The 144,179-nt window shown below is 47.3% G+C and overlaps 1 protein-coding gene across 1 annotated transcript; it reads left to right on the top strand.

Moving 5' to 3' along the window:
* Window positions 1-55,752: 55,752 nt before the first annotated feature.
* bace2 (beta-secretase 2) lies at window positions 55,753-135,706 on the top strand. The gene is made up of 9 exons (XM_038801469.1): window positions 55,753-56,013; window positions 74,349-74,437; window positions 96,418-96,634; window positions 96,832-96,969; window positions 106,006-106,140; window positions 107,859-107,960; window positions 120,977-121,126; window positions 122,261-122,429; window positions 132,682-135,706. Exons 1-9 carry the CDS (start codon window positions 55,753-55,755, stop codon window positions 132,921-132,923), a joined length of 1,503 nt encoding a protein of 500 aa, XP_038657397.1. The 3' UTR covers window positions 132,924-135,706.
* The last annotated feature ends 8,473 nt before the right edge of the window (window positions 135,707-144,179 follow it).

Below are 144,179 nucleotides of genomic sequence, written 5' to 3'. Positions count from 1 at the left end.
CAGCGACTGTTGAGGGAAGGGATCATTGAGCCCAGCAACAGCCCTTGGAGAGCACAAGTGGTGGTCGTCCGGACCGGGGAAAAGAATCGGATGGTTGTGGACTACATTAACCCATTAACTGGTTCACGCAACTCGAGGCGTACCCCCTCCCCCGCATAGCGGAGATGGTCAACCAGTTTGTGCAGTACCGTGTGTTCTCAATGGTCGATCTGAAGTCAACCTAGCACCAGCTCCCAATCCACCCGGATGAGCACCACAACACTGCTTTCGAGGCAGCCGGCCGGCTCTTCCACTTCCTCAGAGTCCCCTTCGGTGTCACGAACGGAGTCTCGGCCTTTCAGAGAACGATGGACCGAATGGTGGACCAGTACGGTTTGCGGGCTACATATCCGTACTTGGACAATGAGACCATCTGCGGCCATGACCAGCAGGACCATGACGCCAACCTCCAGAGGTTCCTCCAGGCCGCCCAATCCCTCAATCTCACATACAACAAAGAAAAATGCGTCTTCCGTACTACCCGACTAGACATCCTCGGCTACGTCGTAGAGAATGGAGTCCTAGGGCCCGACCCCGACCGTATGCGTCCCCTCACAGAACTCCCCCCTCCCCACAGCCTCAAGACCTGAAAACGAGCCTGGGGATGTTCTCCTACTACACCCAGTGGGTCTTCAACTATGCGGACAAAGCCCTCCCACTTATTCAAACAGCCCCCTTTCTCCTGACGGATGAGGTCCGCACGGCCTTCAGCCGCATCAAGGCCGAAATCACCAAGGCCGCAATGCACACGGTGGATGAGTCCATCCCTTTTCAGGTGGAGAGCGATGCGTCAGACATTGCACTGGCAGCCACACTCAACCAGGCGGGCAGACCAGTAGCATTCTTCTCGAGGACCCTCCACGCTTCTGAAATTCGACACCCCTTGGGCGAGAAGGAAGCACAAACCATAGTGGAAGCCATACGGCACTGGAGGCACTACCTGGCCGGCAGGAGGTTCACCCTCGTCACCGACCAACGATCGGTAACCTTCATGTTTGACAACGCACAACGGGGTAAAATAAAAAATGTTAAAATCTTGAGGTGGAGGATCGAACTCTCCACCTACAATTATGATATCAAGTATCAGCCTGGGAAGCTCAACGAGCCCCCAGATGCCCTGTCCCGCGGCACATGCGCCAGCGTGCAAGATGACCGACTTTGGGCTATCCACAATGACCTCTGCCACCCGGGGGGTCACCCGGCTTACCCACTTCATTAAGGCCCGCAATCTGCCATTCTCCACCGAGGAGGTCAAGGCCATGACCAGGGTCTGCCAAGTCTGCGAGGAGTGCAAACCGCACTTCTACCGGCCAGACAAGGCCCGCCTGGTAAAAGCCTCCCGGCCCTTTGAGCGCCTAAGCATTGATTTCAAAGAGTCCCTCCCCTCCACCAACCGAAATATACACTTTCTCACCATCATCAATGCGTACTCCCGCTTCCCCTTCGCTGTCCCCTGCCCTGACATGACCTCGGCCACTGTGACAGCATCTTCACACTGTTCGATTTCCCTGCCTAAGTCCACAGCGACCAGGGCACATCGTTCATGAGCGACGAGCTACGTCAGTACCTGTTCAATAAAGGCATCGCCTCGAGCAGGAGTACGAGCTATAGCCCGCAGGGAAACGGGCAGGTGGAGAGGGAGAACACGACGGTATGGAAGGCCATTCTTCTGGCCCTTGGGTCTAGAAGTCTCCTCATCCCCCGCAGGCAGGAGGTCCTCCCCGACGCCCTCCACTCCATCAGATTGCTCCTCTGCACGGCCACGAACGAGACCCCTCACGATCGTTTGTTTATCTTCCCCAGGACGTCCATCTCCGGGGTCTCGCTTCCATCTTGGCTGAAAACTCCGGGGCCAGTCCTTCTCCGGAGGCACATGAGGAGCCATAAGACCGACCCCCTGGTCGAGAGGGTCCAGCTGCTCCACGCTAATCCCCAATACGCTTACATCGCACACCAGGACGGACGGCAAGATACGGTCTCCCTACAGGACCTGGCGCCAGCTGGTTCCCCCGCCAACGCGCCCCCCCCGCCTACATCCCCCCTCCCCGCTGCCCGCCACCACCCACAGCGCCCCGTATGCTCCCTTGGGTCTCTTTTATTGTCCCGCGCTGCCACTGCCGCCACCCATCACCCCCCTTCCTACCCCCGCACCCCAACCGTCTCCGACACCCCGGACTGAGGCTCAAGCTCCAGACACAACATCCCTGGAGTCACCACGTGCGACAACTGTGCCCGCCGCACCGCCAGAGTGGAGGAGGTCGAAGAAAACGATCCGGCCTCCAAATAGACTGAAGATGTGATGACCCCACGTCACCCCCGCTAGACATTATTTTTTTAATAGGGGGTGAATGTGGTGAATGTATTCACCATAATGCATGCGTAATACTGTAACTTTGAGACCTATGACCTGGAAGTGGAGATATGAACTGCTTCCAGGTACTGTACTGTAACCCCGGTATGCTCCGCCCTCATCGGGGTCATATATAGACTGGCCGCCTGTGGGCGGCATTCATCTGTACAACTGACTCTGGCGAGGCACGTTTATGACTAATAAAGTCTACTGTTCACTCGCTCTCTCTGCCTCTCTGTGAATTGAAGGTATATCATGTCCCATATGCCTTTTTCACCACCCTATTAATCTGCCCTTCTGCCTTCAGAGATCTATGGACAAACACGCCAAGGTCCCTTTGTTCCTCAGAACTTCCCATTGTCAGGTCATTCATTGAATACTTCCTTGCCACTTCATTTGACCATCCCGTCTATATCTTTCTGTAACCCAAAACACTCAACCTCACTGTTAACCACCCGGCTGATCTTTGAGTCCTCTGCAAGCTTACTGATCCTAGCCCCCACAAAGTCATCTATGTGGATTTTTTAAATGACAAACATGTTGGGCTTGTACCCTCCCATTTCCTTGATGAATGCCCTTTATGTGGGGTAGAAACATGCCTCCCTTTGTGAATTGTCACACAGGAACTACTTAATGCGATCTTAGATATCTCGGCAAAACCTTCCTTTTAATCTGTGCCCCAATCCTAACTTCACCATTTCCTTTAATTTTCTCTCCTTCCATAACAGTATGTTTACCGTTGGCAACTCGTTGCTGTGGTGATATGCTTGTGCACAGTTCATACAGCTAGTAATGTGACCTCCAACTAGCTGGTGGTGATAGAGATTTATCATGTGCCTCTATACACCCACCAGTTGGTAGTAAGACGTACATGAAGATAGTTGCACTTGGAGTGGCTCCAGGAGAATTCCCTGGATTCATTTAGTAGCCATCGTCTGTACTGTAATTCCTCGTGGGCGGCACGGTAGCACAGTGGTTAGCATTGCTGCTTCACAGTGCCAGGGTCCCAGGTTCGATTCCCGGCTTGGGTCACTTTCTATGCGGAGTCTGCATGTTCTCCCCGTGTCTGCGTGCGTTTCCTCCGGGTGCTCCAGTTTCCTCCCACGAGTCCCGAAAGACTTATTGGGTGAATTGGACATTCTAAATTCTCCCTCAGTGTGCCCGAACAGGCGCCGAAGTGTGGCGACGAGGGGATTTTCACAGTAACTTCATTGCAGTGTTAATGTAAGCCTACTTGTGACAATAATAAAGATTATTATTATATTTTCCATGTTTACTAATAAATCATCTTCATAGTGAATCAACTATATGTCCTGTGTACATCATTACAATGGTTACATCACAGAACGCAACAGTTGCAAATAGACTTTCAGGTCTGTGAGCCATGACTACATAGCAAAACAAATGGAATATCAGCGCACTGCAGGACCATACTGCCACTGTTATCGCTGATTTCTTTCTCCCTCTCTTTCTCATTCAGCGCAGTCAAAATTAGATGTCAATCCTCATGTAGCATGATGCAAAACTCCTATTGATACATTTAAATGCAGATGAGATTAATTTATTCCAGGAAATAACATCTCGGGTTCGAGGTTAACAGTAATTTGATACAAGAAATGGATGTCGCGATTTTGCGCCCCCATTCACCGTCAGCAGATGTGCCGATGGTGCTGATGTGACGGGGACCCCACCCAGAAAGAGTGGGAAACTGATTTTAATAAATGGTAATCTAATTAAATGGCTTCCCCACCATATTGGGAACATCCCGTCACGTTGGCAAAGTTGACAACAAGTTTTTTATAACTGGAATCAGATGGAGGGCACCTGCCAAGGGTGCACAGGTAAGTATAGCTCCCCACAGGGAGGGGGATGTGGCTGGTCAAACACTGGCATTGCCCTGGCAATTAGGTGGGGTTACGGGGATGAGGGGGGTGGAGAGGAGTGGGCCTAGGTAGGGTGTGATTTCAGAGGGTTGGTGCGGACTCGATGGGCCGAATGGTTCTATGGCCATTTTTGCAGGTTACTGATGTTCTCTGTATGCACAAGACTACAAACCTATTGACGGTACTATGTCCAAACAATCTTTTCCTGCTTTGAATGATCTTCAATGGGAATGGATAATCAGCTCTGTTCTATTGCAGATCGCTATGCTGCATAACATAACAAGGGACCATCAGGTCAGAATTGGGATTCTAGTCTGTACATCAGAGAAATGCTTTGATCTATCAAGGCTGCGAGCATTGCCTCAAATCTCCAGACAAATCCTGCAAGAATATTTGTATACTGCTGACTGTGTCCTCATGGCACATTCCAAAAAGAACCTTCAGTGGGTGATGGATAGTAGCTACGGGGCTTACTGTTAGTCTGAATGAGACTAAAGTAATATATCAACCAGCTCCTGAAATGCCACATCGATCACTATTGGCGAAACTGAATTGAATGCAGTCAAGGAGTTCACCTAACTTGGAAGTGTACTATCTGATGATGCAAGGGTCGATGTGGAAGTGATGGCTCGCATACAGAGAGCAAGTGTGGCCTTTGGGAGACTGCATGGAATCAGCACAGTATCTAGGTTGCCAGAATACTGGAGTTTGAATAGCTGTTGCTTTTCCAGTATTGATGTGAGAGTCTTCAGAAGGCACCGTAAACAGCTGCAAAGGTATCATCAAGACACCTTTGCGCCTTTTTCTGTATTAGGTAGCAGGACAACATCATTAAAAACAAATTACTGAAACATACTGACAGTATTGGCATTGAGATTATGATAATCGATGCTCAGGTCTGTTGGGTTGCGTATGTTATTAGCTTGGGTGATTATTGAAGCAGGGCAGTGGGTTGTGAAATTGGTCACCATCAGCATTGCCAAATGGACTTGTTGCAAATCGGCAGCCAATCTTTCACCAGTTCAGTTGTTGTTTTGCACCATTTTCGAAAAAAAAGTGTCAAGATTTTTAATTCTCAATACGACAGCGAGTCTCAGGAGCGAGTCTCCAAAAAGAGTTTGAACAACCTGTCTTTGAACTTCTGGGAAAAGAACAAAGAACAAAGAAAAGTACAGCTCAGGACAGGCCCTGCGGCCCTCCAAGCCTGTGCCGACCATGCTGCCCGTCTAAACTAAAATCTTCTACACTTCCGGGGTCCGTATCCCTCTATTCCCATCCTGTTCATGTATTTGTCAAGATGCCCCTCAAACGTCACAAGATCAGTTTCACCTCCCACAATGCGGAGGCAAGAGATGGAAAGATAAGAAATGACCAGGCGACCAACAGAACAATCTCATAGGAACACGGTTATGTGAGCAATTGTGCTGGGCAATATCTGCCATGCACGACCTGCGTAGCCATGACAGCACCATCCACCATGAAGTTTTACCCTCTTCTCTTGTGAGCACCATTGTCTTCAAATGTGAAAAAAAAAACATATTGGATTTTGGGAAGATCGTTAGCTATATTCATAGAATTTACAGTGCAGAAAGAGGCCATTTTGCCCACTGAGTCTGCACCGGCCCTTGGAAAGGGCACCCTACTTAATCCCACACCTCCACCCTGTCATAGTATACACACCAGTATATCATGGTGCAGACACACACTGATTGACACACAGCAAGGCCAATCAACACACACACCGCAGCCAATTACCAGTTAGAGCACACTCACCATAAAGACAGAGGGCACCAGTTTTCCCGCTCATTCGGGATGCAGCCTCTCAGAAGGACAGAGCTCACAGCTTGTAGCACAGATCTTTACCATGTGCTGAGAGTATAAAGTGGTTAGGATAGGCATAGGTCTTTAGTTTAATCTGACAGTGTCGACCCACAGTGGAAGTATGTTCAACAGTTTCTAGCTTAATAAAATAGTGTTGTACTATTTCAAGTGTTGGTAGCCTGTATGTGTTACTGCTGAGGTAAACACAGTCTCCAACAGATCCAGAGTACCCAACACATCATGGTACCAGTAGTTGATGTTCTAACTTCTTAGACCTACCTGCAGGTGATCTGCCTTCCTTCAGCATACATCCATCCTGCAAAATGGACAGTGTCCGCCCGCCACCGCCGCTCCGCATCACCGGTAACCTCGGGCCAACTGGAAGATTTTCAAACAACGCTTCCAGCTTTACCTTGAAGCCATAGACCTGGAAGCTGCTTCAGGTGCCAGGAAGATCGCTCTCTTCCTCTCCACGGCCAGGGACCACGCCATCCACATCCTCAACTCTCTCACCTTTGCTGATGGTGAAGACAAATCAAAATTCAAGATGGTCCTCCTCAAATTTGACAGTCGCAGCGACATCGAGGTGAATGAAAGTTTTGAGCGCTATGTCTTCCAACAGCGTTTGCAGGGTAAGGATGAACCTTTCCAGTCCTTTCTCACCCACCTCCGCATCCTTACGCAGTCCTGTAATTACGGGTCCACCTCCGACTCCATGATACGCGACCAGATCGTTTTCGGTGTTCAGTCGGACCCCCTACGCCAGCATCTCCTCAAGGATAAGCAGCTCACCCTAGCGATTGCCATCGAGACCTGCGGGCTGCACGAACACGCCACTAACCAATACTCACACATCCAAGCGGCTGAAACGGTGCGGCAAGGTCCCCATGAGGCAGAACGGGTACAAGTAATCAAGCAACTGCAGTGCCTCAGCCTGGATGAGGGCGGCCATTTTGCGCGCATTTCGCGGCCTCCCGCGCATGTGCGCACTGAACGAGGGGACGGCGATGATCGCACTGCGCAGGCGCGCACCACGTACGACCGCACCTCGCATGCGCGGTGGCGCAGCGAGCGCACTGACGCTACAACGTGTGGCAACTGTGGCTGCACCCACTTAAAGTGGCAATGTTCTGCCAAACCCCGACGCTGCCTACAATGTGGCAAACTTGGCCACTATGCTGCTTTATGCAGGTCTGCTCAGCCTGCCAACTCTCGTTGCTCCATCCAGCTCCGCAGGGATGTCCGGGCCATCCAACCCATGGTCACCGTACCCGATTCTGACCTGCTGCCTGACATTGACACCGAGGACCCAAAGGAGCCTTTTTGAGTCGGTATCATTACCAAACACAGGGTGCCCCCGAAGCACAAAGTCCAGCCTTTACCGGTATACAGCATTGATCCGGACGACGAGTGGTGTGCCACCCTCACGGTCAACCGATCCCAAATCCGATTCCGCCTGGACACCGGCGCCTCCGCCAATCTCATTCTGACCTCCAAAGTCATCATGTCAAACCAGCCATCCTGCCATCAGCCTGCCAGCTATTAGATTATAATGGCAATGCCATTGCTGCCAGTGGCTCATGTCAACTTGAAGTGGCACACAGGTCACTTAAAGCCATCCTTCCCTTTGAAATAGTGGGATCCTCAAAAGCCTCCCTGCTTGGTGCGCAGGCATGCAAGCCGTTGAACCGGGTCCAGAGGGTTCACTCCCTCTCTCCTGCTGACACATCTGCCTCTCAGGACACTGATTTTAGGGCGCGCAGCTCAACGCCATTATTAACCAGTACCACAACGTTTTCGAGGGCATGGGCATGCTCCCGTACACCTACAAGGTTTTATTGAAACCGAATGCCACGCCTGTGGTGCATGCACCTCGCAGGGTCCCAGCACCCCTTAAAGACCGCCTCAAGCAGCAGCTGCAGGACCTCCAGGACCAAGGAGTGATTTCCAGAGTCACGGAACCGACCGACTGGGTCAGTTCCATGGTATGTGTAAAAAAACCTTCCGGCGAATTGAGAATATGCATTGATCCCAAGGACCTCAACTGCAATATTATGAGAGAGCACTATCCCATTCCCAAGCGCGAAGAGCTCACCTGTGAGATGGCTCGCGCCAAGCTCTTTACCAAACTAGGCGCCTCAAAGGGATTCTGGCAAATCCAGCTCGATGAGTCCAGCAGGAAAGTCTGCACGTTTAATACCCCCTTTGGAAGATATTGCTACAACAGGATGTCGTTTGGGATCATCTCGGCATCAGAGGTGTTCCATAGGATTATGGAACAGATGATGGAAGGTATTGAAGGTGTTCGCGTCTGTTTCGATGACATAATCATCTGGTCCACCACCCCGCAGGAGCACGCTAATCGCCTCCGGCGCGTCTTCACACGGATACATGAGCATGGCCTCCGCCTCAACAGGGCCAAATGCTCCTCTGGTCAACCAGAATTCGTCGCCCACCTCAGAGACTACATTTCTGAAATTTTTGAATTCATGGACTCTCTGAATTGTTTCGTTGCTTTGTTTGATCGATTCCCTGGTTTGTATATAATGTTGCTCCAGTTACTATTTTGTTGCATACTGTTTATCTGCACCAGACACCTTCCCATGTAAATAGCTTAGTTCTTATGTACATAGTCTTGTAAATATACCTTCACACTCCACACGTAGTTAGGAACATTCTCACCATACAATATTTATTACCATAACCACACATTTTTTTATAAAAGGGGGGATGTCATAGTATACACACCAGTATATCATGGTGCAGACACACACTGATTGACACACAACAAGACCAATCAACACACACAACACCACAGCCAATCACCAGTTAGAGCACACCCACTATAAAGACAGAGGGCACTAGTTTTCCCGCTCATTCAGGATGCAGCCTCTAAGAAGGACAGAGCTCACAGCTTGTAGCACAGATCGTTACCATGTGCTGAGAGTATAGACTGGTTAGGACAGGCACAGGTCTTTAGTTTAATCTAACATAGTGTCGACCCACAATGAAAGTATGTTCAACAGTTTCTAGCTTAATAAAACAGTGGTGTACTATTTCAAGTGTTGGTCGCCTGTATGTGTTACTGCTGAGGTAATCGCAGTCTCCACAGATCCAGAGTACCCAACACATCACACCCTATCTCCGTAACCCAGTAGAAACACTTAACCTTTTGGACAATTTAGCATGGCCAAGCCACCTAATCTGCGCATCTTTGGGCTGTGGGAGGAAACCGGAGCACTCGGACGAAACCCATGCAGACACGGGGAGAAAGTGCAAACTCCACACGGACAGTCACCCGAGGCTGGAATTGAACCCGGGTCCCTGGAGCTGTGAGCCAGCATTGCCAACCACCGTGCCACCCCTAAGATTGTAAGATCTTGATACCTTCCTTCACCAGAGTGCTTTGTAATGGTTTGTTACACAGCTATCACTTTTAGGGAATGAGGAGGACAATCAATAACAGTGCAAAAGCTGGGACTATTAATTCCTGTAGCTTTTTACACAATGATATAGTCCTGGTAATGCTGACATAACATCCATCAGAAATAGAAAATGAAGGTCATCCTTGCCCTCGAACTGAGAGTACAGCTATTTCCAAACATCAGTTGGGCAGCTTTCTTTACTGATCCATCCAAATCCGGAATAATTTGCCAACAGCAACTTTATTTTCTCCTGACTGAACAGGACATTATAAAGATTCAAGTGTCCTGTTTTTAGATATCTCCTTCCCACGTTCCCACAGTATTAAACCGGAGTGTGTTTATTGATTAATGTACCACTCTTACATACCCTTGGCATGTCAGCTGTTTGGGGGCTCACACTAACTGGCAGAATGGCTTATTAAAACAAAATAATATCCCAAAACCCTTTGTAGGAGGTATACTTTGTCAGTAACAAAACCTAATTTGTTCAGCACAGAGGCACCAATTGGTCAGTCAGGTTGTGTGACTCTTCAATGAATAATTATGAATCAGCACTGTCTCCGTAAGGAGCAGATACAGAAGATTAATCTCCTGGTTTTCTAGTGGCATTAAACAGTAGGAACCTTGTTCAGCATATAACCTTTGACCAAACATGTACAAACTAATTTGTGAATTTGCAGGTTGCTGATCAACACTAATAATAATCTTTAATAATAATAATCTTTATTATTGTCACAAGTAGGCTTACATTAACACTGCAATGAAGTTACCGTGAAAAGCCCCTAGTTGCCACATTCCTGCGCCTGTTTGGGTACACTGAGGGAAAATTCAGAATGTCCAAGTCACCTAACAAGCACGTCTTTCGGGACTTGTGGGAGGAAACCGGAGAACCCAGAGGAAACCCACGCAGACACGGGGAGAACGTGCAGACTCCGCACAGACAGTGACCAAGTGGGAATCAAACCTGGGATCCTGGCGGTGTGAATCAACAGTGCTAACCACTGTGCTACCGTGCCACCCACTAGTAAGGTTACAATGTTTAAAGCACTATGTGACCCTGTCCTGAAATTATCGAAGTGCATAAACATGTTCATTGGGAGGCGATTAAAAAGGTTGATAAGATGGACATTTGGAGAGAAACTATTTTGTCTGGCTGCAGGAGTCCAGAACAGGACAGTACCACCATACAAGGAGAGTAAGGCCATTCAAGGATGATGTCAGGAAACATTTCTTCACACAAAGATTAGCCTTTAGAACTTTCAAACCAAAAAGCTGTTGAGGCTGGGGAGTCAATTCAAAATGTCTTGATGAGGCTGATAAAGATTTGTTTGGCAAGAGTTATTCAGGGTTACAGAAACGAAACAGGTGGATGGAGTTTTGTACCATATCTTCGCACCCACACTGCTTTTTTAACCTTTGGGGAACAGTGGGGGAAAATGCTGGAAGGATTCCTGAACTGATTATCAGTGCATTGAACCGTGCTATGGCCGCTCTTTCCATAGCCAACAAGTCCTGGTGTTGGACTCAAGTCCAGAACTTCTGGTCCAGCAGTAGTGAAGCTTCCACTGTGCCACAATACATCCTATGGACGGAGTTAAACTGTAGAACTGCCACGTTCTAATTGAATTGTGGAAAATGTTGAAAGGGGCTGATTAACTTACATAGAATTTACAGTGCAGAAGGAGGCCATTCGGCCCATCGAGTCTGCACCGGCTCCTGGAAAGAGCACCCTACCCAAGGTTAACACCTCCACCCTATCCCCATAACCCAGTAACCCCACCCAACACTAAGGACAATTTTGGACACTAAGGGCAATTTAGCGTGGCCAATCCACCTAACCTGCACATCTTTGGACTGTGGGAGGAAACCAGAGCGCCCGGAGGAAACCCACGCGCACACGGGGAGGATGTGCAGACTCCGCACAGACAGCGACCCAAGCCGGGAATCGAACCTGGGACCCTGGAGCTGTGAAGCGATTGTGCTATCCACAATGCTACCGTGCTGCCCTTTTTAAAAAAAAGACTCCTGTTAAAGTGTTACTAGCAGAAATGTAACTACTTGTGATTATATAGTGCCCTCATGTAGAAGAATGTATCAGTGCATTTACAAGGAGGAGAGAACAGATACAGAGTGCTCTTTCTCTGGAGACCTGATTTCGCCCACTTCTGAGCACAATCCAGGTCATGCACTGTAGCAAAGCGCCCCTCAAGGAAGGAATCAAAATCCACCCATTTTTTGTTTGATTCAGGCCACTACAAATCTTTTCCCTCTTCTCCTAATACAGTAATACCCTTACAAATGACCACGTGCCCAAAGTCAGGGCAAAAAGACCAGCTACTGCAGTGGTTCAAACCACTGGGTTCAGGCTAATTTACTGAATAAACAGAGGGTCCCCTGTCTCGCTGATTTTCCTTGCTGGCCACGAACAACCAAAAATAAAAATACATAATGCACTACATCGTGGAACATTCCTGGATTACTATGAACCACACCACAGGCGATCTGCTCATAATTTACATTTTCTTTCATACGTCCTTTATATTACCTTCCAAGCTTTTGCTAATACTAAAGGGAAATTTTAAAAATATATATCCATGTGGACATCCACACCAGATAATGGGAGAAACAAAATGGAACATACATTTTGGGTAGTCTGTCACGAGATTGTATCACACCTTTAAAGTTTTGAATTTCTCATGAAGGAAGATGCCACATAAGCCCTTGCATACATACACACACACCCTGCTATCTATGATATTCATGTTGCTGCCATCCCATCAACGTTTATGGATGCATAATTAAATGGGCCTCTCAATCAATATTTCTAAACCTGCCCATTTAGTGATTTATTTGAGCCATTAACGTGTTGGCATGACCATACTCAATCAATGTTGGTTCCAATAGCAACATACCTCTCCAAGTGTGGGAAGATAGAACATAACTTAGAACATAGAAGAGTACAGCACAGTAAAGGCCCTTCTGCCCACGATGTTGTGCCGACCATTTATCCTAATCTAAGATTAGCTCACTGGGCTAAATCGCTGGCTTTTAAAGCAGACCAAGGCAGGCCAGCAGCACGGTTCAATTTCCGTACCAGCCTCCCCGAACAGGCGCCGGAATGTGGCAACTAGGGACTTTTCACAGTAACTTCATTTGAAGCCTACTCGTGACAATAAGCAATTTTCAATTTTCAACCTCGCCTACACCCCTTCAATTTACTGCTGTCCAGGTGCCTGCCTAAGAGATGCTGCGAGAGGGGGCAGGAAAGTGATCTCGGGCACCGATGCAGAGTGAGAGTATTAGATTGGCTGATGTTGCAAGCAATGCCTGAGATTCAGCTCTATTGTGGTCTTTATATTTAAATATAAAGTGTTGTGTGTTTTGCCTCATTGCCTGGGATGTTCTTTTCTATGGTACCTTACCTCCAAGCTTCAAATATCCCAACCGTCAATGTTAAACGGTGAGTAAGAACAAATCATCAAGTTTTACAGCAGACTTGGAGTCAGGATAAACAAAAGGAAAGACTTGTGACGATGAAGAAAATTGAATGGTCAACAGTTAAATCTACCATTGCAATGGGAACAGCTCCCATTTTCCTGGGGCTGTGGATGTTGGCATCTATGACAGCCACGAAGCTCATATTAAATATTGCAGCAACTGGGAGATAGGGGTTAAAATGTTTGCACTCTTCACGTTCTCATCAAACAGACACTGGGTGAATAAATTGGTTCCAGGAATTAACACTTTCATGATGTCATCTCCATCAAATCAATGGATAGTTAAACAAATTGGACGATGCTTCAAGGAGATGGCTCACTGCCACTTTCTCAAGGACAATTATCGAAGAGTACTAAATGCTAACCTTCCTAATGGTACCCACATCACTTGAAAAAAGTAATGTTGCTGGAAAGAGAGACAAGTTGCCAAAGCTTTGGGTCTTGCAGTCATCAGGACAAACACTAGAATGGCACATTTCAAACAAATAAACTTTATACAACAGGGGAAAAAATTTAAATCAACTACCTATGTATCAATGTTTTGAGTCCATTACAGCTTAGGCGTTACTCACCAAAGTGTCATAATGTTGCAAAAGGATGTTAAAGGATGGGTATAAATTTAACCGTTTTACACGGGATTCATCTAATTTGATGCACAAAATCTACATGTTGCTCTAATCTGGAAATTTTCCTTACCAGCAGCAGTTTACCACTAGTAAAGTCGTCATAGCCCCAGTTGACCATAGGCTGCTTTCCTCTTTGAGGTGGAGAGCTGACTGGAGGTGATTTAACCTGAGGATCATCACACCTCATGCAAGGGGCACGGTTGAGAAGGTTGAATAACCTCAGCTCGTACAGGAATTGAACCTGCGCCGTTGGTCTCGCTCTGCATCACCAACCAGCTGTTCAGCCAACTGAGCTATGTATGAAAGAAAGAAATAATGGAAATGATGGCCCAAATCCTCTGGTATCGGAATCATCGAGACTTGATGTATGACATAATGCTTGTCAGGACCCCGCAAAGCCCTGATGCGTTGACCCTCGTGGGAATTGCCCTGGAAGTTTCAACTTTTGATAAGAAAACCCCTGCTCCCTGGGATCCTCTGTGAATGCCCCCTAGGCTGAGTTAGAATCAGAGATGTTAGATTGTTCGTATGTACTACCTGGATGGTTATACAGGAAATGTTGGCAGAAAAATCCTAGCCTAATTCCTCAAGACCTCCAGAACTGATGCTGCTATCATTCAAACTAACTCCCTGACTACCTGGCGAATAACTTCCCTGACACACACGACTAACCCCCTAGCTACTTCCAGCCACCCACTGACCCCGAATAACCCCTGACCACTCTTCCTGACCACCCAACTATCTATGACCCCCATGACTGCTCCTGGCCACCCAATACGTGCTACCCACACTTCCTAAACATCCAGCTATCCCTACTGGCCCCCACCTCATGACTGCACCCAACCTGTCGACTACCTTCCAACTACCAAACTATCACCACAACCCAGATAATCCAACCCATCTACACACTCATCCAATAACCCACCTTCCAACTCACCCTTCTGCTACCTCCGCCACCTTCTGTCCAACCAATCTGCCACCTCACCCACCTGCGATAGTTTGGGCTTATACTCACTGGAGTTTGGAAGGATGAAAGGGGAACTGATTGAGGTATACAAAATACAAAATAAAAGGGATTGATAAAGTAAACATCATGGTTTTATTGAATGGTGGAGCAAGCTTGAGGGGGTTATTTACACATAAGTGAAGTGTCCTTTCCTCACAGCTTTACAAACATAAAAATATTGAGGTGTTTGTGCGATACCGTAGTAAATATTTGGATCAGGTCCGGGATCGTAATAAAATGTAAGGCCATGGAGTGATTTCAGAGAAAATATTGCCAACTCTGAGCCATGGGTGACACGACATAAACACATGGGCGTAGTCAAGATTATTCACATAAAAAGGGCAGGAAAATCCACCCAGAAACTAATAAGCAATAATGGTTTTCAGTCCTTGATGCGACTGAATTTGAATAAGTGAGGGGTGTCTGTGAGAGAGAATGCACACACTATATCAGGTGAACAGCCATATCTGCTCAGACCAGGCCACACAAGGAAAAGCAATAGTTCTGAATCCTAATTCTGGTAACACTCCATAACCCAGTGAGGTTTGGTTGGAGTGCCTGAGCCATTGGAATGGTCACAGGTGAAAGAAGAATAGCCTGTAAGGCAGCTCCCAGACCATAATAAACAGGAGCAGACCACATGCTCCCTCGAGCTTATTCCACCATTCAATAAAACCATTCATTCAATAAAACCATCCTACCTCAGCCCCGTTTTCCTGCCCTGTCCCCATACTCCTTGATTCCCTTAATGTCCACAAAGGAGCAAATATATACTATACAGAAAAAAGGTGAAGGAAGACAAATATTCCTTTTGCCATCAATTTGTTAGGACACTGGTTCCACATCTAGCTCTTCTGGGATTGACAGGAGAGGGGATTGTCGATTCTATTGCCAAAATCCTCCGTCCTCTCTTGTGGCTGGGATTTTTACGATCCCGCTGAAAGTGAATGGAGTTTTGGCTGGAACGCCAAATTCCCCGTTCTCACTTGTGTCAAGCCACAGGCGAGATCGGAGATTCCCAGCCTACATGTAACATCGAATGTACAACTTGGGAGCTCTGACACATGTAAAGCATACCAGAGATGTCAAAGACCACCAGAATGAATTGAGTTATCTGCTGGTTGAAAATTCTTGGAGTCAATTTTAACTGTACCTGCCAGGCAGGAAAAAGGCAGCATTGGGCCAGTCCCACCCATCAAATCTTCCCTCACATAGATCACCTCCTCAACCCTCATTGTGTTACCTCCTGACCAATGGCCCTTTCCATTGTATTCAATCATTGTTAAATCAGACAGTGGTGAGATGTAGAGCCAGCCACCACCAAGCAGAGGGGTCAGTAATCAGAGGACACAATTCCAAGGTGATAAGGCAAAGAACCAGAGGTGACATGAGGTGAAAGTATTTTCCATGCAGCAAATTTCTTTCTGAGCTGGAATGTGCATTCCGAAAGGGAGATGGAAGCAGATTTAATAAAAGTTCCTGAAGGGAATTGGATAAATATTTAAAGGGCAAAAGATTTGCAGGGCTGATGGGAAAGGGCAGGGAGTGTGACTAATTGGATTCCTCTCACAGAGACATGATTGATTGAAGGGTTGAATGGTCTCCTTCTGTGATGCATGTAAGGAAAATGAAGGTAATTTTAAGGAATTAATATTTGTAAACATTAAAAGTAATGTATGCTTTTAAGTGGGTTTAATTTAATGTTTCTGTGCCTGGACCTATAGTTAGATTCATGCTGGACAAAGGTGTTTGAATGAGTGGGGGTTGTTTCAATTCCAACTGTGATTCAATTGTGCTTAGAGAGGAATACAGTGTGAAGAAATAAAAATAGCAATGTTTGCTTAGCTACTGAAGCCTTGTAAGGTAGAGAAGCTTTGAAGCTTTAGTTGAATTAACATGGTTGCAGTTGGAGAAGAATAGTCAGAGAGAAGGTAGCTCTCACAATTCTGCTGGAAGCAGTTGGTTTTAGAAGGCTAAAGAGAAAACCTCTCTCTCAGAGTTGTTAGAAGGAAAGCCATAATATGGAGTAATGGTTAAAAAAAACAAATGCTGAAAATATCAAGTCCAGCTAGTTAAGGATACTAGAGAAATGAAGAGAAGTTTCCAAGAAGCCTGGAGTTAATGAAACAGAGGAAATTGGGAACCAGAACAGATTTCTGTTTAGTAACGTCACAGAGTTGAAAAGGCATTGGATTGTGAAAGGCCAGAAAGATATCTGCAACCGTGCTAAGGTTGGTGAGAAATTACTACAGTTTGCGAGATATTATTTGAAATAATTGTGGAAATCGGTGGCTGGACCTCGGAGTTTGTGTAAAAGCCTTTAAGATAAAGGAAACCTGAAAGTGAAACCTTGGTAAAAGCAGCGGAGGCAAGTATAATTAAAAGAAGATTTGAAAACGTGGCTTTTGAAAGTGGAATTTGTAATCACTCTTGTGGAAGCCAGAATTTAGTGAGAGAAGGTGGCTCACAGTATAACAATAATCTGGGGGATATTGAGGAGAAAACCACAGATATTCACTTGGGTTCAGAAAGGAATACGTCATACCACAGTCATCCTGTATGCTTTAAAGGGACTTTGTATGTTAATGAGACCATTGTAGCTTAAAGTCCACTTTGCAATTGGGAGTGTGTTAACCCAATTGGCTGGCTGGCTGGTTTGTGATGCGGAGCCATGCCAATAGTGTGTGTTCAATTCCCATACCAGCTGAGGTTATTCATGAAGGCCCCACCTTCTCAACCTTGCCCTTCGCCTGAGGTATGGTGACCTTCGGGTTAAATCACCACCATTCAGCGCTCTCTCAAAGGGACCAGCAGCCAATGGGACTGGGGCAACATTTACATTTTACTGTGTAATCTTTGTTCATTTTAAAATCTGTTGTTCAGGGGGGGAATAAAAGAGTATTGTATCATAGTCCAATTTTTTAATGTTTAATAATGTTTTCTTGTTAAAATCATCTCTCTTGTAGCAAAAGAAATAAAAAAATTAAAAGTTGAAGCGCTATAGGAGCAAATTAATCATTGATTGTAGTTGATGGTATAATTAGTATTCAAGGAAGTTTTAAGCAGCAAAAATAATTTCAAAGAGATACTACTGGAAGGAATGGACCTGTTTCTTTCTGTAAAGTTAATTTCAAAAGTAATTTTGTGAATGAAATTGTTATAGTGGAAATTATTCCGAAATTACCTATTGGAGGAATAGATGTCATTCTAGGTAATGATTTGGTGTGTGGAGGCGGTAATGCCATGATAACTGCATTGCAACAGGAAGTTGATCATGGTGATCTTAACAAACGTTTGAAAGCTATTGTGGAGAGAAATGAGATACTGTTGCAGATAACAAACAATTGAAAGACAACCTGATTAACACAGAAAAGCAACTTTCACTTATGAGAGAGGGCTTCGCGAATGAAAAAAAGAGAACTGAAGAGAACAATTGAGAATCAGTCAGGAAAAATGGAACATGTGACTGGACATGAACTGTCTAAAGGATAAGCTGAGAAAAAAAAACATTGCAAAGGTATTAGTGAAGTATCATAGAAAATGCCATGAAAAAGAAAAAGAAGTTCTTGTAAATCAGAATAATTGGCTGAATGCAGAATTAAATAACAAAACTGATGAACTGTTCGAACTTTGGTGTGAGAAGAACAATGAGATTTGTGAACTTCGAAGCAAACTGAAGGAAATTAAGGAGAAAGTGGATGATATGAAGTGTCACTATATTTCTATATGTCACTTTATTCCTGTGAATAAAAAAACAATTGTGAAACACTGATACAGTTGAGCAAATAAGTGATCCCAGTAATATTACTAATGTATCAAAGTCAGTAATGAACAGAAAGAAAACAACTGAAGTACTTGCAAAATTGGAAATTACGAATTACGATTAACCAGAAGGCGTGAAATTGCAATGTGATCTTTCTGAGTCAATGGCCAGAGACTGATTTTAAAATGCTTGTCGGTGATACTACACACGGTTGTTGGAAGAAAGGCAAGTGAACAATTTACCAAAGACCATTTACACTCTAATGAGAGCTGGAATCAGATAGTTCAGAAATTGTACAAAAACATTGAAGGGTTAGAACGAACTTCAGAGAGAGAGAAAGTAATTGGCATGGCATAAACAGAATTGGAAAGAGCTCCTTTGAAGTGGGACTGGGAGAAACAACAAGATCACAAAAAGTTCAAAGAACAAACTGTGAGTGAACATAAGAAGCATTTTAACAACATTCATGAAAGAGCTGAAAGGGATTTTGACAAGAAAAGAATAGGAATGTTAATGCACAAAAGTGCCATGTTGACTGTGTTAAGTCAAAATGCAAATTTACCACATGTGAATTTGGAAAATGGGCTTGAGAGTGAAAGTATGCTTACGCAAGGACAATTACACTGTAGACATTTAATAAAACATTATTTTGCGAGCTGAAAACTGGAAATGAGAAGAAAAAGCAACACAAGACATGAGTTATGATAGTGTTACCATGTATAGATTCTGATGATGCTGTTATTGACTTTGTTTTGAGTAAATCGCTGTAATTATATATTATGACATGTGTCATTGTGAACTAAGAAAATGGTACTTGTATGATGTAATCAATTATGTGGTTAGATGTTTGTCATGTTAAGTTTGTGCAAAGTGGATGTAACACGGGTGTAAAGAAATCTCCGTGATTATGGAGATTTCTTTCTTGTAAAGAGGGAGGTGTTAGAAAAATAAGAGAGTTTTAAGGGATTTATATTTGTATTGGTAAACATTAGAAATAAGGTATAGTTTTAAGTGGGTTTAATTCAATGTTTCGGAGCTTGGAAGTTTAAAATCTATAGTTAGATTCATGCTGGGCAAAGGTGTTTGTACACTTGGAGAGTTGATTTCAATTCTGAATGTGATTCTATTGTGCTTAGAGAGGACTACGGTGTGAAGAGTAAATAAACCAGCAGTGGGTGCTTAGCAACCGGGGCCTTGTAAGGTAGAGAAGCTTTTAAGTTTTAGTTTAGCTCATTTGATTGCAGTTCGACATAGGGAGTGAGAGAGAAGGCAGCTCTCACAGCTCTCCTAGAAGCAGTGGGGTTTAGATGATAAAGAGGGTGGTACAGTAGCAAAGTGGTCAGAACTGCTGCTCCACAGCGCCAGGGACCAGACTTCGATTCTGGCCTTGGGTGACTGTCTGTGTGGAGTTTGTACATTCTTCCCTTGTCTGTGAAGGTTTCCTCCGGGTGCTCCGGTTTCCTGCCACAGTCCAAGGTGTGCATGTTAGGTGGAGTGGCCATGCTACATTGCCACTTAGTTCCAAAGATGTGCAGGTTAGGAGGTTTGGCCATGCTAAATTGCCACTTAGTGTCAAAAGATGTGCAAGTTTGGTGTCCATTCTTAGTGGCCAACTCATCACCATTAATACAATTACAATTGGGGGCTAACGTACTTTAATGGTGTTTAATCTCATACTTCACATTCTTCTTTGGAGTAATTTCTGAAACTGCAGCTGAATCATAATTTTTTTGTGGCCCCTGGTAAGCATTGTTTGGTTCTGGATTTAATCCTCATATGCCCCCTCCTGTTACAGGCAAAACACATTGCATGTTCAAATTTACACTTCACCTGGAAGTGCCCTCCCCAAATCGGTAACATTCTTCTAAGTTCTTGGTCTGCAGATTAGAATTTCTGTATCTGTATCTCTGTCATGCTCACTGCATTTTGACTCATGGCTTATCGCTGGTGCCATGACTCCCCGACGTTTCCCACCAAAGTTGGTTGACTTAGCCAGGCTGCGTACAATGCAACTCTAATGCATCTTTTTCAGCGCTTTCTGTAGCCTGGGCAATCTCTAAAGCTCTTGTCAAGGTAAATTCTGTCTCTGCTAATAGTCTTTTCTGTATGGTGAGGTTCTTCACACCACACACCAACCTATTTCTTAACGTCTCATTGAGTGTATAATGATAATCTTTATTGTCACAAGTAGGCTTACATTAACACTGCAATGAAGTTATCATGAAAAACCACTAGTCACCACACTCTAGCGCCTGTTCGGGTACACGGAAGGAAAATTCAGAATGCCCAAATTACCCAACGGCATGTCTTTCGGGACTTGTGGGGGGAAACCGGAGCACCCGGAGGAAACCCACGCAGGCATGGGGAGAACGTGCTGACTCCATACAGACAGTGACCCAAGCTGGGAATTGAACCTGGGACCCTGGCGCTGTGAAGCAACAGTGATAACCATTGTGCTGCCGTGCCACCAAGATTGTTTAACTAACTGCCCTAACAATGCCATGAATGCTGTTAATGTCTCTGCTGGGTTTCTCATTGCAGATTAAATTCATATCACTGATGGCTTTGGGTGATAGCGCTCTTTGACCAATTCAACCAGCTGCTTGAATGTTTTTGTATCTGGAGCCTCTGAAGAAGTCAGACGTCAAATCAGATGGTAAATCTGAGCCCCGACGTCTGTCAAAAAGATTATCTATTGCTTTTCCACCCCGCCGATTTCATTGGCCCTAAAAAAATAACCGGGACGCTCCACATATTGGATTCACTCCTCTGTTTCAGAGTAAAATGGTCCCAACTTCCCAAATAAAGGCAATTTGGCACTCACAAGTTGTTGCAGTAGTGTTTCTCAAAGATGTTGCGACTCAAGGACTGCTTTCCCGACTTGCAGCAGACGACAGAAAACGTTTTGCATCACCTCGTCGACAAATGTAAAAGCTGCCAGCAACTAACGACCAACAAGGCAGGTAAACGGACAGGGGATTAATTTTGGAAAAACGATATAAATAGGACAGCGGTAAGAAGACGTCAGGATTCAACGGCTCCCGGCTTCCAACTGTTAACGACATTCACCCCCTGGCACTTGATTCACGTGCCTTCCTGCAATTGGCCTGATGGGTCATGTGGCCCTACAGTGCGGAAAGAGGCCATTTGGCCCATCATGTCAGCACCGACCCTCCGAATAAACACTCTACCCAGGTCCATTCCCTGACCTATCCTCATAACCCCATCTATTTACCTGCACATCCCTGGACACTAAGGGGCAATTTAGCATGGCCAATCCACCTAACCGGCACATCTTTGGACTGTGAGAGGAAACCGGAGCACCCGGAGGGAACCCACGCAGACATGGGGAGAACGTGCAAACTCCACAGAGACAGTCACCCGAGGTCGGAATCGAACCCTGAGCCCTGGCGCTGTGAGGCAGCAGTGCAAACTCTATATCTCATGGTTTACATAGAACATAGAACAGTACAGCACAGAACAGGCCCTTCGGCCCTCGATGTTGTGCCGAACAATGATCACCCTACTTTAAACCCACGTAACCCGTATACCCGTAACTCAACAATCCCCCCATTAACCTTACACTACGGGCAATTTATCATGGCCAATCCACCTAACCCGCACATCTTTGGACTGTGGGAGGAAACCGGAGCACCCGGAGGAAACCCACGCACACACGGGGAGGACGTGCAGACTCCACACAGACAGTGACCCAGCCGGGAATCGAACCTGGGACCCTGGAGCTGTGAAGCATTGATGCTAACCACCATGCTACCGTGAGGCCCTCTACTACCGTGAGGCCCTCTGCTACCGTGAGGCCCTCGTTATTATTATTTGGCCTTTGTTATTATTTTTTAAAACACTGGTTCCCAGTCAGCAATGGGACCTCCCGATTACTCATCCATCACTTCAGGTCAGAAAATATCACTTCTAAAACTGCAACTTTTCCGATTTCTGATGGTTCATGCCCAGTGATGGTATGAGCACATTCACAATTCACCCATCACTTTCGAGAAGTGTTTCCATATTTTAAATGGAGCCTACGTCATGCAACTGCTTTGTTTAATGATAAAACTAAGAGGCTCAACCATGATCTCATTGAATGGCAGGACAGGTTTTAGGGGTTGAATTGCCTACTCCTGTTCCCATGTTTCCCAATAATGTGCCATGCTTACAACCAGTCATCCCTGGCCTTGTCTCCATGCTTGCAGCTGAATGTTGTGATGACCGATTCAGGTTGTGCTCACTCTTCTCCAAGTCCTGCTTTTATTTCCTTCTCCACCCCTTATCCATCCTCTTCCCTCTCTACAATCAATAGAGCATTCAAAATGTCCTCCTTTCCATGTTCCCACCAGTTATCTGACTATCCCCCTCCCCATCTCCTCCCATCTGGCCTTCTCCCTCTCACACCTTGGTTTAATTATCCCCACATTTCCCCAGATAGAATTACTGAATGAGACATTGGGCGGGATTCTCCCCTACCCGGCGTGACGGAGGGTGCCGGCGTAGGGGAGTGGCGCCAACCACTCAGGGGTCGCGCCTCCTCCAAAGGTGGGGAATTCTCCCCACCTTTGGGGGCCAGCCCCGCGCCGGAGCAGTTTGCACCGGTAGACTGGCGCAAACACCCGGCGCAGTCGGTAGCGGGGCTGGCCGAAAGGCTTTCGGCGGTCGGCGCATGCGCCGGCAGTGACGTCAGCGGCAGCTGGCCGCTGACCTCACTGCCGGCGCATGCGCGATGCGGGGTTCTCCTCCGCGTCCGCCATGGCGGAGGCCGTGGCGGCGCGGAAGGAGAAAGAGTGCCCCCACGGCACTGCCCCGCGGAGTGAGCGGGGGGCCCCGATCGCGGGCCAGGCTTCCGTGGGGGCACCCCCCCGGGTCCGATAGCCCCCCGCCCCCCCCAGGACCCCGGGGGCCCGCTCGCGCCGCTGAGTCCGCCGTTTCTGAGGTGGTGTACACCTCGGCGGCGGGAGAAGGCCTCCCAGCGGCGGGACTTCGGCCCATCCGGGCCGGAGATTTAAAGGTGAGTTTTAAAAAAATGAAATCCCGCCGGCGCCAGCTGTTTTCACAGGCTGCCGGCGGGATTTGCACAACGCCGGTTTTTTACCGGCGGGAGAATTAGGAGACCTGCGGGAGCGGAAATCACGCCGCTTCCCGCCAATTCTCCGACCCTGCGTGGGGTAGGAGAATCCCGCCCGTTATCTAGAACAGTGTTCTTCAAACTTTTTTTCCGAGGACCCATTTTTACTAACCGGCCAACCTTCGGGACCCAACCCGGCCGACCTTCGCGACCCACGCCGGCCGACCTTCGCGACCCACGCCGGTCGACCTGCGCGACCCACCATTTTCTCTTACCTTGTTTGCTGCTGACAAAAATGGAGGAAATGGTTTTGGGTCCCTTTGGCCCTCATACACGCTCCTCCAATGGAACATGTTGGATGAAGGTGAAGCCCTCTGGTGTCAGAAAGTATGGAGTCTCCATCTGTCCAAAGTTCTGAATATTTTCCTGTAAAATTTTATCAAATAAACCCCCCCCCGAACTTGTAAAAAAAATGAGTAAAATAAATGAAAAAAATGAATAAAACCCCCCATAACTTGTAAAAAAAATAAAATGAATAAAATAAATGAATAAAATAAAAGTTAAATGAATAAAACAAATGAATAAAAACCACTACAGAACTTGTAAAACAAAAAGCTGCAACCGTGTAAAAAAAATAGCGGCCGTACTGCGCGTGCGTGCCCAATCATCGTGCGCGCATGCGCAATGCGGCCAAATTATTTTTTAAACCTGTTTGCGGCCGCTTGCAGCCGGCGTTACGAAAAGCCAGCTGCTGCGCGGAGTTTTGCACGATCAGGAGCGCCGCGGACAACGCGAGTGGGTCGCGCCCCCGACTTTGAAGAACACTGATCTAGAGCACTGGTCTCTGCCAGTAGCTATGCCTCACATGAGCACCTCTCATTTAAATTCCTTCTCCCCATCTATAAGACCGAACCTTCTACCACTGTCAGGTTGCTCTACTGTTTGGACAGGAGGATTACAAGAAATAATGAGACAACATGCAAAGTTTAAATTAAACACTAACATCTTTACTCAATTTGAGTAATACAGCATCCCAATCAGCAATACACTCATTAGCAATACATCCTTTAATCACAAATATGTTTTAACAAATCATGCATACAATCACCCAGTGAGCAGTAACATCCCTGCCAATCGTACAATTCAGCAATGATCCAAACATAGAAGATAGAACATAGAACATTACAGCGCAGTAAAGGCCCTTCGGCCCTCGATTTTGCGCCGTCCTGTGAAACGCCTCTAAAGTCCCTCTACACTATTCCCTTATCGTCCATATGCCTATCCAATGACCATTTGAATGCGTTTAGGGTTGGTGAGTCCACTACTGTTGCAGGCAGGACATTCCATGCCCTTACTACTCCCTGAGTAAAGAATCTACCTCTGACATCTGTCCTATATCTATCTCCCCTCAATTTAAAGCTATGTCCCCTCGTACTGGACATCACCATCCGAGGAAAAAGGCTCTCAATGTCCACCCTATCTAATCCTCTGATCATCTTGTATGCCTCAATTAAGTCACCTCTTAACCTTCTTCTCTCTAACGAAAACAGCCTCAAGTCCTTCAGCCTTTCCTCATAAGATCTTCCCTCCATACCAAGCAATATCCTTGTAAATCTCCCCTGTACCCTTTCCAATGCTTCCACATCCTTCCTATAATGTGGCGACCAGAACTGCACACAATACTCCAAATGCAGCCGCACCAGAGTTTTGTACAATTGCAACATGACCTCATGGCTCCGAAACTCAATTCCTCTACCAATAAAAGCTAACACACCGTACAACCCCCTCAACCTGGGTGGCAACTTTCAGGGACATGGACATGTCCTATGGACATGGACACCGAGATCTCTCTGCTCGTCCACACTACCAAGAATCTTACCATTAGCCCAGTACTGTCTTCCTGTTATTCCTTCCAAAATGAATCACCTCACACTTTTCTGCATTAAACTCCATTTGCCACCTGTCAGCCCAGCTCTGCAGCTTATCTATGTCCCTCTGTAACTTGTAACATCCTTCTCCACTGCCCACAACTCCACCGGCTTTAGTGTCATCTGCAAATTTACTCACCCATCCTTCTACGCCCTCCTCCAGGTCATTTATAAAAATGACAAACAGCAGCAGCCCTAAAACAGATTCATCAACCACCACCCTTTGTCTTCTATCAGCTAGCCAATTTCTGATCCAAACTGCTAAATCACCCTGTCTCTGTATTTTCTGCAATAGCCTACCATGGGGAACTTTATCAAATGCTTTACTGAAATCCATATACACCACATCAACTGCTTTACCCTCATCCACCTGTTTGGTTACCTTCTCGAAGAACTCAATGAGGTTTGTGAGGCACGACCTACCCTTCACAAAACCATGTTGACTATCTCTAATCAAATTATTCCTTTCCAGATGATTATACATCCTGTCTCTTATAAACCTTTCCAAGACATTTCCCACAACAGAAGTAAGGCTCACTGGTCTATAGTTACCAGGGTTATCTCTACTCCCCTTCTTGAACAAGGGGACAACATTTGCTATCCTCCAGTCTTCTGGCACTATTCCTGTCGACAAAGATGACTTAAAGATCAAAGATTAAAGATCAAAGCCAAAGGCTCAGCAATCTCCTCCCTAGCTTCCCAGAGAATCCTAGGATAAATTCCATCCGGCCCAGGGGACTTATCTATTTTCGCACTTTCCAGAATCGCTAACACCTCCTCCTTATGAACTTCTAGTCTAGTAGCCTGTATCTCAGTATTCTCCTCGACAACTTTGTCTTTTTCTTGTGTGAATGCAGATGAAAAATACTCATTTAGCACCTCTCCTATCTCCTCGGACTCCACGTACAAGTTCCCACTACTGTCTTTGACTGGCCCTACTCTTACCTTAGTCATTCTTTTATTCCTGACATATCTATAGAAAGCTTTAGGATTATCCTTGATCCTACCTGCCAAAGACTTCTCATGTCCTCGCCTGGCTCTTCTTAGCTCTCTCTTTAGAGCCTTCCTAGCTAACTTGTAACTCTCAAGTGCCCTAACTGAACCATCACTTCTCATCTTTACATAAGCCTCCTTCTTCCTCTTGACAAGTGTTTCAACTGCTTTAGTAAACCATGGTTCCCTCGCTCGACCACTTCCTCCCTGCCTAACAGGTACATACTTATCAAGGACACGCAGTAGCTGTTCCTTGAACATGCTCCACATTTCCACTGTGTCCATCCCCTGCAGTTTTCCTCTCCAGCCGATGCAGCCTAAGTCTTGCCTCATCGCATCATGATTGCCTTTCCCCCAGATATGAATCTTGCCTTGCGGTATATACCTATCCCTTTCCATCACTAAAGTAAACGTAATCGAATTGTGGTCACTATCACCAAAGTGCTCACCTACCTCCAAATTTGACACCTGTCCTGGTTCATTACCCAGTACCAAATCCAATATGGCCTCGCCTCTCGTTGGCCTATCTACATACTGCATCAGGAAACCCTCCTGCACACATTGGACAAAAACGGACCCATCTAAAGTACTCAACTGCCCTGGCTTAAGCACCAAGTAACTCTTTGCAATGATTGTTACAGCATTCTTTCCAAGCTGGGCAGGATTTTGTTGACAAGATCTTACAGTCCTATCAAAATCCACCTTAAGCCACAAATGTTCAAGCTACGATATTAGAGACTTCTTTACAATCAGCATCCATTTAAAATTCCTCCGGTAGTTCCGTCTCTTGTGATAGTTGCAAATATCTTCAAGATTTTTCTGGGTAAATGCCACAGCAGCTAGCTGCCTTTCTCGGTCACACGTTCGCATTTGTAAAACACGAGAAAATTAAGCAACCCAAGTCCCTTAAATTACTGGCTTCTTCAAAACTGTTGCTTAGATAATTAAGGGCAGTTTATCTGTTTAAGCATATTGAAAAAAAAGGGCTTCTGGGTCCTCTGCATTACAAAATAAAGCAAACTCTGACATCATCAATTATTGTCATTTGGTGTCACTCTGTCACAGTTTTCAAAAAGACTTTGGACCACTTATGGCAGCTGAATTAGAACATAGAACAGTACAGCACAGAACAGGCCCTTCGGCCCTCGATGTTGTGCTGAGCAATGATCACCCTACTTAAACCCACATAACCCGTATCCCAATAATCCCCCCATTAACCTTACACTACGGGCAATTTTAGCATGGCCAATCCACCTAACCCGCACATCTTTGGACTGTGGGAGGAAACCGGAGCACCCGGAGGAAACCCACGCACACACAGGGAGGACGTGCAGACTCCACACAGACAGTGACCCAGCCGGGAATCGAACCTGGGACCCTGGAGCTGTGAAGCATTGATGCTAACCACCATGCTACCGTGAGCATTTTTAAGAACATGTCCAGTCGTGTCAATCTCTTATCTTCATCTTTCCAGCCACCATACCTCTGTGCTTTTACACACTTTGAAGTTCTAATTTGGTGTCAAAGCAAAACGTATTTTTCTTTGTTCATTTTGACTCATTTTATGAAATTTGTGCTCTTTTGTTAAATATTCCATAGCATTAAAATGTTCTTACCAATGGTTCTGTTTTTCTGTACTGAAATAAAGGCGGACCTAAGGTTGTTAACAGATTACATGCCCTTCAATTTGAAGCACTTGCAATGCATGCTGGTCAAATTTGGTCAGTTTTCTGCATGCCTGCATCTGGCAGTCTGTATTTCATTTAAACTATCAAGGAGCAAGGGCTACGAAGAATCCACACTGAGACTGTTGAAACAAAATTTTACTTTATTTTACAATTACTCTTATATTCAGCTCCAGTCGTTCCCTGCTGGGTCTTCTGCGGTCGGTCCCTTACTCTATTTATACAAAGCTGGACATTGTTAGAGGTCCACCGCCCCCTTATTGGGAAGCTTGTATCCTGCAAGAGGCACAGGGTAGTTAATCATCACCCTATTCGCCTTCAGAAAACCGGAGGGCTCCTCACTCCTAAAGAAGTGCCGTTATCAGTGACAAGTACATCAGGGAGGCTGCGTGTGCAAAGCGATGAATGTAATTTCTCAATGGGCGCATAGGATGTGATTCCTGCCACCTTGTGCACTTCAAGTCACTTTGAATGGGCGTCAATCAGCGAGAGGAACATAGACCCCCTGAAACGGACCGGTAGAGTCAGCTTGAAACTGTGCCCACGGCCGGCCTTGCCATTCCCAATGACGTCGGGGCATGGATGGCAGGAGCTTCTGATGTTCTTGGCAAATGGAGAATTGTTGGGCTCCAGTCTTAACTGCTGTTGTTCCTCACTATGGCTGATGTACAAATCATCAGCTCCTCCTCCATAGGCCTTGAAGTTATTTATCTTTTGATTTGAATTTTTGTAATCGCCCGTCACAAACACTGTGCTGAGACAATGACCCTCTGAGTCACTGAATTCTGCTGGGGCTTCGCATTACGAGACATAATAAAACATCAGCCAAGTGTGTCACACCTGTAATAGAACACTTCCCAAGTGGCTAATCCCCATAACCGATTGAGCATTACGACTGACTCCTCCATCATTCCCAGGTAGCTGGCTCGGTTGCAGTAAAATGGTCGACTGGGATAGTTGGTTTTGTGGGTGTTTTGCATCCAGAGTTTTTTGTACTTCCAGTTCCTGTCATACCAAGAGTCACACGTCCTTCGAGCTGATTTTAGATTCAAATGGTTAAGCTTGATAATTGTGACAGGAATAGCACACTGTGCCACTATGATGGCTCCTTTGCATTTGTGAATCGGTTACAGAATTCAGTAATTCCGTGCTTTGTTCTGAGTAACCACAGTCGCACATTGGAGGAATTAAAAATTTTCCATTTGTGCCTTAGTCTCCATTTCAGTTATGGTTCTGCGTTGGCCATGATCCCATATTGGCCACTGTTCCGCATCAGCCATGGTGTACTCGGGTGTGTTTTCGGGTTTGCTTTCACTATTCTTTCATGGGATGTGGGTGCCATTAGCAAGGCCAGCATTTATTGCCCGCCCCTAATTGCCCTTGAACTGAGTGACCTGCTCGGCCATTTCAGAGGGCAGGTCAGAGTCAGCCACATTGCTGTGGACCTGGAGTCACACATGGAGACCAGACCAGGTAAGGATGGCAAATTCCTTCCCTGAAGGGTATTAGTGAAGCGGATGGGCTTTTACAACAATTGATGATAGCTGACATGGTCACCATTACTGAGACTAGCTATATATTCCAGATTTATTAATTGAATTTAAATTCCACCAGTTGCTATGGTGCGATTTAAAGTCACATCCTCAGAGAATCAACCTGTGACCTTTTGTGTACATCATTCAATTTTCCAAGATTCGGCAGGATTGAAGTCACATTTTCTAGGTGCTTGAGACATCACAATATGTGGGATGGTCTACATTCTTATATTGGCCTGCTTTTCTTTCTGACTAGACGTCAGGACCATTGGAGCCAGTTAGACACCTTTCTACCTACCCTTCAACTGGACACACAGTTTGGACTGCAATCGATGGGGAGCAATGCGAAGTGTTCACCCCAAAAGGAAAGTCAGCCAAAGCAACCAGAAGAAGCCCAACCTGCAGCCATAGCACACTGGGAGCAGTCTAAAAAAGGCTGAACAGAGGCAATCTGCCCTCGGAAGAGAGGAAGACCCGCCCAAGGGAGCTGCCAGCCAATCCGATTGGCCGGCAGATCAAGCTGCCCTGGGAAAGTGCCAGTGCTCAGTGGTGGGAACTGCCGAGACTTCAGGAATGGGACTGCTCCAGAAGTGCTGGGGTTTTAGAGTGGATGGGGGGGGAGAATCCAAGACCCCAGGAAGGGGGAAGTGGGGAGTGTGATGGAAGGAGGGGGGTTGGTTTTGGAGGGCAGGGAGCAGAGTTAACATCTTGGAGGACGAGTGCCCCGATGAGTGCAGGCACCCCTTGAATGTGGCCCCCCTTTTCTTCCTGCCCATTTTCATCCAGACATTAAAAAAACACCTTTCCCACACCCGTCTGCCCGCCCATGCCAGCCTTACTAATAAACATAAGTGGCCGTTATTTAGTTATTTCCAAAAGGCAGACAAGCAACTGGTTTCAGCGCCCACCCGCTGAGCGTATTATAGTGGGGGGGGGGGGGGGGGGGGGGGGGTCAGCTTGGGGGTGGCAGCTTGGGATGGGCTGGAATGTGGTGGGCTATTTTATGTGTCACCCCACCGACAGCATGCCCGAAGCGCACATGAAAAGTTCAGCCCTTCCTGCGTCTCGTATGACCTCAATTCGCTCATTGCCCCCTTTTTGTCTCCTGCCCATCTCCTGTTCGCTGCCCCAAAGACTTTACAAACAACCTGTTTCTTTTTCTGATGCGCATGGTCATTCTGTATGTCTCTCCCATCCCCCTCCTTTACCTTGCTCTTCTCCATTTTAAATACTGTTCAGCTGTAATACCTTTCAGTTATGAGGAAAAGAGGAAGTCTCGTGGTGCAGTAGGTAGCATTCCTGCCTGTAAGCCAGGAGCTCTGGGTTTCAGTCCCATTCCAGGGATGGTGCATTTCTAATGTGGTCAAACAGGTTGATTATCGACCTGTAAATCCTTCTAATGGGCCAATGGCGGTCAGTAAGGGCAGGACCATCTGGTGAGCCACACTTGTTATGGAACGGTGTTTCAGGCTAGTGATCTTTCCAGGAAAAACAAGCTGTGGGAAACAGACGTACGTGTGGTGAACGTATTGCTACTACAATTTACCACTATATTGTATTGTATTATGTTGATGCCCCTGTGGGCTTCACCTGTGGCTCCGCCCTCTCGGGGAGGTATATAAACCTGCAGCCTGTAGGCGGCACTCAGCACAGAGCAGTCGCAGGAACAGATCTAGCTTATTAAAACCACTGTTCACTTCTACTAATTGTCTTGTGTGAATTGATGGTCGCATCAATACGCCTGAGCTTTGACTACCTCATGTGTCTCTGGTTGCAGCAAGTCTTCTAAATTTCTAAGGATCCGGTACCCAAAACATCAACTTTGTCTTCTCTGTTGACTGCTGTGTTTCCTCCTGTTCCCTAAGCGTTTAACCGGAAACAAAGTTGGAAGGTCTGGTGCCATTTTCAAGATCTATTTATTCTGTCATGGAACGTGAGCATGTTGTCCATCTTAAATGCCCTTGAACTGAGTGGCCTACTTGGTGGAGGGCAGCTAAGAGTTCACATGGAGGCCAGAGCAGATAAGGATGGCACCATTAACATCTCTTTTGTCTTGTGTCCATGACACGTTAAGAACCCCGCTGATGTTAAATACGAGAGTATTCCAAAATCCAGGAGGGTAACTTGGAACACCGGCTCTCAATTGTGTCTATTTTCTATTTGATACAATGTGAGGAAAAATACACAAAACAGGGAGGAATAGTCCAGTCATTGTGAGGACAATTCGTAAAGAATATTTATTAACATTTTAAAAATAAATTTAGAGTAGCCAATTATTTTTCTTTTCCAATTAAGGGGCAATTTAGCGTGGCCAATCCACCTAACCTGCACATCTTTGGGTTGTGAGGGTGAAACCCACGCAGACATGGGGAGAATGTGCAAACTCCACACGGACAGTGACCCAGGGCTGGGATTCAAACCCAGGTCCTCAGCGTCGCAGTCCCAGTGCTAACCACTGTGCCACCTGCCACCCTTGAATATTTAATAACTTGAAAGAAAAAAGACGCACGACAAGAAGGGCTGTAATACACTACAATGCTTAATTACCCTGATGGCTATACACATGAAGTTACCCCTTTGACTCCCAAAAACCTACGGTCCCTGAACTCTGAGACACCCCTTTTGGTCCCAAACAACATCCAACTTTATATATCTCTATGAACTAAATCCAGCAGATAGTTACCGCGCACGGGGTATTTGCCAAGTTTGGGGAAACCGCCTTCAGTTTCAGCAAAGGTAAAATCTTCCACTTCTTTTCGGGTGACTGTTTCTGCGGCTGGGTGCAGCTGTGTTCCTTTCCCCAAACACTGTGCTATCGATATATCATTCTTTCTCTTTGATGTTATCAATCCTGTAGATATACATGTCAATTTCCTTGGGCGGGATTCTCCCGTACCCGGCAGGGCGGATTGCCGTGAACCACTCCGGCATCAGCCCGCCCCAAAGGTGCGGAATCCAGCCAGGGCCGAAGGGACTCCGCCAGCCGCCGTGAGTCCGCACCTGCATGGGAGCATCAGCAGCTGCTGACATCATCCCCGCGCATGCGCGGGGGGGTTTCACCTACGCGTTAGCCATCGCGGAGGCTGACATGGCCGCACGTAGGAAAAGAGCACCCCAACGGCACAGGCCCGCCCGTGGATCGGTGGGCCCCGGTCGTGGGCCAGGCCACCATGGGGGCACCCCCTGGGGCCAGATCGCCCCACGCCCCCCCCCCCCCCCCCCCCCAGGACCCCGGAGCCCACCCATGCCGCCAGGTCCCGCCGTAAGGGACCTACTCTGATCCACGCGGCGGGACTGGCAAAGAACCAGCGGGACTTCGGCCCATCGCGGGTCGGAGTATCGCCTGGGGGGCCACTGCGAGCGGCCGCCGACCAGCGCGGTGCGATTCCCGCCCTCGCCGGATCTCCGGTGCCGGAGAATTCGGTGGATGGCGGTGGCGGGATTCATGCCACCACGCCGGCGATTCACTGACCCAGCGGGGTTTCAGAGAATCTCGCCCCTTATCTCTCCATTTTGAAGTTACCTCTTCTCACCTCGTTTTCCTCTAGTCATATAGATATAGATTTGTTTTTCTCACCGATAAACTAATTTGCATCTCAAAATCTCTTCAGAAAGCTGCTCGCATCAACTCCCTGTTTCATCTTATCCCATTTATTTAATCTTAATTTTCGCCAATTCACAACAGACATAACAAAGATCAAAGAACATTACAGCACAGGAACAGCCCCTTCGGCCCACCAAGCCTGTGCTGATCCAGAATCCTTATTTAGACCTACTACATATTGCCCAAATGATCGGTATCCCTCCATTCCCCGCCCATTCATGTGTCTTTGTTAATCTCTCCTTAAGTCCATCCTATCACTGAATTTCCATTCTGCCAACCCCCCCCCCCCCCACCCCCCCCCCCCCCCCCCCCCCAACCACCACCACCACCAGAAATAATTCATCGCATTTCTATCTCTGTTCAGTTCTGTGAAGGGTCATACAGACTTAAAATGATAACCCTGGGCGGTATTCTCCCCTACCCGGTGGGGCGGGGAGTCCCGGCGTAGCGGAGTGGTGCCAACCATTCCGCCGTCGGGCCCCCCACCTTTAGGGGCTAGGCCCGCGCCGGAGTGGCTCCCGCTCCACCGATGGCGCCAACGGCCTTTGCCACCACGCCAACCGGCGTCGGGGCTGGCCGAAAGGTCTTCACCGGTCGGCGTGAGTCCGCACATGCGCCGGAGCATCAGCGGCAGCTGACGTCACCACCGGCACATGTGTGGTAGGGGGGGTCTCTTCCGCCTCCGCCATGGTGGAGGCGGTGGCGGCGGCAGAAGAAAAAGAGTGCCCCCCACGGCACAGGCCCACCCGCTGATCGGTGGGCCCCGATCGCGGGACAGGCCACCGTGGGGGCACCCCCCGGGGTCCGATCGCCCCGCGCCCCCCCCCCCCCCAGGACCCCGGGGCCCGCTCGCGCCGCCTGCTCCCGCCGGCACAGAGGTGGTTTAAACCACATCTGTCGGAGAGGCCTGATAGCGGCGGGACTTCGGCCCATCGCGGGCTAGAAAATCGCCGCGGGGGGCACGATTCCCGTCCCCGCCGATTCCCGGGTGCGGAGAATTCTGCCCACGGCGGGGGTGGGATTTAAGAAGGCCCCGGGCGATTCCCTGACCCTGCAGCGGGGGTCGGAGAATTCCGCCCCCTGTTTCTCTCTCTCTCTCCGACAAATGCAACAAGACCTGCTGAGTCTATCGAGCATTTTCTGTTTTTATTTCAGATTTCCAGGTTCTGTGGTTTTGCTTTTATTATAAGGATGAGGAAGAACCTCTTCTCTGAGAGTTGTGAACTTGTGGAATTCTCTACCACAGAAAGCTGTTGGGGCCAGTTGGTTGGATCTATTGAAGCAGGAGCTGGACGTGGCACTTGCGGCTAAAGGTTTCAAAGGGTATGGAGAGAAAGCGGGAGTGGGGTACTGAATTTGCATGAACAGCCATGCTCATATTGAATGGTGGTGCAGGCTCGAGGGGCCGAATGGCCTACTCCTGCACCTATTTTCTATGTTTCTATGATGGCAGATTTCCTTCTCTGAGTGAACAAGATGGCTTTATTTTTACAATAATTTTGTGGTCATTATTACTGAGACTACGTTTTCATTCAAGATTTTAATATTCATTGAATTTAAATTCTACCATCTTCCACGGCGGGATTCGAACCCACATCCTCAAGAGTGTTGGTGTGGATTGCTAGTCCAGCGAGATATCCCCTGCACCTCCATCACCCACAGCATACCAATCTATCAATGGTAACTGATGAAGGCTGGTTTAGCTCACTTGGCTAGACAGCTGGTTTGTGATGCAGAATCAAGGCTTAGCAGTGTGGGTTCGATTCCTGTTTTGGCTGAGGTTATTCATGAAGGCCCTCCCTTCTCCACCTTGCCTGAGGTGTCATGATCCTCAGGTTAAATCACCACCAGTCAGCTCTCCTGCGCAAAGGGGAAAGCAGACAATGGGGACTTTCCCTTTTTTTTATGATCTATTAATCATACTCCCCTATTTGGCAAAGGTCACCTACACACAGAGTTGCCCGAGTATAAAACATTTGTTTTACTCAGAGTCAGCCGTGTTGAATTTGTCAACAAATGATCAAATAGCAACCAATATTCGACTGCAACCAGTTTTAGCCCACAGTTTTAAAATTCCTTTCCAATTCCAATCCTATTTTAAAATATCTTGAAACATAAGCAAAATACTGTGAATGCTAGGAATCCGAAATAAAACCAAAAATGCTGCAAAAGCAGCCAGCAGGTCAGGGAGCATTTATGTTTCGATGACAGATCATTGAATTGAAGTGTTGGTATCATTACTCTCTCCACAGATGCTGCCAGGCTTGCTAGGCATTTTCTGTTTGAATTTCTTGCCGCCTGTAACATTGCTCAGCCGCGCGGCTAAAAGGATTGCAGGATTGTAATTCATTGCTGTATTGCTGGACTACCATTCGTCTGTTACGTTCAGTCTGTTATCCCTTAAGGAGAGCCTAATGACAATGTGCCTTTAATTTGGAGGCTTAGCATGTCTTAAGGCTTACTCAGCTGTGTCATATGAAGCTCTAAATCTCCAGTTAAACCTCTACCATCTAGTACACCGGGGGTCAGCTGAAAGCGAGATATTCTCGTGGTGCCGTTGTAGTTGTGGATCATGGCCGAGAGAACCTGCGTTCAGGTTGTGTCACTAACCCCATCATTTGCGAGATAATGGGTATGGAGCACAAATCAATAACATTTCTTGCGTTTCTCTCACCAGGATTGTTAATACTCAAAGATTACATTTGCATAGCATGCAATCTATCAAGCTGACAGGTAATCGTTAAACAGCCCTCCTACGCCCTTTTAAGCCACCTATCACAGATAGTCATTAAAATACAGAAGGGTGGGTTGGTTGAAAAATAGGACTGGTGCAAAGATAACCATCTCCTCAAGGAGCTTTGAGATGTTTCGCTATAATAAAGGTGCTATATAAATGCAGATTGCTGTTGTTGTTTCTGGCCTATTGAAAATCTCATGGGTGGAGGTACATCAAAACAGTTTTCAAGAAGGATATGCGCTTGTAATTATATTCAAGTAGTTTGCATCGTTGGACCAACCATCTAACTTGCATGATCAACTATCTCTGTCTGGGCAGGGGCTGGTTTAGCACAGTGGGCTAAAAAGCTGGCTTGTAATGCAGAACAAGGCAAGCAGCACAGGCCCTACCGGCCTCGCCAAACAGGTGCCAGAATTTGGTGACTAGGGGCTTTTCACAGTAACTTCATTGAAGCCAACTTGTGACAATAAGGGATTATTATTATTGGCGACCTGTGAATCTGTACCCCAATATAAGTTACAGGTGAATCAAGGAGAAAAATTGAAGGGTGCAACAAGTTAATGGGAAAAATAATTTGTAATAAAAATAACTTTGCAAACGCTCAAATGCAAAGCTTCCCGCACAGGGTATGCACACGGGGTGGTTGAGGGTGATGGGGCCAGGTGAGGCCAGGGAATCCACTGGATTATGGGTCCATCAATATAAAACTCTGATAGGTAGTCTCTGAATGGTAGCATTGTGGATAGCACAATTGCTTCACAGCTCCAGGGTCCCAGGTTCGCTTCCTGGCTTGGGTCACTGTCTGTGCGGTGTCTGCACATCCTTCCCGTGTGTGCGTGGGTTTCCTCCGGGTGCTCCGGTTTCCTCCCACAGTCCAAAGATGTGCAGGTTAGGTGGATAGGCCGTGATAAATTGCCCCTTAGTGTCCAAAATTGCCCTTAGTGTTGGGTGGGGTTACTGGGTTATGGGGATAGGGTGGAGGTGTTGACCTCAGGTAGGGTGCTCTTTCCAAGAGCCGGTGCAGACTCGATGGGCCGAGTGGCCTCCTTCTGCACTGTAAATTCAATGATAATCTATGAAGATCTGCTTCCTTGATGGTTACAGTAAAACCAAGTGTTTGCTTTATGGAGTTAAACGCACAGATCAGGCTATGTCTTTTGCATGTTATCAGTAGGTGGCACAATTAACTGGAGTGAGTATTATCACAGAAAGCAAGAATGAACCCATTGCCTTCGACACATTGCATCTCAAGTGATACTATGTCACAGCTGAGCATGGAGCTGGGCCCGTCTTTGACACTCTCTCTCACGCCTCAAATGTCTGTGAGGAGGTTGACCGTCTACTTCTCGGTGATAATTATTGGAGGGCAGAAGAAAAGGGATTTGATGCTCTTACTAAATAAACCCCACCCCTCCACTCAGCGGCTTATAACGGAATTGCCGATGTGGAAGGCTGTGCCGAACAATCTTACACCATCCATCCAGAGAGCTGATAATCTTCCCATTTCAGGAATTGTCTTTTACGGCCACTGTCCTGGATATTTATTCCTCATGCTGCTTGCTCGTTCTACAAAAAAACTTTTCATTACATCACTCCTTGATTTTCCTTCCACGAGCTTAAATCTCTCTTCTTATAGTCACACACCATTTAAGTTAAAGCCTGACATGAGGGGTTTTGCTCCAGCTTAATATATAAACAGGTAATTTAAAATTACTCAGTCTCTTACTAAGGTTTAACAGCCTACATTTTAGTGCACGTTAACAAGATCTATCAGAGGCTTAAAGATTATTTACTGCATATAACTTTCCTGAAATTTAATTTGCTCCATGTATATTTATGTCAGATTTATAAATGATCATCCATTGGAATCAGCAGCACCAATTTTATGTCCTCAGTAATGCTGAGCGTTCCACAATACTATTCCCGAGTCGAAAGGTTCGGACAGGGCTGGAATTAGAAACATGTGGCCAGGGATTAAGGAGTACGGCTTTAATCCAGGATTTTTCATCTACCCCTGAACGTAATTACAGTGAATCCAATACCAAACGCAAATGAGAGCAGATGTTCAGTGTCTAAGTAAAGCATTATGTACTTAATATATCTGCGATGCTCTGAATGATTGGAGTAACTGCAGGTTAACGATTTTCTCGAAGGCCTAATGATACAATTGAAATTCCAGATTGTACAAACAGCTGATGCCATTTGAACATTGGGGGGGGGGAGGTGCACTTCAATTGTGTAAAGACTGCATAACAACAGAAAACAAGACATGGATGAGGACCCAGCAAGTAATCCAGACAGGGTTTACATGTGCAGTGTAAACTGTCACATGTATCCTGGACCTCGGCCAAGCTTTAGTGACCAAGAGAGAATTTCCTATTGCATAGTGGCTGCCATGATCCCGAGTCTTCTCACAGTGCTTTACAACTGACAAAGTACTTTTGTAGTGTAGTCACTGTTGTAACGTGGGAAACCTGATAGTCCATAAAGCAACATGAGGTAAATGAACACATAATATATTTTCTTTAATGATGTTAATTGAGGGATTAAATATTGCCCAGGAAACCAGAGATAGTCCCGCCTGGTCTTCATTGAATAACGCCAGGGAATTCTTTCCATCTACACGAGAGGCTTTTGGATTAATTTCTCGTCATAAAGGCGCCTGGTAGTGCAGCACTCCCACAGTACTGCACTGGTGTGGTAATCACCACTGTTGTATAAATTAGGAGAGGTGTGGTAAGGCCCTGTACTACAGGTGCGGGGGTAGTCCCTGCCTGCTGGCTCCGCCCAGTAGGCGGAGTATAAATATGTGTGCTCCCCGTACAGCAGCCATTTCGCCAGCTGCTGTAGGAGGCCGCACATCTTAGTGTAATAAAGCCTCAGTTGTATTCAACTCTCGTCTTTATGCAATTGATCGTGCATCAATTTATTACTCTAAAGTTTTCAGAAGATGGACATCCGCATCAAGCCGGGTCACCTGCAGCTGCATCCGCAAGCAGGCAACGCCAAAAAGGACTTTGAACATTGGCTAGCTTGTTTCGAAGCTTACATCAGGTCTGTACCAGACCCAATTCCGGAAGCTCAGAAGATCCAGATCCTCTACACGCGGCTGAGCTCCAACGTTTTTCCGCTTATCCAGGACGTGCCAACCTACGATGAAGCCAAGGCGCTACTGAAAGAGAACTACGCCCAGCGGACGAATACGCTCTTCACCAGGCACATACTCTCTACTCATAGTCAGCTCCCTGGTGAGTCCGCAGAAGATTTCTGGCGTGCTTTAATTCCCCTGGTCAGAGACGGTGACTGTCAGGCCGTCACGGCCACGGAACATTCGAACCTCCTCATGCGGGATGCTTTCGTCACGGGGATAGGGTCAGACTACATCCGACAGCGACTTTTAGAGGGGGCCACGCTCGACCTCGCGGAAACCAAAAAGCTGGCACTATCGGTGACAATCACCTCGCGCAATGTCCAGGCCTACACCCCCGGGAAAATGGGCAGGTGGAGAGGGAGAACAGGACGGTCTGGAGGGCCGTCCAGCTGGACCTACGGTCCAGAAATCTCCCGGCCTCCCGCTGGCAGGAGGTCCTCCCCGATGCACTGCACTCCATTCGGTGGCTCCTATGCACTGCGGCTAACGACACACCCCATGAGCGTCTCTTTGCCTTCCCCAGGAAGTCCACATCCGGGGTGTCGCTCCCGACTTGGCTCGCAGCTCCAGGACCCGTACTCCTCCGTAAGCACGTATGACTCCACAAGGCGGCCCTGTTGGTTGAAAGGGTGCAGTTACTCCACGCTAACCCCCAGTATGCCTACGTAGCATACCCCGACGGCTGCCAGGATACTGTCTCCCTCAGGAACCTGGCACCAGCAGGTTCCCCCCACAGACAGACCCCTCCAGCCCAGTGCCACCCTCCCCTACCCCAGCGCACCCAGCAGCAATCTCCCCCCCCCCCCCCAGGACCATCAGCCCTCCCCCTGCCCACGCCCGAGGATGAGGAGGATTTCGGCATGCTCCCGGAGTCATCGAGGACCAGACCGACACTGGAATCGCCGTCACCACTGCGTCGCTCCCAACGTCAGATCAAGGCCCCGGACCAGCTAAACCTGTAATTGGCTCGGGACTGTTAAAGCACCTTGTACTGGACTCCAAAAATTTTTTGCCTCTATATTAAAACTTGTTCTGTATATAGTTCTCCGACACCCCTGCCGGACTCAATTTTAACAGGGGGTGAATGTGGTAATCACCACTGTTGTATATATTAGGAGAGGTGTGGTAAGGCCCTGTACTACAGGTACGGGGGTAGTCCCTGCCTGCTGGCTCTGCCCATTAGGCGGAGTATAAATATGTGTGCTCCCCGTACAGCAGCCATTTCACCAGCTGCTGTAGGAGGCCACACATCTTAGTGTAATAAAGCCTCAGTTGTATTCAACTCTCGTCTTAGTGCAATTGATTGTGCATCAACTGGAATCTCAGCCTAAATTTTACGAACAAATTTCTGCGATAACCTTAAATCTACAGCCTTCAGTCTCGAGAGATGAGAGTGCTACCAACTGCGCCACAAGTTTTTTCCTCTTTCCTTATTTTTTTACATCAGGACCCTGAAGGAATTAAGGTCCTAAAATTACACTGAGAGTTTCCAATACACATTTGCTTAAAACCTACCATGGGCCAGCTGATCTTTTGGGGGGTATTTCAACCCTTCCACTTGAACAATGAGCTTGATTAAGGGCCAATCCCGCCAGCAAAATGGACCACGATCATGGCTCCAGGTAAGTGAGGCAACTTTAAATTTTTTTTAAGCTACCTTGAGGACCAGGAGGTGCAGATATGTTCCTTCCTAATGGCCCCACAAAGCTATCTCAGGTCTCCACTGAACCCGGGTGTCATGTTGCGAGGCAAGCGATGAGGTAGTGTTAAATCACAACAGTGATTTATTTAACTAAGAGGAGCTTTATATACATAACAGTACAACTACTACACAGGTCTTGTTCCTCGACTCCCAGGCTAACTCTCGCCAAACCCCACCAGCCAGGTCCACGCCTAATTACCAGACAGGGTAACGTTCATGCACTCCATCCCATTAGGCCCCGGGCTGGTCACATGGCCTGCGAAGGATTTCCCTGTAAAGTGGCCATACTACTGTTGTGTTCTTTGTTTTTGTTCTTTCAGGGTGGTGAAGGTTGTAGTGTTAACAAAGAACAGAAAGCAGTGTTTAACAAACAGCTAACTTATTACACTACATGAATTAGATTTGAACATATTACTGAGGAATTAGTTAAGTAAAGATTACACTACACATCTACAATATTAAACTATGCTATCCATTAAACGATCTCACGCCTACTCTGTCTCTACTTCTTTTGCTCTCTCCCACCCTCTCCCAGAAGTCAAGGAGACATGTGATATAATAATAATAACCTTTTATTGTCACAAGTATGAAGTTACTGTGAAAAGACCCCAGTCGCCACATTCCGGCGCCTGTTCGGGGAAGCTGCTATCGGAATGGAACCCGTGCTGCTGGCCTTATTCTGCATCACAAACCAGCTGTTAGCTCACTGAGCTAAACCAGCCCTATTGTATTTATATGGTTGCTCCATTGCACCATCTAGTGACTAGAGTAGTAACATTACATGAACCCTTTATGTACTCTACAATATCCACATATTGTGACAACTATCAGACTGGGCTTCTTGGTGACTGTTTCTGTGAAAGTTTGATGACAGCAAGGCCCCGCAACTGTGTGAAATGTGTCTCTCGTCTGCTGCTGCTGCTGGTAATCCTGCCAGTGTCGGTCAAATGGGCATCAATGTAAATTATCTAAACTGAAACGAAGCGTTTTGGGGAGGGCTATTGAGCAGTTGGCAACCTCTAGGGCCACTCTTGTAATGAAAGGGGCAACATACGCTCCAACGTCAGGGGCAATGCTTTGGTTTTGGCCATTTTGGAATAGACTCCAACAATGCTCTCTAAGAACCAAGTTAGATTATGAAAGGCTATCATGACCCAAAGTGTTTTGGTGGTGGATCTTGAAATGCTGTTGATTACAGAATATGTCTGTTAAGGGAGTCTTTGTACTCTTCATATGTTAACAGCATGTCTTTATTAACTATTGTATTTATATAAATATACACAGTGAAGGGTAGAGGCACAAAGCTATCTCCATGCGCCTTCTTACATCACTGTGTGGATGGTACTGTACTCAGTCCTACATTAACACTCGCGATACCAGATCCGTATAATACAGCAGGAGGGGTGCTTTTAATCAGGTGGGAGGGTGGCTGGTGTGGACCCCACCAACTTCCCACATTCACCCTGATTATCCCGTGGACAGCCTTCCCACCCTACCGCCAATTGAGGCCCTTAAGTACAAATAAAGCCCACTTCAGGGCCTCATCCCATTGCCACTGGCATTAACCCAGCAGCTTGCCATGTGGAAACTATGCTCCATTGCTTACAGGCTCCCGGAAGGGTTCTCTTTGTTCACAGGAACTCAGGGACCAGGCATAGAGAAGGGGGATCGCAGGCAGTCACCTACCTCCCTTCCCATGCTGAGGGCGTCTCTACACCCACCTGTAAGGCACCCCTCTTGCTATTCCTCACTTGTGGCCTGAGATCCAGAGACAGTCATAGGCCTTGGGTGGGTGTGTATTGATGTATCATCAATTCGACTCAAGACACATTTAGGATCCGAACCGTGGCTTTAATCAGCTAGTTGGTAGCCCGGTGGTCGACTACAGAGAATGACCGACCGCCGGGAACTCTGGGTACTTATACCCCACCTTGGAGGCGGGGCCTACTTGCCTCTCGACCAATTGGAGAGCAGTCACATGACTAGTCCCAACCAATCGGACGAGAGGCACATGACCAGCCAGAGCCAATGGGAAGCCAGTGCTCTGCACCAATGGAGTGCTCGTATCCATACCACCACATTCACCCCTTGTGGAGAAAGAAGAGGTGGGTAAGTGGGAGGGGGGGGGGGAGGTCCGAGGACTGGTGGCATGAGCAGCGAAAATCGATAGGGGTGAGCTGCCCACTGGCTCGTGGCAAAACAATACTACTACTACTAACACAGAATAATCACAAAAATGTCCAAGAATCAAAATGGCAAAACAATACTACAACTACTAATAATAACAGAATATAACGAAATGTCCAAACAAAGTTCCCTGGCCGCATTAGATGGAGACGATCAGCCTGTCAGGTGCCCGTGTTGTTCTGGATGACCTACGCAGTGGAGCCGGTGATGTCGGGCCGATGGTCGTCCTTGCCTCCGGGAGCGTCGGTCGTAGATATGTCTCCGTACCCCGGGCCGATGGTGGAGACGCTGTAACCGGGGGAGAGGGGGCATGTGCGCTGGGTCGTGGGGGTGCGGGGGGCGCTGAGGAGAATTGCGGTTGGAGGGGGGGTGTTGGTGTAGGGTAAGAAGGCCGCACGCCGGCGGGTGCCAGGTCCCGGAGCGAGACCGTATCCTGCCGACCATCGGGATACTCCACGTACGCATATTGCGGGTTGGCGTGGAGTAACTGGACTCGCTCAACCAACGGGTCGGACTTGTGCACCCACCCATGCTTCCGGAGCAGGATGGGCCCGGGGGTGGCCAGCCAGGTCGGGAGAGGGGATCCTGAGGACGACTTCCTGGGGAAAACAAGAAGACATTCATGAGGTGTTTGATTAGCGGTAGTACAGAGGAGAGACCGGATTGAATGCAGGGCGTCAGGGATGACTTCTTGCCAACAGAGAATAGGGAGATCTCTGGACCGTAGGGCCAGCAGGATGGTTTTCCAGATGGTGCCATTCTTCTGCTCGACCTGACCGTTACCCCGGGGGTTATAACTGGTCGTCCTGCGAGAGGCTATGCCCCTGCTGAGCAGGAACTGACGCAGTTCGTCACTCATAAAAGAGGACCCGCGGTCGCTGTGGATGTACACGGGGTAACCGAACATGGAGAAGATGGATAGGAGGGCCTTTATGACGGTTGTTGTGGTCATGTCGGGACAGAGAATGGCGAAAGGGAATCGAGAGTATTCGTCGATAACACTCAAGAAATACGTGTTACGGTTGTTGGAGGGGAGGGGTCCCTTGAAGTCTATACTGAGACGTTCGAAGGGGCGGGATGCCTTGATCAGATGCACTCGTTCGGGGCGGTAAAAGTGGGGTTTGCACTCGGCGCAGACGTGGCAGTCCCTGGTGACGGTCCGGACCTCCTCAACGGAGTAGGGCAGGTTGCGGGTCTTGATAAAATGGTAGAAAGGAGTGACCCCTGGAAGGCAGAGGTCCGTGTGGAGGGAGCGGAGGCGGTCAATCTGCGCGCTGGTGCAGGTACCACGGGATAGGGCATCGGAAGACTTGTTGAGCTTCCCAGGACGGTACAAGATATCGTAGTTGTACGTGGACAACTCGATCCGCCACCGCAAGATCTTGTCGTTCTTGATCTTGCCCCTCTGTGCATTGTCGAATATGAAAGCTACTGATTGTTGGTCTGTGAGGAGGGTAAACCCCCTGCCGGCCAGATAGTGCCTCCAGTATCGCACCGCTTCGACTATGGCCTGTGCCTCCTTTTCCACCGAGGAATGGCGGATTTCGGAAGCGTGGAAGGTTCGTGAAAAGAAGGCCATGGGTCTGCCCGTTTGGTTCAGGGTGGCCGCCAGAGCTACGTCAGAGGCGTCGCTCTCGACCTGGAATGGGAGGGACTCGTCGATAGCATGCATCGTGGCCTTTGCGATATCTGCTTTGATGCGGCTAAAGGCCTGGTGGACCTCCATCGACAGGGGAAAGGAGATGTACTGGATGAGGGGGCGGGCTTTGTCGGCATAGGTGGGGACCCACTGGGCGTAATAGGAGAAGAAACCCTGGCAGCGTTTGAGGGATTTGAGGGAGTTGGGGAGAGGGAGTTCCATCAGGGGGCGCATGCGTTCGGGATCGGGGCCTATCACTCCGTTACGCACTACGTAGCCAAGGATGGCTAGATGGTCGGTGCTAAACACGCACTTATCCGTATTGTAGGATAAATTAAGGAGTTTTGCGGTTCGGAGGAATTTTTGGAGGTTGATGTCGTGGTCCTGCTGGTCGTGGCCGCAGATGGTGACGTTATCGAGATACGGGAAGGTGGCCCGTAAACCGTGCGGGTCGACCATTCGGTCCATCTCCCGTTGGAAGACCGAGACTCCATTTGTGACACCGAATGGAACCCTAAGGAAGTGGTAGAGGCGCCCATCTGCCTCAAACGCGGTGTACTTTCGGTCACTCGCGCGGAGAGGGAGCTCGTGGTCGGCGGACTTAAGGTCCACCATGGAGAAGACTTTGTATTTTGCGATCCTGTTAACCAGGTCAGAAATACGGGGGAGAGGGTACGCGTCCAGCTGCATAAACCTGTTGATGGTCTGACTGTAATCGATGACCATCCGGTTTTTCTCCCCAGTCCAAACTGCTACACTTGGGCTCGCCAGGGACTGTTGCTGGCCTCGATAACTCCTTCCTTAAGGAGCCTCTGGACCTCGGACCCAATGAAGGTCCGGTCCTGGGCACTGTATCGTCTGCTCCTAGTGACGACAGGTTTACAATCTGGGGTGAGATTAGCAAACAAGGAAGAGGGGGGGGGGTCCACTTTGAGGGACATGAGGCTGCAAACAGTAAGAGGAGGAATAGGGCCGCCGAATTGAAAGGTCAAGCTCTGCAGGTTGCACTGGAAGTCCAGGCCCAGGAGTGCCGAGTTTGACATTTTTGAAAACCCTCCCCTAGACTGTGAGGTCCGCTATGCAGCACCCGGTGATTTGGACGGAATGCGAACCCGAGGCCAATTCAATTTTATGTTTAACTGGGTGGATGGGGCGCGCGCAGCCTCTTACCGTGTCGGGGTGGACGAAACTTTCCGTGCTCCCGGAGTCCAGCAGGCACCTCGTTTTGTGTCCGTTGAGCTGCACCGTCGTTGTAGTCTTGGCGAGCGAGCGGGTTGCGACTGATCGAGCTTGATGGAAGCCAGTCGTGGTCAGAGTTCCAGATCCTCCTCAGTGGCAGAGTAATCGCTTGCAGGGCCTTCCGAGTTGATCCAAAATGGCGGCGCCCAGGACCCGCACGTGGAGTCGGGGTCCCAAGATGGCGGCGCCCAAGACCCGCACTGGAGTCGGGGTCCCAAGATGGCGGCGCCCAGGACCCGCACATGGCGTCCGGGGCCCAAGATGGCGGCGTCCGTCGGAGCCTTGTGGCAGCTGGGGGCAGAGTCAGCGGCGTCCGCGGGCCGGTTGGGGCAGCTGGGGGCGCGGGTCGGGAGGACCATGGGGCCGTTGCGGGAGCCGGGAGGCGGGCCGGAGAGGTTGGTCCGCGGTCGCTGCGCGGAACAGCAGTGACCGACTTGGTCTGGCAGACCACCGCGTAGTGGCCCTTCTTCCCGCAGCTCTTACACAGAGCGGAGCAGGCCGGGCAGCATGGGCGGGGGTGCTTTGAGAGGCCACAGAAATAGCAACGGGGTCCCGCTAGTTTGTCAGAACGACCCGCGGCGCAGGCTTGGGGGGGGGGGGTCGGGGTCCACGGAGGATGGGGGTGGCGCGTGCCATGAAGTCCAGTGGGTTGCTGCGCGGCGGGGGGCGTATGCGCGGGCGTTCAAGTCAGCAACCTCCAGGGAGGTTGCCAGAGTCCGTGCCTCAGCTAGGCTGAGGGTGTTCTTTTCTAACAATCGTTGGCGGATAGAAGGGGACTGCATGCCAGCAACGTAAGCGTCTCTGATTAAAAGTTCCATGTGCTCCGTCGCCGAAACTTGGAGACATGCGCACGTTCTCCCTAGAGCTGTGAGGGCCTGGTAAAACCCATCGAGGGACTCACCAGAGAAGTGTGGTCTAGTCATCAGGAGATGCCGTGCGTATACTTCGTTGACCGGCCGGAGAAACTGTCCTTTGAGAATCTCCATGCCCGCATCAAAGTCGTCTTCGTCTTCGATCATTGAGTATACCGCTGTGCCCTCGCATGAGTGGAGGATGTGGAGTTTCTGCTCCTTGGTGGGCTTGCCGGCTGCTGTCGTCAGGTAACTATTAAAACACGCCTGCCAGTGTTTAAAGATTGCAGGCGCATTTGAAGCATGCGGGCTGGTGCGGAGGCAGTCAGGCTTGATGCGAAGCTCCATTCCAAAATTCTAGCTGATTAAATTGATGTACCATCAATTCGACTCAAGACACATTTAGGATCCGAACTGTGGCTTTAATCAGCTAGTTGTTAGCCCGGTGGTCGACTATAGAGAATGACCGACCGCCGGGAACTCTGGGTACTTATACCCCGCCTCGGAGGCGGGGCCTACTTGCCTCTCGACCAATTGGAGAGCAGTCACATGACTAGTCCCAACCAATCGGATGAGAGGCACATGACCAGCCAGAGCCAATGGGAAGCCAGTGCTCTGCACCAATGGCAGTGCTCATATCCATACCACCACATGTATTTTGGGGGAAATTCATGTACAGGATGCGGGCTATGTTGGAGCAGCATTTATTGCCCATTCATAACTGACCTCCAATTGAGAGTCAACCACATTGCTGTGGATCCGGAGTCACAGGTAAACCAGGAGCAGGTAAGGACGGCAGATTTCCTTCCCTAAAGGACATTGGGTGAACCAGATGGGTTTTTTTTAGAACAATTGCCAATGGTGCTTATGGAATTCAAATTTTGCCATTGCCATGGGCCTCCAGATCCTGCCATGGCTCTCTGGATTACTAGCCCAGTGATAATATCACAATGGAACCTGCAGATGTATCATATGCAGATGGAAGTCCTCGAATCCAGACTCACTGACCAACGGCACTATGGAAGTGTCCTGGAGTTCAGAAGAATGAGGGGGTCTCATAGAAACCTGTAAAATTCTAACAGGACTGGACAGGGTAGATGCAGGAAGGATGTTCCCGATGGTGGTTGTGTCCAGAACCAGGGGTCACAGTCTGAGGATACGGGGTAGACCATTTAGGACAAGAGGTGAGGGGAAAACTCTTCACCCAGAGAGATGTGAGCCTGTGCAATTCATTACCACAGGAAGTAGTTGAGTCCAAAACATTGTATGTTTCCAAGAAGCAGTTCGATATAGCACTTAGGGCAAAGGGGAGCAAAGGATATGGGGGAAAGCGGGATTAGATAGTGAACGTGATGATCAGCCATGATCATAATGAATGGTGGAGCAGGCTCGAAGGGCCGAATGGCCTCCTCCTGCTCCTATTTTTCCTGTATTTTTCTATACGGACTGCAGCAGTTCATGATGGCTCAATGCCATCTTCTCAAGGGCAGTCATCATGGACTGACAATAGATCCCAGCCTTGCCAGCGGTAATCCTTTCCGAAGGATGAACGAGAGAATAGGAGTCCCAAGCCTGAACACTGTGTTACCGAGTAAAACAAAACCACCATTTTTTTGCCGGCTCGGGTGGACGCTGGCTGCTGAAATAAGTCAAGAAATCCGAACACATTTGAGATTTTTTATTTCCTTAGGCGATTTCTTCAAAAAGCCCTATGGCACAGGAGGTGGCCATTTTGTCCATCGTGTCTGTATTTCAGATGTAATTATAGTTATTAGAGGGCTATTAAGTACCTTATAATCAGACAAGGTAACCTGGGGCATATGGGTGTGGTAAGATCGTTCCAACTATTACTGAACTTGACAGTAATATGAACTCCACAGAAACCCTAGCCACTGGCCCTGTGACCAGCACCCTTTACTGCACTCTCAACATTCATTTGAAAGGCTACACGGACAGTGCTGTCCCATCAGGCATACATGTTCTGTGCCAATAACTGTCCAAGGTAGAGTGACGATAACTAATGACTTTCAGCGAATATATTACACTTAAATGACATAACAGGAGATGCAAGTGAGTTCATTACTGTCCATAAAAAACATCACATTAGGCTTATTGTAGAGCCGAAACTCTGACCAGCAAAGTTTGTGTACAGATGATTAATTCACTCATGCTGCATTCCTCTGGTGTGCTCCTTTAAGGGGGGCTTTAATCCTCCGTATACAACTTAATGCCAGCGCGCAAATAGTGCACACAGGGATGTCATCCAGAATGCTCATTACCCAGAATTTCTATTTAATTGCTTTATTTTTCCACGCAGGCACATAACCGAAATACGGATGTAGCTTGAATCCAACAAAGAAGCTGTGAAGAAGAGTCCGTGCCTGTTTTGGGTAGATGGGCTGAAAGGTCTCCAAGGGAAACCACAGAGGGTTTCTGTTGTATTCGCATTAATCTGTAAAATTCTGGTGTCAGGGGAAAAAAGACAAATCTTCCATTTCCCCCCCCCTCAGAACCCAGCGATTACAGAATGATCAGGTTTGAACATAGAACATACAGTGCAGAAAGAGGCCATTCGGCCCATCGAATCTGCACCGACCCACTTAAGCCCTCACTTTCACCCTATCCCCGTAGCCCAATAACCCCTCCTAACCATTTTTGGACACGAAGGGCAATTTTAGCATGCCCAATTCTCCTAACCTGCACGCCTTTGGGCTGTGGGAGGAAGCCGGAGCACCCGGCGGAAACTCACGCAGACTAGGGGAGAACGTGCAGACTCCACACAGACAGTGACCCAGCGGGGAATCAAACCTGGGACCCTGGCGCTGTGAAGCCACAGTGCAAACCAATGTGCTACCGTGCTGCCCACGGGTATAAGCAGGTATGACGTGCTTATATACTCAACTTTAAATAAAACAACCTCACAGCCAACTCTCTGATCCGCAAACCCCCAGAAGGTGGCAGTATAAACACAGTCTAGGGTAATCTACCTGATGTCTTGGCACATCCCCATTTCAGAACCATTCAAAATGCCCCAAAGCAACTAATGACGTCTGGGGGCGGTCCTAATTTTGGAGTGCGGTCACTGTTGCCTTCTTTATTCTTTCATGAGATGCGGGCGTGGCTGGTATCTGTTGCCCATCCCTAATTGCCCTTGAACAGAAGAGCTTGCTGGACCATTTCAGAGGCAACACCATTGCTGAGGGTCTGGATTCAGGTGTGGGCCTCGGATCAGGTAAGGCTGGCAGATTTCCTTCTCTGGGTTTTTACACTGACTGAAAATACCGAGGCTAAAACTTTATATTCCAGCTTTATTAACTGAATTCAAATTGCATCAGTTACGGTGGGATTATGTCGGAACACTAGCCTGGACATCCAGGTTACTGGTCCAGCAATATTACCACTGCCTCACCACAACGTTGTCACATAGGATGTGCAGCAACCAATTTGCACACAGCACACTCCCACAAACATCATTGAATGAAATGACCAGATTGTTTGTTTTTGGTGTGTGCGGAATAAATATTGGCCAGGGCATTGAGGAAAATCTCCTGCTCTTTTCCAAAAAAGAATCAAGAAATATTTTTGCAGCCATTCAACAGGACAGACCCTTCAGCTCCTCTTCTGAAAAAAGGGCTGAACTCCCTTCGCACAGCACTAGAAGCCTCAGCCCACCTCATATGGTCATAAGGAGTAGAAGAAGGCCACTCAGCCCATTGCGGCTGCCCCGCCCTTCAATATGATCATGACCAACCTGGTAGGATAATCCTCAATGCCACTTTCCCGCCTTATCCCCATCACCCTTGATTCCCTTACAGGGAAGGCAGTGGCATAGTGGCATCGTCGCTAGAGCCGTAATTCAGAGACCCAGAGTCATGCTCTGGAGCCCTGGGTTCGAATCCTGCCATGGCAGATGGTGAAATTTGAATTCAATAAAAATCTGCAATTAAAAGTTAATTGATGATCATGAACCATTGTCAATTGTTGTAAATACCCATTTGGTTCACTAATGTCCATTAGGGAAGGAAATCTGTTGTTCATACCTGGTCTGGCCGACATGTGACTCCAGATCCACATCAGTGTGGATGACTCTTTAATACCCTCAGGAATGGGCAATAAATGCTGGCCCAGCCAGCGACGCCCACATCCCATGAATGAATTTTTAAAAACGATTAAAAATCAGTCTCTCTCAGCCTTGAACATACTGAACGAGCCAACCTCTGCGGCCCAAGACACGTCTCATGAATTTCTGACTTGGGGCAAAAATGTTCTCTTGTTTGTCCTTCAAGGTGAATTTGACCATTTTGATCACCGAGGCTGTTTGGTAGGATTCCGGTGTACAGGTGATTGCACAGGTTGGTTTGTGTCCGGAAGGTTCTGCAGCAATAGGACAGGATACCATAGACCATTGGATTTTGGCTGAGCTGTTGGTTGAAAAGCCCTTTCCCTGCATTTTCTCTCTGACTCTGAGAGGTCCTTCCAAAGGAATCCATGTAGTTTTTGTATTTGTTTCTATCAGGTGCAGTGATCCTGAGGTAGGCTCCTCCCAGGACTTGAAGTCGATATCAAAACTCCTGAGTGAAGTTTTCCCACTGTCCTTTCTTTGACCAATCTGAAAGCGCACCCCAGACTCCAGCTGTCCATGGAGGAGTTGCTTTGGTAGGTGAGCGTCAGGCTACATGACCAGCCCAACTCACTTGTGACTGTCTCAATAGGGTACGGACACGAGGTATGCCAGCTCAATTGAGCACCTCATTGTCTGGTACTTTGTCTTGTTATCTGATCTTCAGATGCGGCTGAAGGCAGCTCAAGTAACAGTGGTTGAGCCTCGTGGCACGGGACTGGTACAGAGTCCAAGTCTCACATGTGTAGAACAGAGTGGGCAGGACTCTGGCTCCGTAGACTTTCAGTTCGGGAGGCAGATCCTCTTCATTCTCAGACTCATATTCGAAACATGCCAAATGCTGCACTCTCTTTGAGAATTCTTCCATATGTCGTGTTGTCAATATAGACAGCTTGGGAACATAAGTGAACGTATCCACTGCTGACAGGTTCTGATCATGAAACCGTGGGCTCGGGGTAGGACCTAGGAACATAGAAAATAGGAGCAGGAGTAGGCCTTTCGGCCCTTTGAGGCTGCTCCGCCATTCAATATGATCATGGCTAATCCTCCTTCTCAACTCCATACTCCCGGGCTCTCCCCCATACCCTGTGACATCTTTAGATGTCTCAAAATCTGTTTGCCCTGGAGCAGGGAAATACGGTGCTTCAGTTTTCATTATGTTGATCGTAGGGCTGAAGTTCTTGCATGGTATTAGAGAACAAGTCCATGCTACATTGTATGGCAAGCTCTGGAGTGGCAGTGAGTGAACAATCATTCGGCAGACAGGAATTCTGATGGTATGCCCGTGGAGACGTGATGAAGTTTTCTTAGCATCCGAATTTCTTCACCAAAGGCCCTCCTGGCTGACTGTGTCAAAGGCCTGGTCGGTCAACAACCATGGTGTAGAGATCCATGTTCCGTTCTTGACATTTCTGCTGAGGCTATCTAACTGCAAACACCACATCAGTGGTTCCTCGAACTTTTCTGAAACAACACTGACCCTCTGACAACAGGTTCTGGTCGAGATGTTGCGCTAAGCAATTCAGGAGGATTCTGGTTAAGAGTTTGCCGATGATGGAGAGGACTGAGATTCCTCTATGGTTGTCACAAGATTGGCAAGTTCCTCTCTAAATATACAACTCCAGCCAACTCCAACGTGATGCCACCACCAAACACATCTTCCCTTCACTCCCTCTGTCAGCATTCCGCAGAGACCGTTCCCTCCGAGACAATCTAGTCCACTCCTCCACCATACCCAGTACCTCTCCCATCACCCATGGCACCTTCGCATGCAATCTCAGAAGGTGTAACACCTGCCCCTTTACCTCTTCCATGCTTAATGTCCCAGGTCCAAAATACTCATTTCAGGTTAAGCAGCACTTGCGTCTCTTCCAATTTGGTCTACTGCATCCGCTGCTCCCAATGTGGTCTCCTCTATATCAGAGAGACCAAACACAGACTGGGTAATCGCTTTGCTGAGCATCTTCAGTCTGTGCACATTCAGGACCCTGACCTTCCTGTTGCCATTTTAACAAAAGACCCTGCTCCCATGCTCACATGTCTGTTCTTGGCCTGCTGCAATGTTCCAGTGAAGCTCAAGGCAAACTGGAGGCACAACATCTCATCTTCCGGTTAGGCACACTACAGCCTTACGGCCTGAACATCAAATTCAACAACTTCAGATGATCAGCTGCACCTCGACCCATTCGTTTTCATTTCATTTTAACTGTCTTTTACCATTTCTTTCTTTCTTAATATACATTTAATTCCCCCCCCCCCACAATCTTATTCACCTTTCCTGCACCTTTCTCCTCTTTGCTTCTCCCTTCCCCTCCCCCACATCTACAATTCATCCTCTGATGTTAGATTCCCTGCTGTTTGACCTTTAACATCTTTTGTTCTCTCTGGGGGCTGCCATTAGCACTCTTTCCCCTTGGTATCTGTGACTATTAGCACTCGGTTTCCCTGGGTTTCTGTGGCTATGACTCATTTTTCATTCTCACTCCACAGTCTAAATATTTCCCACTTTGTCTGTTAGTTTTGACGAAGAGTCATCGGACTCAAAACGTTAGCTCTTTTCTCTCCCTACAGATGCTGCCAGACTTGCTGAGATTTTCCAGTATTTTCTCTTCTGTTCTAAATATACAGATGGACAATGGAGTTATCTTTATCTTCTTGTGGAACTGTTTGTTGCTCCCACATAAACTGAACGAGTTCAGTGAGCTTCTTGGCCAGGCATGGACCTTCAATGTTGTAGATCTCAGCTGGGATCGCATCAGATCCTAGAGCTTTGACATTAGACGGGGGTTTGATTGCATTTGTTGTTTTAAACAACATGGGAGGGTCATCGAGAAAGTGGTTGATGACAACCTGTGGCGGCCGGTTGATTGCTGCTTTATTGATGGATGAAGATCGATTGAGGATGTGGTTAAAATGTTCTGCCCGAGGGATCGATGGAGGAGTATGAGCTGCCCAGCGGGAATGGGTTCTGGGACTTACAGGTTTGGGACTATGTGAGGGAACAGGTGCTGTCCTTTCCTGACCCACTCCTGGGGTTGCAGGACAAGGTGCCATCGAAAAGAGGGGTTGGTGAGGGCAGGGTGTCGGAGATTTACAAAGAAGTAATGGACTGGGAGGGCGCCCTGATAGGAGACATTAAGCGGAAGTGGGAGGAAGAGCTGGGGAGGATGACATTTAAAGTAGTTCACAGGGCACATATGACGGTGGCCAGAATGAGCAGGTTTTTTGAGGGGGTGAAGGATAAGTGTTGGCCATGCGTGGGGCGGGCACGAATCATGTCCATGTGTTTTGGGCCTGTCCGAAGCTGGAAGGATTTTGGCGGGGGTTTGCTGACGTGATGTCGGAGTTGCTGAGGGTGAAGGTGGTCCCAAGTCCAGAAGTGGCAATTTTTGGAGTATCGGAAGACCCGAGGGTCCAGGGGGTGATAGAGGCTGGCGTTTGGTAACCCAGAGACAGATCTTGTTGGGATGGAGGGGCTCGGGGCTGCCGAACCTGGAGGTGTGGGTGAGCAACCTGGCAGAGTTCCTTCGGTTGCAAAAAAATCCAGTTCGGCTTGAGAGGGTCTGTGGAGGGGTTTGCCCGGAGATGGAAACCGTTTATCAATTTCTTCCCGGATAGTTAAATCAGCAGGGGGAAGAGGGGGTCTTTGGGGTTAAAAAAGGAGGCAGAGTGGGTGGAGGGTAACAGCAGAGAGTGTGGGGCATTTATTTGTTATGAAATTTCCTGTTTGTTCTGTGTTTGGTTTTATATATATAATATATATATAAATGCCTTAATAAAATCATTTATTTTTTAAAATGCTCTGCCCACCTTTCTAGAATTTGGGCTTTTCACTGAGCAGTGTTAACCCATTGACACCAAGGATTGACAATAAACCATTGGACTGGACAGATTTCAGAGCATCATACAATCTCTCCCAGTCTTCCTGGTCAACAGATGACTGAAAGACTCACCTGCACTCCGATTCAGCCCAGGGTCCAGAATAACTCTGGAGCTGGCAGTGGACATCTGGGTCCCATGGTGCTTGGATAGTGATGACTTGTCAATGTGTGTGTGTGTGTAGGGAGACGCCTTTGCGACTGAGAATTTCTGGCTCCAAGAGGTGAGGGTGCTGGCGACTGAGCCAAGGAGGGTGACATCTGAGGCAATAAACCGAAATGAGAGCAGAAAACACAGGACCAGCCTCGGCAAAACTGGTGCAATATGTATAAAGAGAAATGACCTGAGGAAGGAGCAGTGCTCTGAAAGCTCGTGTTTGAAACAAACATGTTGGATTTTAACCTGGTTCTTGTGAGACTTCTTACTGTATACAGGCAAGAACTCACGTGTCAGGTCGATGACCTTTCCTTGTCCATCCCTCAAATGCAGATGTCCCCAATAATTGGACGTTTATTCTGGAAATGGAGAGCTGCCGATTAACATGTGATCCAAATGTTTCCCTCTTTCACTGAGGTGGGGAGGGCAGGGGGAGAGAGAGAGAGATCCCTTTTTGCAAGTTAAAGGCAGCCAATAGCCCTAATCCCACTGTCTCCACTAGGGGTCTGTCCAACATGCACAATATCGCAAAAAGTTTCCCATTCCAGCTGCTCGTCACATCCGTTTAAAGTGAAGTTTGGGGAAGTTTCCTGCGGCATGTTTGAGAAGTGTTCCTCTTGGACGTTTTAACTGGGCGTCTCAATAATTTGTGTCTTGTTTTGTTTTAAAGTAGGTAAAAGTTATTTTTTTAAAAATATATATATATTTGGAAGGGAGGAGGAAAAAAAAGCCACAATGAGATAATTTCAATAACCCGGAATATCAAGATGAGATAGTAAAATTAGGCGGCGCAGAGGGTTTAACCAGGGTGAACGGGGGACTGGGGTGGGTTTGAGAGGTTTTAGGAGGGGGGGCTGAAATGGAGCTCTTTGCGAGGTTGCTGTTGTTCCTGTGGGTGGCTGGGGTTTGCCCAGCCTATATTCTTCTCCCCCTGAAGATCTCCTCTTACAACGGCTCGGCAGAGTTGCTGCTGGACCGGCGGAGCGCAGTGGCGGGGGTCATGTCTCTCGCCTCGCAGCCTGCCGGGGCTGTCAGTTTCCTAAACATGCTCAACAACCTGAAGGGAGATATCGGCAGAGGCTACTATCTGGAAATGCTCATCGGCACGCCGCCACAGAAGGTGAGAAATGCTGCTTATTTTTTTATTTTGCTCGTTTTAAAGGGGTTATTTGTGAAAGAACGTTTTCTTTTCAACAGCACAAAAGTTGCTCAATTTGTACTGATGTTTAGAGTGGCAAAATGTGTTTAAACCTCTTGAGCTCTCCTATTAACACTGTCCAATTTCTGACCCCCCCCGGGCTAGTTGCATTTATTGGATCAGATGCTGGTAATCCCAAATACAGATTTATACCCCAACCAGTCAACAGGCAGTGGTCTATTCCCCCCTCTTCTCCAGCTCATGGATTGTGAAGTGCCACAAATTGGTGGTGGTTTTTGTACCATTTGCTAATTAGACTCCGAATCACAAATTATAGGGTGCAGAAGGGAGGCCACTAGGCCTGCCCTGCCTGCACAAGGAGCTACCCCCAGCTGGCTCTGCGTTTGCACCGTAATTTGCCACTAAACTCGCCACAGTTATGTTTCGTCATTAATAGTGGTGCATCTTTTAATGCTGCAGAAACTTAGAATCTCTAAAGTGCAGAAGGAGGCCATTCAGCCCATTGGGTCTGCACCAGCCCTTGGAAAGAGTAGCCTGCCAAAGCCTGTGCCCTGATCCCATTCCTGTAACCCACCTAACCTTTTCGACGCTTTGGGGCAATTTATGATGGCCAGTCCAGCTAACCCGCACATCTTTGGACTGTGGGAGGGAACTGGAGCACCCAGAGGAAACCCCCCGCAGACACTGGGAGAACGTGCAGACTCCACAGAGTCACTCACCCAAAGCTGAAATTGAACCTGGGCCCTTGGCACTGAGGCAGCAGGAGTAACCACTCTGCCACCTCATACTATAAATGTGATTTGTTAATGACTTATCTTGCCCAGAATGTGAACAATCGGGTGTGGAGGTTCATTCCTTTCTGTGAATTGTTTCCGGGTATGTTTAAAAATCGCCAAAATTTCATTTTTTTTACATTTCCTCCCCATCTCTGAATTAATCTGCTCTCCTTTCTCACCCTCAGCCCTTCCTCTGTTTATTTCTTAATTCTCACTGGTTAAGTGGTTAAGAAGATTAAGTTGCTTCATTGGTTCACCGTGACTTCTGATGGCTGTTATCAGCTCTCACTTCGGCAACATTTCTTGACAAAATTAAAAAAAAGGATAGACTTGTTTAGGCATGTTCAGGTTTAACAATACGAGACCCCTCAATCCAGCAAAATCTAGCCCTGTATTTTTCTATACGGTAAATGACAAAGCCCTGGGGAAAATTGATGTACAGAGAGATCTGAGTGTTCAGGTCCATTGTACCCTGAAGGTGACTGCGCAGGTCGATAGAGTGGTCAAGAAGGCAGACGGCATGCTTTCCTTCATCGGAAAGGGTATTTAGTACAAGGGTTGGCAGGTCATGTTACAGTTGTATAAGACTTTGGTTCGGCCACATTTGCAATACTGTGTACAGGTCTGGTCGCCACATTACCGAAAGGATGTGGATGCATTGGAGAAGGTGCAGAGGAGGTTCACCAGGATGTTGCCTGGTATGGAGGGTGCTAGCTATGAAGAGAGATTGATTTAGATTAGGATTATTTTCATTAGAAAGACTAAGGTTAAGGGGGGACCTCATTGAGGTCTATAAAATCATGAGAGGATAGACAGGGTGGATAGTAAGAAGCCTTTTCCCAGAGTGGGGCACTCGATTACTAGAGGTCACGAGTTCAAGGTGAGAGGGGAAAAGTTTAAGGGAGATGTGTGTGCAAAGTTCTTTACACAGAGGGTGGTGGGTGCCTGGAATGCATTGCCGGCGGAGGTGGTAGAGGCAGGCACGATAGCGTCATTTAAGATGTATTTAGACAGATACATGAATGGGCCAGGGAGCAGAGGGATACAGATCCTTAGAAAATGGGTGACTGTTTTAGATAGAGGATCTGGATCGGCACAGGCTTGGAGGGCCGAAGGGCCTGTTCCTGTGCTGTAATTTTTCTTTGCTCTTTTTTTCTTTGTTTCTTTATTTCCCAGTTTGTTCTGCTTAGATTTGTGTTAGTCTGGGAGATTTGGAAAGAACTGTCCTCTGGGATATTCACCTCCGTGCTGCATTAACCTAACACTTAGGGAGTGTGCCATCTGTTGGCTGCAGGTCAATTGTTGAGAGTTTTGATTTGTGTTTTAGCCTGGGGCTCTGTGCTAGGCAGTGTGTAGCCTATAATAATCCTTATTATTGTCACAAGTAGGCTTACATCAACACTGCAGTGAAGTTACTGTGAAAATCCCCTAGTCGCCACGTTTGGGTACACAGAGGGAGAATTCAGAATGTCCAATTCACCTAACGAGCATGCCTTTCGGGACTTGTGGGAGGAAACCGGAGCACCCGGAGGAAACTCACTCAGGCACACACAGAATGTGCAGACTCCACAAAGACAGTGACCCAAGCTGGCAATCGAACCCCGGTCCCTGGCGCTGTGAAGCAACAGTGCTAACCACTGATACCGTGATGTAGCCCATAATGATATGATGACTTGGCCAGTCCCCTGCCTGAGAAATTCGGCTTGCCCCATATCCCAAAAGTGATTTTGAAGTATTATCTTTTCGGCTATCCTTGTACCTGCTCCACTGAACATGCTAACTCGTTTCAATGGAACTCCTGTTCTCCTGCTTCACCCTGCCTACTTCACCCTGCATGTAATGTGTTGCCGGTTGTGACAATGTAATCCGCCCTATATAAATCTGCCATTTAGTGTGGGATGTCCATGTGAAAAATGTGAATGATTCTTAAGAAAAGCAGACTCGCAAATGTGTCCACTTATGATGGGTAGCACACTTTATAAAAATAAAGCGAGTTGACATTCTAAACTACAAGCAACTGTTTGTTATATTAACAAATGAACAGCATGTTTTTTCTGACACGTTAGTTGTTGCAACACTGGAATATCCTTGTTTAATATTGGTGACATTCTATTCATGAACAATGAGACACCGATCGCATTTCAAAACTATTATTTCAGTGCATAGGGATTTTTTTTTCTCCATCTCAACTCAAAATAGACTTTCACTAAAACATTAGCCAAGTTTCAATCTTATGAAGCTGTAGGATTGGCAGAATCTGGAAAAAAAAATAAGAGTTCAAATTTAAGCGAATTTGTTCGGTTTCGGCTGCACTTAGATTCTAACTAATATCTTGTGTGCTGAACGGGTTGCTCAGGAAAGGTAGGAAAAATCAAGCTGGATCCTCTTTTCTTCCTCCTTTGTAATATTTTTGCCCTGGGTGAGGGACTTTATGAGAAGCTTGAGCTGATGAATTATAAATGTAAATAGCTGATTGAGGGATGACTAATGCAAATAATCTGGCAGAAATTGTTTACCGTTCTGGTAAAGGATTAGTGGGATGCATTTTCAGTACTATTCCTTGACAAACATAGGAGAGAGGGATACTTTTTTTAAGGTGTATTGCCAAAAATGCAGAAGAAATGCATACCCAAACCAATTAACTAAAACTGAACAAACATGACCCACAATTGATTAACAGAGAAGCAATATTTCTGAACCTTGCAATGATGGGAGGGACTTATGGGGCAAAAATATAAACAAATTTAGAACTGATGATGAATACAAAGTCAATATTCCTGCTGACCATTGCGTTGTAGGATTGCACAGTGATTAGCACTGCTGCATCACAGCACCAGGGAAACTAGTTCAATCCTGACTTTGGGTGACTGGAGTTTGCACTTTCTCCCCGTGTGTGCGTGGGTTTCCTCCGTGTGCTCTGGTTTCCTCCCACAATCCAAAGCTGTACAGGTTGGGTAGATTGGCCATGCTAAATTGCCCCTGAGTGTACAGTGGTTACCACTGTTGTTTCACAGCGCCAGGGTTTCGGGTTCGATTCCCACTTGGGTGACTATCTGTGCGGAGTCTGCACGCTCTCCCCATGTCTGCGTGGGCTTCCGCCGGGCGCTCCGGTTTCCTCCCAGAAGGCCCAAAAGAAGTGCAGGCTAGGTGAATTGGACATTCTGAATTCTCCTTCTGTGTACCCGAACAGGTACCGGAATGTGGTGACTGGGAGATTTTCACAGTAACTTCATTGCAGTGTTAATGTATGCCTACTTGTGACAATAGTAAAGATAAGATTTGGTGGAGTTACTGGGTTACAGGGATAGGATGGGGATTTGGTCTGAGGTAGGTTGCTCTTTCCATAGGTCAGTGCAGACTTAATAGGCTGAATGGCCTCCTTCTGCACTGTAGGGATTCTATGATTCTATGTATCTGAAGGAATTATACCAGTATCGTGCCATTGCGAGAGGCAGCCCAAGTAAATTGAATAATAATATAATAATTATAATATAATATTATTATTATTATCTTCAAATGTAAACCAGGCAGGCCATTACAGATTCACGCAACATTTATATCGAAACATCTCCCCTAAGACACTTCACAGAATTGCAATGAAGCATCAAAGTTCTAAAAAGAAACAAAAGATTCTGAATAGATGGTATTTAGTGATGAACAGTAATGATGTTAGAAGAGGTGTCAGTTGATTGGAAGTAGACGAGTGTAGTCCCCATTTTGAAAAAGATGAAGCAATTATAGATCCATCAGTGATGCCTCCAACCTGCTCTAAGCCTGAACTTGCATTAAATTTTTCCACGCCTCCATCTCTTTCTCTGACTTTTAAGACTGCTTGTTAATCTCCATCTTTCCCAATCCTAATGTCTCCTTGCATGTGGCACAGTGTTAAAAGTTTTCGGATAACGCTTGTGAACCACCTTGGCAGCATTGAAAGCATTATGTACGAATTAAAGTTGTTGAATTAAATAAGCTTTAACTGAAGCCAAATGATTCCTTTGACTAATCATGTGAACGTTATCATAAGAGACGAGTCAGCAACACGTAATCTCTGATTCACCATGAGCAACAACGGGGAAATTTGGTTAAATTGTAGTATGATCTGCATTGTATCTGTATCCCTTGACACACATGCCTGAATTAAGATTTCTAGGTTCCAATTCCACCTTAAATACATCTTCTTTCTCTGCGTGAAAGCTAGACTTCAGGGCTCCAGGGTACCTCACATGGTTCCATGTGACCCAGAGTGCTGACTGTGGGTGTCTTCCCCATGTGACTCGGATTCTAACAGTGTGCTTCACAGACCCGTCTCTTGTCTTTGCCGCCTCCTGATGGAATTATTTTCTGTGCAACGTTAAGTCAAAGCTGCTGCTGACAAAAGTAATTCCAGAAGCAAAAAGAATAGCAGTATTTTGCAAAGAAAAAAGAGCTGGCAACTCCTCCATATATTATCTGACTGACCGGCTGCACGTCTGATTGTTCTGGGTCGGAGCTTTTTGATGCTTTGTGAAATCCGGGCAAATTGACCAAGGACCACAATTCTTGAAGGCTAGCCAGTAAAAGTAGTTTTTTTTTGTACACTGGTACCGAACCCAGATAGTGTTCCTCTTGAGGGATATTTCCTTCCACCCCTGGCCAAAATCCCTCAGTTTTCTTGCCTCCTTTCTGAAGATCTTACTTTAGCTCCGTAAGGAAGACTCCACCACTAGCCCTGGTCCATCACAATGTCTCTTTCTCCATTCCAGGTGGGGTTTTATTCTTGAAGGCTCGCCTTACTTACACTTTGCCAGGTCATCTTTGGCCACCCCCGTCTTCTTTTTCCAGCTTTTGGTGTCTGTTGCACTGCCGGTGAGGTGGAGCATACTTCTGGAAGGTGGAATACCTGTCCTGTCAGTCTCGGTTGTGTCTCTCTCATGATATCCCACCGTCCTCTGTGGCACCTCCATGTAATGCCCAGCACCTTGCATGGGCAAAACTGGTGATAAATGTCCCGCACTTGCTGCTCTCTTCCATGTCTCGCTGGCATAGATTAGAGTTGGTGTTACTATGGACACGTAGAGTCACGGCTTCACAGCAGATGGGGTTGGATTCCCAGACAAAACCGCTACATTTAATTAAGTGCCTTTCACAATTTCAGGACTTCTCCAAGTTCTTTGCATCCGATGAAGTACTTTGGAAGTGTAATCACTGTTTGAATGTAGAAGCAGGAGGAGGCCATTCGGCCCTTCGAGCTTGCTCCGCCATTCATTATGATAATTGCTGATCATCAAGTTCCATATCCTGATCCCACCTTGTTCCCCCCCCCCCCCCCATTCCTGATCCCTTTAGCCCCAAAGCCATATCTAATTCCTTCTTGAAATTACACAACATTTTGGCCTCAACTACTTTCTGTTGTAGTGAATACCACAGATTCACCGCTCTCTGGATGAAGAAATGTCTCCTCGATTCTGTCCTAAAAGGTTTACCCACTATCCTCAAACTATGACCCCGAGTTCAGGACTCCCCCACCATCGGGAACATTCTTTCTGAATCTATCCTGAATTTTGTAAGTTTCGATGAGATCCCCTCTCACTCTTCTGAACTCCAATGAATATAATCCTATCCGACTTAGTCACTCCTCATATGACAGTCCCGCCATCCCCAAAATCAGCCTGGTAAACGTTCATTACACTCCCTCCATAGCAAGAACAGCCTTCCCCGGATAAGGAAACCAAACCTGCACACAATACTCCAGGTGTGGCCTCACCAATGCCCTATATAATTGCATAAAGGTATTGAACCCAGCAGGCTCTCTCAAACAATAATATAATAGCCAATGGTTGTCGTGCTGTTGATTTGAATGATGCATGTTGTCCAGGACACTGACTTATTTTTGAATGGTACCTTTTGCTCATTTGTGCCCGATAGAGAGGACCTCAATTCAGTGCCTCATCTGAAAGATGGCCCTTTTTGACACTGCAGCATTACTACAGTGCTGGATCGGCGAACGTCTGCCGAGATTCTGTGCTTGAGTCTCTTGAATGCGACTTATAAACTACCCCTAACTCCATACCTATCCCTAACTCCAAAACGAGAGTGCTGCCAATTGAACCATGTCTGAAAAATGCCGACCTCTTGTAGAAACCTCTTTCATGGGTGCCCGTCCTCCTGCAATATCTGTCTGAATTCCTACATTTGCTGCTGTTTGAGGTTCCTCGGAGTCTGTCGAGGTTCCGGGGTCTGTTCGAGTGCCAGGCTTGCTGGTGACCACAGGATTAGGGAGGTCAAACCAATTTGTGGCACATTCTTCCCACAGCTTGATCTCCTGATGGGAATCTGGGGAGAGAGGGAGCAAGATGAGAACTCACTTGCAGAGTTTAAAATAAACTGGATACCTGAAGATAAATAAGCATTGGGGGAGGCAATGGACTGATTGGCCTTTTAGCCTGTATCAATCTTTGAACGCCAGCAACGGTCTGGTCAAATGAAGCCCTGAGCGGAAGATCCAACAGCAGCCAGTGAAACAATGACTGAAGCAAACAAAAAGGACTTGACAAAAAGAGAATTTAAAACCACAAAGGGGAATTAATTTGCTCTTGATCCATGTTTTAAAAATCTCATCCTCGTCCACAACATTTCACTTCTGCTCCTTTCCCCGCCCCTCCTCTCCAATGGATGTGACTCTTGCCTATATTTCTCCACTGGTCACCTTGCCAGCTTCTTGGGAGGGGTTTGAGGTGTGGGTACTGTGCAAGTGACTGTAGCTCATGGAGGGAGGGTGCGGACGAGTTACCCAGGTCTAGATGGGGCTGTTTCTGGAAAGGGGTGGGAAGGTGATTGATGTGTTGGGTAGGCTGGGTCTATGTGGACTGCGTTTGATGCAGTGTGGAGAGAGAGAGACAGTGTTCCAACACTTGATGAGATGCAACACGATTTTATTCAACATCTAAACTATATTACATGCTTAACTGTGGGTTGACACTATGCTGACTTGACTGGAGACCTAAGGCTAACCTGACCAGACTGACTGACTACCACACGGTGTTTGTACTAGCTGCTGCTCACGAGCTCTGGCTGTCTCAGAGGCTGGATCCCGAGAGAACGGAAAAACAGGTGCCCTCTGGCTTTATAGTGGTCGTGTCCTGTCTGGTGATTGGCTGCTGTGTTCTGTGTGTTCACTGGTCATCCTGTGTGTCAATCACTGCCTGTCTGCACTCCATCATATACATGGATGTCTATTATGGCAATGTAATTCCTCCTGACTCAATAATTGCTGAATCTGGTCATTCTCGCCTACCAATAGTTGCCCCTGGCTGTTTAATATGCCTGACCGCTGTAGCCATGCTGGCCACGCAAAATGGACACTGAGCCAAACTAAAATGGAAGGCAGCAGGGAAAGCCTGTTTAGTAAGAACAGACAGCCTGCTCTCAACTAATTAGCATTTTGCAAACAGCAAACCAGTTTTCTGGCCAGGTGCAGATCTCCAAGCAAAGGTGTTAATGGCAAAGCGCTTAACATCCTGATGAGGCAGCCCAGATCCAGACACAAACAATGGCAACATTTCCATCTCAATGTAGCAGTTAATTGGTGGAGTAGACAGGATGGCACCAGAGTAACAAATATCGAAACCACCCCCCCCAACATCGAGGAAAGCCCCGCATTGGAGGATTTCGAAGGTAGCCGTTTGGAAACGTTCCAATCGGTACCGAAAGGTAGAGCCCGCCTAGAAGGGGGCAAGGACATGAGAGAGGGGTATAAAAGCAAATCCCCCACAGAGCCCCGGTCTGTTAAATCCGTGCTCCGGCTCTGACTGACATCTTGCATCCTGACTCCAGCCGTTGAGCACCAGCCGCCGAAACCGTAAGTTCAACGCTCGCTACGCGATCCAAGCCCACTAGACTCCCAAGTACCAGAACGCTTGCTGAAGGCTGCAGTGCCAGACCAGGACGAAGGCCTCGTTCTCTGACCTTGCCTGTTCCTGTTAGATAAGTATTCTGTTTGCTAAAGTTTAGTTATAGCTTAGTCTCTTAGTGTGTGCATGAGTATTTATTATAACTGTATAATAAATATTGATCGTTTGAACTTTACTAATCGGTGTATCATCTTTATTACTTTGAACTTGACCTTGGAATACTTGTGACGTTGCCTATACGGCAACTGGCGACTCCAGAGCTAAATAATTACATAGAACAGAGCCTAGTAGTGTTAAGCACACGTCGAACTCGGAGGCGTGTTAATACACTCCAATAAACGCGTTTTACGCCCATAGTAAAACGTGCAACATTTAGTGGCGACATCCGCCGGGACCCTGTTGTAAGTGGAAACACCACAGTGTCCAGGACCCTGAAATTTGAATTAGAACTCCAAATTGCAGAGAAAGAAAGAGATCACAAGTATTCAAGGTGTTCAAAATAATAAGCGAAATTCGGAAGTGTGTTTTAGTGCATGCGTACTAACAGGGCTGTAAGGTAAAACTGGAAGCTTTTTGTTGCGACAAACTTTCGGTAGTTTTGTGATCGGAAAATAGCGTAAGCCGTACCCTTTTTTCGAAACACCACCCCAGCAACCCCCTGTTCCAAATTATAAAAAGAGAGTCAGAGGAAATGGCCATGCAGGCAATGGAACGTCTGATGGATCCAGCAAAGTTTGTGGTCGCAGCGACCAGCAGCAGTAACAGAGTAGGCCAGTGTCCCACGTGGGAGCTGGAACTCCGCAAATATCTGCAGGGAAAGGGATGACCCCTTTGGAAAGAGTTTTGTGCAAATGAGGAGACAGGTCCCGGGAGTATAGGTCATACTTGGTGGGAGAACCTCTCTCAAATACACAAAAAGAATTTAGGTAAAGCACGCAAGCCGATGGCGATTGTGTCCTGCTTGGCACAGTTGCGAGGCGCAGAGGAGGTTATCAGGACAGATTTAGAAGAGAGGAATAGGATGAGTAAGGTCGATGTCAGGGACGTCGAGAAGGAGAACCTGGATCTCAAAGGGAAGTTGGCAGAGAAGGATAGAGAGGTGGATGATGCCAAGAGGGCTCACCAGTCTTGTCTAGCTCATCTGAGCAGTTCCCAGACCCAGTATGAGAAAGCCTATCAGGACGTGCAACGTGCCGTTCTGATAAGACAGGAATCGGAAAAGCAGGTGGAGGCATTGCAGAGGCAATGTTCCGATCTCAAAGCAGCTTTGAGAGCACTCCACGCTGCAACGACCGAACAAAGACAAAGCACAGTTGACCACGCGAAATGCAGGAAACAGATTGCGGAACTGCAATCTCTGCTTTCGGTGCAGAATGGCTTCCAAAGCACCTTTGGAGCTCAGTTAGATGGGGAAAATGCCCCAGATTGGCAGGAATTAAGCGAGACAGCGCAGCGTTATGTTCAGGGAACATGTGCGCCAGCAGCTCAGCAGAAACGACAGGCACCCCAACCCCCCCCAGCTCAGATCATAACCGCACCCATGAATCCCGTAACCACACAGAGGAAAGCCGAATCAGAAGGCGCCCCAGACATAACTTACACCACCCCTTTAACAGTAACCCAGCTAAGGGACGCTTGTGAAAAGATCACTCCGTTCCTCCCCACTGCAGACCCCCACCAGTTTTTCGCTAAAGTAAAACAGCAGGCTACCATGTACGGCCTGGATGAGAGAGAGCAGGTTAAGCTCACCGTGCTGAGCTTAGACCAGAGCGTAGTAGCAGCCCTCCCCGACCCACAAAACGTGGCAGGAGGCAGCCTAGAGGAGATGCACACTGCCATTTTAGATGCCATCGGGTACAATAGAGGTGACCCCGTAGAAGGATTGAATAAGTGCAGGCAGAAGAGATCCGAACACCCCACAGCATTCGCAGGAAGGCTGTGGATTCATTTCAGCGCAGTTTTCGGACAGTTAGATAGAGCGCATTTAACCCGCGAAAACATGGTTAAGTGGACGCGCACAATTATCTCACACGCAACAGAAGCAGGACAGAGCGCTTGCAATAGTTACGACCCCTCAGAAGAGGCCCATAACGAAAAATGGGTCCTGAAAAGATTGTCCCGCGCTTGGGAGCAATCGCTTCAGGCAAAAGGAAAAGTTAGATCCCCAGAAGAGGCTCAGGCTGCTGCAGATATCCAAGCAGTCAGAGAGCACCAGAAGCCCGCATGGGTAAATGAAGGCAAGAGCAGCCCTCAGCAGAAAGGACAGGAATGCTATAACTGTGGACAGTTAGGGCATTGGGCTAAAGAGTGCCAAGCACCCCAGCGATCTCGGAGAGGCCAGCAGACAGGCACTCTGAACCGCAACAAGGCAAAACCCATCCACAATGTAGCAGTACAGTCAGGACCCACCAATGTGGACGAGACGAACTGACGGTGTTCGGGCTCCCCCACTTGGGTCTGTGACACACTATGGGACTCATCAGGGAGGCCCGTAGTCACGGCGAAAGTCAAAGGGAAGCCCATAGAGTTACTGTGGGACACAGGAGGATCCCGCACCACCATTAACTCCACAACCACGGCACACTCAGACACGTGGCCGACCACCTCCACCATCACACTTAGCGGGTTCACCGGACACTCGCAGCAGGGACATATCACAGCACCCGTAGCGATCCAGCTAGGGAACATTTCCACAAGACACCCCATAGTTTTAGTAAATCTTCCCCGGACGGCAGAACACATCCTGGGGATAGATTTTATGAACGCTCATAGCTTGTCGTTCGACCCAGTGAACCAGTGTGTCTGGCGAATGGCGAGATCAGACAGAGCCCCAGCCACCCTCACAGTAGGAGACTACGCTAATCGGATTAGCGCAGTGGGAGAGTACTCATTCGACCTGACTACACTCCACACCGACCGACAAATTAAGGCCCTACTAAACAAACACAGGACAGCATTTGCAAGTCACCGTCATGACTGTGGCAGAATGACTGGACAAGTTCATGTTACCGGACAGGACCCCCGACCGCAAAAGCAATATAGATTTCCCCTCGAGGCAGAGGTGGAAATAGAAAAGGTTATAGGCAGCTTGTTGGACCAAGGTGTACTGAGAACGGTAGCCTCCACCAACAATGCCCCTATTTGGCCAGTGAGGAAGCCCGATGGATCATGGCGTCTGACCATCGATTATCGGGAACTCAACAAAGTAACCCCCGCAGTAGCCCCAACGGTAGCTACTAGTCCCGAGACCATGCTCAAGCAGGGTCTCAACGCCAAGTACTTCACGGTATTGGACATCAGTAATGGATTCTGGTCAATACCATTGGCAAAAGCGTGCCAATACAAATTCGCATTCACTTTTAAAACTCAGCAGTACACGTGGACATGCCTCCCACAAGGATTCCACAATTCACCCTCCATTTTCCACCGACAGCTGGCAAGTGGATTAGAAAAATTTTCCCGACCCGAATGTCTGGTACAGTATGTAGACGAGCTACTACTGCAGACAGACACAAAGGCAGAGCACATTTCGCTTCTGGCCGAACTCCTGGAACTCTTAACTGAAATTGGCTGTAAAGTTAACCCGAAAAAGGCCCAAATATTGGAAAGTAAAGTGATGTATTTGGGATCAGTCATCACGCACGGCAAACGCGAGATCGAATTCAAAAGAATTGATTCGATCGTCAAATTGCCCCTTCCCCAGAATGTTTCAGCCCTCCGGTCGTTTTTAGGACTGGTTGGCTATTGTCGGAACCACATAGACGGATTCGCGACAAAAGCCGCCCCACTTTCAGACCTCCTTAAGAAAGGAGCCCCCTGGGAATGGCTTCCGCAGCATACAGGCGCTGTGGAAGAGTTAAAACGAGCCCTTAGTGCAGCACCCGCGCTGCTAGTCCCCGACCAACTTTCCCCGTACGCAATCGAGGTAGCGAGCACCGATCTGACCCTCTCGGCCGTGTTGCTTCAGGAACGGCACGAGCAGCTAAGACCAGTGGCTTATGCCTCCCGACTGTTAGACCCGGTAGAACAAGGATTTTCAGCCTGTGAGAGGCACCTCCTTGCTGTCTTCTGGGCAGTGCAGTATTTCTCATACATCACCGGACTAAACCCCATCACCATTCTAACCGAACATACACCCACACAGCTACTACTAGACGGTCGACTGAAGGACGGTTCAGTTAGCCAGATTAGGGCAGCTAGGTGGACCCTACTTTTACAAGGACGGGACATTACAGTGAAACGGACGCGCACACACACATACTTAGCAGACAACCTCCAATACCCCGGACAGCCCCATGACTGTGAAATTGTAGCTCCCCTGCATAACACAGGACCCTTTTTAGCAAAAACACCCCCCAGGAAGATAGGGAACCCGAAACAAAGCCCCCAGCCCACAGACACGTGTGGACCCTTGAGGATTTATGTAGACGGTTCCTCCACAGTTTTAAATGGTGAGCGTATCACAGGATGCGGCATCTATGTAGAGGACGCGCAGGGGCGCGCTCTCGAAGAGATAGCTCTTAAGTTACCAGGTCACTTAGGCGCGCAGGCAGCAGAGCTAGCAGCCATAGCGTACATAGTGGACCACCCCGATTCTTTCCCCAGCCCAGCAGACATATATTCAGACAGCTTATATGTATGCAATAGCCTAACAGATTTTCTGCCCCTGTGGAGGACACGAGGTTTTGTCTCCGCAGACGGAAAACCCCTTCCATCAGCCCCCTTACTCCAGCATATCCTAGAGAAAGCGAAGGACAGGACCTTCGGCATTATAAAAGTTCGAAGCCACCATAGGTCATCACCCCCTGGGAATGTAAAAGCCGACGCATTGGCTAAGGCAGGTTCCAGGAGAGGACACTTATGGACCCCCCCAGCTAGCGCACCAGCTAGCGCCCCTGTGAGCGCAGTACAAGTCTCACAAACAGAGGTTAAAGATCTCGTGGCAGCACAGAAACAGGACGGAGACCTCAGGGAGGTTTTCAAGGGAAACTTTGTGCCTGCGTACGAGCACTTTAAACACACACTGACCACACATGAGGGTGTGATCATTAAGGACCAACTTTATGTGGTCCCACAGCAGGACAGGAATCAGATGATTGCCTTGTTCCATGACGGACACGGGCATCAGGGAATTGATGCAACAACGAGGCACCTCAGGCAACTCTGTTGGTGGCCTAATCTCAGGACTGATGTCACACATTACATTGAGAATTGCCTGATTTGTGCTCAGAATAACCCGGAGAGGTATTCTAAGAAAGCACAACTTCGGCATACTCGCCCAGTTAACGGCCCTTGGACAAACCTCCAGAACGATTTTATAGGTCCATTGCCCCCTTGTAGGAATGGCTATAAATACGTTCTGGTAGTCATCGACACCTTTACCAAATGGGTAGAGGCATTTCCCTCACGAACAAACACAGCTAAGACAGCTGCAAAGATCCTGACCCACCACATCTTCACGAGATGGGGTTTACCCCGAAGTATTGATTCGGACCAGGGATCTCACTTTACAGGACGGGTCATGAGGAACGTCCTGACAATATTCGGAATCAAACAGAACTTCCATATTGCGTATCATCCACAGTCCAGCGGGATTGTGGAGCGCATGAATCGGACCCTAAAAACTACCCTTAGGAAAATGGTTCACGAGAATAATTCCACATGGGATTCAGTGCTCCCATTTGCACTTATGTTCATAAGGAACACTGTCTCCACATCAACAGGATACACACCACATACACTCATGACCGGACGCCCTATGAAAGGTACAGAATTCCTTTTAGGACTGGACATGACAAGCCCCGAAGTGACGGCCCTCACACATGAAAAGGCAGTTAAAGATCTAGTTGAGACTGTGAGGTCTGCACAGCTCGCAGCCGCAGTCCAGCTAGGGAAACGCCGACAGCAACGTACTGCCTGTTTCAATAAGACCGTACACACCACAGAATTCCAGGTTGGGCAACAGGTAATGTTATCTGTTTATAACCCCAGCAGTTTTTTGGCTCCAAAATATTCCGGTCCCTACTCAATTTCGGACAAAATTAGCCCCTCCGTTTACAGGATAAAATATCCTAATGGGAAGACCGCGTGGTTCCATATAAACCAGTTAAAGGCATATGGAACACAGGCCAACCATGCTCACCATGTCCTGCTGGATGCAGCAGAACACTTCACCCCGCCCACCAGAGACACTTTTCCACCATCCCCCTCACAGACCAGTTCATCAACGGACTCGCCCACGACTCCGCCCACAGACCACTACAGACCACGCCCCGACACGCCCACAAGCTGCCACAGCAGAGACAGTAGGACTGACACTGACTCTGAAGACAGCGACAGCACACAGCCATACAGCCCACACTGCACCAACTACGACCCCGACTCCAGTGACCCCATGGAAGTCACCTACCTCAAACATCCAGAACCACCACCCGACCCCGACTACCCCGACAACACACTCGACACTACACAATGGCACAGGGACAATTCCTACAGACTTGTCCGCAATGACGAGAGTGACCCCCGGTCACACAATTCCAAAATAGCATGCCTGATCCACACAAGGGTGTGGGATCCGGGAGAGCAGGACGACACGGTGTCTGACTCCCGACACGGCAACCCCTTTGTGACCCTGTTCACAGAGGCAGAATCAAAGTGAGGTGTCCAGATGATGTAAAATAGGAATCGTTTGAGGGAAACGATGTCCTTTCTGATGGAACCTGCACGTATGTTTGTCTTCATTTTATGTTTGTTTGTTTTCAGGAATGTACATTGTTCAGCTGGAGGATGGACATCTTCTTTTCAGCTGAAAAGATTGTGACCACCTCACATACACGTTAGTTTGTCTGCCGAAACTTTTGAGAACTTCGGTTTGATTGGAGATCCTTTCCAAAGCTGTAAGGCCACACGCCAAATAGCTTGTCCGCAGATATCTCTGAGAACTTCAGTGATGTCCTCAGTTGGAGCATCTTGGCTCCCTTGGTTTTTTAGGTGCCCCTCTATTCGGCGAAATAGAGGCTGCAAGTCATGGTCAACACATTCGTACCCGTTTCTTTCCAGGTTACTCAGGCAGTGGACAAACGGCACTGAGGACCCGCCCTGTCTGAGAACCAACCCTTGGTCAGCCAAGCTCGGGTATGGCACAGCACGCCCTACCCGGGGATCCCATCCAACTCGTACCCGTCGCGGCCCATACGCAACTCATTCGGATGTTTATTTCAAAGTTTGTTTTCATTTTACGTTAGGTAGCCCTTCGGCCGCCATCCCACATGCTATTTACATCCGGGAACATTCGGATGGTAAATCAGCCAAGCCTGCGAGACGGCTCGCAGAAGGAAGGATTGTTAGGTGTATGCTGGTCTTTAAATTCGCTTTTTGAAAAAAAAAAAAATGAGGGGAGTCACAGGGTGTGACTTAGCCAGTCATTTTAAAGGGTCAATTGGGTTTTGAAAGACAGATGCACTAACAAGTAAAGGTCTTAAACTGTGTACTGACAGATACTGTGCTTGATCCCAAAGGTTTCAAAGGACGAGACAGAGGTCGAAGCCAGGATTGTCAATACCGGAGGAAGAAGGAAGAGAAAGAAGAAGAACAGCAAAATGATGGAAGCCCACTTATTACTGTTTAATGTCATATGTATATGTGTGGAAACAAGACACGTTTCCCCCACAACCCCCACCGTAAATGTTTCCATTACAGCAAACCCCCAGTGCTCAGCTCTGATCAGCGAGGTTCAGACCTGGTGTACTAAATTCATGACGTGGTACTCCATGTCCTACATAATCGAATCACTGTTGGTGATCGCGATCCTCATCATCCTAGTGCAGACCCTCAGGTTGAGGAAATGGAAGAGGAGAGCCTCTCGTTCCAGCACCTCACCCATCTATAGAGTTCAATCCCCCATCTTCGGATTCCACCAAACCCCTCAACCCCTCACTGATTACAACACTCTGTAAATAAAATTCAGCCATGTATTATATTGTTCCATACTCGACTGCCGAGTTGGGAAGTGTGATGTTGTGGTGTGAATGGTTAAGGTTTTAGAGTGATTAAATGTTTAAGTTAAGGTTAAGGTTAATAGTGATAGGTAGAGGTTCCCAGTTGTAGTAATGCATGTCCCTTTTGACATAGGGCCAAGTAGAGATGTTAGTTAAAAAAAATTTCTTCTTCCCATAGTTTAGGAACAGAGTAGAACAGGAACTGGCAAGAGGTCAGAGAACACAAGGAAGGCAAAGTACATAGGTGATCCTTCACAATAGTATGATTGTGAGGATCACAAGGAGGGAATGTAGCCATGCTGGCCACGCAAAATGGACACTGAGCCAAACTAAAATGGAAGGCAGCAGGGAAAGCCTGTTTAGTAAGAACAGACAGCCTGCTCTCAACTAATTAGCATTTTGCAAACAGCAAACCAGTTTTCTGGCCAGGTGCAGATCTCCAAGCAAAGGTGTTAATGGCAAAGCGCTTAACATCCTGATGAGGCAGCCCAGATCCAGACACAAACAATGGCAACATTTCCATCTCAATGTAGCAGTTAATTGGTGGAGTAGACAGGATGGCACCAGAGTAACAAATATCGAAACCACCCCCCCCCAACATCGAGGAAAGCCCCGCATTGGAGGATTTCGAAGGTAGCCGTTTGGAAACGTTCCAATCGGTACCGAAAGGTAGAGCCCGCCTAGAAGGGGGCAAGGACATGAGAGAGGGGTATAAAAGCAAATCCCCCACAGAGCCCCGGTCTGTTAAACCCGTGCTCCGGCTCTGACTGACATCTTGCATCCTGACTCCAGCCGTTGAGCACCAGCCGCCGAAACCGTAAGTTCAACGCTCGCTACGCGATCCAAGCCCACTAGACTCCCAAGTACCAGAACGCTTGCTGAAGGCTGCAGTGCCAGACCAGGACGAAGGCCTCGTTCTCTGACCTTGCCTGTTCCTGTTAGATAAGTATTCTGTTTGCTAAAGTTTAGTTATAGCTTAGTCTCTTAGTGTGTGCATGAGTATTTATTATAACTGTATAATAAATATTGATCGTTTGAACTTTACTAATCGGTGTATCGTCTTTATTACTTTGAACTTGACCTTGGAATACTTGTGACGTTGCCTATACGGCAACTGGCGACTCCAGAGCTAAATAATTACATAGAACAGAGCCTAGTAGTGTTAAGCACACGTCGAACTCGGAGGCGTGTTAATACACTCCAATAAACGCGTTTTACGCCCATAGTAAAACGTGCAACACCGCTAAAATCTGAGGTGTGCCACCTCATTTAAATATTATAATTACCGGTCCACCTAGAGCGTGTTAGTGCTGACCCACAGTCACCCTGGCTAAACCAATAGGAGTGTTCATGGATAAGTGGCAACTTTGCATTTTTAAAAAATAATTGACATCCTCTTTCCCGATTGTACAGGGGCAGAGGGGTTTCAAAATCTTCCTCTGCCCTCAAGCGTGTGTTTTTGCGTACCCCTCCAACTTTCTGGTCTCTTCTCAAGAAGGCAATAAATCTTGCATCTCAAAGTGTGAGCCCATTCCTTGCTTTCTCCACTCCCCCCCCCCCCCCCCCCCCCCCCTTCTCTCTTTCGAACAATTACATTGCTTTGTAAAAGTTTGCCATCTCTCCTTCACTTGCAGATGAATATACTGGTTGATACCGGGAGCAGTAACTTTGCAGTGGCTGGTGCACCATATGGTAATGTGAAGACCTACTTTAAACCAGAATTGTGAGTATTCCGATATTGACAAGTAAAACACGACACGGGAGAGGGAGTTTAGAATTGCAGAAAAGTTGTTGTAGAAAACCGAGTTAACGCTAACGTTTTGAGTTGAAATGACTGCTTCAGAAGCCATATGGGCGCAAAACATTAACTCCTCTTGTTTCATTCTCCACAGATGCTACCAGGCCGGCTGAGTATTCCCAGAACTTTTCTGTTTGTATTTCCGATTGCCAGCATCTGCAGTATTTTGGTGGTATTACAGGATAATGTGGTTACCGGGAATCTTGTTGGAGAAGCATTTCATACTGATTTTAAAGGTCTTATTGTGGAAATGTTTCTATTTTTACACTAGTCACATTGAAGGGCCGTGGCCCAAATGTCTCGAGGCTGAAATAGAACCTAATGGGTGGGGTTTGAACAAACTTGCAATTATCTCCAATCTTTCATAGTCTCGGGGTGTCCCAAAGCAGCTCATGACCACTTTCAAAAGTGAGGTGATTGGTATGTAGGAAAAGACAGAAGCCCGTGTGTACGCAGCAAGTTCCCACAACCGGTTAATCCGTGCATGGAGCTCAAGAGAAAAATGTTGGCCAGGGCACCAGCAGAACCTCCCTGCTCCTTAAAATATGTTGTGAATTGTTTTATGTTCATCTGGGTCTAATGTACCGTTGTGAAGATGGCGTGTCCAACAAAGTGGGACTCCTTCAGTGCTGTGCTGAAGCGTCAGCCTAGATTATGTGCTCAACGCTCTGGAGTAAGGTTTGAACGTGCATCTTGGGGTCAGAGGTGAGTGCTACTATTGAGCCAAGGCTGACGTATCAAATGTGCCGACACTCCTTTGGCAGCACCTTCCAAACCTGTGACCGCTAGCACCCAAATGAAGAAAGACAGTAAACCAGTGGAAAAACCATGACCCGGTAATCCCAAATCCACACACCATCCTGCCCTGGAAATATATTGCTGTTCCTTCACTGCTGCTGGGTCAAAATCCCAGAACACCCTGCCGGACAGCAGTGTGTGTATCGACATCACATAAGCAGTTCAAGCAGATAGTTCTCCGCCATCAACACCACTTCAAGGGCAATTGAGGGTGAGCAATAAATGCGTGTAGGCAGGAACATATGACTGGCGTGTAGACAGGAAGGAACATAAAGAGGAGCATGAGTATGCCATATGGCCCCTCGACCCTGCTGTCAATTCATGGCCGATCATCTGCCTCCACTCTGCTCTCTTCCCTATCCCCATATCCTGTGATTACTTCAAAGGCACCATTTTGGTGTGTGTAATTTCCACTTGGCTCTGTCGGATTACACACAGTTTCTATTATAGATGTGGAAAATCAACAATGGAACCGGTTGTTGGGAATTACAGGCAGGCTTGGATTATTCGCTGGCGTGACATTTGTATGAATTCATTATTTGGGCAGCAATGGAGTTTTTGTTTTAAGAGTTGCATTATTTGAAATGCTGCTGCACCTTGTCTGGATTTCTGAATTTAAATGCGTCACATGGTGGCCTTGATAGTTGCTCAGTGTTTGATTAGTGTTATCTGTGTGGAAGGGAATAATCTGAATGTTTAGGTAATTCTCCTGCCAAGTTTGTGTGTTTGTTTTAGCTGATTCGTCATTGTGACCCAGAGTTGTTTTTCTCTTCATTTCACACCATTTTGAAAATGTCTGTAAACTAAATAGTAAAGACAGATCTGAGACTAAGACTGACTATGGGAAAGCATCAAATGTCTAGGTGCTGAAACATCTTCACGGAAGGATGTTAGAGGTTTGGAACTCTCTCCCACAAACAGCAGTTGAAGCTAGAATTGATCATTTTAAATCTGAGATGATAGTTTTTATTGTTGAGCAAAGATACAAAGGGAGATGGGCCAAGGTAAATGGGGGTAGGCCACAGACCAGCCATGGTCTCGCGGAATGGCGGGGGCCCCGAGGGGCTGAATGGCCTACTTCCTATAATTATGTCAAAATTACTTTTCGATACTGGACTATTTGAGATGTTTAATATATGTGAATTGCTATCAGCAGCTTTAAAAAGTAATTTTGTCAAGAATCTTGAATCAGATGTGCTGGGAATGTGTGAGAATTCCCAAGGTGAATGTTTCCTAGACCATTTAACTTGTGGTTCTCTGCAATGTGACCCTTCAAAAGATTTGCCTGTTTGCTCAAAAGGTGAAGATGCATTTAAAACTCACCAGCTAGCCCATGTCTTCACTCCTACTTCACTGAGGATTTGCCTCGACTTGACCAGCATCTGTTTCCTAACTTTACTGGGTGGAAAAAATGGCTTCCGTATTCCATAATTTTGATTGCAGCACGGTGGTTAGCACTGCTGCCTCACGACGCCAGGGATCCAGGTTGAATTTCCACCTTGTGCGGAATCTGCACGTTCTCCTTGTGCCTGTGTGGGATTTCCTCTGCGTGCCCCACGCTCTTCCCACAGTCGAAAGATGTGCAGGTTAGGTGGATTGGCCATGATCAATTGCCCCTTAGCGTCTAAAGGTTAGGTGGGAATATGGGGTTGCCGGTGTGTGCGTCTGGGTGGAGTGCTCCTTCAGAGGGTGGGTACAGACTCGATGGGCCAAATGGCCTCTGTCTGCACTGTAGTGATTGACAATAATATTTCTGTTTCTATGTTGTATTTAAACCATACGTAAGTTGGGTCAAGTAGATTTAATTTGTCTGGTCATCAGGTGGTGCCGTGGTTAGCACTGCTGCCTCACGCGCCGTGGACCTGGGTTGGATCCCGGCCCCGGATCATTGTGTCTGTGTGCGTCTCACCCCCTACCAAAAGATGTCCATGATAGGTGGATTGGCCATGCTAAATTTCCCCTTAATCGCGGGGTGGGTGGGGGGCTGGTTATATAGCAGCATTTTACTATTTTAAAGATGCAATGTTAAGTTTAATTTTGAGTGACTTGTGTTATTTTTTACTGTGGGAAATGGGCAGGAGGCCGTGGTCCAGATTGGGAATTGGCTGCAGTAAGCAATAGACTGTTATTTATTCAATTGGGCATACTAACCCAAATGTTAGGAGATACAAAAGTTTGAGGAAATGTACTGACGGGTTCAAAAGCAGCTTCTTCCCCTTGTTACCAGAGTCCTGAATGACCCTCTTATTGACTGAACTGATCTCTCCACAGATCTTCTCTACTGAGTAGTACTACACTCCGTATGCCTCACACAATGTCCGTGTCTATGTATTTACATTGTGTGTTTATCACATGTCCTGTTTTTTTTTCATGTATGTAACGATCTGTCTGGACTGTATGCAGAACAATACTTTTCACTGTACTTCAGTGCACGTGACAATGAATCCAAATTTGCCATGTATGAAGATCAAAGTTTGGGCTCATAATCTCTGTAAAGAAAGAGTTTTTAAAAATTGCCATCCAGCTGCACATATGGAACCGCACTTTGGGGAGGAAAGGCCATATTAGTCTATTTTCCAAATGTCAATGTGCTGTTCTTCAAGACTCTTCCTTATGAAGTCAATGAAGGCCCTTTCTGAACCTATTGTTGTCCCAAAGTATTTCACAGCCAATTAAAGGCTTGTTGAAGTGTTCTAACTGTTCCAATATAGGGAAAGGTGACTGCACCAGATTCTTCGCTTGGAAGCTTATTAATCATGCAAAACACCTGGCGGGCCAACAGGTCGTCCAACCGCCCGCCGTCAACTTGCAGGTTCCAATGTCCAGGTGCTATATGTCAACCCCAGTCCAGCACACTCATTCGAGCTGATGGTGTCTTCAAGACTGTGAATCTAAAGGCAAAAGGCTAGCAGCCTCAAGAAATAGTCTGTATCTTCACTCAATCACCCTCTTCCTGAGCCCATCACCTGTGAGGCACCCATGCCCCACTTGGACCTCAACCCACCCCATCTGGAGTCTCCCGACATTCCCTTCCAGTAGATGGTGTGGTATCCCTTTAACCCCCTTTGTGAGTGTTTTGTGCAGTCTTGTTGGGATATAACTTTCTTCCGCCTCCCTTTTGTCGTCCATTGTTCTTCATCCTCGTGCACCTCTGCCTACCCTCTTGCCCTGCCACCACCTGCCCTTATGCAGCCCTCCATCCACATTGCCCCCTCAGCCCTTGTATCCATTCGCATCCCCACCCTCGTCTCTTGCCCATCCCCAGTTGAACTTTGGACAGTTGAAGTGGAGGGTCCATGAACCCTGCAGCACAGAGCTATTTGCTAAGATAGCTCTGCCTGGCACTGGGGTCACAAACCAGTCTGCCCCAGCATTCAGCATACAGCAGGAGCGGCGCAATGCGATGGCAGGTAGGCTACATTGCATTCGCCGCAGCCTCGAGCGAACTGAGGTCTGCCTCGCGCATGTCACTCTCTCCGTCAAACAGTTTTGCCACTGACGTGATTTCCCGCTGACCTGATTGGAAGGCCTGACGAGATTTCAACGACCCACGTTCTCCCCGTGTTTGCGTGAGTTTGCTCCGGGTGCTCCGGGTTCCTCCCACAGTACAAAGATGTGCAGGTTAGGTGAATTGGCCATGCTAAATTGCCTCTTATGGTGTCCAAAAAGGTTAGGTGGGCTTACTGGGTTATGGGTTATGGGGATAGGGTGGAGGTGTGGTCATGGGTAGGGTGCTCTTTCCAAGGGCCGGTGCAGACTCGATGGGCCAAATGGCCTCCTGCACTGTAAAATCTATGCTCTCTGTTTTAATGAGCATTCATGAGATGTAAGTGGTGTTCACGGCACCAGGCAGTGGGAAAACCAACATCCCATTGGGTGGGGAGGGGAGGGGGGGTTTGCGAACTGTTTTGATCCTGTGGGTTTCTGACTTTTAGCTCCCACTGGATTGTCTGCTCCTTTCTTCCACCAAACCCGCTGGTGCAGAGAAGCAGAGAAGAGGGTGGTGGGATGGGAGAATTCCGCCCTATGGATCTCTATCTTGACAGTTCCATTTGTCCCGCATTCCCATCTTTTGTGTGGGAGAATTCCCGATTCCTACCCATTGTGTAGAGAGAGAAATGCTTCCTGATTTTTAAAAAAATTTCCACCCCTTGTGATCTTGACTTTAAATTCTGTCCCTCTATATAATAATAATAATCACTCCGACTGGGCTTCAGCGAGTATTGACGTGAACACTTCAGAGGTACACAAATTGATGCCTCATGGAGGATATTTCTTTGAAAGAAAAGAGATGGTCATGCTATACAAGAACCTCCTCTCACCTTCTCTCCAGATTACGAGCCTACCCTTCTGTTTTGTGTTTGTTTCACTTCACCTTGATGCTGATGGGGTTAGTAGAAGCATGACCAGTTCCAAAGTGAAGAGTGGTGGTTGAATAAATCGTCATCAGGAAGTAGAACGTTTTTAATTTTATTTTCAAAGTCCATCAAAATTCTTGTATAAGATTCTCTGGCTGGCAGCCACCTACCTGTAGACCGAACCCATTGTACCAGGAAATGCAGCGATTTGTGGAGTGGTAAATCCAGTATGTTTTGCGTGTGAGACACCTGATGAGGAATGATTGCTGCCAACTCCAAAATGGAGAAAGAAAGAAAGAAACGATGTGAATGGAGAAAGGTTTAATGTAGTTTTGGGAGTTCAAAAGGGTGCAGCAAGATAGCAAGGGTGGAATGGGCAGTGGGGAGGAAGATGAATATTTTAAAAATACATTTTTAAAAAAAACATTTTGAGTACCCAGGGCGGGATTCTCTCAGCCCAGGGCCAGGTCGGAGAATCCGTGCGAATGGCGCAAATTGCACCACGCCGGCATGTGATTCTCCGCAGAGCGGACCGGCATGGTTGACGGGGCGCCGGTCGGGGGCCGTTCTACACGGCTGGCCCGCCGATTCTCGGGCCGGGATGGGCCGAGCGGCCATCGTAAAAAAAAAAAAAGCCGAGTCCCGCCGGCACCTTCCACACCTGCTCTCAGCCGCCAGGAACTCAGCGCGGGGGGGGGGGGGGGGGGGGCGACCTGTGACCTGTGGGGGGAAGGGGGTGCCTGACCCCGGGGGGGAGGGGGGGTGCCTCCGATGTGGCCTAGCTTGCAATTGGGACCCACCGATTGGCGGGCTGGCCTCTCTGGCTGGGGGCCTCCTGGGACTAGATGGCCCCTGCGCCATGTTGCATCGGGGCCGGTGCGTTGGCGCCGGTGCCATTGCGCATGCACGGATCCCGCGGCGCCCATTTGAGGCCGGGATCAGCTGCTGGAATGGCGTGAACCGCTCCAGTGCCGCGCTGGTCCTCTGTAGGGACCAGAATTGCTGATCCTGAGACCGTGTTGATGCCGTCGAGAAACGTGGCGGCGTTTCCAACGGCGTCAACACTTAGCCTCAGGATCACAGAATCGCGCCCTCAATTCTTCCTTTTCCAATTTAAGGGGCAATTTAGCGTGGCCAATCCACCTACCCTGCACATCTTTCGGTTGTGGGGGCGCAACCCACGCAGACACGGGGAGAATGTGCAAACTCCACACGGGCAGAGACCGGGAGCCGGGATCGAACCCGGGTCCGTGATGCTGTGCTAACCACTGCATCATCATGCTGTCCGATGTGGAAACTGAAATGAGCAGAAAGTTTTTGTGGACGTGTGAGTGAGGATAGAATAATGTTGCTGGTGTATGCATGGTCATGGTGAAGGAGCCTGAAGTGAGGAGAGAAGCGGGTGCAGAGTCCTACACGAGGAGATTGTGGTGTGTGTGTCAGTGATTGGATGAGAGCAGTGATCAGCGAGGGAGGGACGAGTAGTGCCCAGGCAACATTTGTTGCAAGGTCAGTAAGTACACGTGGAGGAAAAAGGGAATCCAAGCTTGTGCCGGTGGGGTTTGATGAGGTGACTCCAGTAGCAGTCACCTACAAATTATGAACGCAGGCCACAATTTTAACTCTTGTGTGCAAATGTAGGGGCTCTAACTGGAATGGGCAAGAAGTGCCCATGGTGAGGTCAAGGCCATTTGACTCCTGGAGCTTGGTTGGAAGAGGTTCAGAGAAGGTTCAGTCGACTCATTCCTGGGATGAGAGGATTATTTTGTGAGGGAAGGTTGAACAAGTTGGGCTATTAGAATTTAGAAGAATCAGAGGTGACCTTATTAAAATGTATAAAATCCTGAGGGGTTGGTGAGGTGGATACCAGGAAGATGGCTCCACTTGTGGGGGAAGATTAGAGCTAGAGGACACAGCTCCCCTTTTTTTAAAAAAAGAAAATGAGAATTTGTTTTCTTTGCGGGTCATCCCTGTGTGAAACTCTTCACAGGTCCCGGAGTATCAGGTGGGCCCCCAGTGGGTTGTTGAACGAAGAGGCCGGCCACAGTGCTCAATGCCTCACAGACAGAGGTGAGCCTCCACTCTACTGGGGCTGGTTTAGCTCACTGGGCTAAATCGCTGGCTTTTAAGGCAGGCCAGCAGCACGGTTCGATTCCCGTACCAGCCTCCCCGGACAGGCGCCGGAATGTGGTGACTAGGGGCTTTTCACAGTAACTTCATTGAAGCCTACTCATGATAATAAGCGTTTTTCATTTTTCTTTTTCTTCCTCAGAATGTCGTGGAGGTCAGGTCTAAATTTGTTCAAGGCAGAGATGAATGTAATAGGGGGAGGGGGAAACAAGATCACAACCAGACTGACCATATTATTGGATGGCACAGCAGGCTCGAAACGCTGAGCGGCCTACTCCTGCTCCCAAGTCGTATGTTCCTGTGGCATCCAGGATGGACAAATTGCTCAATCCTAATGAAAATGTCTCGAGGACCGGGAATTGGGAGCAGGATTTGCATGTGATGTTGTGGGTGGTTTGGTCCTGAGGGATCCTGTCACCATGGTTGCGGGGGGGGGGGGGGGGGGGGGGGGAGGTTGCAATAACTTGAGGAGAAGGCTCACTGGGGGCAACCTGGGATGTGCAGGAACCAAAAGAAAATCCTGTTGGCCATGCCAGCAAGCTCAGATTTTGATTTCTGTTTTCAATGACTTTAAACCCACCTCGAGTGTGGTAGGATGTGCAAGGAAGGGTTAAAATCAAACTTGAAAGTTAGAATGCTACTTGCATATTTTTAGTCCTGCTGTGTGACAGAAAGCCAAAAAATAAATTAAACCATCGGTCAAAGGAAGAGGGAGTTTCCATGGAGCTGTCAGCAATTGAAATACTGACGAGAATTCATTACCCAATTACTAAGATGCATGACAGCAAGTGTATGGTGCAAACAACATGGTGTAACAACAACTGCATTCTACACAGATTTCTATTCGAGGAAACGTCTGAGAGTAAGATTGCCTCAGTTTGCAGTAGGTCTCACTGTACCCGAAGTGTCCTTGAGAACATAGATGCTTCTCGTCTTCCAGGAGATTCCCATTCCCCAACAAGAGAGAAAGTCCCAAAGTGCTGTCGAGACTGTTTGGCATTATAATGGTTGAAATCCATGTCATTTGAATCCTGGATTTGTTTTTTGAGGGATTGACCTTCGTGATAAAAGATGTTAAAGGCTGTCAAAGACATGGAGACCAAGTCACGAGTGCCTCACCGAAGTCGGGCTCCTACATCAAGAATGTATCTGAGACTCAGCATGTACAGATATGTCCAACAGAAATGCTGTAGCTCAACTGTGTAGGCTAAGGGTGAACCGTTCACTTACTTATGGTTTAAATCCAGTCGAGGTGTGGGACTAGATGTCCACAATGATCAACGTACCTCGGTTTCTTCTCGGGCCAAGGCCTGTAACACCTAGAAGGACAGTGAATTGTTTTTACACCAGCCCTGTGCGTTCACTGAGAATTTGCAGAAATGTCCCCACCTCCATCTTGGCTCAATGGGTGAGTCGACACCAGGCGGAACTGCCACTTCTAAGTGTGCTCGGCACAACCTCCTCAAAGACACCAGTGGATGGAAGCCCAATCTTTAAGGGGACCAACACCTTGCACACTCTGGTGAACAACTGTCAGCACTGAAAGTATTAATGGGCACCCTGCCTTCCGCTGTAGATGCATGGCCACTGCCTTGTGACACGCAAGTCGTGAATGGATTTCTGGCACCTGTCTTCATTGACCTGTTAGAAACATGGCAGTTTTATACTTACCTGTTTATTGTATGTACCACACAGCAAGTAAAGACCATTACATCCTCCTCTGACTGTAAATATACCCTGTAAATCAATGGAAAGCTCTGCTTTTACAATGTGAGACATGACCCCATATGTGAACCATCAGTGAGTCGCCATGGTGCCTTGCTCGCAAATATTCTAATGTCCCACCTCATCCACTTATTTCTTAATTTTTCTAATTAAAGGGCAATTTAGCGTGTTCAATCCACCTATCAAGCGCATCTTTGGGTTGTGGGGGTGAGACCCATGCTTACACATGTGCAAACTCCACACGGACAGTGACCCGGGGCTGGGATCGAACCCGGGTCCTCTGCACCCTGCGGCTGCATGCTAACCACTGCCCCACCGTGACACCCACCTCAGTCCAGTTTTGCCTTGAGTGAATGCTCACCTCTGTCTGTAAGGCATTGAAGAGCACTGTAGCCGGCCTCTTCGTTCAACAACCCATTGGGGGCCCACCTGAGACTCCGGGACCTGCAATTCTGCAGGGGCGGCTGTGTTCTCTGGCGTATGTGTTATTGAGGGCTCTGGTGGAAGGACCAGAGAGACTATGAAAGATGCTTGTGCAAGAACTGCTCACAGCACCCTCCATCATCCTCTGAAATTTCCTCAGCCCTGGGTTGGCTTTCTGTAGTTTGGATGGTGGGGCCTGCTGGTGTGCGGCACTACCCATTCCAGCAGGTGTTATGCCACCAGAGTGAATGTCCTGTTGGGAGTACATGGCTCCTCCAATGTTCCACAGAATTCAGTGCTCAGACGCTGAATGGATTGCTGCAGATTACTGAGTGAGCCTTGCACTCTTTGCAATGAGTTACACTATTGCATCTGCTCAGAGTGATGCTGCATGTAACTCTCCATGAGATTATCCAATATACGATGGTTGGAGCTCGTGTGGTTGAGCACCCGAGATGAACCCGTCACCATTCCACCTCTCAAGTGCTTGAGCACCCTTTGCTTTGGAACTCCCCCAGATGTCTGCACCTCCTGATCCAAGTACTGTGCCGAAATAAAGTGACTCTTGCGCCAACTGGAACATAAAGCCTTTGCCCTCCCTCTTCCAAGTGGGTGGGGCTGTGCGCTGATGTGTCTCACTCTGACACACTGTAACCTAGGGTGGTGACCTTTGCCATGTGCAGGCAACTCTAAACACGCGCTACATCCCCCGGCAGATTTTAGTATTAATGTTGATGGATTTTATGCTGCTCAGGTGGGGTGCTGCTTCCTCTGGCATCTCATCCTCAACAAGGGATGATCTGGATCTGGGGAGTGGCCATGCAGCAACCTAATCTGACAAAAATGAGGTAATTAGTGCGAGCCTTGGTCACTGAGCACACCTGCACTTTCTGAGTGGCTCTCTCCTCCACTGGACAAATCACCACCCTCTGGCTCGTGCACTACCCGCTCTCTCCTCTGTTCAGACCATAACCTTTTGCGTTTGGACTTCTCTAGTTCCCCTCTTCTGCAAGTAACCAGTAATGACGGGCATTGAATCCGCATCCAGGGATTGGACCTCATCAAGTGGGTGTGTCACAGTGGCCATTCGGATGATACCCCATTAATGCTTGGGAATGAGAGAGTATCATATCGATTTGTTCCCCCTTGTTGAAGGGGACGTGTGTGCACGTTTGTAACCCACCTGATGTGTTATTCAGCCAGCACCCATGCCAGAGGAAATGGTGTGCTTCTGTCAAACACGTCCTGTCCAAGCAGAGTGAGTCATGGAACCGCTTCCCGCATGGTATCTACGATCTATCTGCACTTGACCACAGCTGTGATTGCCTGCCAAACACTCTTGGCTACAGATGGGAGATTCCTTTTCCCTTCTGAATAGACGGTATCCCTCTGACCTTCAACCTTCTGCACCAGGAAGTTCTGGTCGCAGAACCAGGAGGCTGCAACTCCATGAGAATCCCTCAATGCTCCTCTGAGACATTCTGCCATGGCCGTGAAGAAAGCACATGGCTACGTCAGGATTCTTGCTCTGCACAAAGCGGCAAAGAGAACCTTGGTTTCGAGTTGTGCACAGACTGCTGTGTGGGCAGAGCAGGTGATGGCAATGGAGATAGGTTGGATGGACTGTGCTTGGGTGTGGGAACCCCAAAATGTCCTTCTGTTCTCGAGCTTGGAGGACTCTACTGGGCTTATCCCTTGGAGTCACTTCTAGCTGTAACGGTTATGGCCAAGGTACGTTTGGGCCATATTTGGAAATGAGAGATGTGAAAAGGGTATTGAGGATGGTCCTGAGATGGACTCTTTTTGGTATAATATTCCTTTCACTTGCTGTACAGGGCCATGACCAGCTGAAGCTGCCAAAATGCCTCCATTTACATGGCTGCTGGATTGCCAACCTTCAATTAGGCCTGACGCCTCCAGGAATTGAAGATCATACTCCAAGACCTGCAGAAGCATCATGAGGGCACTCATTTCTTTTTATCATTTTCTCTTTAGTAGATACCCATCTTCTCCACTTTTTAATATCTTTGTAAGAGAGGCCGGCTGACTGTCGAACATCATCCAATTGGATAATGAGTCTTTTTGCTTTCCAATTGATGTCAGAAGGCAGTACGTCACAAGGATGGACGTGTTGGCTGATGAGTGGGGGCAAGTCGTGATGAAATATGCAGGAATGCATTTAATCACAGCTTGGCAACCCTATTGGTTGGGTATGATGGATCTTTGCCAATGGTCGATCATTGCTGCTTGGCCACTTTGGGATCCGCTTTTGATCGTGCTCTTCTGTTGAATTTTGCTTTTTCACTCCCCAGTGAGGAAATGACTTGCATTTGTTTGCCATCTCTTCCCATCGTGGGTTATGACTGAACTTGTGGTTCACCAGGTTTGTTCACATATCATCCTGACCTAGATTGGCACTTGTTCAGCAACAATTTTTAAGCGTCTCATTGTGTTTGACTCACCACCTGCATCCTTGTTCCTTACACATGTGCCAGTGGCAGACTTCACAATCTAAATTGCTCATGATGGACCATCTCTGGCAGCATTAATAACCGGCTGACGAAGTTTTGCAGCTTTTTCTTGCATGACAAAAGTTCTGAAATCGCCTCTCATTCCCTTCTGGTGACCTGGTGTCCAGAAACGGCCATTTTTTTGATATCGTGCCTCCGTTACAAAATGCCTGCAGGTGGGCCTGACTACAACCCCCCACCCTGGAACAAAAATAGTGTTTCCAGAGCCACTTTTCTTTCTCCGAGGTGGGCTCATGGAGCTGGTATTTTCCCCGTCTCTCAGTGCACATCTCGCAGGCCTGTGTTCGTTAACAGGCGATACAATGGGCGCGATTCTGCAAACTCGTTTTACTCGAGCGAGAGCGCAACAACACTGGTGAATAGCAAAGAGGCCAAAAACCAGAACCGGGGAGGTGCAGCACTGATTGGGAGTGGGCCGCCATGGGCGCGGTGGGGGGGTCCAACCGTGCATGGGTCCATGGGGGGGGGGGGGGGGGGTCCAACCGTGCATGGGTCCATGCCAACCTCTGGACTATGTTCCAGGGCAACTCTTGTCCCTTCCTGTTTGCTCAACAAAGACCCATAACTCCCACTAACCGTGGAAGCCTCTGGCCGTGCGGCTGAAGGCTATTGTCAATGGGAATTGGCAATCGTGGTTCGGTGAGCAGTTCACACGTTGCAAATGGATTCCCTTGGGTGGGCGGGCCATGTAACATGTGGGGCACATTGCCTATCATCCCAATCACACCTTGATGCAGGGACACTGTGCCTGAACACTGTGGGAGGCAGCACCGCAGACGCAGAAGCCAACCTTCAATCACCCATGGGGTGGCCTCCTTCTGCACTGTAAATTCTATAAAACAGTAACAAACGGATTAAATTGTTATTTAAACACACGCCAGTTGATGCCTACATTACCATGGATTCTGAGACTCATTGGTGGCTTCAAAGACTACATGTGGTTCATTCTTGCAGTCTGCAAAATCTTCAAATCTCTGTTGACCTCCATGGCTTCACTCGATGATGGGATATTTTATTCTCTGTGTTTCATACCATCGAGCCCTGGTACTATGTAATGTTCTTGACGGATGGCCTGATTTATATTACAAGATCACTTGTAGCTAAAGCTATAAACAATTTGTTAACCTTAACTGTGGGTCAAATATATACAAAACAACAGATGAATAACTGTACGAACATGCACAAGCAACCTCTCTCCCAGTTCACTCGTCAGTCTGAGGTTTCCTGTGTCTAACATTCAGTTGTATACTAATGAGACTCCTAGTGGTCAGTCAATAAATTGCAACACAACCATGATATCACTGCACTTAGGATCTGATGGTCACAAACCCATGACTAAAAGAACTTTAGTTGACACAAGTGTCTGCAGGTTGAGTTGTGATCTTTTATTCATAGAATTTACAGTGCAGAATGAGGCCATTCGGCCCATCGAGTCTGCACCAGCTCTTGGAAAATGCACCCCACCCAAGCCCGCACCCCCACCCCACCCCCATAACCCAGTAACCCCACCCAACACTAAGGGCAATTTTGGACACTAAGGGCAATTTAGCATGGCCAATCCACCTAACCTGCACATCTTTGGACTGTGGGAGGAAACTGGAGCACCCGGAGGAAACCCATGCGCACACGGGGAGAACGTGAAGACTCCGCACAGACAGTGACCCAAGCCGGGAATTGAACCTGGGACCCTGGAGCTGAGAAGCAATTGTGCTAACCACTATGCTACCGTGCTGCCCAACGTGGGCATGATGAATAGCACATGAGGGAAGCCTGCTACTTGGGCAAAGGCCATGGTGCTCTGCATCTGAGACAGCAAATCTATAGGGAAATTAATGTGCTTCCCCACATAAACAAATAGGGCATTAGTTGCAGCCTTGTGCTGCTGAATGGGATATACCAGACAGCCTTCTGATGATCACAGGAAAGATCCTGAGGCATAGAAGTCGAGTGATGTTATCTTCACTGGCAAGACATGGGGTAGATGGAGTGTGGCTCTTGAGTATTTCTGAATCATGCGGAAAATCTCTGTCACCACCTCGACTTGACCTCCGTTACCTTTGACACTGGTTCTCTGTCATGTCGAGGTATGATGCTCCAGTCTTAACTGGTTGTCCTGCCTTTCCTTTACCTCCCCCCCCCCCTCCTTGGTGGGTGGGCAGCAACCTGTTCCTCCTGATTAGCTACCCTCCCTCTGGCCACATGGTGATTGACTATGGCCTCTGTGTGAGGGTCGTCCATCTTCTGTGCATCTTTTACACAAAGCACTCTGCTCCCCGCTCCAGCATTGAGTTCCTATCTGGAAGCCGGTGCATGAGTTAGTAGGGCCAGAAATAATTATCCCTGTGAGGCCACGATCCCCACTCTCCTCCCCTTTTGCTTGAGGGAAGATGGTTGGGGATTTATTCTGTGCCATTTGTAGGGCAGTGCATCAAGGTGTAACGCAAATCGCGCAGTGGTACCTATCTCTCCAATTGACTCCTTCGGCTGTCCAAACAGTTGCGCCAAGTTCCAACCTGCTCTTACCAGGTCTATTTAGCAAACTTTGGGATCCACACTACTAGGCCAAAATCCCGGAGGAGTGGAGGAGCTGTTGATTTAAATGACCAACTGATTCAGTAAAAGATGAGTGTTTGAAAAATGTCCTGCCACCGTTTCCATTTCCAGGGAAAATGGGAAGTGCTGTGTTCACGTGCCGGTCTTGAAATTTTTGGAAGTTTCCATTCTGTTATTTTGGCAAGGCAGAGAGCCCCCACCCCCCTCCCCCCCGGCCCAGGACATTGCGCAGAAAATGTGGGCCCTTGGACTCGTTTCTGTAATCTTTCACATCGCCGGCGATCCCGGAAAGGGGCAGACAAGTCCTTGATTTCGGATTTCTTTCCTAAAAAGAAAAGCACAGCCTGACACTGCCGTCCTGCCTCCGTGCATCCTGGATTGGATTTGAACCCACACCCTGCTGGCAGAAAGGTGAGAGTGCTGCCAGCTAAACACAGCTAACAGCGAGCCACGATTCTGAGCCACACAGAAGATTTCTGTGATCAATCTCCTAGAAACTGGCCTGTCAAATAAATTGTAATTTCCCCTTGCCCTCAGCTATAAAGATAGGCCCTTTATTTTCTTTGAAATTAAATTTTAAGCAAAAGTTGCCTGAAGAGCAGGCTGGCTAATGTCGTTTTAACTAATCAGTGCTCTGAAGAACAGCAAGACTTGGCTAGTTAATTGGAAACCAATTGCTTCTTTGGTTCTTTCCTTTGGGCTTTCTTTTCCACCTCCTTGCTTTGTGTTGGATCATTTTTTTTTGTTTGTTTGTCCCGTACCCCTCCAGTAGATAAATAGCAAAATCTAGCAACGATGGACAGATCCTTGTGCCTAGTACATTATTTAATTTAAAAGATAACTTTGCTTGGTTTTATCGGTGTTTATTACTCTTTCATGCTATTAATCATTTCAGCCTTGCACTCGAATTAGTGTTTCAGACTTCAGCGTTGGTTTTTGACGCTCCGCCAAGCTCCTCGGGCGGTTTAATATCTGGTAATTATTAACCAAGGCTCAGCAGATATTGCTTGCTGGGGTGTAAAATACTGAGACTGTGTCCTAATTGAGAGTCTGCATAGCAAATCGGGGGCTGGTTTAGCATAGGGCTAAATAGCTGGCTTTTAAAGCAGACCAAGGCAGGCCAGCACGGTTCAATTCCTATACCAGCCTCCCCAAACAGGCGCCAGAATGTGGCGACTAGGGGCTTTTCACAGTAACCTCATTTGAAGCCTACTTGTGACAATAAGCGATTTTCATTTCATTTCATTTCAAGTGTACAGAAATCTAATGGAGAAAAGTCACTTTTGGATTAGGCCTTGCCACTGAAAGCCAGATGGGTTGAGAAGTGAAGTGTGACAGGAGGTGTCTTGCTCACTGGCACTCGGGTGGTAAGTGTGGAATGCTCAAAGGAGTCATTTTTGTTTTTGTTTTCTGGTTCGGTCACATTCCTTTTCTTTGTCCCCGTAGCCAAGCTGTCTCTGTACGTTACCTTCGCCATAGCAAAATGCAAATTACTGCGGATGTTGGAATCTAAAACAAAAGCAGAAAATGCTGGACAATCTCAGCAGGTCTGACAGCGACTGTGGAGCTAGAACGTTTGGGTGACTCTTTTGTAACTATATTGCCCATGTTAGCTGAAGAGCTGTTGACTTTTTGGAGGGAGGTAAGAGGCAAGGGAGACGGCAGCAACATTCTTTGCTGCCAGCCAGTCACCAGGGGGTATTTATCTCTCTCTCTTCCCCACCCACCCACCCAATAACATTCTTGCCATTTTTACAACTCTTGTTTCTTGGAACTTAAGGTGCATTTGAGGATTGCACTGATGAAACTATTCTTGAGATGAAATAACTTATTTCCCCCTCTTTGTCTCCTCTCCATATCTCTTGCCTTGCTGGAGTCCATCTTCAACCTGCCTTCTATACCATGTTAAACTCTTTTTCAGGTGATGTGGGTATTGGTGGTTTGGCCAGCAGTTTTCTTTTTCTTTGTTCAACCTTATTTGCCCTAAAGAAGGTGGTGATGAGCTGCCTTCTTGACCACTGGATTCCATGCAGTGTAGGTGCACTCATAGTGCTGTTAGGGAGGGAGTTCCAGCATTTTGACCCAGTGGCTGTGAAGGAATGGTGATATATTTCCAGTAAGAAGTCTTACAACACAAGGGTGGACGCAAAGAAACTGTTTCCGTTAGGCGAGGAGACGAGGACCCGTGGGCACAGCCTTAGAATTAGAGGGGGTAAATTCAGAACAGAAATGCGGAGACATTTCTTCAGCCAGAGAGTGGTGGGCCTGTGGAATTCATTGCCGCGGAGTGCAGTGGAGGCCGGGACGCTAAATGGCTTCAAGGCAGAGATAGATAAATTCTTGATGTCGCGAGGAATTAAGGGCTATGGGGAGAATGCTGGTAGGTGGAGTTGAAATGCCCATCAGCCATGATTGAATGGCGGAGTGGACTCGATGGGCCGAATGGCCTTACTTCCACTCCTATGTCTTATGGTCTTATAACACCAGGTTAAAGTCCAACAGGTTTGTTTCAAACACGAGCTTTCGGAGCACTGCTCCTTCCTCAGGTGAGTGGAGAGGTACAATGCTTGGAATGCGAGCATTTGCGGTTAATCAATGTTGGCGGATGTGTTCCTTGGTTGGATCTGCGGGTAACCGTCTGTAGTGTTCCTGGTTGTTGAGTTGCCGGTATACTTCTTTGCAGTAGTCCATTCTGTTTAGTATGATGGTGGCCCCTCCTTTGTCTGCTGGTTTGATGACGATGTTGCGGTTGGTCTTGAGAGCGGGGATGGCATTGCGTTGCGCTTGGGTGATGTTCGGGGCTGCCTTGTGAATGCGACTGATGAACCTGGCATTGACACGACTCCTGACGGCTTCAGCATACATGTCGAGTCTAGGGCAGCGGCCTTCCAGAGGGGTCCAATTCGACTCTTTCCTTTTCGTTTGCTGCACCGCAGATCTCGCGGTCTGCTGTTCCGGTTCATTGGTCGTCTCCTTGGGTTCGCTGTCGGCCTCTTGGGGTCTGTGGAATAATTCCCGGAGCCTCATTCGCCTGATGAATTCCTCCATGTCTGCCGCGAGACTGATGGGGTCCATTTTGGTGGTGGTGCAGAAATTGAGCCCTCTGCTGAGGACTTCGATTTCATCTGGTTGAAGGGTGTAGTCTGACAAGTTGACAATAGATTTCCCTGTATTGTTTTCTACTGTGGTACCGTGGGAAGCTTGGTTGCTGCTGGTGGTGATGCCGAGTTTCTCAAGCTTCCTGTTCTTGGTGTGCATATAGGTGGCATAGTCTCGTTGTCTCATCTGTTTGGCGGTGTTACGCAGCTGGTCTGCTGTGCAAGTTGAGAATATGGCCTCTATCTTGGTTTCCAGGTTGCGTCGACTGCTGTAGAGCTGGTGTACGAGGTGTTTGAGGAGTATGCCAGAGGTGCGGCGGAAGAGTCTTTCAGCGTAGTCTGTGTTGTAGGTCGACTTGAGTGGGTTTGTGATCTGTAGCCCTTTCGGGATCTTGTCTGCTTTCTTGCATCTTTGTAGAAACTTAATGTCAGTGTCTATATGCGCGATCTTCCTGGAGATCCTCTCCACTTTGAGCCAGCAGTTTGCGGTGTCAATGGCAGCCATGATGTGGAGATGCCGGCGTTGGACTGGGGTGAGCACAGTAAGAAGTCTTACCCGCAAATGCTCGCATTCCAAGCATTGTCTGGCATCTCTGACTTTGTCTAATATAAATGTTTCTGGAACATACCTCTCCATTCACCTGAGGAAGGAGCAGTGCTCCGAAAGCTAGTGTTTGAAACAAACCTGTCAGACTTTAACCTGGTGTTGTAAGACTTCTTACTGTGCTCACCCCAGTCCAATGCCGGCATCTCCACATCATGATATATTTCCAGGTCAGAATGATGAGTGGCTTGCAGGGGAATTTGCAAGTGGTGATGTTCCTTTGAGATTCTAAGTGGTAGAAGTGGCAGGTTTGGAGAGTGCCGTCAACAGAGACTTGCGTTCCTGTAGTGTATCTTGTAGATGGTATACATGGCTGCTACTGTCCGTCAGTGGTGGGGTGAGTGAATGGTGGGGTGTTGGCACCCCATTCAATCAAGAAGAATGATTTGTCCTGGATGGTGTGAAGCTTCTTGTGTTGTTGAAGCTGCATTCATCGAGGCAACACACCAGAATGTGCCTTGCAGATGGCTTTGGAGAGTCAGGAAGGCAACCACATTACTGACTTCTGTTTCTGGTTAATGATCACCCCCAGGATGATAGTGGGTGATTCAGCGATGATAATGCCATTGAATGTTAAGGGCAGATTCTGTCTTTATGGAGATGGTCATTGCCTGGAATGTGTAGTGCAATATGTTATCTCACAGAGGTGACCATTTGAACTTTAACATTGTTCGATTGCGTGTGGATTGATCCTGTCCTCCATAAACATACACGCACCTCCAATAATGTATGGAATGTGGCGACTAGGGGCTTTTCACAGTAACTTCATTGAAGGTTGTCGCCGTCCGTCGTGTTGAATAGCCCTGTATTTATCAGCGCTGCTTGCACCAGGAAATGTGGCTAAACGTATCCTGCTTGAAGAATGCTAACTTTGATCATGTAGGGCTCCTACAAGAACCAGAAAAAGGAGTAGACCTTATTGCCCTTCGAACATGCTCCGCCGTTTTAATACAATCCTGGGTGATTTCTGGCTTCAACTCCATTTTCCTGCCCACTCCCCATATCCCTTAATTCACTAAGAGACCAAATATCTGTCTGTCGTAACCATAAATATATTTAATGATGGCGCATCCAAGCCCTCCTGAAGGCAGAGGGATCAAGTATTCAGAACCCTTTTTCAGTGAAGTAATTTCTCAAAATTGATTTGGCCCTTTATCCTGACCGTGCAGCTATGTTTTCTATTCTCTTCAACCGCAAGAGCAATCTCTCAGCACCCTTCTCGAAATGTTCATGTTTCAATGAGATTGCTTCTCATTCTACTAAATTCCAGAGAGTTACAATTTAATCATCATCGGGCAATCCCCTCATCCCAGGGAAAAATCTAGGAAACACTTCACCAGCAATTCTACCCTCTCCTAAATGTGAAGACCAAAGATGTGCCCAGCATTCCAGGCGTGATCTATCCAAAACCCCTGTACAATTGTTGGAATATTTTGTATCCGCTTTCCAATGAAGACCACCAAGCCACACGGTGGCACAGTGGTTAGCACTGCCACCTCAGTGTCAGGGGCCTGGGTTCAATTCTGGCCTTGGGTGACTGTCGTGTGTGGAGTTTGCACTTTCTCCCCCTGTCTGTGTGGGTTTCCCCCGGGTGCTACGGTTTCCTCCCACAGTCCAAAGATGTGCGGGTTAGTTAGGGTTACGGGGATAGGACGGGGGAGTTGGCCGCGGTACAGTGCTCTTTGGGGTGTTCATTGCACACTCAATGGGCCGAGTCGTCTCCTGCACTGTGGGGCTTCTTTTGACTTTCTAATTGTTTGCTACAACAGGTATGCCAGTTTTCTACATTCCTTGTATACGCACAACCAAGTCTCTTTGAACATCAACACTTCACAACACTTTTTTTTCACCTGCTTTGTTAATCTTGCGACCGAGATAAATAACTTCAAACTTCCCTACGTTATACACCGTGTGCCATCTCGTTGCCCATTCCCCTAACCTGCCTATATCTCTTTGTAACTTCTGTGTCCTTCCCACAGTTTACCCTTCCAGTTAGTTTTGGTATCAGCAGCAATCTAATACTCTCTGCCTTAAAGTCATTAATATAGATTTAAATAGGTGAGGCCCCAACACTGACCCTTGTGGTGCTCCACTGCCAACTTGGAAAAAGCCCCATTTATAAACCCTCTGCTTTCTATTTGTTAACCACTCGTCTTATCTATGCTAAAATATTAACTCCAGCTCCGTGAGCCCTATCCTACTATTAACCTTCTTTAGAGGCATCTTATCCAATGCCTTTTTTGAAATTCACATATACTACATCTACTAGTTCCCCATTATCTACCCTTCCAGCTACATCCTCAAAATACACTAATAAATTTGTCAAATGGGACCCAAGTAAAACCAAGCTGACTTGTTCTAATTATATTCTTGCTTCTTTAAGTGCATTTTTAAGACTTCTTAATACTTGAATACTGGATTCAGCATTTTTCCAACACCTGATTTTAGGCGAACTGGCCTGTAGTTTCCTTGTTTTTGTTTCTCTTCCCTCTTCTCATGAAAGGTGAGCTAATATTTTCCAACTTCCAGTCTAGTGGGACTATTCCCAAATCGAAGGTATTTTGGAAAATCATAGATTGCACATCCACTACCTCTGCAGCTTAGATCCCTAGGGTTGTAACTTCCAAGCTCCTGGGCACGCTCGGCGCACAGCATCCGGAGAGGGGGTTACCCCTAAGATGTACTGGGGAACCTCCCATAGAAGTTCCCAGGTAGGAATTACGCAGCAATTTCCTGGCATGCTCACAACTATCGAAAGTGGAATTCAAATCACCAACTTTGGATAGCTCCAATAATGTTACAGCAACAGTTGCCCAGGAAAAGCTGGAGAAACTAAAAGCATTTCTAGCTTCTTGGAACGATAGCATTATCCCACCCCTCGGCCATTTGTCTGGGTTTCCCTCCATGTCCTGGGAACACTGCAGTACACAATTCTGAGTCTGAAGGTCAGGCGAGATGGGATTAGTTGGATTTCCAGTTCAGTGTCTGGACCAGCAATCTGACTCCATGGCTGCTCCATTGGAAGTTGGGGTGGAGGCCAGGGATTTGTCGGAATTTAATCCCTCCAGTTTCACCGATACTTTCTCTGCTGATATACATTTCCTTTCATCTTCTCCCAATTTTTAGTGCCTAGGTTGCCATCTCGACGCTGCATTAGAATGTTGGCTCAGATGTGATGAGTCACGATGTGGTGTCTGAACCCAAAATTTGATTCCAGCGTGAAGTTGGATTTATAGGGTTCATCTGCAAAGAGTTTAAGATTGTTGTTTTACAATTTAATAGTAGTGCATCTACTAGTCTGGCATGGTGGCACAGTGGTTAGCACTACTGCCTCACAGCGCCAGGGACCCGGCTTAAATTCCGGCCTTGGGTGACCATGTGGAGTTCGCAAAGACTCCTTGTGTCTGCGTGGGTTTCCTCCGGGTGGTCCAAATTTCCTCCCACCCATCCAAAGGTGTTCAGGTTGGGTGACGTTCTGGGGACAGGAGAGGGGAATGGGCCTAGCTAAGGTGCTCTTTCAGAGTGTTGGTGCAGTCTCAATGGGCTGAATGGCCTCCTTCTGCACTGTAGGGATTCTATGGTTCTATCATGTTTGTCTTGAAGGAGTTGTGCATTGTACATGTTTTGGAGTCTTATTGGGAGGCCAGATTCTAAACCATTATACTTTTATCCCCCTCTTGTTCAGATCTAGCACCTACAGGTCCACTGGTCTGGACGTCTCTGTCAGATATACCATGGGAAGTTGGGAGGGTAACCTTGGCACAGATATCATCACCATTCCAAAAGGACCGAATGGTACTGTCACCATCAATATTGCCACGATCCTCAAATCGGAGGAGTTCTTCTTGTCTGGAATAAACTGGCAAGGGATTCTGGGACTGGCCTACAGAATTTTAGCCAAAGTAAGTTCCTTTTTCAAAAAATATTATTCAGATCCTTCCTCTGCGTTTGCTGTTCCCAAAGACACCTGGACTGGTACGATGGGTAAAAATGTGTAATGTCGCGGCAGGAGGGGGAAATGATCTTCGGACCTTCTTTAGTGATCTGCAGCCAATTGGATTCCTACTCGCTCCCACTTTGTTTGTTCATTCTTTTGCAGCCATCTAGTTCTGTGGAGCCATTCTTTGATTCATTAGTGAAACACTTGGGTATCCCGGATGTGTTCTCACTCCAGATGTGTGGTGTTGGATTGTCACTGATAGGTGAAGAGCAAGCCAAGCCGGCAGGGGGTTCTCTGGTAAGTTCTGAGAGAAAACGTGCTGTGGCTGTAAACATGGGAGTGTCAGACCTTTTTTCTTTTAACCATTAGCAACTGCTCGGGTATCTAGACCGAACCATGGGAGCCTGAAAAACGTATCTCTTGTTTTCACACACACCCAACCAGAATGGGGAATAGGAGAGGTCTTCTCCCTTCTCTCCAAAGCAAAACTGAAATCTCTTTAGTTCTCTGAACCATTTCAGTGGGAACAGAACCAAGCACCACCTGTAACCAGGCAGAACACCACCTTTTAGGCCAATTCATTGACCATCAGCCTAATCCATCAAACCGAGCCATCACTGGAGCCAACGAATCTCCACAAAACAGTCTAAAACACCACAGCCTACTGGAATCGGCTTGTTTGAATTAAAATACAGGCCAATGGCTTCCTTCTGCTTGAATCAAAATGGCAAGCTGCCTTAAGGATATATGACCATAAACCATCCATGAATCAAAAATGTAACAGCAAAAATAAAAGAAAGGAGAAATGGATGGAACAAACAGCAAGGACCGTTACAAAAGCATATGCCCCATTTAGAATTGGGATATCCTGGAAATAGTATCTTGATGTATTTTGGCCCGGCTATTGCAGCCAGTGGTGAAGGAAAGATGTTCATTGCTGGTGAACGGAATGGACACATCCCGTATGGAAATTCGAAGTGCAATGAGACTTGGGACAGGTTACGGAAATTCGAAGTCCAATGAGACTTGGGACAGGTTACGATAGTTTTATTCGTGGATTCAAGCATGGGGAGCACTCCCCCAGAGAAAACTTCAAAGCCGCACTCTCCTCGCCTCTAATACAGCTCCCACAGGGCGAGCATTCTAATGCAGCGCTCATCCCCCTAAGGGTGGGATTTTCTGTCCACCCAGCAACCGTAGAATGCCACCCGAAGTCAATGGACCTTTGCGTGGTCCGCGCCCCGCCTTGGCGATCTTGTGGGGGAGGGCATGGGGAAAAAAATCCAGCCCAAAGTCTCAGATACAGACTGTTTTATCACTACACAGAACATTGCTTAATTTCCAATCTTGTTTGTTAAATATTTCACCCAAAAGCAGGACTATTATCTCCTAGCTAGAGACCATCCATTCTTCCAACAAGTAAATAACCTTGCTGGCAAATTCTGCTGATCTTTGATCCTTGAGGTAGAGCATTTTACTAGTATGTGCTCTTTACTCTAATGCAGGGATGTTGGCAGGGATGTCAGCGCTATCTCCTCCCCCACAACCCTTACTTTTATTCACCCTAACCGAGAGCCTTGTTCTAACCTGTTTTTCCGGGCGTTAGAAAGCAAATTGCACTTGTACACACCAATTAGCAGCCTAACTGTAAGTAATGGTCACAGTTGTTCATTGGGCAGCACTGAATTTGACGTTGAAGCTACGGGTTAGGACATTGTTGAGCTGGAACATTTGTACCTGCCCTGAATGATCATCTGAAACGCAATTGAATGCTGTCACAAAATGGGGAAGGGAAATTCCCAGTGTTAAGATCCTTCACCTTCATGGGTCAGAAAAATTAATGGGAAGTGGTCTGTCAAACAGAGGCTCGTATATGTTTCCCAGTAATTACAATTCCTTCTTCAACTAATAAGTACTTTTGGTCTGGATATTGCTGTTCATTGCTGACCTCTCCTAAGTAATTGATTGTCGCATTCTTTAATGGAGTTATCAGCATTGAGTTGCAATGATGTCATCAAGCTGTCCAAGCAACCCACTCACGTTAAATAATTCTCACAGACAGCCAAACAGGAAGTGAATGACAGTAATGGTCAAATCACTTCTTTATTCCACAATGCAATAAAGGTGGGGATTTATCAGTGGGGTGAAGGTTGAAGCTGACATATCAAACTCTCAATTTCAGGACCCACATCTGTTGCTGAGCAATAATTACGCATATTGGCAGTAAATCCAATTTACAGCTGTTTTGAACAAGGTCTCAAAAGGGGCAGTTCTCACTACATCAAGTGATGTTGGTGACTACTGGCTCTGGGGTTCTGCGGGGGTTCTGGGGTCCACAGAGCAGTGAATGGTGAGTTGCGACTTCAGGGTTTCCCATTAATTTGCACTTTGCCTAACTCCTGAAGATGTGGTCAGATTCAGAAGTAATGACTGTGAATACTCACTCTTACCAGTGAATCCTGGAAATGGCAGTACAGAGAAAGGGATTTTTCAGACTTCCCGCTGATCGCTGACCAAAGCTATCTATTTAAATCCCACTCTTTGTTAGCATTTGGTTTTTAATTTTCCCTTTTCAAATGAGAATTACATCAAAATTCTATATGCCGCCCATTACTGATTTACTGACTGGTGGGAACTGTCTTTCCAACCCCTGCTCACTCACGTCTTCATCCTCTACTTAGTATATCCACTTGCCATCATTAAATTCAGTGTCATTATTTTTAAAGCTTCAGAAATACGGAAAAAACTCTTCTGTGCCCCAACAAAACGAAACATACTATGTTATTTGGCATGGAATTTGTGCTGGAGTTCAAAAGTATCTGCCAGGCTAGTGTCATGAGAATGTCGCTTTGAGAAATGTTTGGCTGCTCATATTGCTGCAGTGATGTCAGAGTGTGGGTGGAGCTGGGCTGTCTGTCAGCTTTCTGCTTTCGTTTCAGGCTGTTTGCTGCAGGGTGTGTTTTAGTTTCGTTTTCAGTGTTGGAGCTGAAGCCAGACAGAGCAGGTGTGCTGTTGATCTCTCTGCCATGAAAAGACTATCTCTTGATCATTTGGTGAATTCAGAATTATAAATGGTCTCAGGAGTGAATGTAAACCTAATGTGCTTCTATTCAAAGGTGTTTCTTTTGTCTTCTGGATGTTGTTTGGGAAGTTATTACTTTGTGTTGGATTCTTTGGGGGTTGTATTTGAATTGATGGTTGCTAAGATCTTCACTGTATGTTTTTAAAAAGGTTAACTTGAATTCATAGAATAAACATGGTTTTGCTTTTAAAAAATACTTTTCCATTTCTGCTGTACCACACCTGTAGAGTGGGCCGTATGCTCCCCATACCACAATCTATTAAAAGTTGTGCGTCAGGTGAACTCCATGATACACTTTGGGGTTCTCTAAACCCTGGCCCATAACACTAGGGAGAGGCACTGTTGTTGCTGCAGTGAACTGACCATCTATAGAACAAAGCTGCCTGTCTCTCCTCCAGCTGCGGTCCTCGCCTTGTGAGTTGATTGCTCCAACTGCAATTTGTCTGATGTTTCATTCTGTCCATTCCCTTGTGCCTTTTGGGTCAGATTTGAAATCCACGTCAAATTCGGGCACTTTTTTGCGGGCATTGCCCACAAGGAACACTACAACTGCCAACAAAAAAAAACCTTTTCTACTTTAATGTTCCATTCCCCTGACAATGGAATATATTGTAAAGGTAGGGAAGTCTTTTTTTCAGTTGGACAACACCTTCCTGCGACCATATTGTGATTAATGTGTCTAGTTCTCATCTCTTTTCACAGCAGTTCAAGGAAGGTTCACACGACTCATTCCTGGGATGAAGGGCTTATTTGTGACCATGTTGGGCCATTACCCACTGGAGTTTAAAAGAATGAGGTGTGATCTTATTGAAGCATTAAGATCCTGAGGGGAACTTGCAAAGGTAGATACTGGGAGAATGTCTTCTTGTGGGGGAGGACTTTTGAGGAGAATTTTTTTTTTTTTTTTTTGTCGCTACTATGTGGAATTGTCTTCCCCAGAAAGCAGTGGAGGTTGGGTCATTGAGTTTATCCGAGGTTTAGTTGGACTGACTTTCTGTTTTTGGTAGGAAGAGTGTCGAGGGTTATTTGGACAGACCGGAAAGTGGATCACAACCAGGTCACATATGATCGTTTCAAATGGTGGTGCAGGCTCGAGGAGCCAAGTGACCTACTAAGCAGGGCCCAGGAGAGATGGGTATGCATGGCGCTAATCACTGAGTCCCTGGCCCTCTGAGGTGGGTAGGGATCTGTTCTTGGGCAGCACTGCCTCCCCTCTCAAGTGGCTGCCTCAAGGTGTTCACAAACAGGCATGCAGTGCTCTGCTCCAGGATGACGTTTTGTAGCATAAGCAGTTATGAAGGTGGGTAGGGATCTGTTCTTGGGCAGCACGAGTGAGAGCTCGAGTCCACATGGATATTTTCTTCTGACAGCCAAAGTGCATCTTGGGTGATGCAAACCGCCCTTGGCCACGTTCCCACCATCCTGCACAGGTGCCTACCCTAATGGCTTCCAGGAGTAAAGTGACCAGGAGTAGAAGAGGCTGGGGAGGCCATGTTGCAGCAACAGTGAGACCCAGGACACTGGAGTGTTGAAGCAGAGAGGAAAGCACATCTTACCACCTCCACAGCCATCACAAACTTCTCAGCGATAAAATATCTCAAATCCCATGCCTGGGATGTGTGAGTGACTGCTGATTCTGACAGACTGTAACAGGACATCGGCTAGTAGAATACCGAGAAGGTCACAGAATGAGCAGTGTGATGATTGTCCCTTTTTGAGGGCAACGCAACAGAGTAGGGGTCACATGGCCTGGGTGATGAATTTGGAGTCGGTGTGAAATCCAAACGTGAGAGAGACTCACGTTTGGTATGTTGCCTCCCAGGTGCAAGGGTACGTGATGTCTCGGATCGTGTTTTCCGGGTCCTTAAGGGGGAGGGGGAGCAGCCCCAAGTCGTAGTCCACATTGGCACTAACGACATAGGTAGGAAAGGGGACAATGATGTCAGGCAGGCCTTTAGGGAGCTAGGATGGAAGCTCAGAGCGAGAACAAACAGAGTTGTTATCTCTGGGTTGTTGCCCGTGCCACGTGATAGTGAGATGAGGAATAGGGAGAGAGAGCAATTAAACACGTGGCTACAGGGATGGTGCAGGCGGGAGGGATTCAGATTTCTGGATAACTGGGGCTCTTTCTGGGGAAGGTGGGACCTCTATAGACAGGATGGTCTACATCTGAACCTGAGGGGCACCAATATCCTGGGGGGGAGATTTGTTAGTACTCTTTGGGGGGGTTTAAACTAATTCAGCAGGGGCATGGGAACCTGGATTGTAGTTTTGGGGTGCGAGAGATTGAGAGTAGAGAGGTCAGGAGCACAGTTTTGACTTCGCAGGAGGGCGGCAGTGTTCAGGTCTGTGGTTTGAAGTGTGTCTATTTCAATGCCAGGAGTATACGAAATAAGGTAGGGGAACTGGCAGCATGGGTTGGTACCTGGGACTTCGATGTTGTGGCCATTTCAGAGACATGGATAGAGCAGGGACAGGAATGGTTGTTGCAGGTTCCGGGGTTTAGGTGCTTTAGTAAGGTCAGAGAAGGGGGCAAAAGAGGGGGAGGTGTGGCGCTGCTAGTCAAGGACAGTATTACGGTGGTAGAAAGGATGCAAGATGGGGACTCTTCTTCCGAGGTAGTATGGGCTGAGGTTAGAAACAGGAAAGGAGAGGTCACCCTGTTGGGAGTTTTCTATAGGCCACCTAATAGTTCTAGAGATGTAGAGGAAAGGATGGCGAAGATGATTCTGGAAAAGAGCGAAAGTAACAGGGTAGTTGTTATGGGAGACTTTAACTTTCCTAATATTGACTGGAAAAGATATAGTTCGAGTACATTGGATGGGTCGTTCTTTGTACAATGTGTGCAGGAGGGTTTTCTGACACAATATGTTGACAGGCCAACAAGAGGTGAGGCCACTTTGGATTTGGTTTTGGGTAATGAACCAGGCCAGGTGTTAGATCTGGAGGTAGGTGAGCACTTTGGAAACAGTGACCACAATTCGGTGACCTTTACGTTAGTGATGGAAAGGGATAAGTATACCCCGCAGGGCAAGAGTTATAGCTGGGGGAAGGGCAATTATGATGCCATTAGACATGACTTAGGATGTGTTGGTTGGAGAAGTAGGCTGCAAGGGTTGGGCACACTGGATATGTGGAGCTTGTTCAAGGAACAGCTATTGCATGTTCTTGATAAGTACGTACCAATCAGGCAGGGAGGAAGGGGTCGAGCGAGGGAACCGTGGTTTACCAAAGAAGTGGAATCTCTTGTTAAGAGGAAGAAGGAGGCCTATGTGAAGATGAGGCGTGAAGTTTCAGTTGGGGCGCTTGATAGTTACAAGGAAGCGAGGAAGGATCTAAAGAGAGAGATGAGACGAGCAAGGAGGGGACATGAGAAGTCTTTGGCAGGTAGGATCAAGGAAAACCCAAAAGCTTTCTATAGGTATGTCAGGAATAAAAGAATGACTAGGGTAAGAGTAGGGCCAGTCAAGGACAGTGGTGGGAAGTTGTGTGTGGAGGCTGAGGAGATAAGCGAGATACTAAATGAATACTTTTCGTCAGTATTCACTCAAGAAAAAGATAATATTGTGGAGGAGAATGCTGAGACCCAGGCTATTAGAATAGATGGCATTGAGGTGCGTAGGGAAGAAGTGTTGGCAATTCTGGACAAGGTGAAAATAGATAAGTCCCCGGGGCCGGATGGGATTTATCCTAGGATTCTCTGGGAAGCCAGGGAAGAGATTGCTGAGCCTTTGGCTTTGATTTTTAGGTCATCATTGGCTACAGGAATAGTGCCAGAGGACTGGAGGATAGCAAATGTGGTCCCTTTGTTCAAGAAGGGGAGTAGAGATAACCCCGGTAACTATAGGCCGGTGAGCCTAACGTCTGTGGTGGGTAAAGTCTTGGAGAGGATTATAAAAGATACGATTTATAATCATCTAGATAGGAATAATATGATTAGGGATAGTCAGCATGGTTTTGTGAAGGGTAGGTCATGCCTCACAAACCTTATCGAGTTCTTTGAGAAGGTGACTGAACAGGTAGACGAGGGTAGAGCAGTTGATGTGGTGTATATGGATTTCAGTAAAGCGTTTGATAAGGTTCCCCACGGTCGGCTATTGCAGAAAATACGGAGGCTGGGGATTGAGGGTGATTTAGAGATGTGGATCAGAAATTGGCTAGTTGAAAGAAGACAGAGAGTGGTAGTTGATGGGAAATGTTCAGAATGGAGTTCAGTTACGAGTGGCGTACCACAAGGATCTGTTCTGGGGCCGTTGCTGTTTGTCATTTTTATAAATGACCTAGAGGAGGGCGCAGAAGGATGGGTGAGTAAATTTGCAGACGACACTAAAGTCGGTGGAGTTGTAGACAGTGCGGAAGGATGTTGCAGGTTACAGAGGGACATAGATAAGCTGCAGAGCTGGGCTGAGAGGTGGCAAATGGAGTTTAATGTGGAGAAGTGTGAGGTGATTCACTTTGGAAAGAATAACAGGAATGCGGAATATTTGGCTAATGGTAAAATTCTTGGTAGTGTGGATGAGCAGAGGGATCTCGGTGTCCATGTACATAGATCCCTGAAAGTTGCCACCCAGGTTGATAGGGTTGTGAAGAAGGCCTATGGTGTGTTGGCCTTTATTGGTAGAGGGATTGAGTTCCGGAGCCATGAGGTCATGATGCAGCTGTACCAAACTCTGGTACGGCCGCATTTGGAGTATTGCGTACAGTTCTGGTCGCCTCATTATAGGAAGGACGTGGAAGCTTTGGAACGGGTGCAGAGGAGATTTACCAGGATGTTGCCTGGTATGGAGGGAAAATCTTATGAGGAAAGGCTGATGGACTTGAGGTTGTTTTCGTTAGAGAGAAGAAGGTTAAGAGGTGACTTAATAGAGGCATACAAAATGATCAGAGGGTTAGATAGGGTGGACAGCGAGAGCCTTCTCCCGCGGATGGAGGTGGCTAGCACGAGGGGACATAGCCTTAAATTGAGGGGTAATAGATATAGGACAGAGGTCAGAGGTGGGTTTTTTACGCAAAGAGTGGTGAGGCCGTGGAATGCCCTACCTGCAACAGTAGTGAACTCGCCAACATTGAGGGCATTTAAAAATTTATTGGATAAGCATATGGATGATAAGGGCATAGTGTAGTTAGATGGCCTTTAGTTTTTTTTTTCCATGTCGGTGCAACATCGAGGGCCGAAGGGCCTGTACTGCGCTGTATCGTTCTATGTTCTATGTTCTATGAAATCACCCCATGGTGCGAGAGGCTCCCGGGCAGTGACATTTTGGGAACGAGCTACAACTATGTAGCTGTTGTACAATTCTTATTAATAAATACCTTTTTGTGTTCACTGATGTGAAGTCTGTGAAAGTATACCTTTACAGGCATATACATTTCAATGTAGAAAAATATGAAGTGATAGATTTTGGAAATAAAAATTGTGAAAGGAAATTTAGGCCTAAAAATTGGGAGACATTAAAAGGGACACAGGAACCTTATTGCACAGATATATAGCTTTTTAAAAAGAGAGAGCACAAGTATACATGACCACAATAGTTGATAAACAAATCCTTGAGTGTGTCGAGAAGCACAGAATACAAAAGAAAGTAACATTAGAAGTTTACAGGACCATAATTAGATTGTGCTTGGGGATTACTGTGTAGTTCTGAGCACTTCCAATTAGAAAAGGCATTGTAGCTTCACCATTGAAGGGCGAGGACGCAGAGTTAAGAAGATAAACTTGCAAGTCCGGGCCTTTTCATTAAAGCTGCAAAGTTGAGTGTGATGGAGAAAACCCCAATGATGGGAACTGGACGGATATGGGTCCTGGATACAGTAGAGACACTCTCTCTGACCACCTCCTAAAGCCCCAATATACTGAGGTGCGATTGCCCCAAACCTGCTTCATCAAGGACCCTTACAGTTAACGGAGAGGATGTTTTTATTGTACTATACTGGGCTAATTTTGTTTCATTGAAAGACAGATGTAGCTCTCAAGGCCAGCATCTCTAATTGCCCTTGAAGGTGGTAATCAGCCATCTCTTGAACCGCTACAGTCCATGTGATGTCGATGCTCTTGCGTTGAGTTCCAGAATTTTGACCCAGCAACTGTGAAGGAACAGTGATATGACTTGGGTGGAACTTGCAGGTGATGGTATTCCCATCTGTGTGCTGCCACTGTCCTCGGTCACCGATTAAGGAGCCTTCGTACTTTTCAAATGATTTTGCGTAATGGCCAGCAGTTTTTAATAAGTTCTTTTTTTTGTTGCTTTTAGGTTCTGGGTGGAATTGAACCGAGTCTGTATAAAGGGGATATCTGGTACACACCTATCAAAAGAGAATGGTATTACCAAGTTGAGGTTCTTAAACTGGAAGTGGGAGGACAAAACTTAAACCTGGACTGCACAGAGGTAAGCATGCTATCAATTCGGAGCCTTGATGTTTCCTGTGGGCCACAAGTTTAAGTGGAATTTGGTATCATTGTTCAATATCTAGTGAGAAACAAAACTGGATCTGACAATCTTCCGGAATGTTGAGGTGGCAAGATGATCTACATTTTTGAGATGCCTTTTAAGTCCGACAGATGCAGGTTCATGTCCGTGTACTGATTCAATTCCAAAGCTCCTCTGGCTGGAGGAGCGTTCCTATCTGCATTATGGCAGGTTATACAGTCCCCAAGCACACCTTAAAATTACTCTTGCAAAGTCAAAAAATAAATAATTGGCTAGACAAGAACCTTGCCGATCATCCAAGAGGAGAACGATATTTTTTCGCCCCCGGTCTGATTGATTCCAGTGTGAAGGCAGGGCAAGGCAGCAAGAAGCTGTTCAATGTCGATAGAATTGAGCTCAAGAAATAACCCCACAGTGGGATAGTCTGCAAACATTCTCTGGAGACTTTAATATGAAGGATAGCTACCGTGTGCGTGTGTGTGTGTGTGTGTGTGTGTAATATTACATCCCAGAGTGAGTTTGCACCTTAAGAATTGGCGATCTATTAATTGTAACCTGGCTTCCAAAGCAGTTGTCCTTATCTGCCACACCCTCTCCTCCAAAACTCTCCAGTCTGTGGGGGGAGGTGACTCATCAAATTTACAAAGCTGTGTTAGTTTTGACTGCACCTTTGCCAAGGAACAAACGTCAAATCTTGATTTTGAGTTATGCAGTTCCGGGATGTTGTTTGTGCACCAGCAGGCCCACAAAGCTACCGGAATACCTTGCATGCTGTTAGTGCAGCTTAATCCAAACTGGTTACTCTAGTCCAATGTCAGTTCAGCAGGTGAAGTGGAGATTTCCAGGGATCAGGAATATTGGGGGTGGGAAATGGTGGGAGTGGAACGCACACTGCTCCCAATGTCTAAGGCTATATGGATGGCTTCAGTAGTGTTTCGTGCTCCTTTTTATATTGGGTACAATGAGTATGTTCCTTTAAAATAGATTAACTTGCATTTATACAGTGACTTTCACAACCTCTGGATATCTGGATGTCCCAAAATGCAATGGTCAATGATATTCTTTTGAAATGTAACCAGCACTGTGACATGGGGAAACGTGGCATCCAGTTTACATAGCAAGCTCCCACAAGCAGCTTAACCCAGATAATCTGCCTTGGTACAACGTCTAATCTGACCTTGTGTCATCTCCCATCAATACCACACTGTCAGCCTAGAGCGAGACTTGAAACCGCAATTTTCTGATTCCAAGTGGCAGCCAATCTAACAATGAGCTCCGAATGACGGTCAAAATGGACCAGGAATTCAGTTCATATTCACATAAGATTCAAAAGACTTGTTACTTTCTCCCAGGAGCTGTGTCACATCACCTGGCAAGTAGAGCTCTTCTCCCCAGTTTTAAACCCTTGATTATTGGGTTAGTCCATTCCATGGGTTGAATATGGGAGATCTGAATCATTGGCAGTAAATGGGAAATAGTTTGCTTTGTTGGAATTCAATGCATGGCTCTGATTTCAGTTGACCTTTTGTTTATGATCATACAACAATTGGACTCTCAATTTACTGCTTGTTCTTAGTCCTGCTTGTATTACAAAATAGTTTTTGTAATTTGCAGTGCTGTGGGAACGATCACTTTTGTTTTGACGTTTTATGTCTGTTTGTCCTCCTTCTCACTAGTACAACTCTGACAAAGCCATTGTGGACAGTGGTACCACACTCCTGCGTCTACCAATGAATGTGTTTGTTGCAGTTGTAATGGCCATTAAAGAAACCTCAAAGGTAAGAAAGTTCTGGGCAACTGAGAAGATGCCACTTGATCTTCATTCAATGCACCAATCTGGTTCCATTGTCTTTGTTTAAAGTTTTGTCTGTGGGCTCGCTTGTTCCATAAAAACTGTCTCTGACCGTGACCCGGTGCACCTTATCCTCGGACCTTTCTTCCTTGTGCCACCGTGACTTTTCCACATCCCTTTTCTCTCTCTCTCTCTCTCTCTCTCTCTCTCCCTTTTCCACCTCCAGTATTGGCACAAACCAGCTCAGGAATTCCAAGCGCAAAGTGCAAATTACCTCATGCCCATCTGCTTTATATCTCCGGCAAAGTTGTTTCTTGATTTGACTAGGGACAGTCAGAGGTTGTTGTATTTCTTTGTAGCCACAAAGAGAGAGGTTATGGAGGTGCCCACACTCTGAATTCATGGAAAACATTGAGAGGTTTATGAAGGGTGTTGCTCATACAAGATAGTGAACTGCTCCAATTCATGCAAACACTCTGCTGATGTCACTGCATATCATGTGATGTAGAACCAGCAAGGATGTATTCCCAGACGCAACATCCCCTCTCTCTTTACTTCATTAGTGCAACAGCAACAATTAATATATACACTCTCAACACTTTGTGTAGCAATTAACTGATCAGCATTATGTCACCGAACTCTTTCCATCGTCTGTCAGTATGGTGTATGATATTGGACTTGTCTTTGCTTGGATCATAGCTGCTTTACATGTTTTGTTAGTGGTGCAATTTCTAGCTACCACTCTCCCTCCCTAGTTAAATACATGCCTTTTAGAGGTTTTCTCCCTCCGAGCAATTTGTGTTTGTTGCTGTCGTTTGACTGAAGTATCAGGTAGAGTTAACAAGGCAAACTTGTTCCCCTTCAACAATAGCATTGCTGGTGAACTCTGTGGTAGCTTACAGCGTTCCAAAAAGATATTAGAAATTTGTTTATTCTTTTTGATGATGTTCCTGGTCCTTCGACGCTCGATAGACTGCTTTAGGATTCGTTCGGCCGATCCATTTGTTGCCGGATGATATGGAGCTCACTTCATTTCATCATTCCCTTTCAAGTAGTCCTGAAACCCCTTCGTAGTAAACTGTGTTTTATTATAGTTTCATTATTATATTTAGTGTAAGATGAGGAGAGACTCTCACATTGTGGCGGCCTGCTTCACCTTCACAATATCGCGCAGCAGAGGGACAACATGCTGGAGGAGGAGGAAAAGCGCCAGGCCTTGTCTAACTAGGAGGATGCAGAGGAAGGGCCAAGATGGGCAGGGCATGGCGCCCAAGCAGCCACAGTAGGCCGCACAATGTGTGCACCTGGGCCTCCGTGCACAGGACAATCTAATCTCCTCCAGGGTCACTAACTAGTGGGTCTAATGCACCTGGCCACTGGCAACCCTACCGTCCCATACAGCAAAGTAATAATAATAACCTATTTATTGTCACAAGTATGAAGTTACTGTGAAAAGCCCCTAGTCACCACATTCCGGCGCCTATTGGGGTAAGCTGGTACGGGAATTGAACATACGCTGCTGGCCTTGTTGTGCATCACAAACCAGCTGTCTAGCTCACTGAGCTAAACCAGCCCTAGTGTTGCTTCAATCGTGTTGCTAAATTCAGTACAAATTTATCTTAATAATTGATCCACCCTGAAAACAACCTTAATTGTGTCACATTTTGCGGGCGCTGTGCTTCTGAGATTGCTGACATCTTCTTTGGTTCTTTATGTGAACCATCTTTGTTAATAATATGACAACGGGAATTTATGGATGACTTGGAAAAAGTCTCACTTTTCCTTTTTAACTCTCAGCTTGTTGCTCTTTAACTGCTTCAGAATAGCTTCCAAATTCGTCAAGTGTTCCTGTTCAGTTGAATTGGTGATGAGGATATCAACTAAATAACTTTGCAATCCGTTCAATCTGCTTAGAGTTTGATCCATGGATCTTTGAAACAGACCAGGCTTAGATGTTATTCCAAAAGGATATATTCTGTGTCTCGGGGAGCACAGTGGCTAGCACTGTGGCTTCACAGTGCCAGGGTCCCAGGTTCGATTTCCCCGCTGGGTCATTGTCCGTTCAAAGTTTGCACATTCTCCCCGTGTCTGCGTGGGTTTCCTCCGGGTGCTCCGGTTTCCTCCCACAGTTCAAAGACATGCAGTTAGGTGGATTGGCCATGCTAAATTGCCCTGAGTGTCCAAAAAGGTTAGATGGGGTTATTGGGTTACGGGGATAGGGTGGAAGTGAGGGCTTAAGTAGGTCGGTGCGGACTCGATGGGCTGAATGGCTTCCTTCTGCACTGTTATATTCTATGTAACAAAACAGACATTTGTCCTTTACTATGGTGAATAGTGGCGGTGATTTAGCAGCCATATTAATCTGCAGAAAGTCCAGAAAACAAGTCTTCAATCAGCAGTAAAACTGGGTTAATAGTTTTAAAATCTCCACACATTCTCATTGAGCCATCCTGCTTTAATACAGGAACGATTAGTGCTGCCCAATCACTTGTAACAACAGGTTCAATGACTCCTGTCCTTATTAATCAGTCTACTTCCTCTTCAACTTTTGGGTTGATGGTGTATGGCACACTTCTAGCTTTGAGACATTTGGGTGTGCTGTCTGGCTTGATTTTTATGTATATCTCCACTCCAATGATTGAGCCTACTGAATCTTTGAACACCTTCTCGTTGTTGCAAATTCAATGAATTCACTAACTGACTGTTTCCCAGTTATCTTGGCCAATAATGCTGTGCCAAGTAGTGCAGGAATGATTCCACAGACAACGCGAAGAGGCAACTTCACCGTTTGCCCATTTGCTTCAACTTTCACGATACTGTATCTTTTTAGTGGCACAAACTCTTCAGTGTACGTCCTTAGGATCACGTATGATGGTACGATACATTGATACATTGTCTCCGGTATTAGTCATAATGTTGCGCCCATATCCACTTCCATTTTAATTTCATGACCTTCAAGTTTTGGATAGGCTCAAAAATGTTGTTATTCGCCCTACATTGGTTCTTGCTACAGCTTGGTTTTATTGTCTTTTGAGTGATCTTGAGCTTCATTCACTATATTTTTAGGCCCGACCACATTGCTTGCTTGTATTGTTCTTCTTGCACTTTGTTGGTGTAGAGGTTTTCTGAGCCCAACACAATTTGGTTACCACAGTTCTTGAATGTATTGGATTTATTCCAGAATTCCCCTGCTGAGTGTCCAACCGGTGTACATGGTTGCATCATTGCTGCCTGGTTCCTTGAAGTACCCACTTTATGGATCTTCGCTCCCGTCCCTATCTGTGAAGCCTCTCTTTGTAGCAAGCTCCATAGACGTGGCAATTTCCACAGCAGCTTTCAGAGTTAGATCACCTATCGGAAACATCTTCCTCTGAATTGCTTCACTGCGTAACCCACAAACCAGCCTGTCTCGAAGAGTATCATCAAGTGTTGTACCGAATTGACAATATCTAGCTAATCTTCTAAAAGACGCTATAAACCGTAAAACGGTTTTGCCTTCTTACTGACTACGGCAGTAGAACTGGAACCTTACTGCAATCAGAAATGGTTCAGGAGAAAAATGTCCCTCTAAAATTTTCATTAATTCACTGATGGGCGTGCTCATAAAACCAGGAACAAGATTCTGTAGAAGCATAAACGTTTTATGGTGAACTGAGCTGAGAAATGTTGCCACCTTTTGGTTCCCTGGTGTCTGAATTGAAAACAATTGGAATTTTTCTTCATATGCATTCCCCTCCTTATCTAACCTGTCCATTGTGCCCATTTTTCCAGTGATTTTTAGATCCCGGCTTCCAGAGTTTACACTTCCTCCCGTCTGACTGTGTCGGAAAGTATGGCACAAACAATCCCTTGAACAAGCAACTAAGAAATCTTTTATTTTTATGCCCGAGTATTTTGGCTTTCCTCCCAGGTAGTGGCCCGTGCAGAGTCAGCAGACCGCCCCGTTCCCCACAGCCCATGTAGCTTTGCCACATGCGCAGTCGCTGCAGCCCGTACTTCAACGTAACCAAGTCTCCCCTGACTGCCGGTCGTCTCGCTCGCAGTTACTGTCCAAAACCTTTTATTTAACCTTCACTGGTCACATTGGTGGCAGTGCTTTGCCCGAATTCCGATCCAGAGAAGCTCCCGATGCTGTCCCAAAAATGGTCAACTAAACTTTTTCCAGCGATTCTTCTTTCTGCTCAATCCTCATCGCCAGTTTTCTTTCCTTTATTTTTGTTGCTGCAAAGTGAAAATGTAGGGCGGTGCCCACACTCTGGATTCTTGAGAGGTTTGTTAAGCATATTGCTCATACAATCAAGGTGGTGTTCTGCTCAAAGCCTGAGCAAACAATCTGCTGATGTCACATGATGCAGAATCAGCTAGAATGCATTCCCAGATACATATCGGCTCTCTTGATAAACCCTCTGTTATGATGGCAGACAACGCTAAACATTAATTGTCTGGTATAGATGTTGCTCATCACAAACCGGGGTACTGTAAGTGATGGGGTCTGTATATGGTTCATGCTGCTACCTTTTAACATACTTGAATTTGCTTTTTTAGATTCATAACGTTTGATGCGCTTAATTCTTTGGAGGCTATTATGATCCCTATAACTTTAAAAAGGGTTTTGAATTCCTAGTGGCCAACTCAAGAAAAATAACATTTCATGCTTTTAAGACTTTTACTGTAACAAACAAATTGAAATCAAAGTTGACAACACATTATTTATAAGGCAACTAATGTAATCAATGACAGAAAATATAACCCCTCCATGCGATGATTGAAAGCCCACTCTACGTTTATATGTTACACTGTATTCCCCGTTGAATTGTAGCCTTCACAGGAACTGGTCTAGAGTTACTCCCAGCTTCCAACAGGCTCGATTCTCCCATTTGGCTGAGTCGTTGGCATCTGGTGTCCATTGAAAGTTGTCTCCCTCTGTCTTCTAAGGATCTTCGAACCGACTTTCAGCAGCAAGGGACATTCAACAGCTCTTTGGCCTGGCCTCGCCAGGTAGAACCCTTCAATGTCCTTAAATATCTCCAGGTTCCATCACTCCACCAGGAAGTGGGCATCCACCAGCATTCTGCCTGGTGGCTAACCGAGAACTGCCTTTCTCCCCACTGCTCGTCGCAGCTGCTGTTGCCTATAGTCTACATGCCAGTAAATCTGCACACACTAAAATCAGCTGCTCCTTTATTTTTGCCAGGTGTTCAAACTGGTATTTAAATTTCAATCGGACTGGCCCTGTGATCTCTGTCCCCATGGCAACCAGGTTGCACCGGCTTAATGCCAGGCAGAATTAGTAGGGCGTCACGTGTCCCTCTCCACGACTACATTCTATCTTGATTCAAGAGGCAGTTTGAAACAGCCGTCTTATAAAACCTTGTACTTTACAAGGTTGACTCGGACTAATATTAATTCCTGTAAAATAGGATAGTTTTGCCATCTAATGGGTGATTTGTGTTAACACCAATGTGGTGCAGACTGCATTAATACAAGCTCATTTTTCTAAGGTGGTTCATATACACAACATCTCTCCTCCCCTCAGTCCCGTACTTTCCAGCCAATCGCTTTATTCACACGACAGATTTGTATCCAACTGCACACACGAAGAATCTTTCTTTGCAACATCGGGTTCTCTTCACCCTTGGCTCCCAGTTCCCATCACTAAACTAAATATTAGTAACAAAGTAAAGAGCAGCCCATTCTGAGGTCAAACGCTCCACTAGTCACAACAGAGTGGGAAATTTACTTTCTGTGCTCGCGCTGCCTGTTAACGTACACCACAAGCATTTTGCACTGACACACTGGGCAGAGAGGAGGCCCAGATCAGATAGGAGACTTGGGGTGTACATCCCCCCCCCCCCCCCCCCCCCCCCAGGCTGTTCTTCCATTAGTCTGGAAGTGGTGCAATCATCCTCCAGTGCTGTCGTGTACATGCGCATTACTGGTTCACACTCTCACTGAATTGATCAGCTTGATCTATAGATGCTGACTATTTGGCCAACAAAAACCAGGAAGAAAAGCAAAACAGTGTGTAGATACTGGAACTCTGAAACAAAAACACAAATTGCAGGTCTGTGGGTGGTGAGGGTGTAGGAGGCTGTCTGTATGTGAGGGGTGGTGGGGGCTGGTGGGGGGGGCGGGGGAAGAGAGCTGCTGGTTGGAGGGGGGCTGGTCCTGTCTGTGGGTAGTGGGGGTGTAGGAGGCTGTCTGTATGTGAGGGGTGGTGGGGGCTGGTGGGAGGAGAGAGCGGCTGGTTGGAAGGGGGCTGGCTCTATCTGTGGGGGTTGGGGCAGGGTTGCCTGGCTGTATCTGTGTGGAGGTGGGGGGAGGGGGGAGAGAGGCCTGGCTGTACCTGTGGGTGGTGGAGGCAAGGGGAGCCTGGCTGTAATGATGAGGGGTAGGGGCACCTGGCAGTCTCTGTGGAGGGGTGGGGGTTGGCTATATGTGAGGGGAAGTGGGGGCTGGTTGGGGGGGGGGGGGGGGGAGAGCTGGTGGGAAGATGGAGGAAGGGAGCTGGCTGTATCTGTGGGGAGGTGGGGGGGGGGGGGCTGGCAGTGTCTGTTTGGGGGGGGTAGGTGGGGGGGTTGGTGTGGAGGGGGCCTGGCTGTATCTGAAGGGAGGGGGTGGCTTGTGGAGCGGGGAGGGCCCTGGCTTTATCTGTAAGGGGGTGCAGGTGGCCTGACTCTATCCGGGGTGGGGGGGGGGGGGGGGGGGGGGGGGGGGGGGGGGGGGGGGGTTGCTGGCAGCAGCTGTGGCATGAGAAGCCGAATTCTATTGAAAAATTATCACCCTGAAATATTGAACTTTTTTGTTGTTTTTGTTGCTTCTCCACAGATGCTGCCAGACCTTTTTTGGTATTTACTAGGTTTTTATAAAGACTGGAAGCTAAGGATCTTACACGGCAGATTGTAAAATAAAATGTTTACTTAATTTCACTAATTTGATGCTTCCAATGCGTTGGATATAGTTTAATTTTTACCATGTTTTAATGTGAAAAATAGAATGAAATCTTTCTCAGTGAACTAATGGCCAACATTAGTACAGTTTACCAGCAGCACAATTTACCTTTAACAGTTACAGACCGTGACACCGCACACTTGGCCTGGAGCCCTGCTTGGCAGACGTGAGGGGATCTAACTCGAGTGTGGCTGTGCTCTGTGGGAACGATGCCATGATGATCTGCCCTTTAAACTCCAATATTGATTCAGCTAACATAGCTCCAATTAATCTGTTTGAAATTTGGTTTCTTCAAATCTGCCGTTTGTAACTAATTTCGGGCCACGTGCTTGTTCCCGTCAGAAAGTGGGTTGCGTCTTGATCTCGGAAGAATGTGGTTCACTATTGAGCTGAACCCGAGTGTGACAATAGCCAAAATCCACCTTGTTGACTATTGCAGCGTAGAACTCGTATCCCTTTTATTTTACGGCTTTGTTTTATGATTTACTTGTTCGGTCATGGGGGGTGGGGTGCCTCTTTTAGCCCTTTTATGTCCTGCCATTTTGGATGTCCCGCCATTTTGGATGCCCGGTATTTTGGATGCCCGCCATTTTGGGTGACCCAACTGTGTGCAACCTGCATGATGACTAATTCCATGAATTGGCACAATTGGCTGTGGCTAACAGCCTCGTGTGAGCGTTGTATCACTGTATTTTATGGGATGGAGGCACTGGTACCTGATATTTACTTCTGTGTTCTGTTCCTAATTAGGTAGCTTTGTGTTGTTGGCTTTTTGTGAAACTTTTTTTTTGTGTGTGTGTGTGTAAAATATTCTTTAATTTTTGCACCTCCCAGACTGTGTTTGTATTAAGCTGATTGTGAGGCAAAGGGTCAATCACAGGCAACTCTGGGGTTTCCATTGGCTTGAAGTACAGCCAAGATGGCAGCCTTCCAGCAGCTCATTGACTTTAGGCACTTTTTTTTCTTCATCCAGTCAGCTGCTCCACTCCAACTGGCAAGATCAATAACCTGACCTCATCTAATGGGATGCTCAAAGAGCTGCGTGCGAGTCATCAACTCGGAGTACTTGGTACCACAGTGTATGATCCCTTATGGGGCAGCATCAGAGAGTTCAGATGCTCTCATGAGTCACAGGATCTGAATCTCAATGTGTTGTTGGCAGGAGAAGTGTTTAACCATTTTTAGTTGGTATTTTTTAAATAGTTACTATGATTTTAAGGAAGCTGGAACTATCAGGATTTCACTCGGGCAATTGTGATAATACCTCTTCACCATTTCTGGTGTGCCGTGCCGCAGGGTCTGTCGAGTTAAGGAAAATAACACGCCAGGCATATATTTTCATCCGCAGCGTTTACACACTGTTCGAGCAAAATCTGTCTCCCTGCCCCACCTTTTTTATTTGTTCTGATGATACATTCCTCTGGTCCAGCTCCACTGAATATTCGTATCACGTTGGCGATGTTTACAACTGGTTCTGAAATACGTGAATCAGTCGAGTGGGTCTCCCTGAGTGGGGGTTCCCCAGTGTCCATGGGTGGGGGGAGGGGTGGGTTTATTTTCTGTGCTGATCGGGGCGCCCAATCTCTGGAGCTGTCCTCGCTGGCTCTCGGACCCTGCCCCGCCACAGTGACCGCGTGAAACACAGCAACTGAATTATGTTTTTTGAGAGGGGCTCAAAATCTGGACTAAAAGCTTGTCTGGGCAGCTGGAGAAGTACACGGGGATTTCAGTCAGAGCCTGACACCCTGGGGGGGGTGGAGGGGGGGGGGGGGGGGGGGTGGTGGATATGGGACGATTCCACCCAGTTTATGTAACCTATTTTCAACGGCAACGTGGAGGGCTCCCAGGGAACCTTGGATGTTGCAGTCCAATAAGAACTTTGGTAAAGTTGGGAAGGCATTGGTCCTTGCTCACACATGTCAGGAAAAGTGAATAGTGAGCTGACCATTTGCTTAAACTGTGGCCGTAAGCTCTTATGGGACATGAAAAAGAGGACCATTTGAATTAGTGGAGTGAGTGCACCGGTTTGTTTTGAGTCGGATTGGTCATAACTAGTTGCTACACGGTAGCACAGTGGGTAGCACTGTTGCTTCGCAGCTCCATTGTCCTCGGTTCGATTCCCAGTTTGGGTCACTGTGCGGAGTCTCCACGTTCTCCCCGTGTGTGCGTGGGTTTCCTCCAAGTGCTCCGGTTTCCTCCCACAGTCCAAAGTTGTGCAGGTTGGGTGGATTGGCCATGCTGAATGCACGGGGCTGATGGATGAAATGAAATGAAATGAAAATCGCTTATTGTCACAAGTAGGCTTCAAATGAAGTTACTGTGAAAAGCCCCTAGTCGCCACATTCCGGCATCTGTTTGGGGAGGCTGATACGGGAATTGAACCGTGCTGCTGGCCTGCCCTGGTCTGCTTTCAAAGCCAGCGATTTAGCCCTGTGCTAAACAGCCTCTAAGAGGTAGAGTGCTTTTTCGGAGGGTTGGTGCACACCCGACGGGCCGAATGGCCTCCATCTGCACTGTAGTGATTCTATCGAGATATGAAGAACAAACTTTAACTTCTAAACTTTGTCCGAATGTCACTTTAGGTGCTGCTGAACATTTTTGAGGTGCTGATTTTGGGAGAAGTCACCATTTCAATTTGACAGTGGTGGGGGACGAGGGTGGGATTGGTGGTGATAACCGAAGGTGAAGGCTTCACTCTCTTGCTGATGTTTAACTGGAGGAAATTAGAGCCAGTCTAGGCTTGAACTCTGTTCAACAAAATGGCAGAATTACTTGATGACGTCTGTTCACGGATCACTGTTGGGGGAAATAACTCATTTGTATAATTGCCTTACTCTTAATGTAACATAGGTGACTATTTTCCCAATGGAGAGAGTGGGGGCTATTTTCCTGAAGGAGTAGGTGGACAAAAGCAGCAAGGACAGAGGAAGAATGCTCCAGATTATCTGCTGTTTGTCAGTGAATGTGAACATTCTTAACTGTGAGCGAGGTCAATAGGGAATACGCATTTTGTGAAGGAAAATTTTTGGTTTGGTTTTTGATGTACCATCACTTACTACGAGACGAGAATGGTGACACAATCGAGGCTTTATTGCACAAGATGTTGTGCCTCCTGCAGCTGGAACCAGAATGGGAGCAGCGCAGGAGAACATACACTTTTATACGGGGATTTACTGTTGTACCTGTAATACAGGGGCAGTACCGTAATACATGCAGTTGTTACTAGTGGTGTTTACCACAGTTTTATTCCTCTTGAGGGCAGAGTGTCAAACGGGCAAAAGCGATGATCGAGAGAGTATGAAGATGACGCGCGCCATTTTCCACATTGACTTTGATTTCGCAGTCAGTCAATGAGATCATTCGAAGTAAGGGGCAGCAGGGCCTGTGACTGATGAACATTGGCCCGCAGGCCAATAGGCTGGGGAGCATTGTCCCGCCTGCAGGGATTCTATCTGAAGATGAGTGAAAGTGCGCTCGGTTCCTAGGATGCGGTCACTGGATTTCCAGTGCAGGCTGCAGCCGCAAGTCTCCTGTAGGAGTAATGCAGAGCTGCTGGCCTGCAGTGAGTGAGTGAATGTCTGCCTTTCTGTCCTGATGCTTTTATGTCTGGCATCGGGGCTGTCGGCCCTATGAGGTAAATGCAGGGTGGGCACCTTGCCCGCCCCACCATGAAATTCCCTGACTTCCTCGCGAGGCGTAATTAATTAGCTGAAAAGCAGAATATTGCGCCCGAGCCCTCGCCTGGTGTCCACAGTGATCCTCGATGTGCTTTGCCTTCCGAGCTCTACCACTACGTCGAGTTGTGTCCCCAGGATGTACATCTGAGGCGGAGGCAGGCAGCTGCTTACCTCGTCCTCCCGTGGCCTTCCATGCCCCTGGCAGGCATCCTCTGGAGGCTGTGGAGTTGGAGGGTCCCGGCTCACTTGTCGGCGGCACGTGTACAGCCGTGCCACCCTGGGTGAAGAGATTTCTCCTCCTCTCTCTCCTTAAGGTCTACCCCGGATCATCAGGCTGTGACCTCAGGCTGACTTTCCCACCCGCAGCCCTCCGTCTCGGGCTCCAGATGGAAAATTACGTCCAATATTTCTGACCAATATCATTTCACAAGAAGAGGTGCTGTCAGTTTAGAAATGGAGGACAAAGTGGGAAATTGGTGGAGGTCGGGGGCGGGGTGGGGGAGGTAAATAGTGAGGCGGATACCCTCTCAATTTGTGACCGACGCAAACGCGATGGACAGAAGGGCCTTTTCGGTGCTCTCAGCCTCTCTGACTCTATGGGAGGGCGAGGTCCGTGATTGGGTGAAACTGGGTCCTCAGCCGGGTAGTTAAATTGGACTCCATGACGATGGCTTTCGATCACTTGTATTTAAATTTTTTATATATTTGGTCAATTGGCCAATCATTTGCCCACGTGTTGGGTGTCACTTGGCACATGCAATGGTGTTTGACTTTGGTTCTGGACACGTTCCTCAGGTAGATGACCGGCTCACCATTGGAAAATCTTGCAATTGAATGTTCTCCAGAATTCTACCCCTCTTATTAGGCCGCAGTAGAGAAACCTTTTTTGTTATCCAAAATGCTGCCTGTTCCTTGCGCTAATGTTCCTCACTTAGAGCCTTATGTATTTTTTTTTAAAGGATTAGTTTTGGAGGGGTAAGTATATAGTTTAGCGTTCAAAATGTTCTCATTTAAAACTGCCCAATAAGAGAATAAAGCTCAATCACCAGCCTTTTGCACTGCACCCCCCCCCCGCCCCCAAAGTACTACAAAATTCTAGAAGCTACCTGTTTACAGGATGTTAAGCTCATTTGCATAATAGCTCCTTTTGTTATGCGAATGTCACCTTTCAACCTTCCAGTGGTAAATCTCTAGTTAGAACTGCAATAATGCCAGCAAGTGTTAAAGCATGTTTCAGATTTGCAGGACTCCAAATCACAGCAAGTGAATAAAGAACAAAGAAAATTACAGCACAGGAACAGGCCCTTCGGCCCTCCCAGCCTCTGCCGATCCAGATCCTTTATCTAAACCTGTCGCCTATTTTCCAAGGATCTACTTCCCTCTGTTCCCCGCCCGTTCATATATCTGTCTAGATGCATCTTAAATGAAGCTATCGTGCCCGCCTCTACCACCTCCGCTGGCAAAGCGTTCCAGGCACCCACCACCCTTTGCGTTTAAAAAAAAACTTTCCACGCACATCTCCCTTAAACTTTCCCCCTCTCACCTTGAAATCGTGACCCCTTGTAATTGACCCCTTGTAATGGTGCTGGATGGGGTTGTCGAGTGTGAAAATTGGGCGCCATGTAAAGTGGGCTTCCCATTCTCTCTATCTTTTGTAACCTCCCCCTGCGAACTCTTCATTTCTTTTTTTTTTGCCCCTCTTCCTGTTTTGGCTTCAGCACGGGTGGCTGCCACTTTAGTTATCGAGTCCCACGCCTTGGAATGCCCTCCTGCAACTCTTCTGCTGCACCACCTCTCTTGCTTCCTGTGAACTGATTTGCTTTGGACAGGCTTTTGCAATGTCTGCCAATCATCTCTGCCCATTCAGCATCCCACGTTTTATCTGATTACACCTTTGAAGCAACAGCTTGTGGTTTTTAAAAAAAAATACATTATGGGTGCTATATAAATACCATTAATTGTTGGGCAGCAAATGGTACATTCCAGATTCTGGTTGATATGCTTGTGGGAGTTATAATGATGCAGAACTAGAAAGTTTCTAATCTCTTTTACACATTTAGGTTATATGATATAGTTGAACTCGTGAGGACCCTGAAATTTGGACATTAAACCAAAGAATGTAACTATTAACTCAAAAAAGCCCAATGAGAGAGTTCCTTCCAATTAATGTTACTTTCATTGTCATAGATTTGATTGAATTTATTGAGTCTCCTGACCGAGGTGAATGACGGTGGCAAGCAGGACATTCAAATAATTAGAGAATTTAAACTCCTTTTCACTTAGGACAGCTGTGTTTTGCAGAATGTTTGATCTCCTTAACCCACGCGTATCTTTCAATTCATCCCAACATTTGCTGATCTCGCTGTCTTTGCAGGTTCAAGATTTTGATGATGGATTTTGGGCAGGTAGCCAGCTTGCCTGCTGGCCACAAGGAACCACGCCTTGGTCCTACTTCCCCGAGATCTCCATCTACCTCCGAGGCGAGAACTCTACCCAGTCTTTCCGAATCACCATCTTGCCACAGGTAAGACCTGACCTGGGTCAACAGCATCTTTAGCCTACATCTACCACATCCTCGTGCATTCGAAATGATAGATATGAACGGCTCAGTATTGTGTCTGGGTGTCGTGCGCACAATATCCTACGAGTGCAGATAAACTGGGTTGTCAGATGATGAGAGGACTGCGTTGAACAATTGTAAACCGCTTGACTATTTATTGCAGTTTAATGAAATAATAATAATCGCTTATTGTCACAAGTAGGCTTCAAATGAAGTTACTGTGAAAAGCCCCTAGTCGCCACATTCCGGCGCCTGTTCGGGGAGGCTGTTACGGGAATCATGTCCACAATGATACCAATAAGCAAAGCCACCATAGTCCCAGATGACCATAGGCCGCTTTCCCCTTTGAGACAGAGAGCTGATTGGTGGTGGTTTATCCTGAGGATCACCACACTTCAGGGCGAAGGGTAAGATTGAGAAGGTGGGGCCTTCATTGAAAATGGAACATACAGTGCAGAAAGAGGCCATTCGGCCCATTGAGTCTGCACCGACCCACTTAAGCCCTCCCTTCCACCCTATCCCCGTAACCCAATAACCCCTCCTAACCTTTTTGGACACTAAGGGCAATTTAGCATGGTCAATCCACCTAACCTGCATGTCTTTGGACTGTGGGAGGAAACCGGAGCACCCGGAGGAAACCCACGCAGACACGGAGAGAACGTGCAGTTACCCAGCGGGGAATAGAACCTGGGACCCTGGCACTGTGAAGCCACAGTGCTATCCACTTGTGCTACAGTGCTATTCATGAATAACCTCAGCCGATACAGGAATTGAATACGCGCCGTTGGCCTCGCTCTGCATCACGAACCAGTTGTCCAGCCTACTGAGCTACCCCGACCCCAATAAGCTGTTGGCCGGTGCTCATTTTGGGTTCTGCCAGTGCCACTCGGCTCCAGATCCAATTGCAGCCTTTACTCAAAATGGACAAAAGAAGAGAACTCCAAAGGTGAGTTAAGAGCAACTGCCCTTGGGTCGGTGAAGGAGACTCTCAGCTGGCACAAAGTGTACTAAGCTCAAAGGAATATAGTTGTTGCTGCAATATATATTGTTGTGATGACCTGTGTCTTGTTGCACTTACTGGTGTATGTTACTATACAGTTATACATCCAGCCAATGGCCGATATTGGAGTCAAGATGGATTGCTATCGATTTGGAATCTCCTCGTCCTCCAATGGACTGGTCCTGGGTGCCACTGTGATGGAGGGCTTCTATGTCATCTTCGACAGGGCACAAAAACGAGTTGGATTTTCTGCCAGCTCATGTGCAGGTAGGTCTTTGGTTCCAGGTGGTTTCCTACACTTTATTTGGGTGGGGGTGGGGGGGGGTGTCAATCAACATTTATTATGCAGTGTTTTTAATACGCTGTGTGTCACAGGGCTAAACAACAGTAAGAGTTCAGTTCTCTGAGCTAGGAGGCTGAAAGAGCCTTGATTCCTGATCTCGCTGAAAGGACGTGATCTGTGGTGGTTTTGTTTTTTTAAACGAAGCAAGTTGTTACTCAAAGAACTGGCTTAAAATCTCTAAACTTGTTTGCTTGTCACAGAAGTTCCTCTGTTGCACAGTATACAGTGGGACCCTCTGTGGCTGGATCGAAGCTTGCACAAAGAATGTTGGAACGAGGGAGCAGTTAACACTACGTCGTTACAGAGCTTACTAATCGTAGAACTGATGTGTTTGCAAACTGTGATAATTGTAGATCTCTCCATTTTCCTCTGAAGGAGCAAATACTACCTGTCTAAAAAGTGTTTTGTCATTCTTTTTCCTGTCGTGCTATCATAATGAACGATGCTGCAGCATGATTTATGAATGACAGAAGGTTTGACCAATTAATAGTCAGCAGCAATGTTTAGTACTGTTGCATCACTCCCAAGGGCAGCTCCGGAATTGTTGCTGGTTTTGTGGGCTTTCCTCTACACTTCTGGCAGGATAATGGGGGCGGCTTCAAGGAATTCTCAGCTTTAACCCTTTTGGAACGCTACAGGCCGTGAATCTCCTCTGACTAGCTTCCAGTCCTGTGGGCCTTCTGCTGTACTTCCAGAAAACGTGATCACGGTGGAGTGGGAGCAGTTCCGAGGACATTCCCCAGGCTCTCGTGTTCTGCTGCAGACAGTGGGTGGTATTTTGAACTTCAGTAGGGGGTGGACCGATGGATCTGACGGCTATTTGCAAGTTGGGTCCCCAACCAATTTGCAAGTCCACTGACTTGAAAAATGGCCAAATAATGTTGGCACTTTTGCGCCACCTTCCAAAAACTTATAGTTGCCTCTGGATCTCGAGGTGGCCCTGGCAACCGTGAGCAATCCCAAGCAATAATGCTGCACAGGGCAGGGATTGATGCCATTTTTTGAGCTCTGCTTGACTCACAATCTGTGCCCTGTTGAAACCTTGAGGTAACATTAAAAAGAAAACTGGGAAGAAACTGTGCCTGGTCTTGCTTTTTAGTGGCATCGCTGAACAGGTTATGTGCCTGCGATTCAGACACTGGTTGCAAAATAAAGGGATCCTATCTGAGTAACAACTTGCATTTGAATAGTGCACTTAATGTCGTAACACGTCACAAGGTGCCTGATGGGAGTGTTGTCAAACAAAATTTAACACCAAGCCACATAGAGATGGTAGGACAGGTCAACACAAACTTGGTCAAAGAGGTAGGTTTTGACCAGCACCTTTTGAAGGTGGAAAGAGAGGGGTAATTCCAGATGTTGTAGCCTTGGGCAGCTGAAGACATGACAGCCAATGGTGGAGCAATGACAGTCCAGAACGTGATGTGGAAATGCCGGCGTTGGACTGGGGTGAGTGCAGTAAGAAGTCTTACAACACCAGGTAAAATCCAATAGGCTTGTTTCAAATCATTAGCTTTCAGAGCACTGCTCCTTCCTCAGGTGAATGGAGAGATAGGTTCCAGAAACCTATATATAGAAAAAGTCAAAGATGCAAGGCAATGCTTTAAATGCGAGCATTTGCAGGTAATTAAGTCTCTACAGATCCAGAGAGAGGGGTAATCCCAGATTAAAGAGCTGTGAATTGTCTCAAGCCAAGACAGTTGGTAGGATTTTGCAAGACCAGGCCAGATGGTGGGGAGGTGAATGTAATGCAACATGAATTCAAGGTCCTGGTTAAGGCCTGTAAAGACTTAATTACTTGCAAATGCTGGCATTCAAAGTATCGTCTTGCATCTTTGACTTTGTCTATATCTATGTTTCTGGAACCTACCTCTCCATTCACCCGAGGAAGGAGCAGTGCTCCAAAAGCTACAGATCCAGAGCGTATAAGAGGTTCAAACTGGAGGGATTGCCAATGTTTGGTAGGGCTGGAGGAGGTTACGGAGATGGGGACTAGTCCCAAAGTTAATTGCAAAATGAATGAACCTTTGTCTCCGACTGAAAAACTATGGAGGAGGAAGAATCGATTTGATTTCCAAACATTTTAACAAATCCTCGCACCATGTGTCATCTTCTGTCATTTTGCAAAATTGAAATGACCAGCATGGTTGACGCACTGGTTGATTTAACCTGAACCTGACTGCACATTACACAGATACAGTGATAACATGGAGGATACACAGGATGAGCCGTTCATAAGACCATAAAAAAAGTAAATAGGAACAGGGATAGACCAATCAGCCCTTCGAGCCTGCTCTGCCATTTTATGAGATTGTGGCTGATCTCCCTCAGGTCCACTGTTGTGCCCTTATTAAGCTGCGTCACTCGCCGCGTTCAGTAACCCTGCTGCGCAATTTCTTCAGTGACACCCTAGCTGATTGAAGAAAGCAAAAACCTTAGACAATTGGATAAAACAGCAAAACAAAACTGTTTGGATTAGAAACCAGTGCCCCCCCCCCCCCCTTCGAACCTGGAGATTGGTTGACGTGTTTGGTTTGTCCCAGGTCTGGAGATTAGCTCTGACACTCCTGTCAAGCCAATAGCATATTGCATTTATGTAACACCTTTTTAAAATGTAGTAAAACATCTCCAGGTGCTTCACAGAAGGAGGTGTTTTGTGGCCAAATGTTTGACCAAGGAGCGTCTTGAAGTTTGGGGCTGGGGGAGTGGGGGGGAGGCGGGGGGGGGGGGGGGGGGGCTGAATTTGGGGGTGAATTCCAGAGCATGAAGCCCAAGCTGCTGGAGGAATGGCCGCCAATAGTGGAGCGATTATAATCCAGGTCAGAAATTTATCATGGCGTCCAGAAATTTATCATGGCGTCCATGACTCCAGTTATGGAATCTGAACCTTGAGCTTGCACCATCTGTACGTCGATTCAATTATTTGAGGAAAAGTAAATTCACATTTCCTCATGTTGAGGATCACCAGAAACAACTGGAGTTTATTCTGTCGGGCAGCCTAAGTTCTAAATTTCATTGCTTTTTAAAAAAAATCAAATAATCGCCCCCCCCTCAGTGTGAAGATACCAGCTCATGCTGAGTTCCGGTGTGAAGTGCACTTGATGCCATGTTGCACGTCTATATTTGTCATGAGCAGTCCTTGATGTCGTCATCCAGCTGTTCGATTGTAAAGAGGATGTCTGCGCCAAATCCAATGTCTCGCCTTGCTATGTTTGTGGTGTGCAAGCCTGGAATGAGCGTCACTCATTGAATCCTGCAAGATTCTGAAGAGGTTTGATAGGGTAGTCGCTGAGAGATTGTTTCTGCTGCTTGGGGAATCTAAACCACGAGGGCACAGTCTCGGGATAAAGGGCTGGCCATCTAGGGCTGAGGTGAAGAGAAATTACTTCACTCAAAGGGTTGTGAATCATTGGGATTCAGTACCCACAGGGTTTGTGGAAGCTCCATCACTGAATACATTTTAAGGCTGGGGCAGATGGAGTCTTGGACTTTACAGGGTATCGAGGGGCATGAGGCACAGACAGGTAAACCCAGGGTCAGCCATGATCCTATTGAATGGCAGAGCCGACTCAGTGGTCTCCTATTTCCGAATGCACACTGTCTCCTAGAAATCACGCACTAGCCATTAAGAGCAGAACGTTTGCTGATTCCTGGAGTAGCGATGATGAAGCCATTAGAGGAATCCTATCGAAATCCAGTTACCCGTTTGATTGAACCCAAGTCTAAATAGCTCAGTACCACAGTACATAGTCCAATGGCCCACTCGGCTATCACCAGATAAGTTTTTGTTTGTCCCATTTCTGATTGCGCATCTTTCTTCCAATGGCAAATATTAATTGGCATGAAGAACTGCTGAACTTTTATTCCCCTTTTCTTAAATTTACCCCTTTTATTTCCAATCCACTCTCTCTCTTTGGATGGTTGGGTGTTAAGAATCCATCCTGCGAGAGTATGCTCCATTTTCAAAAGAAGTTGACTTCTTTCCCTGGACTCTACTGCTTGGTATCCATGTGGACAGGGGAGTGGAGAGAGCTAGTCCTAGCACTTGAGGTCCCGTGTACTCCAGTTTTAACGTACAGTGTCTTCTTTCAGCTTCACTTCCCAATGAAGGAAAGATAGACAAATTGTTACTTTTTTGCGCTTTTCTCATGCGAGAACTATCCAAGTTGTGTGCATTTCATTAAATAGGAGTTGGCATGGCTGGTAGTCCCAAAGAAATTTGATTGGAACATGGTATGTTGGTCCGGGAAGTTTTTTTTCCATTCTGTTAATGTCGTAGTGGGAAATAGTAGCAGGAATAGGCCATTTGGCCCATCAAGCCTGTCCTTCCATTCAATAAAATAAATCATGACTGATCGGATTGTAACTCTGGCTCCACTTTCCTGCCTGCTTCCCATAAACTCCACTCTCTTGTAGATCGGAAATCCCATTTCCTTTAGCCTTATTTATTCAGGCTTTGGGCAAAATATTTGAGACGAAATAAGAGTTAAGGGGGGGAGGGGGAGGAATATTAAGTAACAAGTTATAATGTGAAATGCACAACATGAACGGGTGGTGGAAGCAGGTTAAATTTTTTTTAAGATTAATTTTATCGTTTTTTAAAAATTCTTTCACGAGTGTCACTGGCTCGGCCAGCCTTTGTTGCCCATCCCTAATTACCCGTGAGAAGGTGTTGGTGAGCCGTTTTCTTCGACCGCTGCAGTCCATGTGGTGTAGGTACACCCACCGTGCTGTCAGGGAGGGAGTTCCAGGATTTTCACCCCGCGACAGTGAAGGAACGCCGATGGCGACATGTCGGTGTGGCGAGTGGCTTGGAGAGGAACCTACGGGAGGTCACGTTCTCACATGTTGCTGCCCTTTGTCCGACTAGGGGGTAGGGGTTTCTGATTTGGAAGGTGAAATATTTGGAAAGAAAAAATGTACAGGGCTACAGAGGAGGGGCAGGCGTGTAGGACTAATCATATTTGCTCTTGTAAACAGCCAGCATAATTCTGACTGGGCCAAATGGCCACCGCGTACACTATAATCAGCCTGTAACATTATGCCTTTGACCAGGGGTGGGCAAACTACGGCCCGCGGGCCGCATGCGGCCCGCCAAAGGTATTTCTGCGGCCCACCAAGTCATTAAAAAAAAATAAAAAATTTCTTTTAAAAATTTTTTTTTTTTTTTAATTTTTTTTAAGGTTAATGGGGGGGGGCTGTTGGGTTACTTACTGGTATAGGGTGGATACGTTGACTTGAGTAGGGTGATCATTGCTCGGCACAACGTCGAGGGCCGAAGGGCCTGTTCTGTGCTGTACTGTTCTATGTTCTATATGAGGCGCCCAGAATCATAACCGGGTGAAGTAATTATTTTACTTAATATACTATGCGGCCCTTTGTGAATTGTGAATTTCTGAATGTGGCCCTTGCACGGAAAAGTTTGCCCACCCCTGCCTTTGACTGTTTGTTTTCTACTGAAATTAGAGGATTTTCATGGAGGTGGAAAAGGAAATTCCGCCCATTTCTAGACCAACCTCGACTACCCAAAATGTCCTTTCTCTCTCTTCCCAAATGTTTCTATTGCTTCCTGATCACAGCTCCTCCCCTGGTAAGTTGTGAGGGTTTTGAACGGGGTGAAATCGGCATCAGAATTGGGATGCGCACCCATTGCGAAGAAATTGCTAATTTTTCTATTTGATGCAAAGACCCGAGTGCTTGGGAATGAAATACGTTTCCTTGATTTGCACCTTGCATCAAAGTCTAACCGCTCAACATAAAGCTTTCTGCACTCCATCCTAATCAAAAAGCTTTTATCTCCTTCTCCCACCCTTTATCCACTGTTGTAAATAACTATTGCACTGCCACCTTGTGTTGCCTTGACGATATTGCAATTTATTTTTCTGAGATAGAGCAAGGTTTTGCTCGTTTTCTTTCTGGTCTTTCTCTTCCCCCCCCCCCCCCCCCCCCCCCCAATGACGCCACATTACAATTTTGTTTTTAAAAAGAAGCTGACAGCAATGTGGTTGATCTAATCCAGATTTTTTTTAATTTTTTTACACCATTTGTGCTCTCAGCACTGCTCTGATCATTGCATTCCATATAGAGTTATTAAACTGTCCATGTTTTAATTGCATTCCTTCACTGGATACGAGTGCCATTGGCTAGGCTAGCATTTATTCGCCATCTCTAATTGACCTTGAGAAGGTCATGGTGAGGTATCATAGAACACAGAACATACAGTGCAGAAGGAGGCCATTGGGCCCATCGAGTCTGTACCGACCCACTGAAGCCCTCACTTCCACCCTATCCCCGTAACCCAATAACCACTCCTATCCCCGTAACCCAATAACCCCTCCTAACTTTTTTGGTCACTAAGGGCAATTTAGCATGGCCAATCCACCTAACCTGCACGTCTTTGGACTGTGGGAGGAAACCGGAGCACCCGGAGGAAACCCACGCAGACATGGGGAGAAGGTGCAGACAGTGACCCAGCGGGGAATCGAACCTGGGACCCTGGCGCTGTGAAGCTACAATGCTATCCACTTGTGCTACCACAGTCCATGTGGTGTAGGTACACCCACAGTGCTGTTAAGTCTGCATTTATCTTGTACTTTCATGAAAATAAAACTAAAAATTACTCGACTTCAGAGAAGTTCAGTTTATTCCAGCCTTAAACTCGGGTATACAAGCTCCGAATAGCTGCAGCTATTTAAATAGGTCGACCGCTTAAACGTTTTGTTATTCATTCATGGCATGTGGGCACAGATGCACAGAGTCTTTCTTCAGTGGTGAGATTAGAAAGTGTAGATGTACCAAGGGACCTGGGTGCCCTCATCAATAAGCCACTGAAAGCAACATGCAGGTGCAGCAATGGTGTGTTCGCCTTTATCGCAAGAGGATTTGAGTGCAGGAGTAGCAAAGTCTTCCATTGTCTTGGACCGTGGTTCGACCGCACCTGGAGTGCTGCGTGTAGTTTTGATCCCTTTTCCTTGGGAAGTATATTATTGCCATAGAGGGAGCGCAACAAAGGTTCACCTGACCAGTTCCCGGGATGGCAGGGCTGTCCTATGAAGAGAGATTGGGGAAACTGGGCCTGTATTTCGAAGAATAAGAGGTGATTTCACAGAAACCTACAAAATGATTAGAAATAAGGCTGGGTAGATACGGATCAGATGTTTCCCCTGGTTGGCGAGTCTAGAACCAAGGAGCACTATTTTAAAATGAGGGGGAAGCCACTTGGGACCGAGATGAGAGGAATTTCTTCACTCGGATGATTGTGAATCTTTGGAATTCTCTATCCCAGAGGGCTGTGAAAGCTCAGTCATTGAGTATGTTTCAATCAGTGATAGATTTCTAAATACCAATGACATAAAGGGATATGGGGATCGTGTGTGGGATGGGTAAGGCATTGAAGTGGATGATTGTCTTGAATGGCAGACCACACTCGATGGGCCAAATAACCTACTTCTGTGTTCATTGTGGTCTGATGCAGCTGGGTTACTTGCTCGGCCATTTCAGGGGCCAGTTATCGGTCAACTCATTACTGAGAATCTGGGGTCATACCGAGACCAGGCTGGGGAGAGTCATTTTCCCAAAGGGCCTTAAGTGAAACAGACACAGTTACCTATCTGATAGTTTCCTGATCGCTAGCATTTTATTCCAGGAATCATTTAATTAACTAAATTTAAAATTCTCTAGCTACAGTACATAGAACATACAACACAGAAGGAGGCTATTCGTCCCATCGAGTCTGCACCGACCCACTTAAGCCCTCACTTCAACCCTATCCCCTTAACCCTCCCAACTGACACCAAGGAAAATTTAGCATGGCCAATCCATCTAACCTGCACATCTTTGGACTGTGGGAGGAAACCGGAACACCCGGAGGAAACACACGCAGACACGGGGAGAACGTGCAGACTGCGCCAAGACAGTGACCTAGCAGGGAATCAATCCTGAGACCCTGGCGCTGTGAAGCCACAGTGCTAACCACTATGCTACCGTGCTGCCCGTAGTAGATCATTAGTCTAGGCCTCTGGATTACTAATGTATAGCACCTCTTAATTAGTCTAAGGCATGTTTTTGTTTCACTTGAGAATTCCTCTTAAGACATGTGTTCTAGATGTATTAGGCTGAAGACTAAATGAGAACTGGGTGCTCTTCCATAGAATAAATTTCTTGATCATGACTTTAGTTGTGAATAATTCCATTGCATAACTTGGCCATTGTGTTAATTATGAATAAAGAGGTTACAAAAAATTCAACCATGAGAGCAGTGTTCTGAATAAAGAAACCATAAATAGAAGGAATATTCAAAGTGATTGAGTTGTACAGAATATGGGTTTATAATGGCGGGGGAGATTGCATTCATCAGATTTTCCTTTTGAATGGAGGATATGGATATAAAGATCCAAGCAAATGTGTTGCTTTCCTTCCAAGAAGGAATTATTTCTTCTCAAGGTTAGATCTTGCCATTTTGTCCAATATCCCACCTATTGGCCCTGATAGAAGCAATCGATAGGGGCCAATGTGAACAAACAGGAATAAGTGTTGTATCTAGTAGCAAACGGATGTATTTTCCAAATGTGTGGATTGTGCTGAAAATTTCTGAAGCAGAATATGATTACTGCAACAACTTCTCTAAATTCCAGAATTGGGATTCATAAACTTGGATCAGGAAGCTCCAACTGGTTGTCTTATTTAAGTCTGCTAGCTCGAATTCTTGCTTTTCCCTCCATGTACTGTTATAACTCTCTGACTTGCTCATCAAAGCTTCCCTCCCTTTTCTGTGGTGCTGGGCCTTCTGTTGTAGAATCCTACTTTGCATTCACCAATTGGAGTAAATGCTCTCTGGTCACCTGGGGAAACAAAATCTCTGAGGATTAGACATTCTTCCAAACTGATTCCCAGTATTGCTCAAGTTAGCATTTCCACGACTTGTTGGTGGCAATCAATTCTTCCACCAAACGTGCTCTTTTTTTTTTTAATGGTACCTCCACTAACAGCACAGCCGTTGAAAAGCCTGAATGGCAGGGTTTTGAGGAACGTGGAGGAGCAAACAGATCTTGGGGTTCATGTCCACAGATCTCTGAAGGTTGCCACTCAAGTGGATAGAGCCGTGAAGAAGGCCTATAGTGCGTTAGTGTTTATTAACGGGGCTTGAGTTTAAGTTCCGTGGGATTATGCTGCAACTGTACAGGACCCTGGTGAGACCACATTTGGAATATTGCGTGCAGTTCTGGTCACCTTATTATAGGAAGGATGTGGAAGCATTGGAAAGGGTGCAACGGAGATTTATCAGGATGCTACCATTGGAGGGTGGGTCTCATGAGGAAAGGTTGAGGAAGCTAGGACTTTTCTCATTGGAGCGAAGAGGATGAGAGGCGACTAAATAGAGGTTTATAAGATGATGAGGTGGATAGATAGAGTGGACGTTCAGAGACTATTTCCTCGGGTGGATATAGCTGTTACAAGGGGGCATAACTATAAGGTTCGGGGTGGGAGATATTGGAGGGATGTCCGAGGTAGGTTCTTTACTCGGAGAGTGGTTAGGGTGTGGAACGGACTGCCTGCTGTGATAGTGGAGTCGGACACTTTTTAGGAACTTTCAAGCTGTTATTGGATAGGCACATGGAGCACCCCAGAATGACGGGGAGTGGAATGGCTTGATGTTGGTTTCAAACGAAGCTCGGCACAACATCGAGGGCAGAAGGGCCTGTTCTGTTCTGTACTGTTCTATGTTCTATGTAATTATCATCAGTCCGAGGCATCAAGGGATAACCCGTGCAGAGCCTAGACAGGCCTGTGCCTTTAATAGCCTTGATGTGGAGATGCCGGCGTTGGACTGGGGTGAGCACAGTAAGAAGTCTTACAACACCAGGTTAAAGTCCAACAGGTTTGTTTCAAACACGAGCTTTCAGAGCGCAGCTCCTGAAGGAGCTGCGCTCCGAAAGCTCGTGTTTGAAACAAACCTGTTGGACTTTAACCTGGTGTTGTAAGACTTCTTACTTTAATAGCCTTGGAAGAGACCATATTAAAAAGCCTCGTGTTGACTGCTTTGAAGTGACAACATGATAGATCATGGGGGAATGGATTGAAGGATATTGCCTTGGCAACAAAGAAAGAGAAAACTCAGTTGGTTGGCAGACAAAGTCATTAAACACTAAACGAGATTTGTTTTCTGTCTATCAACAGTCATTGGCGGCACCGCAGTCTCTGAAATTGCTGGTCCATTCTCCGCGACAGATATTTCGAGCAACTGCATCAGCAAACGGTCAAGGACAGAGCCTGCCCTCTGGATCATTTCCTACGTTCTGATCGCGCTGTGTGGCGTTACCATGCTCATTTCAGTCATCCTGCTGATTATCCCTTGCAGACACCAAAGTGGCAACGGTCTCACCGATGATTCATCGCTAATTAGGCATCGCTGGAAATAAAGCCATGCACTTCACCCCCCCCCCCCCCCAGTGTGTTTTGGAGTGAATGCTGGGGTGTTTGCAATTACTCGTGGCAGCCGTGTGGCCTGGTGCCTGGAGGAACAATGATTGTTTACAAATAAAATCATGTTGATTGGTAACTGAGGCCGTGCCAGGGTTGAAAACTGCACCTTCGACCCGTGTTGCAAGGAAAGTACGTTCTACTTAATTGCCCCATCCCCTGATTGCAGCGGAGTGCACTGCATGCTGACCAACATCCGATCTCCTTTTGTAAACTTTGCAATGACTAGTTATGAAATGGGTTGGCAGTCGGGCATTTTGTCTCGACCCTCCGCAGGCTTTGGAAAGTTTTTCTCCCCACCGACATTATGAATGAGCCGTGAGATCATGGGTTGATTTTTCAAATTGTAGGGCAGCAGTGGTTAGCACTGGTGCCTCGTGACGCCGAGGCCCTGGGTTCGATCCCGACTATGGGCCACTGTCCGTGTGGAGTTTGCACATTCTCCCTGTGTCTGCGTGGGTTTCACCCCCACAACCCAAAGAGGTGCATCTTAGATGGATTGGCCATGCTAAATTGCCCCTTAATTGAAAAATAAATTGGGTACTCTAAATCTTTTTTTAAAAATCTTCAAATTGTTATGTTATTGGGCAAGGTTCCTCTCACCGGCTATTCTAAACCAAAGAGCCATAGGAGAAAGGGGAAGCTAAACAATGTCAGTAAGTCATGATGTGAAGATGCCGGCGTTGGACTGCTGTGGGCACAGTAAGAAGTCTTACAGCACCATGTTAAAGCCCAATAGGTTTATTTGGAATCACGAGCTTTCAAAACATAGCTCCGACTCACCTGACGAAGGAGCTATGCTCTGAAAGCTAGTGATTCCAACTAAACATATTGAACTTTTAACCTGGTGTGTAAGACTTCTTACAATGTCAGTATGTGTACAGCATCTGTTACATTTTGGAGTCACAGGTCAATTCAACAGAATATATCTTTTTTTTTTGCTTCCTATATTTGAAGATGACGATTGTAAACCCTTCTTATTGTCAACAGCTGTGTTAAGCCATTATTTGAAACCTAGACAATTGCACTCTTCATATAAACTGCACAACATAATACAACCTAGAAGCTTCCGGGTATCAATTCCAGCCGGTAGGAGTGTTGGGAGCAAATTGACAATCCCGGACCACTGTTGAGTTTTAAAACTTTCGGCCTACCTGTTCACCGTTATGCACAAAATCAGTCTCTCAATCCAGCAGTTCACGGGCTCGTTCAAGTGTCGGTCTAGCGTCTTGCTGCCATCTGTAGGCAGCAACTGCAAGTTGCACCAAACATCTCTGTTGGAAATCCCGTTCCTCCTGTGCGTACCCACGCACGTTTCTCACTGTTCTCTTTAAGGTCCTCATATCCATCCTTTGTGTTCTCAAACTCGAGCACGGTTGATTGCCAATTGTGTAGCCCCAATTGTATTTGAGTGTACAAATACCCTCTGTGGCCTCTTGACGCAAACTGACCCGTTATTAATGGCACTTGGCAAGAAATGGCTGGTACTGTCTCCCCAGTCCAGACACCCCTACAGCGGAAGGTTTCTGACGTGACTCTGGATTTCTGGTTGCAATCACGACAATGGACATGATTCAACACCGCAGCTGAGTGAGAAGAAGGGACAGCGTTTCATGCCTCCCCGCAACTTGTGGGAAATTTGAATGAGACTGCCCATAATTGCGTCAATCGGGAGCTGCTTGCAATCGCCCAGGACTGTGACTTGTAATTCTGTCTAGGAACTAGGGACCATTTGGAGAGTCGGCTGCCTGGGGATGAATGGCTCCATCATCAGCATGCCTACTGGGGAAAGTACACCTGCCCAATTGACTTGGGGAGAGGGCGGTGGGGGTCCAGAAACATCATTGACTGGTGCTTATCTTTGCCAAATGACTTGATTCCACCAGCATTTTTTTTTTTCTTACATGCTTCTGTGAAAGGCAAGATTACGGAGCAGGGGTGTGGGCCGAGGGAGGGTATTCTTTCAGAGGGTTGGTGCAGACCCAATGGGCTGAATGGCCTCCTTCTGCACTGTAGAGATTCTGTGATTCTATCAAGTATCCTGGTGCAGCATATAGTTTGGATGCCCTGTAAATCCCCTTATTCAGCCCCAGCCTCCGGTGGGTATACACCACTGTTCCTTTTTTAGTCCAATCAGTTATCCTATTGACCCTGCGACGACTCAGTCAAATACATATTTTTGAAATTGTTGCAATTCATTGCTTTGGGACATGAACGAGCAAAGCCTCCATCACACAAGCCTGGACTGGGACGTAATTTCTCATTTAATGAAAATCAAGACACTCGAACCAAAAATAAGGATTTTTTAAAATATTAAAATGCTTTGTTTGCCTTCACAGCTCCCCCCCCCCCCCCCCCCCCCGAGCGTGCAGTATTGAAATGTTTATGACATGTAAAATAACAATTGTGGCGTCTTGACACCTTAAAAAGCTTCTGATTGTTAAGAGCTTTTTGCTTTTTAATGTGTGACATAATGTGGTAACATCATACTTAAAGATGAAGTGCCTTGTCAACCAATGTGTCCACCTCTGAAATTTTCCAAAGATTATCGCATATTGTATATCTTTTAATTTTCAGTCTGCTACAGCACGTGTCTTGGGATTATGTAAGAGGCAAACCAGTCACTTTAATAGGACAGCAATTAAGTTATGAATAAAACACTTGGGTTTTGTAAATCTTAAGTAATAAAATAAGCAATCAAAGGAAAGCAAAACCTGAAAAGGACAAACTGATTTGTTTGAAATGCAACATGGATTGCATATGCAAGAAAGTACCATTTTTAAAACAATCCTTGCATAGCTAAAATCAGTAGAAAGTTTTAGTTAGTTCGGGAATTGTTGTAAAATATCGTTGCGTCCATGAGTTGGTGGCTTTGTGTGCAAATATATAGTAATCTTTATTGTCACAAGTAGGCTTACATAAACACTGCAATGAAGTTACTGTGAAAACCCCCGAGTCGCCACACTCCGGTGCCTGTTCGGGTACATGGAAGGAGAATTCAGAATGTCCAAATTACTTAACAGCATACCTTTCGGGACTTGTGGGAGGAAACCGGAGCACCCGGAGAAAGCCCACACAGACACAGGGAGAATGTGCTGACTCTGTGCAGACAGTGACCCAAGCTGGGAATTGAACCTGGGACCCTGGTGCTGTGCTACCGCTCTGCCCATGCCTTACGCATCCCCCCCTTGAGTGCAATACAGAGGGGTGTGAACCTCTGGCAGTGGTGCTGTCTTTGGGTTGAGATGATAAGCTGATGACTCAACTGCCCCATCGAGTGGATGTACAAGATCTCAAGGCAATATTTTGAAACCGACCAAGGCAGCCTCATTAATGACCTAGCCAATATTTAACCCTCACCTGAAGTCGTAAAAAACAGGATTTGCGGCCATTATTGCATCGCTGTTTGCAGGACCTTGGTGTCTGCAAATTGCCTGTCATTACCTTCCTATAGTTACTTTCCTATAGTATGTGAACTGCTTTGGGCCTTCCCGAGATTGTAGTCAAAGAACAAACCAACAAAAGTTAATTTCTGAGCCATACAGATGCTTTACCAGTTGCCTTATCCAAGGCAGGGTGACAGCTAAGATCCCTCTTTAAACATCTGGCCAGAGACGACAAAGGATGGGTTTATGGTCTGATTCATGATCGCCAATCAGTGACCCTACTGGAGATTATGTCTACACCTGCATAGCAAAACATCCTGTTAGCATTCACCAGTTAGCCTTGTGCGCAAGTTCATCAATGTGGGCAAGGTAGCCAGAGGGGAAAGGTCGAGGAGGATGGTGGGGAGGGTGAAGGGACATTGGTTGACGTGATGCCATCCAGCAACTATTGTCCTTCGCCACTGTCACAATGGTGTGTTTTCTCATTGTGTTGTCAGCTTCCCACTCTACTTAATTTTTTTTATTTTTTTTTTTAAATTTAGATTAGCCAATTATTTTTTCCAATTAAGGGGCAATTTAGCGTGGCCAATCCACCTACTCTGCACATTTTTGGGTTGTGGGGGTGAAACCCACGCAGACACGGGGAGAACGTGCAAACTCCACACGGACAGTGACCCAGAGCCGGGATCGAACCTGGGACCTCAGCGCCGTGAGGCGGTTGTGCTAACCACTAGGCCACCATGCTGCCCTCCACCCTACTTAATTATGTCCATGTGGGAAACATGCTCCAAACCTGGCAGGCCCATCCTATTGTCAGCTTGCTGCTTCCTCACTCCAGGTGCCACATTTAAACAGCAGCCGTGCACAGCTTTCCCAATCTCTACAGCACAAGGCAGTTACAGACGGCCCCAAAAGGCATGAAGACCACAGTCCCCAGTTTCACTGACTCCTCCATTGAACACCGGCTGTATGCCATGATGTCCTACCCCGGTGACGGCTGAAGGTGGTCCACCAATCTCACCACTCTGGCTTGGGAGGCGGTGGTCAGCACCAATGTTGTCCATAAGGGGTAAGGCACCCTTTCAGAAAGAGGAGAAATTAACCCATCCATGCCGGCATGGAGGTCAACCATCTCATCACTCAATTCGCATTCTCTCGGTCCCATCACACAATCGCAGGGCTCTTAATCTCTGCCGGTTCAAGGGACATTACTACTCACTCCTTCTCATACACCCTCACATCTCCATCTGGCTTCTGGTGATCATCTCCTCAACTTCTCCATGGCTTCACTCGCCCACCAGTCTTGTCATCTGCTCTGGCACATGTCTTGTTCGCACTCTCTTCATCTGTTTTTATGCAGGAAAGCTTGCACACAATAAAAGGGTCATGCGCCAGACTGGGGGTGAAGTGATGGAACTCTAGGTTCTCGCTCCCTTTTGGAAATCATGCCATTGAGCTGGCGAGAGAGAACATGGGCTGTTCCTGTTGCAACGGTGGGGTCAGAGACAGGCACATACATGAGGATCCTGCATTAGCTCATCCCTCAGTCGATGCTACCATGAGTGTCCTGCTGTTTTTATTTGACTGACATACACTAGTTATCTCTACTTTAGATGATAGGCAGCTCTGCCAAGCGCCCGAGCCCATCAACCAGCCCAGCCCTTGTCTTCAGCCTTGATAACCTGAGATGAGGAACCTGAGGACAGCACCTTTGAACACCCATCACAGCGCTCACCCTCTTCCCTTCTTGGACAGTCCCTCGGAGTCGAAGATGACTTGCTTTCCCACTGAAGATGAGTCCTCGGGTGACTGAGGACCCAATGCGCAAACTAAAGTCAGGTGGGGCAGATGGTGATTGGAGGAGCGGATAGGTGGGGTGCTAGAGCTGTCATGTGCTGCTGACACTTTGGTTTGTTGTTGGCAATGAAATTCGGTGTTCAACGCTTTCGGCCGAGTTGCACGAGTGTGGTTAGCACTTTGATGCTGGGGATGTTGGCCTGAGTGAGAACTCTGACGTTGGTGTGCCTATCCTGCCAATGGAGAATCTTGTGGGGACCATGCTGGTGCTACTTCTCTATCACTGCTGCTCTACACACCATGAGATTGGTGCTTGAGCCTGAGGTCCTGGCCTTTAAACACTCTCTCCCTCAGGCAACTGACGGCTGTACTGACACACTGAAGACAGAACATACAAAGTAGAATTCAGCCATTTGGCCCCTCCAGCCTGCTCCGCCATTCAATGAGATCTAGGCCGATCAGTTCCACATTCCCATCTACCCCCGATGACCTTAGATTCTCTTGCCCAAAATAATATATCTACCCACCGTTTTAAGGATATTCTGTGACCCGCTTCCAGCACCTTCTGAGGCACAGAGTTCTAATGCTGCACAACCCTCTGTGGAAAAAAACTCATCTCTGTCCAATCAGGTTCACCCCTAATTTGAAAACGATGGCCCCAAATTCTGGACTCGCCCACAAGAAAGGACATCATTTCTGAGCCTAACTTGTCAATACCGTTCGGATCTTTTGTACTTTAGTAACCCCTCACTCTCCTAAACTCCAGTGGAAACCAGCACAGCCTGTCTAACCTTTCCTCATCAGACGGCTATCAATCGAGTGAACCCCCTGTGAACCACCCAGAATGCATTTCCATCTTTCCTTAAGTAAGGAGTTGAAAACTGCACAAAGTATTCAAGGCGCAGCCTAACCATTGCCCTGTATAACTGACACATTATTTCTTAACATTTATGTTCAATTCCTCTCGTAATAAAGGATAGCGTTCCACAGGCCTTACTTAATTGTCGAACCTGCATGCTCGTGACTCGGGCACTAGAACACCTAGATCCCTGTGCTCTACGGTTTCTCTCCACTTAGGTAACACTCTGCTTTTTTTATTCTTCCTGCCTGCGAACAGCTTCACATTTTCCGCACATTGTACTCCAGCTGCCAGATTTCTGTCCACTCACTCAACCGATCTATGTCTATCTGCAAGCTCCATATGTCCGCTTCACAACATACTTTCCTGCCTAGCTTTGTGTCATCCGCAAAATTAGCTACCGTGCCTTCGCTCTCCTCATCAAAGTCATTGCTGTAACTTGTGGAGACCCCCGGCGGGACTCCATTCATCACACCCAGCCAATCAGACAGAGACCTATTTATGCATACTACCCATTTTCTGCCAACCAGTGAATCTTCGGTCAAATTTAATATGCTATTCCGCTGGAAGGTTTTCAGAGTCCCAAAGTTTGGGTTTGGTTTCAGTTTTAACTCTGGCAGCCCGATCAGATCTAACTAACTCTCTTCAAAAATGTCCAGCTAATTCTCTGCAGAAGGCCACGGTGAGGACTGTCTCTCTCTGCAATGGGTCTTGGGGGGGTGGGGGGGGTCTCTTGAAACTGCAGAGGCCTGGAGTCGAACCATGAGCTGAAAGCAAGGTTTGATGTGGAATAAAGTGTGGACATTCATAAGCTTGCCGAGATTCACACACATCCTGCTGTGACTGCAGCGTCTCCAAAACCGAAATGAAACCAAACCCATCCTGCAGCAAAAAGCCTAAAGCAAAAGTAAAAAGCTGACAGACAGCCCAGCTCCACCCACTCTCTGACATCACTGCAGTAATAAACACCCATTTCTTAAAGGTACTCTCACATGACATTACCTTGTACCCCATTCCACCCCTCTGTGTTTGTCTGTCTTGTGTATGTGGGTTGAGGGTCGAACAGTTGAAGTGAGGAATAGGCATTCGCCAGTCATTAACCAGTTATATTTATAAATAAACAGTAATCATACTTACATTTACAAACCTGGTGACTGTAATTATTGGGCAACCAAGGGCCAAAGACTTTGGGTATTTTTAGAGGTATTATTGGTTAATTCACTTCTGTTGTGACTCTGGGGCAGGTGGGGCTGGAATTGAACACGCACTAACCCTGTAACAATATTCACTTTCAACTCCGATTGAAAAATAAACACACAGCTCTGTGTTTACACGAGTTACAACTCTCGTAGTTTGCTGATCAAACACTGCTGGCCTAATATGTCCACAATACTGACATCTGTATAATTTTTTTTAATTCATGTACGAGATGTGGGCGTCACTGGCTAGACAAGCATTTCGTGCCCATTCCTAGTTGCCCTTCACAACGTGGTGGTGAGCTGCCCACTTGAAACATCGCCATCCCTGAGGTGTAGGTACACCCACATTGCTGTCAGGAAGGGAGTTCTGGGAGTTTTACCCCGCGGCAGCGAAGGAACGGCGAGATATTTCTCAGTCAGGATGGTGAGTGACGTGTGGACGATCCTCCAGGTGGTGGGAGTCCCAGGTATCTGCTGCTCTTGTCCTTCTAGATGGCAGTGGTCCTGTGTGAGGTAGGTGCTGCCTACGAAACCTTGGTGAGTTCCTGCAGTGCACCTTGTCGATGGTACACACGGCTGCCACTGATGGTGGTGGGAGGATTGAATGTTTGTGGAAGGGGCAAGTGAGCTGCTTTGTCCTGGATGGTGTCGAGCTTCTTGAATGTTGTGGGAGCTGCACTCATCCAGGCAGGTGGAGAGTGTGGTGAATGTATTACGGCAACCAGTCACCACTGTATTACATTCCATTCCATTGTACTATGTTGATGCCCTTGTGGGCTCCGCCCCTGGCTCCGCCCCCTCAGGGGAGGTATATAGATCTGCTGCCCTGCAGGCGGCTCGCAGTCGCAGGCAGGCACAGTTCTAGCTGATTAAAACCACTCTTCACTTCAACTCTCCGTCTCATGTGAATTGATGGTCGCATCAATTTAATCATCGCGATGGAAGCAGCCCTCAAACCTGATCGACTGGAACTTGACCCACAGGCCGCTGAAGCCAAAGGGATTTTTTCGCACTGGCTCTGCTGTTTTGAGGCCTGCCTCGCTGCCTCCTCCTCGCCCTCTGTCACTGATGAACAGAAACTGAGCTTCCTCCACACCCGGGTGAGCCATCGAATGTCCGTGCTGATCGAGGAAACGACCACGTACGCAGACGCGGTCGCAATCTTGAAAAGGCAATATGTGAGGCCGGTGAATGAGTGTTCACATGGCATCTCCTCACCACTTGCAGCCAATGCCCCGGGTAATCGCTGGAAGAGTACCTACGCGGCCTGAAAGTATTCACGCGAAGCTGCAACTACAAGGCCGTCACAGCCTCACAACACATGGAACTCGCCATCCAGAACGCCTATGTGGCTGGAGTCCGGTCCAACTATGTCAGGCAGCACCTGCTGGAAAAGGGCGCCCTCAACCTAGAAGAGGCGGTAAAACCATCCTCCTCCCTAGAAGTAGCTTTTCAGAGCCTCAACGCTTTCCCCTACGACCACGCGACCCCCTCGTGGACACCCAACCAGAGGGTGGCCCAGGCCTGTGCCGCACGGCTGCCCGCCCAACCCGGGGGGCTGCCCTACTATTTCTGCAGCGAGCACCAGCACCTCAGGCAGCGTTGTCCGGCTTGGAACGCGACCTGTAGCGACTGCGGCAAGAAAGGACACTTTGCCAAAGTTTGCCTGGCCAGATCCAAAACCTCTAAATCACAGGCCTGACATTCAGACTCACAGGCCCGCAGACACCACAGCATGGCTGCGTGCCTGCTGGCACCGCCCCCTCCAGACGCGTCATCTCCCTCATGCTGTCCGTGGGGGCAGCCATCTTTGGCTCTACCCAACACGTGCGACTCACAGGGGCTGCCATCTCCCATACGGCCCGCCATGTGCAACTCATGGGGGCCGCCACATTGGCCGCCATCTTCATCGTCGCTCGACGCGTGCGACCGACGGGGGCCGCCATCTTGTCCGCCATATTCATTGCCGCCCGACATGTACGACCAATGAGGGCAGCCATCATGGGACCACCCCACCACCTCCGACCACGCCGGCTACCCGCAACGCAGAACGGTCACCCTCGACCAGTCATGCCCCAAGCACCTCAGGAACTCGATGATGACCGTCCGGGTCAATGGGCACAAAACGCTCTGCCTGCCTGTTTGACTCCAGGAGCACGGAGAGCTTCGTACATCCAGACACAGTAAGGCGCTGTTCTTTCCAAATTTCCCCTGCCTTCCAAACAATCTCCCTCCCTTCTGGATCGTATTCAGTGCAGATCCAGGGGTACTGTGTCGCGAACCTCGTGATACAGGGCGCCGAGGAAGCTAATTTTAAACTATATGTTCTACCCAATCTCTGCGCTCCTCTCCTGTTGGGACTGGACTTCCAGTGCAACCTCAGGAGCCTGACCCTGAAGTTCTCTGGGCCATCCCAATTACCTCTGTCACCCGGGGATCACCCGGCTTCTCCACTACATCAAGGCCCGCAACCTGCCCTACTTCACCGAGGAGGTCAGGGCCATGACCAGGGACTGCCAAATCTGCGCGGAGTGTAAGCCGCACTTCTATCGACCAGATAAGGCTCACCTGGTGAAGGCATCCTGACCCTTTGAGTGCCTCAATATCGACTTCAAAGGGCCCCTCCCCTCTACCAACTGCAACACGTATTTCCTCAACATCGTTGCGAGTTCTCCCGTTTCCCCTTTGCAATCCCTTGCCCTGACATGACCGCGGCCACCGTCATTAAGGCCCTATATAGTATCTTCACCTTGTTCGGTTTCACCACTTCCGTCCACAGTGACCGGGGCTCCTCGTTTATGAGTGACGAACTGCGTCAGTACCTGCTCGGTAAGGGCATCGCCTCGAGCAGGACTACCAGTTATAACCCCTGAGGAAATGGACAGGTGGAGAGGGAGATCGCAACGGTATGGAAGGCCGTCCTCCAGGCCCTACGGTCTAGGAGTCTCCCAGTTTCCCGCTGGCAGGCGGTCCTCCCCGACGCGCTCCACTCCATTAGGTCACTCCTTTGCACGGTCACGAACAAGACCCCTCATGACCACCTATTTGTTTTCCCAAGGAACTCCACCTCCGGGGTCTCGCTTCCATCCTTGCTGACTACACTGGGGCCTGTATTCCTCCGAAAACACGTGAGGAGCCATAAGTCCGGCCCCCTGGTCGAGAGGGTCCAGCTCCTTCACTCCAACCCCCAGTATGCCTACGTGGCGCACCATGACGGCCGACAAGATAGAGTCTCTCTCCTGGACCTGGCACCCGCTGGTTCCCCTGCGACCATCGCCTATCCCCCCCCCCCCCCCCCCCCCCCACCCTGCACCAAACAGCACGCCCGCCCCTACATGGCATACACCCCCCCCCCTCCTACACCCCCTCCTCCCATCGCCGACCTACAGGGGTGAAGCTCCAGAAGACACGCTCCCGGAGTCAACACCCGTGCCCACAGCGATGAGTTCAACACCCGTGCCGGCAGCGACGGGTTCAACACCCGTGCCCGCAGCGAAACCAGAGCTCAGGCGATCACAGCGCTTTAACGGGGTGAATGTGGTGAATGTATTACGGCAACCATTCACCACTGTATTACATTGCATTACATTGTACTATGTTGATGCTCTTGTGTGCTCCACCTATGGACCATTGTACTACATTACATTGCATTGCATTGTATCATGTTGGTGCCCTTGTGGGCTGCGCCCCTGGCTCTGCCCCCTCGGGGGAGGTATATAGATCTGCTGCCCTGCAGGTGGCTCTCAGAGCAGAGCAGTTGCAGGCAGGCACAGTTCTAGATGATTAAAACCACTGTTTACTTCAACTCTCCGTCTCGTGTGAATTGATGGTCACATCAACCTTAACACTTCACTGAAGTTATTATGAGAATCCGGCCCCTTGTCTTTCTCTCTTTCGCTCTCTGAACTCTGTTTTTCCTTATCTTCTGCCATTCCCTCTCTTTCCTTTCCTTTT

Source organism: Scyliorhinus canicula, chromosome 7 (assembly GCF_902713615.1).
Source record: "Scyliorhinus canicula chromosome 7, sScyCan1.1, whole genome shotgun sequence".
Taxonomy (NCBI): Eukaryota; Metazoa; Chordata; class Chondrichthyes; order Carcharhiniformes; family Scyliorhinidae; genus Scyliorhinus; species Scyliorhinus canicula.
Note: the sequence above shows the minus strand (reverse complement) of the source record. Positions and strands in the feature narration are given on the sequence as shown.

Bases quoted from the DNA above. Each gene is read 5' to 3' on its own strand.
- bace2 (XM_038801469.1), top strand. From the start codon at position 55,753: ATGGAGCTCTTTGCGAGGTTGCTGTTGTTCCTGTGGGTGGCTGGGGTT. The intron at 74,438-96,417 runs GTGAGTATTCCG...CCTCTTGTTCAG, and splicing joins ACCTACTTTAAACCAGAATT to ATCTAGCACCTACAGGTCCA. The intron at 96,970-106,005 runs GTAAGTTCTGAG...TGTTGCTTTTAG, and splicing joins AGCCGGCAGGGGGTTCTCTG to GTTCTGGGTGGAATTGAACC.